We start from the raw sequence: 144,179 nt of genomic DNA, 5'->3' as shown, positions 1-144,179 counted from the left end.
CAACCCGTCTTGAACCAGCTCCCCATTGCTTCACCCCCAAGGTTGAGAGGAAACCATACAACCTCAAACACAGCTAACTGGGACACCACCACCTGCTCAAAGCTTGGATTGCCTCTTCCGCAAAACCTGTGAGGACATTTCCCACAACACTGGGATAAATACTTTGCAGCATTACTTTTATCAAGCCAGGTTAATAAACACACAATGCTGTTGATTTAAACTGTTGAGACTATCACACAGCCAGAGCATCATAGAAACAAGCTGCAATCCCCCTAAGTATACATTCATATACGTATATATACCTTCCAATGTCCTTTCATCAGTTTTTTTTATGTTTAGTTTTATTTATTTTGAACTGTTATTATTATGTACACAGTACGAGTGCACTTAATGTTATTCTTTGCTTTATGGAGATATATTTTTAATTTAATCCGTTAAAATACAGAAGGTTACCTATTAATAATAAAAATTTGTTGTAATACCCCATTGATCACACTCACATTAAGCGCTCCATTTTCTTTCTTCCACATGCTGAATTCAGCAGACTAACAATCTCTTATACACCATGGCAGCACAAAATATAATAGATGTACAAGAGGGTAACTACCATAAGAAATTAAATTTGAAATAAAATACCAACTATCAGGTAATGCTTCACCCTCAATGTGTTCTTGAAGCCTCAATTATAATCATCTGCTACAACAAAATGGATGATATCTTAAACGGCATAATTTTGAACACGATATGGAACTACGTCAGGAAAATTATAGTTAAAGAAAATGAAATTTAATTGGGAAGTTCAAAAGAGAACAAGTATCTCAGAAAACAGAACAAGAGAAAAGTATCATAGGAATACAGGAATCTGTATGGGTACATGCATTTATGCGTTTGGTAATTCAGGATTCAGGATATTGTGCATTGAGGATATTGGAGAAATAACTGTAGCGACCATTTTAGAGTAGTAAGTAACCCGGCCACAGTCAACATCCAAATGGAGCTGACAAAGCTCAGGGGAAGTTAGTTACAATCCAGGGATATGTTTGAGGTAGGGAGGCATCAAAATGATATCTGTTTCCCAATACAAACCAATGCAATAAGTGGGAGATCACACCAAGAACATAGAAAGTTTCAAACAAAAAATGGTAAGTTCCTTGAGCACATTTGTGCCCCCTCCCCCCTCATTTGTTTGGTTCTCTTTGGGCCAGATGTGTCAAGCCTCAAAAAGTAATAGTGGAGAGTGATAAACAACCAGCCAGTCAGATCCTACCTGTCATATTTTTTTCAAACCCAGACTGTAACATGGGAGTTAGGAGTTGATTTGTCACTCTCCATTTTAACACTTTGTGAAGCTTGATACATTTGGCCATTTACTTATAGGACTAGAAAATCTGAGGTAGTTTTAGGCCAAATTTCAGACTTTCTGAAGAAATATAGAAAATTGTGAAGGGTTCACAAACTTTCAAGCACCACTGTAGGTAGGTAGGTAGATGGATATAGATAGATAGAGGTCTTAGAATGAATAATTGAATTATAACTGGCGTTAAATACCTTGATGGATATTGTGTGGGCTGCAAGTTTCAGCAGGTCTTTAGAGCCTAGATCAGGGTAGACTCAGACTTTGCTTTTCACAGAAAACTGTCAAAGGTGCAGAATTATAAATATTTGGGATGCAGGGAAAGTCTGGGATATATATGGCGTCTCCAAACTGAGGGTTTTCGTGCGGCCTGGAGAGGTGTATTAGTACACAAATGTCCCATGAGGTTAGGGTATGAGACACCCAAATGTAGGCAGGTTTGGCCATAAGTGCTGGGCAAGCAGTGATGCTCCAGATGCTGTAGAACAACACATTAAAGTGTCTTGTTTTGCTGTTATGGCATACTGGGATGTGTAGTTCCCCAGCAGCTGCCTAAAACTGGTATAGAGGATGGTTGAGGGCTGCATTTAATGTGGAGGAAGTTCCCAGGGTTAAAATGAATGGATGTTATAAACAAGGTGCGCAGTGATACTCTCCTGACTGACATGCTGCAGTACCAGGCATACATTTCCACTCCAGCTACATCCACATCTAGCCCATAGGGGAGGTAGTTTCAGGGGATTTTAATGAAACATTACTCTACAGAAAGGGTAGTGGATAAGTGGAACAGCCTCCCATCAGAGGTGAGAAGCTAAGACAGCAGTACAATTTAAACATGCTTGGGATAGGCATAGTAATAGCAGTACAAAGAACGAAGAAGCAGATGTATTTTGAGTCACATAACATGCGCTGATAACACTTCCCTATACATTAATGTGGAGGGGAGTGTTACATGACAGGAACTGACCGTTCTGACACTTGCAGCTACCATTTTTGACAGCTGCAGGTGTCATTGCACCAATGCTGCAGCTGCTGTCTCCGTGTTGCGTTGGAGATCTTTCGAGGCTTGCATGTCAAGTAGAGCTGGCCGGGGGAGAGACAGCAGATTGGCACTGGGCTATATTGGCCAACCAGTTTTTATCATCACTAAAATGTTATATGTTTCTAGGTTTACAAATGGTTTGCAGACCATATCTAAGCAAAGCTAAAATCTAAAAAACATACATACAGTACACCAGAGATAATTTGAAAAGTGACAAACTCCACATACTGTATATGAAGCAAGTAAGAAAAGATGGCTTACCAGACTGAATGTAGTGCAAGCTAAGCACTTCCAGCGGGTAACAGATGGAAGGGTACAATGCAGTCATGTGGTTACATGTCTCCTTTAACTTTGCTTCTTCATGCGGCATCTGACAGAGATAAATACAAAGTTAGGAAACAGCAGCTCCCGCAATGTGGCACTAAGCACTGCGTTATGCACATAGATGGTTTTTATCCAGAGGTGTTACTGCACATAATTGGTTTACTTCTCAGAATCTTATTTTTCTTTATTAAAAAAAAACTGGTAACATAAATGGAAAAAAAATTAACCCTTTGAGTGCCAAGAGAATTTGTCGAAATAGGTGTGGAAATCGGCAAGCAAATTTTTTTTATTCACCATAATGATTTGTAATGTTGACCTTACTGTATATTGGAAATATAATCTTTTTTTTTTTTTTTTTTTTTTAACACAGTTTTTTTAATTTGCATATATGTAACAAATGTGAGCAATGCTGGCATTTCCTAGCAGATATTCTGCACATCTCTCACAGACCTGTTGGCCCTCAAAGGGTTAAGGCTAGATTTATGAAGACGCAGCTTCTACACCCTTTCACATGGAAGTATACTTGAAAAAAAACAAAACACATAGTAAACAGCACAGTTATAACATTTCCAAGGCATCCCTCTAGTTCCTTTCAACAGCTTTTTCACCAATTGGGTCTGTATTACACTTGGACCTATCACAGGCAGGGTGCAATACAGGTTGGACACACACCGAGGAAGCTGCTAATATACTTTCTTTACATAGGGACCTGTTTTCTGCCAACGTTTCACATTTTCCGTTTGGTACTCTTTACTTAGAAGGGCGCCCACGATTTTGATCGTGGGCATCGTTAGTAAAAAATCTCGGGCATCTCGGGCATTGAATGCACTAAAAAAATCGGGTGCGATCAACCGACGAGATGCCCGAGATTTCCCATAGGGAACAATGTTAAATGTCTCAATTGACCCAATTTTCCTGTTCAATGCCTCAATTGACCCGATTTTTCCATAGGAAACAATGTTAAATGGGCCACAGAGGCCAAATAGGCACCCTGAAGTGTATAATGGCCACCCGAATTGTTAACGCCACCCCACGATCAACGTCAACCCGATGCGTGGCGAGCGCAGCGAGCCCGCGAGGGGCGGCGGTACGCGTCCTACGACCTTTTCATACCCCCACTATCCACGTCGGCGTGGAGTTGAGAATAGAAAGTGTGGCGAGCGCAGCGAGCCACCGAGCCCGAAGCGTGGCGAGCGCAGCGAGCCCCGCGAGGGTACGCGGACAGCTGTGAAGCCCGCGAGGGGACGCGGATACCTGTGAAGGTATCCGCGTCCCCTCGCCACGCTTCGGGCTCGGTGGTTCGCTGCGCTCGCCACACTTTCTATTCTCAACTCCACGCCGACGTGGATAGTGGGGGTATGAAAAGGTCGTAGGACGCGTACCGCTGCGCTCGCCACGCTTCGGGTTGACGTTGATCGTGGGGTGGCGTTAACAATTCGGGTGGCCATTATTCACTTCAGGGTGCCTATTTGGCCTCTGTGGCCCATTTAACATTGTTTCCTATGGAAAAATTGGGTCAATTGAGGCATTGAACAGGAAAATCGGGTCAATTGAGACATTTAACATTGTTCCCTATGGGAAATCTCGGGCATCTCGTCTGTCGCATCGCACCTGATTTTTTAGTGCATTCAATGCCCGAGATGGCCGAGATGGGCGCCCTTCTAAGTAAAGAGTACCTTCCATTTTTAATTGGAGGGTCAAGGAGGACACTCTGTTATTCAATATACGAGACACTTACTGTATACAACAGGTGCATAGAGAATGTGACTCCTCTTTATAATCTATGTAGATGGTTTATATCTATGCAGCTTTGCTAAGCTCTGCAAGCATTTATTATTAACAAAGTAATGCTGTATTGTATTATACCATGTATGCATAAATACACTTATTACCTGCTCTGTCAATGTTTTAGTTATTTATATTTAGTAAGGGGATTTGGCTGTTCTCAGGGGCTAGTCATGGGCTATTTTGCGCCCTTTGCAAGATTTTAGCTGGATCACACTGCTGCAGTTCCCAATGATTCAAGGCTCATGCAACACCTAACCCCCCCATCCATCACCCAGGCTTGCCCAACCCCTGTGCCTGGATCTAAGTCACTCTAGGCAAAGGCTGGCTTTGGCTGTACTGCCCTTGGAAATTCATATGGCAATAATCATAAAAGCAACATATCTATTAGTAAAGCCATGTTAACTCATCAGGGTAGAACAGTCAACAATCTATTTGGGTTTGGGTTTGGGTTTGAAAAAGCAAAAACTTAGTAGTTCTACCCTTAGACGGGTAACTCTTCACTACATTCCCATCAAGTTAGTGGCTAGAACTAGTAAGTCCAGAAGAAAGGACATACCAAAACAGGACCGTACACAGTTTTCCAGCTGCTGTTCTACAACCTTCACAGCACTCCATCTCTCTGTAACTCTGTGCAGGCTGTTGGATTTATATTACAGTAGTCCTGTCAGCTTTTGTATAAAATCCATCATTGCATTCATTAATTCATCATAATGAGAGTTTTATACTGAACTCAGGGTTCGTTCTGTTAAAAGGCCTGCAGTGTTGTGATCAAGCAGGATGTAGTTCGCATCCAGGTGCTCAGGATGCTGGAAGATGGAAGACCGGGGCTGGTATCTTGACAAATGTCACAATACGGACACTGGCATGTTAGGCCGGTTTCACACACTCCGGCTCCTGCCGGATGGTGAAATCCCGTACGACCAGGGAGCCGTGCCGCACATATTAGTTGTGAATGGACACTATTGTGTCCATTCACACGGGACGGCCACGGCCCGGCCGCACGGTTGCAGCCGGATCCCGCCACTGGAAGGGACGGCTGCCGGGCTGTGGCCATCCCCTCCATGATAAAGTACTGTGTGCGGCACGGCTCCCTGGCCGTGCGGGATTTCACCGTCCGGCAGGAGCCGGAGTGTGTGAAACCAGCCTTAAGGTTAGGCTGAGGGATTTAAGGTTAGAGTTTGACTTCAGGAAGGGATGAAGGTTAGGATTTGGCTGCAGGGAGTTGTGAAGGTTAGGCCTCGGGAATGGAGGGATTATGGTCAGGGGGAGGGAGGGGAGAAGGTTAGAATCATTAGAACCGAATGCCGGGGTCAGTTTTCTGAATGCTGGCATTCTCAGTGCCAGGATCCCGTACCCAACCTTATCAAGCTACATCTTGCATCATGAACAATGGGACCAAAAATAGATACTGTGTTATAACTGCAGACATCACTTTGGAACTCTTTGTTTAGTGATGCAGTGCTGCTCAGCCATCATTATTGTTTACTGTAATGTTACAGATCTTGTCTTACATTTCTTCATCCAACAGCATACCAGGTGTTCTTAGGTACTTATATGTTAGTTGGGCGCCCACTATAGTTAGTACGCTCATACCTCCACTATCCATGTTGGCATGGAGTGGATTTTATATAGGAGTGGCGAGCGCAGAGAGCCACCAAGCCCGAAGCGTGGTGACCCTAGCGAGCACCGCGAGGGGAGGTGGAAAACTAAGCAAATAGCTCAGTGGACGCCCAACTAACATATAAGTACCGAAATCTTCAATTACCCCTTTGTTTCTTAGAATATCGCTGCCAAATGTTTGACTGTGCCAGGTTGAAAACAGATTGAACCACCTTCCATCCCTGCAGTCAAGAGCCGTATCGGGCATGTTGAGTGCATATAAAAGATTATATACTACATACACGACAGACCTGACCTCTACACAAAAGCGTTCCATCATTATCACACCTCCGTCTAATTTCAGCCTTTCCTCCATAACGACCCTTATCCTTCCTTCATAGACTCTAAAATTCTTCCCCCTAATGTAAGCGCCTGAAAATACATTTATACCCTACATTGTAATTGCTACTCGTAACTGTCCATTTCACCCGACTACTTGAGGCTACGGTTTCTTTGTTTGTATGTTTATATTTTTCCTGCAAATGTCAATTGTGTACCTGATGTACTTTTTACTGCAATTTTAACCTACAAAATAAACTTTTAATCACAAATAAAAATCTAGGATAAAGGTTACAGCAATCATACATATTTTCATATAGACTAGGCTCCGAATTCATTGTGCACTATGTACTGCGACTGTCTGTTTGATGGCCATGTACTTACAGTAAGGATAGGATGTGCTTTCAGCTCTAGAATAGAATATTCTCTGCAGGCCTACAGTATAGGTAATTTACCTTAGAAAGCACGAGAATGTATTGCTGGTAAAGTGTCCTGTGCTCTTCTCCTTGTATCTCATCCAGGTAGGAGAAGGCATTTTCAAAGGCATTTAAGAGCTGCAATAAACACAGATTGGTTATATGTATATTGGAAGCAATTACATATAAATTACATATACCAAATATCAGCACTACACTTCAAGTGCACTTAATACGGATAAACTTCAATACAATAACTACGGCCTAAAATAACACAATGCTTGACAGAGTTCTGCCATCCATAAAGTAAAAGTAACCATGACTGTTGCAATCCCGAGCAATCTGGATTGCCAATGAGAAGACAGGTAACAGTATTTCTGGGTAGTTTTCTGTATATCTTCTTTAACGTTTGATGATAAAGGGCCTGATTCACGTCCGCTCGCTAAGCAGCAGTCGTTCGCTTAGCGGTCCCCCGGCGAATCCCCTCAGAAGCAGGATCCGGACTATTTGTCTACAGCAAAAAGATAGACATCCATTAGGTCGACACCACGTCTAAGTCGACAGTCAAAAGGTCGACATGGGTTTTTTCACTGTTTTTTTGAGCCGACGTGCTGACAGGCGGTATTTCACTTCAAACTGTGTCGACATTTGGGTAAAAAAAACTGTGAAAAACCCCATGTCGACTTTTTGACTGTCGACCTAGACACTGATTACATAATGCTAATGTCGACCTTTTTGCATGTCGACCTTTTTGCTTGTCGGCCTAATGGTTGTCTATCTTTTTGCTGTAGATCCCTTGTCCCGCTTCCTTTAGAAGCATGCGGATATGGCTGTGTATGCTTTCACATCCATTCACATGCAAGCGTACGGGGGGGGGAAATCATTTGATGGTCACCGACCATCGAATTATTTTTTTTCCCCGTTCACAAATAAAAGTCAGTCTACACTGACTTTTATTTGGCATGGAAATGTCCAGGGCAGGCGCTGACGTCACGTGATGTCACGCCTGTGTATGCATGGGGACACCCAGTGTTTTTCTGGGCGCACCCACTGTTTTTGCAGGCACGCCCAGGAAACGCTGAGCATCCCCATGCACCAGCCCACTGTCTGCAAATACCTCGGCGACTGGGATAGTAGCCAAAGGCGTTCGCACGTGGGGGGGGGGGGGGGGCTGCACATGCTCAATCGCATATGCGCAGTTCCTAAACCATCGTAACGAGGCTGAATTCGCTGAAATGCGAATGTAGTTAATCATCCCCAAAAGCTGTCTGGTAGCACACAATAGCTGGATGAAGCCAGGGTCTTTGTCTGCATAACATACTAACATGTAGGCTGGAAAAAAAAGGATGTTCCCGTGCACAATGCTACTGTGTTTGATACACTTAACATGGTCTCACTAAGGCTGGGTCAGACAGTTACTGGGACCACCACAGTGCCATGAAATGATCTCAGATGAAGGATTAGGAATTATCCACAATACATGCTTTTCTCCACACTTCCATTTGGGTGTGGATCAGTTGGTCACCAGCAAGTTATTAGACAGTCATTAGGTCGACATGCATTTAGGGCTACATGTGTCTAGGTCGACATGCAAGAAGATTGACATGATTATAGGTTGACAGGGTAATTAGGTCGACATGAGGTTTTTCACTGTTTTTTTACCTGAATGTCGACACAGTTGACATGGACACAGGTTAAAGTGCACTGCTGCGCTCGGCACACTATTTTATTCTCCCACCACGCCCTAGTGGATGGTAGGGCATGAAATACTGCCAGCCAGGACACGTCGGCTCAAAAAAACAGTGAAAAACCCCATGTCGACCTTTTGACTGTCAACCTAACCCATTTCGACCTAATGACCCTGTCGACCTTCTTGCATGTCGACCTAACGACTGTCTAACAACTTGCTGGTGACCCAATGACCGTATCCTCTTCCATTCCCCATTCCTTCTGGTCATGGCTTATTGCACGCATTGATCTTGAATGTGCTCATCTCCTTTCTTTATTTAAACCCTGACCTTTCTATTTTCAGTGCTGATGGTGGTGAGAATCTCACTGTGGAGCCTTTATGTTCTCTGAACATTACATAGTGAGATTTTCGCCCCTTCTTCATTCAGAATTTAGATGTTTTCTCTGCTGTCCTTATTTCAAAATGTTGAAAAGACTACTGCCATTATCTTTTCCAATGATTCTGTATTGCTGGTTTAGCTATCCTTATTTTACAGTACATGATATTGATCAAAGTACATTATTCTCTTTCACATGCAAATTGCTTACTAGCAATGTCTGATATTAATGACAAACTAAACACTACAGATTCAGCTGCTGCTGCTTTATCCTCTTACACTTTATCACTTCACCAGGCTTAATACATCTGCCCCATTGTGTGTTAAACAGCCCTTCTAGTCGCGCAATGCCAGTAAAACACTATAGAATAGCATTTTGTATGCTAATACAGCCGCAGATAGCACAAAGAATATAGGCATGCTGCATATACCTTTAATTAGCAGAAGCTGCTTGTGCATCCTAATTACCCTGTGGAAAAAAAAGCACTGTAATAGAAAAGGTTGCATGCAAAGACGCTCGGCGCTACTGAGTCACATTAAGCTAGGGTGGCCAATCCCAGGATCGGTGGAATCCCTTGATTTGGCCCCCAAAACGCCGGTATTTCAGAATTAGACTGCACTCCCGGCTGCACCCACACATGTATATATACGGGCATTTTTTTTTATTAGGGGAGCCAATCCCCGGATTGAGCATTTTTCAATCCCAAATCTGGGATTGAAAAAAATGCCCCGGGATTGGCTTCCCTACATGGAGCTCATGTGTTATTCTTAAAAATCCAAATATATGCTCCTTGGCTCACTAGCTATGGAGAACCCTCCATATTGTTTTTTTCTTCTTCAAAATATTTATACCATTGTGCATTTACTGCATATGCACCACTAATAATCATCATGTACATGGGTGTGGGTATCCGGTATGATATATATTAGTGTTTTCTTCTAGTGGCTGGAACTACTGTAATGTACCTGCTGCTGGGTCTCATTGTCCTGAAGCTCTATGTCCACTTCTAGCAACTCAGTCATTTTTTTCCAGAGCTGATAGAGTTCATCCTTGTTGATACCTTCATCTTGCTTTAATTTGATTAACTGTTGCCAGGATTGTGCAGCCTGTCATTGAAAAATTGAATTAATCTATGAATTACAGGTAAAGCCACATGAATGCTGCACATTAAATGTACATGGGTAATCACGCTTGAAAGTAAAGATTGTTATTTTTGAACATTTTCAAGCAACTTCTATATTCAGTTAAGAATTCTAAAGTATTTGGATATACACGTTTAGTTTCATATAGTATTTAGTGTTTTATTATAATTGAATTCAAAGCTCTCACCTATCCCTCACACTACAGAGGAGATCTGATAAAGACCACCTTTCTCTGTATTTGCATAACTTGTTAACCAATGCTAAGAATGAACAACACAAACATGTTTCTATATAAAAGCACTCTACTTTTGTGTATCATATAAGAAAACACAAAGGAAGAAATTTAATAGGATGAGAGATTCAGAAAGTGAGAGGTTTGGGAAGACATTGGCAGTTTTTTTTTAAGCGGCAATCATTTACACTGCAAAACCCGTTTGACTTTGAAGTGTAGATGATTGCCCCTTTAAAAAAAACCCTGAAGATTTCTTACCAAATCTCTCACTTTCTGAATCTCTCATCCTATAAAATATCAATCAAAACCTATTTTTTGGTTACCAAACACAAAAGAGGCAATAATTTATGTTGCTACCAAGGGTGTATTTACCGTGTGTGCTTGGAGTGTGGTTGCTACGGGGCCCACGTTGCCTCCAGCGGACACCTTACCCCTTGCAACCAATCAAATCATAGGTGCCCACCCTCCTCTCAACTTCCCCCATCCAATCACCCTGCAGAGTCCATCCCATCCCTTGCTATTGGGCCTGGCAGCTTATAGTTACGCCCCTCATAACTACTACAGGTAGAGTATCCCTTATCCAAATTATTCTGAAAACCGTACATTCCAGAAAGTGAAAAAAACTAAAAGTACTACTGGGGACATCTGTAACAGCACTACTGATGATATGATATGTACAGTAACTGACACTAAATATGTGCAAGGAAATGATTGCTTGTCATTCAAATTCAGTACTGAACAAACAAATTCAGTATGGAACTTTGTTTCATGTGTTGAAACCTTTTTTTATGCACAAATAAAATATATTTATATGTATTTCATGTGTTTGTACAACATAAATGCAAGATACCTCAGTATATTAGGAATAGATGTGCAATCTAATATGGGGGCAAACAAAATTATACTTTTATTCTGTTAATCAAAATGACATATGCATGCACTCTCACCTGCAAATACTTTCTATCTTGTTGATACAGATCTACCAGCTTCTTACAGACTTCACACCACTTCTGCTTGTCAGAGCTGGAATAAAGGAAAATCACAAATGGGATATAATGTAGGTGTAGATGGACGATGAACACATTGGACTACATAAGCACCTTTATACATTATTGCCGCAGTAGCGCCAAACAGCGTCCCAGTCCATGTGACCTGTCTTGCAAAGAGTGTTTTTTATCCCAAAAATGCATCTTAGTTGCAAACGCATGAGACTTCATGAGGAAGTCTCATTAAGCGACTACTAAAATTACATAGATAGATTTGGGTGAGTTTCTATACAGTGTAAATACTGGCTGCTTTATTTTTACACAGCAATTTAGATTTCAGTTTAAACACACCCAACCCAAATCTAACACTCTCTCTGCACCTGTTACATCATCCCCACCTGCAGTGCAACATGGTTTATCCATTAGAGAATAAAATCCAATCTGAACTAGGCCCTAAATCCGTAACTCTTCTCACTGACAATTGCTACAATTGTTCACTTTCATCTAAAGAATGCTACCAATCTATGGGCCTGATTCACAGCTGCAGGGAAGCGGCTATGCACAACCGTACAACTAATATACTAATGCAGCCTGAAGGGCCTAATATAAACAGACACTGATTCTTTGATCTGCCGGATCCCTCTGCAGGATGATTATCTCAGATTCACAGCCGATTCTAGTTAATCTGATTCAACAGTTCCTTAATTTTGTGGTACAGACCAAGGTCCTTATTCAGATCTGATCGCAGTGCAAATTTGTTCTCAAAATGGGCAAAACCATGCTGCACTGCAGGTGGGGCAGATTTAACATGTGCAGAGAGAGTTACATTTGTGTAAGTTATTTTGTTTCTGTGCAGGGCAAATACCGCCTGCATTATTTTTACACTGCAATTTAGATTTCAGTATCAACACACCCCACCCAAATGTAACTCTCTCTGCACATGTTACATCTGCCCCACCTGCAGTGCACATGGTTTTGCCCATTTTGAGAACACATTGTACAGCGATCAGATCTGAATAAGGCCCCAAGTTACTGTTCCCTCTGCGTATCTAGAATAAACACACGTCCCAAAGGTTTTTCAGACAAAAATCACCTACAGTAATTATATTTAGAGCTGTACAAATTCAAGTGACAGAGACAAAATCATCTACAGTATTCTGAAGGTAGAACTGTTGTACATGGTTAGAACACATAGAGGAATATGCGCTTTCATAGGTTACCTCTTGTAAAGTTCCAGTAGTTTTTGGTAAACATTTGGCAATTCTTCTTTAAAATCTTTTTGGTTCACCTTCTCGTATAAATTTCCCAAACCCTGTTGTCCAAAACAAAGTATGCTTGTTTAAAATAAGATATTAGATTCAAGCCGTGGTTACTAAACATTCTTAAATGACGGAGCCCTAGAATATCCACGTTTTTTAATGGCCTCCCTAGGATAAAGTTTTTTATTGATAAGTTTGAAAACAAGATTAAGTAAATTGCGCCTAGCGGTCATCCTTGGGGTCAGTTATGTGTTGGTGTACAGTTGTGATTCAGTTTGTCCACATATTTTATGATTGCCAGCAACTAGCACTAGTTTTGCCCCATCGCTTTAACCATAAATAATAAATTTGATGTGTTCCTGGACCACCAACTCAATGCACAGAGTTTGGGAACCACTGGTTTTACTATTCCTGAACTGGCAACTCTGGATGGTTTTTGGAGGCTACACAGCATGAAGGCCCTCATTCTGATTAACAAACTCACCTGTGCACGGGGAGTTCGATGGTGAAAATCTGCGCAGGTCTTCACCGCGGGTGCCCTCTGCCCACAGAGACTTGCAGTGGGGGGGTTGTGCAGGAGACAAGCAGGGGGCGTGCAGGTGGCGGGCCATACAAGCAGGGGCACCCACACAAGGCTGCAAATGGATGTTTATGCAAAACATCCATTCACAGCACTGTGGGGAAATTGACACGTAGCGGACATTTGTACGGGCAGCTTTACATGTCCTTTGTGAGCCAACTAGAATGTGGGTCGTAATGGAGTAAAATGCCAGGGTGGTGCTTATGGGTAATATGCCCCATTGCCATTTACATGCTTTTATCATGCTTGAATATAATTAATTTAGACATGGCTCCATTAGGTAACAGGCCCTAAAGACTGTGGGGCAAATGTATTATGCCTGGTGAAATGATAAAGTGGTGTTAAAGTTGAATGTGATAACACACCAGCCAATCAGCAATGTTTGAAAAACTAGAGTTAGGAGTTGATTGGCCGCTGAGTTATCACCTTCCACTTTATCACTTCACTAGGCTTAATACATCTGCCCTTGTGTTACAGTAACAAGAATGACAAAAAGGCATATTGAAACATTGCAAAAATATACATGCACACATAAGACTTCCATGCTACACCATGAGCAAACGTTTTTCATTGGCCACGTCAGTGCCAATGTTCATGGATCAATTAACCGGAAATCATTTCTTTATTTGGCTAAACACTTTATTTATTTATTTTTTAAACAAATTTTTATTGAAGCATATACATCAAGTTGTACAATTAGTTAGCAGGTTACATAAATGACTGAGAAACCGCAATATATACCATAGTGTAAATGGAAATGGAGACAATTAGATAAATTGTAAAATGTAACCTATACTCATATGAAAAATCGCTAAACACGTTATTAACAAAGATGAGATCCTGTTAATTAATGTTAAAGTTGAGAACTGAACTAAAGCATTGATAGTAATAATACTAATTACAATTAGAATATTATGAATTATATAGGTCGGATTTCCTTCAAAATCTCAGAAATTGTCCAAAACTAATGCAAGCGTTGCTAGTTTATGTAATTGTGTTACTGAATGTGCCATGTGAAAGTTGCTGTATACTAAAAGGTCCCTTTTATTCTGCTTCAACAAAGCTATGGATAGCAAGTCTGGTGTTACAGGGTAAAGAAAATAAGTAAACCATTATATCCACTGTACCTGCCAGGCCAATAATTGCTCTGGTTCAAGCTCTGCAGCCTTCTTGTAGGCAGCCTGTGCCTGCTCTGGTTGTTCCAACTCGGCAGCTGCCAAACCAATGAAAACCCAGGCATTGTAGTTATTCTTTTCCAACTTCAGCACAGCCTTTATGGAAGCAAAGAAAAACAAAACTATAAAATGTTTACCGATACTCTATATACTGTCAGAGCTTATTGCAGTGAACAGCTCACAAAGTGGACCATTTGTTAAGGATCGTATATTCAATGCAATCTGGGTGGAATATTACCGCCCAGGATCGCTTAGTAATATGCAATCCTATCACAGGAATGTATATGGACTGGGTGTGGTCCAGGGATCCAACAGTCGAGATCCCGACAGTTATTAGCCCGATGTCGGGATCCCGGCTGGGCGGACCCAGACAGCATAGTGAGTGCAACAAAGCCCCTTGCGGGCTTGCCACGCTGCGAGCCACATATTCTATTCTTCCTCTATGGGGGTCGTAGACCCCCACGAGGGAAAATAGCCGATGGCCGTCGGAAACCCGGCTGTCAGTGTTTTGACAGTCGGGATCCCAACGTCGGGTAAATGCCTGTCGGGATCCCGACTGGCCCCCTATGGACTAGTGGTGGTTACAGCGCTCAAGTCGTCTAACGGTGGGAGCTGCTCAACTGAGTGGTCAAGTCTCAGGATAAAGGTTAATAACAAGGTACTGTCAAGCGTTCACCTAATGAAGGTAATTAATGCTGTTAATGGATGTATGAAAAAGATTAGAGAACAGATTTGTGTAAATAAAACGTGTTTATTTATATATTTGATAATGTACAAAAAGTTTATTCCCTGGAGTAGTACTCGACAGGTGTGTCCAAGCAGTGTCACTCGAGATGAGCCCGTGTGAGAATGAGGGTGTCAACAGACCCCTTTTAACCATAAACCCTTGAGGGCTTATGTCTCAAAACAGGTGAATGCAGATGGTGTGTGGGGCTGATGGGAAGTGTGGAGGTACAGACACCATGTGGTGCTATACAGTCAATGCCAATGTTGAAGTTAAGTGGTACTCAACTCCTTATTGGATAATGGGTGTAAAAAGTCAAGGCTGGAGGAGGGTTTTTTTTTTGCCAAGGAGCGGCGTCACACTACCTTGCCTCTCTGCGGTGGTGTGTTGCGGTTGTACCTGTTGTGCTACCGCACCGCCGCTGTCAGGTTCCTCTGATGACAGAAGCCGCAACACCCCATTGCAAATGCCGCCAGACACAACACCAGCATAAGGAGTGGGACAGACGCAGACAAAAACCGAGTCTACAGCAGACCAGTGTCTGCTTACAGGTCCACAAATACCATCAGAGGAACCGGACAGCAGCGGTAGCACAACAGGTACAACCGCAGCCCACTCGAGTATAAGCCAAGGGGGGCTTAAATGGGCGCCCCAGGTTTGTGATGTGAAAACGGTATTGAACAGTTACAAGCAGCACATGTAGCCGCACGTTCCAACCAATAACTAAACTGATACTATAGGATGTGATGTACATTACCTTACACTGCTTGAGGGCTTCTTTGTAGTCTTTAGTTCTAATTGCATCCCTAGCACTCTTCAATGCAGCCTTCACCTCTTTACTTGACATGATACTAAATACTACACATAAAAGAAAACGTGTTATTATGTATATACTGTATGCAAATCAAACGTATGGGATAATTACCCACAATCCCAAATACACTTTGTAAATTAAGACCATTTTACCTCTGGCATTGAGGATGCAAGTCATTATAGAATTCACTACCTGTGCGGTAAATGTGAGTTCTGTTCTGACTGAAGAGAAGTCTCTTGTAAAATATATCTTGAGCTATTTTAGGTGCATCCTGGCTTTTAGTGAGGACAGAAACATGATTATCATAGTGATCAATTATCTTCATAACGTTGTGCTAGCTGCATCCACCATTAAGTGACCACAGATACCCTCGCCAGAGATAATGCACATTGTTTATCCTAACACATAACCTGCTAAATTTATATATTTAGTGCCTGACGAATCCTGTAAATATACGCTAAAGTGCGTGCAAGGGCGCATAAAATGTACTCCTGGTTAGTGCGAATGCAAAGGTTTATTTAATAGAGTGGGATTCCTCAAAACTCCATTTCTTTCTGAGATTTTTGCCATGGGATTTAAGAAAGCAACTTTTTTTAAAGACAATAACTAAAGTTTTAAGCTGCATAATATACAGGGTTTTTGGAACTGTGCACTTTTTATAAAGCAGTGGAGAAGTCAAGAAGATGCCCATGGCAACCAATCAGCATTGTGGTAACATTTCTAATTTGCATATTATACAATGAAACGGAGCAGCTGATTGGTTGCCATGGCAACTTCTCCACAGCTTTATGAAAAGTGCAGTGACATTCCGAACACCCTGTATACCTAGTACAGCACACCCAGAATGTGTTGGGTCAACTCAGCCCACCACCCATGCAATACCTTACTGTGCAGGTGCTGGGTACTACTCTGCTGGTTTGTCCCCATTGGCAGAGTGGGTGCCCACATTTTAAACGCACATGTCCATACACCATCCCAGAAGATACCATTTGGTGTTTTTATATAAAAGACCTGCTTTTTCAATAAAAAAAATACACAAGATTTACTGCGCTCACAATAGGATGTGGGATGGTCTGTGATGGTGCTGCTATATCTGGAGGGTGCTTTGCCTTCCTGTATTTGTGTGTTAGGGGGAATATCTAGGTGTGAGTGGATGCTAGCTGTCATTTGGTGTGAATGTTATGTGTACTGAATGTACATAATGTTATGTGTGTTAAATCTACATTATGTTATTTCTATTAAATATACATTCAAATATTCAAAATGCCAAACCAGAGAAGTCATAGTGCTCTCTGGTCAGGTCAGCCCCTTCCTTTGGGACCATTATTCTCGGCATTACTCCTAGTCATTGGTCTTCCATTGTGAGGGGGAGATGCCAGACCACACTGCATGCACGGGGCTCTAGCACTCGACTGTGTACTAGTGTATGTGCCGAGCAATTGCATCTTTAAAAATGTAACCCAACCTTTTATTAACAGGCGGCCGCCTGATCACTGTGACAGTCAGTGGGCATAATGCCAGTGTGCCCCATACTGTCACTACACTTAGTGCCCCTCATCACCTGTGACCCGCTCATGTTCCATAGTCTGGCAGCAAATGGGAAACTTTGTGCGTGTGTGTGTAAACTGTATATATACACAGTGTACCCCGGTGTCAGGGGAGCAGCCCCGTACACAGCTGCTTGCACTTACACCACAACGGCCGCTGCACAGCACAATCCTTATACACCGCTGCTGCAGTGGCAGCTGAGCTCTAGCGGCCTAGGATGGATGGATGGAACCTACAGATCATGTGACACCGGCACATCGTCACAGCTACGGACCGCCGGCCGGGACACACTTACAATACACCGCGCTCGCATCATGCGCATCGCTGCAGGCAGCTGTATGATTCAAATTCTGATTGTTCCTTTAATGTGTTTTATTGGTGACAGCTGAGCATTGTGCTTCCTCTTTAGGAACCGATACTGTAGTCTGCACCCCCAGTAATCACTGTTCTCCATAGTGTAGCGGACTGTCCGTGCAAACCGCAGAGAAGTGATCCTAGTTTGTAATTGTATATGTAACATCACCATACCATACCTACCAACATGACTCCTTCCAGGAAGGACACGTTTCTATGCTCCTGCACTTCCCTGGTAATGTATGATTGTCATCACCTGTGGTGAAACACATTTCTTATCAATTAACCTGTTTAACACAGGTGATGGCAATCATATGTTTCCAGGTAAGTCCTGGAGCAGAGCAATGTGTCCCTCCTGGAGAGGGTCATGTTGGGAGTTATGGGGACTATGTAAAAACCGGACCCGGACTAGACGCTGGACAGGACATCTAAATCTGCAGTCCGGAGCTTATAGGGTCCGGTCCGGGGGGGTGTCCTGTTCGGGGGGTGTCTTGTCCGTTGGGGTCCCTTTGATAGCTATCATCAGGGACATGGGGAAGGGGAGATTACAGCCTCCCCCTGTGGTCCGGACCGTCCGGTTTTTGCTACATACCCGGACCATACAGGGAGACTTTATTCTACCCCATCTCCTCTACCTGGTGACAGGTGTCACAGGCAGAACCCCCAGACAGGATACCCCAGGACCGGACGCTACAAGCTCCAAAATGCAGAGTTTGATGTCTGGTCCGGTGGTCCGGGGGTTTTGTCCTGGTCCGGATTTTACCCATACCCGGAGTTATGCCATACCCTCTAACCTTTTTGACAGGTACATTTTTTGAGGGGTCTCCAACTGCCCAGAGAAAGACATCGCATAGTAATGTTTCACTACCATCAATGTTTTTGTTTAGGTGCTAGTGGTTTTACCATTCAATAGCGCTATGCCCAGGGTTGCCTACCTGACCCTCTCCTCTGTTCCTGGTACTTCCCTGGTAATGTATGATTGCCATCACCTGTGGGGAGCTAGGGAATTGATAAGAAAGGTGTTTCACTACAGGTGATGACAATCATACTGTACGTTACCAGGGAAGTCCAGGAACAGCATTTTCTCCCTGAAGGAGAGGGCCAGGTAGGTAACCCTGGGCATGCCAATGTTTGCTTCCATCAAATTGTAAACATTCAATGGTGTTCACGCCCATTTCCTAATTTGCTAGCGGTTTTTGCTCTTCAAATGTTGGAGGGTATGCATACAAAGGGCTTGCTAGAAATCACAATATAGTGAAATTTAGTTTCTAATATTCACAGACACAATTATTTCCACGAAGTATTCTTTTTATTTCACTTTAGTGACGCTTCCTCCTCTACAAATAAGTATCAATTGGTGCGGGCATATTATGTATAAGTAGCGCTACTACTGTCAGCAACTGGTGTGGGCGTTCGGTATAGGGAGTGCTACTACTGTCGGCAACTGGTGCGGGCATATGTTTAGGCAGTGCTTCTGTCAGCAACTTGGCATACAGTATATAGCATTACTACTGTCAGCAACTGGTGCGGGCAATGTATAGGCAGTGCTACTACTGTCGGTAACTGGTGGGGGCATATGTATAGGCGTCATATCACTCACCTGCTCCCTGACCCTGCTGGAATGTGTTCCGGGCGGCACCTTCAGCTTCTGCACTGTTTAAATTTTCGATGGTACCTGCCTGGCGGCTCAGTACCACCCTCCAGTGGCCAGAGCCCTAGGCAAATGCCTAGAGCTGAATAGTGGTGGCGCCGGCCCTGTGTCTAGGCAGTGCTACTACTGTCGGCAACTGGGGTGGGCATATGTCTAGGCAGCGCCACTACTGTCGGCAACTGGTGTGGGCATATGTATAGGCAGTGCCACTACTGTCAGTAACTGGTGTGGGTGTTGCATATAGGCAGCGCCACTACTGTCAGCAACTGTTTTGGGCATTATGTATAGGCAGCGCCACTACTGTCAGTAACTGGTGTGTAGATAGCGGCACTCATAGGACTAAATAAATCACACCAGGCCGTGGATCTTTGTGATATACAGTAGATATATCTAGATATATAGATAGATATATATTTCATAAGAGACATTTTATATATATATTTTAAATAATGTGTGTGTGTATGGGGGGGGGGGGACCAATAAACATATTGCCTCCGGGCAACTGGGACGAACTTACGCCACTGGTGTAGCATAATGTGTAAGGGGCATCATGATGTGTGACATAATGTATAATGGGTATTACTGTGTGTGGTATAATAAGCATTACTGTGTTATTGGTACTTTTATATGGCCACACCCCTTCCCCATGAAGCCGCACTCCTACATTTTTTACACTTGCCTTCGGTGCGCACTCCCCCTGTTTTCGCTGTGGTGGCGCCAGGCCACTGGAGGGCGGTAGTGAGCTGCAGGCCAGCAGCAGCAGGAAAGCTACCGCAGCAGCAGCCAGCAGCAGCAGAGGATAGCCAGAGGAAGGAAGTTGCATCTCCCCCCCCCCCCCCCCCGCGCAAATTTATAGTTTGCAATAGGGCGCTGAACACCCTAGCACTGGCCCTGTGGATAGCCAAGGCTCTGGTCTGATCCCATAGAATACCAATTGTAGCTATAACTGCGGACAACGTTATTGCTGTCTATGACAGAAAGATGTCACAACACAAAGTGCATTACAGCTTGCTGCATACAGTATGGAGCTGCTGAGATGGGTGTGGATTGCTTGGTCTACAGCAACTAGGTCGACAAGCATTGGGTCGACACCACTAGGTTGACAGGTAGCAAGGTCAATGGCTGTTACTTTTACACAGTGTTGCAGACCAAGGACCAGATTCTGTAAGCTTCAAAAGTGATAAAATTGAGAGTGATAAACAGCCAGCCAATCAGCTGCCACCTGACATTTTTCAAACACAATCTGTGACATGGCAGGTAGGAGCTGATTGGCTGGCTGTTTATCACTCTCAATTTAATCACTTTAGAAGCTTAGAGAATCTGGCCCCAAGTACACTCCTACATGGCAACAGTATTCCGTGATGCTGTATCTTCTTTCAGCAGGATAATGAGCCCCTGCCACACTGTTCAGGAATGGTTTGAGGAACATTAAAAAGAGCAAAAGATGTTAGCCTCCGAATTACCCAGATATTGGGGGTCAGAGCTGTTTTGGTGGCACAAGGTGGGCCTGTACATTAGGCAGGTGGTTTAATGTTATGGGTAAGAAGGTAAACTGTAGAACTGTGCATTGGAAACTATGGTATAGAAAAATTAAATTAGGTGTTTCTATCTTTCTATAATATATCACTGTAAATCACAACATTTGTTTATTTTCCATATATTTTTGTGGGTGCTAATTAAAATTTTGTGGCAGTATCTGTCATCAGCATCCATTTGTACCAACCCTATTCTTGGTATAAAAGTGTTGTAAGTATAGAGCAGTGGTTCCCAAACTGTGTTCCGTGGCACCCTGGGGTGACCTGGGCTGGTGTTCCATGACCATAAAAAAATATGTATGACCAATGTAATAGGTCAAAGGTGGACAAACAGAAGTGAATCCTGTCCATTATCACATAACTGACACTAGGGATGAGATATAAACACAATTTACTCAACGAAATATTTTTAAAGTTTTTTTTTTTCAATTTTTTATTCATCTTTTGCCCTAGGGGTGCCATGAAATAAATTCTGATACTCAGGGGCGCCGTGATTTGATAAAGTTTGGGAACCACTGCTATAGAGGGTGCAGGGGATGCAACTGCTATGGGATCCGGCCACAATCCCTTTGCACCATTTAAAAAAAAATGTAAGTAGTGCCCCCTGTGAGCTGCGGTGGATTGTGCAATGAAGGGAGAAGAGGTCCAACTGATCTAAACTCTCCCCTCTCCTTTCAGATGTACTGTTGCCAGGGCTTGATGTCACAGTGACCAGCCCTGTCGTGAAAAACAGAAAAAGACCTGACCCACACTGCAGATGGAGCTGGTGAGCAGGAGACCCAGCGTTAATGAGGAGAGCAGGTGCTTGAGAGAAGGAGATCTGGCCGGGATGAGGAGACCCAGTGCTGATGAAGAGAGGCATTACTGCTGGAGGTACTTGCACTGAGGGGGGCTATTGTGCGGGGTGAGTTAGGGGGCCACACACCACTGCTGGAGGTACTTGTCCTGAGGGGGCTACAGTGTGGGGTGAGGCAGGGGGCCACACACCACTGCTGGAGGTACTTGTACTGAGGGGGGCTATTGTGCGGGGTGAGGCAGGGGGCCACAAATCACTGCTGGAGGTACTTGTACTGAGGGGGGCTACACACCACTGCTGGAGGTACTTGCACTGAGGAGGGGGGGGCTACTGTATGTGGTGAGGCAGGGGCCACGCACCACTGCTGGAAGTACTTGTACTGATTGGGGCTACAGTGTGGGGGAGGCAGGGGGCCACTCATCACTGCTGGAGGTACTTGTACTTAGGGGGGCTACAGTGTGGGGGGAGGCAGGGGGCCACGCATCACTGCTGGAGGTACTTGTACTGAGGGGGCTACAGTGTGGGGTGAGGCAGGGGGCCACACACCACTGCTGGAGGTACTTGTACTGAGGAGGGGGGCTACTGTATGGGGTGAGGCAGGGGGCCACTCATCACTGCTGGAGGTACTTGTACTTAGGGGGGCTACAGTGTGGGGGGAGGCAGGGGGCCACGCATCACTGTTGGAAGTACTTGTACTGAGGGGGGCTACAGTGTGGGGTGAGGCACGGGGCCACACACCACTGCTGGAGGTACTTGTACTGAGGAGGGGGGGGGGGGGGCTACTGTATGGGGTGAGGCAGGGGCCATGCACCATTGCTGGAGGTACTTTTACTGATTGGGGCTACAGTGTGGGGTGAAGCAGGGGCCCAAGCATCACTGCTGGAGGTACTTGTACTAAGGGGGATAGGCTACAGGGGGCCAAGGAGGCACTCACAATTGCTGGGGGTACTTGTACTGAAGGGGTAGGGAGGCACAGCAAAGTACACAATACTGTGGGCAGGGGTGGGGGAGGTGGAATTATGAAGTACAAAGTGATGCCTGTCACAACCCTTTCAAGCCCCTGCTCTCCCTCTCTCTCTCTTTTTCTTTCCCCTGCTATCTCTCTGCCCCCCCCCCCCCCCCTCTTCCCAGCCTCTTTCTCTCTCTTTCCCCCATAGCCCCCCTCTCTCTTCTCTTTTTTGTGACAATGGTGGTAGGGGGCCCTTTCAAGATTTTGCAATAAGGCCCATAGAGTTCTACTTTAGTTACTCCTTCAAAGCCACACCCCCATTTTTGCAGCTTTGGGGGCATGGCCAGCCCTCTATGAGCTGCTGGCCCTGCCCCTGTCTCTCTCTCTTCAATGATAAGACATGCAGAGCAGCCAGTGACAAGGGGATAGTTGGGAGGCATGGGGTCTAATTCAGACCTGATTGCAGGACAAAATTGTTCTCTAAATGGACAAAGCCATGATTCACTGCTTGTGGGGCAAGCATAATGTACAAACTGAGCACTTAACCCCTGGCAATGTGCACAGCAGAAAAATAACCAATGTATGGGGGGGGGGGGGGGGGGGGGCACTTCTGTAATAGCCTAGTGCTGCTGGGACGCTCAATAAGGCCCTGTGTATGAAGTTCTTCTCAAGGGCCAGATGTACTAAGCCTTGAAAAGTGATAAAATGAGAGTGATAAACCACCAACCAATCAGCTCCTACTTTTCATTTTTCAAACACAGCCTGTGACATGACAGTTTCGAGCTGATTGGCTGGGGATTTATCACTATCAATTTTATCACTTTTTAAGCTTAGTAAATCTGGCCCAGAGTGTGCAACCCTGAAGCTGAAGTAGCTGCACTTATTCCAATATTCCAATATGTAAATGAGGCCCGCACCGTGGGCATGCTGTATATTATTGCTTTCAGTTGACAGAATAAACACTGGGGAATTATGAACAGAGGAGCTTTGTGTCAAACTCTTGGGCTGTAGATCTGATTCCAAGAGAATGCTGTGTATTATGCAGCATGTTATAGGGTCTGAGTTTGCTGGAAAGCAGGTTCCCGGCTAGATTCCACACTCTAATATTGTACATAATGAGAGGTGCTACCATGCTAACACTTGTAGTTCCACACATAAAAAATGGATGCGTTCACAAGGCCCATTTTACTTCTACACAGAAAAATAAAGAAATAGCAGGTGCACACTGTAAACACAAAACATTCTGGCCACAATTATGCATTTTTGCTCTCATATAATTATTCGGATTAGAAGTGTTTATCATTTAGGATGTGATTCTGGATCACATGATGTGATCTGAATATGGCCCCTGTCCCGATGGTCAGGGTTTGCACATGCGCGTTCCTGCACATGTGCAAACCCCGACTACAAACAGCCCGGCTCACTCGCTGGAGCGTTCGCAGCAGGAAGGGAGGGACGACGACGGAACACCCAGCGTGTTATGGGTGTTCCCATGGAAATGTGGGCGGGCTCATGCATGCTGGGGCCGGGCGGCTGACGTCACATGACATGTCAGCCGCCCAACCAGTCTTCATCTTGGGCACCCACAAATAAAAGTTAGTTTAGACTGACTTTAAGTTGCAAAAGCAGGAGAAATCATTCTGCTGCAGCAGAGGCATGTGAGGGGATGTGTCAAGCAGAATCAGTTCCTTAGAGTGTACTCCTTTTTCTTCTGTGTAGATGTAAAATGGGCCTTGTAAATGCCCCCCCCCCCCCCCCTCCCCTTCCCTAAAACTGATACCATGTCTGCTGGTATAGTCATAGCTACTGGCACAAATTATTATGTGTATGGCAAAAAATAAGGCCATGGGCATTTATTCATAGACTTACATCAACCAATCTTGCCTACCACCTGAGAACTGCCTGGTGGCTCCAGAAAATCGTGTGGGTGTCCTGGCCCCCTGGAAAGAAGGACAAGTGTTCTGCATCCTACTCGACCCCTCAAAACCCTCTCAGCCGCAGAGACAATTGAAAGACTGTGATTGCAGCACTTTGGGGGAGGGAGTAGGGCTAAAAGTATGCAAATTGAAGAATTTTGGGGGATGGGGGGGGGGGGGAGTTGCTTAATGACGTTAGCGTCTTTCTCAGCCCCTGGATTGCACATCAGTATCTCCTTTCTGGAAGAAGTACAAAAAAGTAGGTAAGTACTCTATAATACAAACTTACAAAGTGATAACCATCCTCATAATATCTGTCTATGGTTCTGGGCATTGACATTTCGATAGTCTATCACACATACCAAACTCATTATAGCACTTCCACTTTCTGGATGGAAGAGTGTAAGAAACTATTCCCCTTCGTTATGTTGCAGTAACTTTAAAACTCTTAAATAATAAATAATGCAAACATTCCCGATTTAATAATACATTTACCACTCCTATAATAAATATAAAACTAAATGTAACTTTATACAGACACAGTTGGACTATTCAGCTGATTGGGCAGGAAGTGGAAACGTGTAAAATCACTTCCCTTTTAGTTACGCATAGTCTAAAGCATAAACAACCTTTAGAGCCGTGTTCTCACTCAGCCTCTTGAGGAAAGTTTGTGTGGTTTCCATTTACAGGATAATCATCGCTTTTTTCTTTGCTGGAAGGTGAATGGAGATGGCTTTGGTGCTGTTAGGATTTACTGCTATGCTAGTATTTCTGTCTATGCTGCCAGCAGTGTACATGAAACCGATTCCTCCCCTCGGGAGCAGCAGCAGCACCATCAGATATAATGTGGTAATGGTGATGAGCGATTCTTTTGTAAGTATGTATCACTGTGTAATCTACACTTACAAGTTATTAATCCTTATACAGTTGACATCAAATGTAACTTGGTTTAAAGATCCATGGTCCTGTTATATATATTAATCAATTCTCACTCTTCTTTATAACGCTACTACTTTGGCACATGGTACTAATATAGTGTTAAGCTTTAGTGTAAGTTGCAATAGAATGAATACAATTTAAAATCATATATAGTTAAAAACACTGGTTTCTGTTGCGAGGTGCTGATGTGGCTTCTGGAACATGTCTGATGTATTTGAATTTATTATGACTGGGAAAAGCATAAAGAGGAAACTCGGAATGGAAAACTCGTTTTTCTTCTCTCTTTTGCTGAGGCAGCCCTTTGTACAGATCTATGATCTCACCGTCTGTAGGAGAGAGAAAATCCGTTCCTAAAATTCATACCTTCAAACTTTCTGCTTTTGCAGGACAGTCATGTAAATACGATGTGTATTCCACTTTTAGAATGTTGGGAGGTGTTTTACTGCCGCTCGCTTCCTAAAAAAAATATGGTTCTCTTGCACAAAATAAACAGATATGCTTCACTCTTAAAACGAGGCCTTGGGTGAAATTTAATAGGAAGAGAGATTCAGAAAGTGAGAGATTTGGTAAGAAATCTCCAGTTGTTTTAACCCCTTCCCGACATTTGACGTACATTTACGTCATGGTCGGGAAGTACTTCCCGACACATGGCGTAAATGTACGTCATGGCATTTAACTGTCACCGCGTCTATAGACGCGGTGACAGTTTCAACATGTCTGCTGTCCCTGACAGCAGACATGTCCGTGCATGCCCAGGGGGGGCTGCGATGCCGCCCCCCCGTCGGCGATCGCTGTGATTGGCTGTTCAGTGTGAACAGCCAATTACAGCGTTTTCCTGCGTCACCGGCGAATAACGTTCGCCGGTGACACGGGATCAGAGGTGATTGGTGCTGTAAAGTACAGCACCAATCACCGCGGGGTGTGAGGGTGACACTGGTGTCACCCCACCGCACCCCGCCCGCCCCCAAAGGCCGTGATTGGTTCGTCGGACCGACGGACCAATCACAGCCAAGGAGGGGGATTTAAACTAACGGTGACTGCACTGCAGACGCCATTCCGGTCTGGAATAGCGTGCAGTGCGGTCACCGTACCTCCCTGCCGCCATACTGACCAGAACCTTGCTCCATAGCTTGCTCCATACTTACCTGATCGCTGCTTCATCACTGCTTCCTGGATCCTGTTACTACTTGTGCCTTCCTGTGAAATTGTGCTGCTGCAGTGTACTAGCTAGATAGATAGAGAGATAGAGAGATAGATAGAGAGATAGAGAGATAGAGAGATAGAGAGAGATAGAGAGAGATAGAGAGAGATAGAGAGAGAGATAGTGTCAGAGAGTGCTGATCGCTGCTTCATCACTGCTTCCTGGATCCTGTTGCTACTTGTGCCTTCCTGTGAAATTGTGCTGCTGCAGTGTACTAGCTAGATAGAGAGATAGATAGAGAGATAGAGAGAGATAGAGAGAGAGAGATAGATAGAGAGGCCTAGTGACAGAGTGCTATATTTTGTGCTGCTGCAGTGTGATAGTTATAGAGAGATAGAGAGAGATAGAGAGAGATAGTGTCAGAGTGCTATATTTTGTGCTGCTGCAGTGTGATATAGTTATAGATAGAGAGAGAGAGATAGATAGAGAGGCCTAGTGACAGAGTGCTATATTTTGTGCTGCTGCAGTGTGATAGTTATAGAGAGATAGAGAGAGAGAGATAGAGAGAGATAGTGACAGATTGTGCTATATATTTTTGATATAACTGACTGCTGCCCCCTCCTTTTGTGCTGATCAGTATAAATTAACTGATCAGCAACTTTTTGGGGGCGCAGGTTTTTTTTTATATATAGATATACCTGTCAGTGCTGCTGCTGCAGTGTCATAGAGTGATAGATAGTGAGAGATAGAGAGATAGAGAGAGATAGTGACAGAGAGTGATAGAGAGTGCTAAATTTTTTGTCTGCTGCCCCCGCCTTTTGTGCTGATCACTATATCTGAGGTGATCAGCAACTTTTTTGGGGGTACAGAGGTTTTTTTTTTTTTATATATACCTGTCAGTTGCACCAAAGGTTGTGCACCTGCTGCACCTCACTGGTAATCAGTGTCGCATCACTGATCACCTTTTTTTTTTTTGTGTGTGTGCTGTGGGGTCTTTTTTTAATTTTTTTTTTACACACACTGTGATTTTGTGGGTGTCCTGTGGCCGCTGTGCGCTGATCAGTGACGTACATCACTGATCATCTTTTTCGGTACAGGGTTGATCTATATATTTTTTTTTTTGATCAAATTCCTGTTGCCTTTGAGCGCTGTTCAGTGACAGACGTTACTGACCAACATCTGTGCTCAATTTTTGGCGCAGGACCTTTTTTTTTTTTTAACCCCTTAAATTTTTTATTTTTAACCCCTTCATTTTTTTTTTTTTTATTGGTATAAAGTATTTTTTTTTTTTCTGCACCACATACACACTACACACTACATACCCCCCGGATTGAAATAAAGTTTGTACCCCCCCCTACACTATACACGTGTTGAAACATTTCACTACCAGTAACACAAAAATAAAAATGGCATCCCAAATGTCCTCCCAAATGTCCTCCCAAATGTCCTCCCAGTCATCCAGGAGAATGTATTCAGCGGAGGAGGCATATGCCCTGCTTGCTTCTGACTCTGACACAGCCAGTGATGCAAGCGGGGAATTTGAAGGATTCGCCTTAAGCTCCTCTTCCTCCTCTGGTGATGAGGGACCCCCTCAAAGACGCCCCCGTAGAGCAGCTGAGACCCCCCCCCCCAATAATTGATCTCGTATGGACCCCACCACCAGACAATTTTGAGCCCCAGGTTCCTGAGTTTTTGGCCATGCCAGGAATCCAATTTGATTCCACAGGTCTCAGAGAAATTGACTTTTTCAAATTATTTTTCTCTGATGATTTTATAAATTTAATGGTGGACCAAACTAATTTATATGCCCAGCAGTTTATTGCTCAAAACCCCACGTCATCATTTGCTAGGTGGACCCCTGTAGATGCAGTAGAGATGATGACGTTTTGGGGTCTGGTGTTTCATATGGGCATAGTAAAAAAGCCAGAAATTAGGCAATATTGGAGTACAGATGTTCTGTACAGTACTCCATTTTACCGTATGGCCATGCCCCGGACTCGATTTGAGACAATTCTTAAATTTATACATTACACCGATAATGCACAGTGCCCACCCAGAGATGATCCCACCTTTGACCGGCTATTCAAAGTCAGGCCGGTCATTGATCATTTCAGTGCCAAATTTGAAGAGGTGTACATCCCTGAAAAATTTATTTGTATCGACGAGTCCCTTATACATTTTAAAGGAAGGGTTAAATTCCGCCAGTACCTTCCCAGTAAGAGGGCAAGGTATGGCATAAAAATGTACAAACTGTGTGAAAGCACCTCAGGGTACACCCACAGGTTTAGGGTTTATGAAGGGAAGGATTCAAGAATTGAACCGCCAGAATGCCCCCCCTCCCTCATAGGTGTTAGTGGGAAAATTGTCTGGGATTTAGTGCACCCCTTCCTGGATAAAGGTTATCACCTCTATGTGGATAACTTTTACACCAGCATCCCCCTGTTTAAGGCCCTTGGTTCAAGAGGTACAGCAGCTTGCGGTACTGTGCGCAAGAACCAAAGAGGCCTCCCAAAAACGCACATTGCCCAAGTAATGAGAAGGGGTGAAAGCAGGGGAATATGCACCGAAAATATGTTGTTGGTCAAATATAAGGACAAGAGGGATGTCCTTATACTGACAACAATTCACGGAGACAGTACCACCTCCGTCCCTGTACGAGGTACCAGTACCCACACCTCCAAACCTAATTGTATCCTGGATTACAATAGGTACATGGGCGGAGTGGATCTTTCAGATCAGGTACTGAAGCCGTACAGTGCCCTGCGGAAAACAAAAATCTGGTACAAGAAGGTGGCCGTGTATATCATCCAGATGGCACTGTATAACGCTTACGTGCTATTCCGTTCTACCGGCCAGAGGGGGACATTTATGCACTTTCAAGAGGAAGTCATAAAGGGCCTAATATTTGGGAACCAGCAGGCAGAGGGCCCCAGTACTTCTAGTACTGGCCCCCGTATTGTACCAGGGCAGCATTTTCCTGATGAAATCCCCTCCACTGGAAAAAAGGGCAGGACACAAAAAAGGTGCAAAGTTTGCTATAAAAAGGGAATAAGAAAGCAAACTATTTTCCAGTGTGACACTTGCCCCGACAAACCCGGCCTATGTATAAAGGAGTGTTTTAAAATATACCACACATCTATGGAATATTAGGTTCATAATTTCACCGTGCTTCGGGGGTCTTGCTAATGCCACATAGCACCCACCATTCATTCCACCAGAATCTGAGCCGCAAAATCCAAAAATCACTCCTTCCCTTCTGAGTCCTGCCATGCACCCAACTGGTATTTTTTGGTCACATGTGAGGCATTGCCGTACTCGGGAGAAATTGGGGCACATATTTTGGGGTGCTTTGTCTCCTTCATTCCTTGTGAAAATGAAAAATTTTGAGCCAGAACTGCATTTTTGTGTAAAAAAAATGTAATTTTTCATGTTCACTGCCCACTTGTATCAAAATTGGTGAAACCCCTGGGGGTTTGAAATGTACACTATACCCCTAGATGAATTCCCTGAGGGGTGTAGTTTGCAAAATGGGGTCACTTGTGGGGGGGTTCCACTGTATTGGTGCTTTGGGGGTCTTGCTAATGCGACATAGCACCCACCATCATTCCACCAGAATTTGTGCTGCAAAATCCAAATATCACTCCTTCCCTTCTGAGTCCTGCCACTTTTTGGTCACACATGAGGCATTGCCGTACTCGGGAGAAATTGGGGCACAGATTTTGGGGTGCTTTGTCTCCTTCATTCCTTCTGAAAATGAAAAATTTTGAGCCAGAACTGCATTTTTGTGTAAAAAAATGTAATTTTTCATTTTCACTGCCCACTTGTATCAAAATTGGTGAAACCCCTGGGGGTTTTAAATGTACACTATACCCCTAGATGAATTCCCTGAGGGGTGTAGTTTGCAAAATGGGGTGACTTGTGGGGGGGTTCCACTGTATTGGTGCAACATAGCACCCACCATTCATTCCACCAGAATATGTGCTGCAAAATCCAAAAATCACTCCTTCCCTTCTGAGTCCTGCCATGCACCCAACTGGTATTTTTTGGTCACATGTGAGGCATTGCCGTACTCGGGAGAAATTGGGGCACAGATTTTGGGGTGCTTTTTCTCCTTCATACCTTCTGAAAATGAAAAATTTTGAGCCAGAACTGCATTTTTGTGTAAAAAAATGTAATTTTTCATTTTCACTGCCCACTTGTATCAAAATTGGTGAAACCCCTGGGGGTTTGAAATGTACACTATACCCCTAGATGAATTCCCTGAGGGGTGTAGTTTGCAAAATGGGGTCACTTGTGGGGGGGTTCCACTGTATTGGTGCTTGGGGGGTCTTGCTAATGCGACATAGCACCCACCAAAATTCCACCAGAATCTGAGCTGCAAAATCCAAAAATCACTCCTTCCCTTTTGAGTCCTGCCATGCACCCAACTGGTATTTTTTGGTCACATGTGAGGCATTGCCGTACTCGGGAGAAATTGGGGCACATATTTTGGGGTGCTTTTTCTCCTTCATACCTTCTGAAAATGAAAAATTTTGAGCCAGAACTGCATTTTTGTGTAAAAAAATGTAATTTTTCATGTTCACTGCCCACTTGTATCAAAATTGGTGAAACCCCTGGGGGTTTGAAATGTACACTATACCCCTAGATGAATTCCCTGAGGGGTGTAGTTTTCAAAATGGGGTGACTTGTGGGGGGGTTCCACTGTATTGGTGCTTGGGGGGTCTTGCTAATGCGACATAGCACCCACCAAAATTCCACCAGAATCTGAGCTGCAAAATCCAAAAATCACTCCTTCCCTTTTGAGTCCTGCCATGCACCCAACTGGTATTTTTTGGTCACATGTGAGGCATTGCCGTACTCGGGAGAAATTGGGGCACAGATTTTGGGGTGCTTTTTCTCCTTCATACCTTCTGAAAATGAAAAATTTTGAGCCAGAACTGCATTTTTGTGTAAAAAAATGTAATTTTTCATTTTCACTGCCCACTTGTATCAAAATTGGTGAAACCCCTGGGGGTTTGAAATGTACACTATACCCCTAGATGAATTCCCTGAGGGGTGTAGTTTTCAAAATGGGGTGACTTGTGGGGGGGTTCCACTGTATTGGTGCTTGGGGGGTCTTGCTAATGCGACATAGCACCCACCAAAATTCCACCAGAATCTGAGCTGCAAAATCCAAAAATCACTCCTTCCCTTCTGAGTCCTGCCATGCACCCAACTGGTATTTTTTGGTCACATGTGAGGCATTGCCGTACTCGGGAGAAATTGGGGCACAGATTTTGGGGTGCTTTGTCTCCTTCATACCTTCTGAAAATGACAAATTTGGAGCCAGAACTGCATTTTTGTGTAAAAAAAAATAATTTTTCATTTTCACTGCCCAGTTGTACCACAATTGGTGAAACCCCTGGGGGTTTGAAATGTACACTATACCCCTAGATGAATTCCCTGAGGGGTGTAGTTTGCAAAATGGGGTCACTTGTGGGGGGGTTCCTAACTTTTAGCATCTTATGGTGCCTTGAAACCTACATGGTGCCTAAAAAATAATCTCATAAAAAGGAGGCTCCAAAATCAAGTAGGTGCTCCTTCTATTATGAAGCCTGTGGTTTGGTCACCGTGCACACTAGGGCCACATATAGGATATTTATGAAAACAAAAGAATTGGGGGAATCAATTTTTAGTCACATTTCTCTAGTAAAATGTACTGTGTTCCTTATAAAAATGTATTAAAATTGCAAATCTGCAAAAAAAAAGAAATTTTGAAATTTCACCTGCACTTTGTTTTAATTCCTGTGAAACACCTAAAGGGTTAACAAACTTCCAAAATGCTGTTTTGAATACTGTGAGGGGTGCAGTTTTTGAAATGGCATCATTTATGGGGGTGTCTCACATACAAGTCCCTCAAAGTCACATCAGAACTGAACTGGTCCCTAAAAAAATCAGTGTTTGAAATTTTCTTGAAAATTTGAGAATTTGCTATTCATATTGTAAGCCTCCTAGTGTCCCAAAAAATTAAAAGGAAGTTGAAATAATGATGTCAACATAAAGTAGACATATGGCCTATGTTAGTTATTCACTATTTTGAGTGGTAAGATTATTTGTCTCACAAGCAGAAAATTTAACATTTTGCAAATCGCTAAATTTTCCATTTTTTCACGATATTTTGGTATTTTTCACAAAAAAACACAGACTGTATCGACCCAAATTTACCACTAATTTGAAGTACAATGTGTCACGAGAAAACAATCTCAAAATCACTGGGATAAGTAAAAGCAAAAAAAAGTTATACCCACTTAAGTGAGACATGTCAGATTTGAAAAAAAGGGCTCTGTCAGGAACGCAAAAACTGGCTCTGTCAGGAAGGGGTTAAAGCGGCAATCATTTACACTGTAAAATCAAACTGGTTCTGCAGTGTAAATGATTGCCGCTTTAAAACCACTGGAGATTTCTTACCAAATCAGCCGTCCGCCCCTGACAGGCATCAGCACGCCTGCGTTCCCAGGGGAACACCCAGCGTTTTCATGGGGACGCCCATAAAACGCTGGGCATTCTCCTGCCCCACCCCCGCCAACCCCTCTCCCTCCCCAGCCTGTACAATCTCTTCAGCGACTGTGATAGTCGGCAAAGGCGCTCCTAAATCGGCCCTGCACATGCGCAAATATGCTCATACACAGAGCTGCAACATCGGTTCCCAGCACAAATACCCCCATCCTGAATTGGGCCCATTATTATTTTAAAAAGTAAAGGTGCCCATACACTAGTAAGATTTATCTTCAGATCTGGCTGGTTGGAATAAAAACATGGTTATGGATAAGTGACAGTTTGTCAGTTTTCCAGCATTTCCAAGCAAATGGTCAACTGTCATTTGCTCTCATCCATAACCATGTTTTTGTTCCAACCAGACAGATCTGCAGATAAATCTGCATGTGTATGGCCACCTTAAGAGAATCACTAGTCTCCAATGGAATGCACAACAACATCTCAGCTGATAGTAAAGCATTTTCTCTCCATTCAAGTGATAAGAAAGTATGAGCTGATCCAATGATTGAGTGTAATGAGGATTGTACAGGAAAGAGCTCTGCCTGATCTTACCTAGTGTAGGTCTGACACCCTTGCAGTTTCTTTTTTTTCCATCTATGAAATAGGTTACCTTAATAAAGTGATTCCTCATTGGCAATATATTATGATCCTCCAGATATAACTATTCTTGGATTAAGGTGATTAATGTTTAATGACATCCACTTATGTTTGTGTTGTCGCAGGATGGACGACTGACCCTTGGTCCAGAAGATCATCTTGTGTCTCTTCCTAATTTAAACCTCATGAAACATCAGGGGGCCATGTTTCTGAATGCATATACAAACTCGCCTATATGTTGTCCTTCTCGTGCAGGTATGACAGTGAAACACAACATAAATCATTATTTAGACTTGTGGCATGACCATTACACCAGCAGAGATTGTAAAAACATTGTATTAAAATACATATACTTACATATGTAGTTTGTCCCCCTATTGCGGCTATTACAGCTTCCACTCTTCTTGGAAGGTTTTCCACAAGATATTGGAGGGCTTCTGTGGGAATGTATGCCCATTCATTCTGTAGAGCAATGATGAGGAAAGGCACTGATGTAGGATGAGATGGCCTGTCATGCAATCTCCATTTTAGTTCAGCCCAAATGGGTTTGAGGTCAAGGGTCTGTGCGGGCCAGTCGTTTTACATACCATTGTGCTGAAATGATAATATAGGCTAAAACATACCATTTTGAAAACTAGAAATCTTGCCACAACAGTGATGAAACAGTAGATTAGTCTAAAAATAAGTAAGATGGCAGGACAGCTGAGTGCTAATCAAGAGTGTCTTTACTAGCAAACTGTATAATCAACACGGCTGCCAGGGAGTTTAGAGGGAAAATAATTGGTTGGTGTGCGGTAACTTTCCCAACCACAAGTCTCACATCTACTATACATAAAAAACAACAACATAACTATACACAACAGGGGGCAGTGTGCACAGAGATAAATACAAACACATGGGTGAATGTAACTACGTGACAATGTACGGAACGATGGGATGGGGCTTAAATACACCATGCCAGGTGATAAAATGGGGTCAAATTTCAAAAACATTCTGTATGTTGGGCTGCAACCCGTGAACCTATTTACTAAGTCTTAGGGATCAATTTACTAAAGCTTCTAAAAATGAAAAGAGGCAATGTTGCCCATATCAACCAAACAGCCACTTATTCACATTACAGATGTAGTGCCGCTCATCGAGCGCTGGGGCTCGCCAGACCACCCCCACTGGCGAGTGGCGCTACATCTGACTGGGACGCGCATCCCAGTTTCCCGTTGGGAAGGGGGGGGGGACGGGAACCTTGCCCATCTCCGCTTCAGGGAGATGGGCAGGGTTAGAGGGGGAACGGGGAGGTGGCTGAACGCAGCGGTGCAAAGCCCCTGCAAAGATGAAAGATGCTCCATCTGTAAAACACTCCCCTTATTCATGTTACGCTACACAATAGTATCTCTGATACATGCTATGCCACACAGTAGTGTCCCTTATACACAATGCCCACAGTAGTGTCCCTTATACACAATGCCCACAGTAGTAGTGTCTCTTATACACAATGCCAACAGCAGTAGTGCCCCTTACACAAAATATACACAATTGTAATGCCCCTTACCCATAGTGCCCACTGTAGTGTCCCTTATACAACCAGGCCCTTATTCAAGGCTGTGAACACGAAGAGGAGCATGTCAACCAGAATAAGGGCTCTAATGCCAACAACAGTAGTACTCCTTATACACATCATGCCCACAGTAGTGCCCCTTATACACATCTCGGCCTCTATCGCTCTAGCAGATCCATACCATGTGACCCTCCTGCAGCTTCCCTGCCTCTCTGCGTCCATCCAGTCCCTTCTCACCTAAGGCCGGATGTACTAAGCTTGAAAAGTGATAAAATGGAGAGTGATAAACAGCCAGCCATTCAGCTCCTGCTGATTGGCTGGTGGTTTATCACCCTCCATTCTATCACTTTTCAAGCTTAGTACATCTGGCCCCTAGTCATTACTATGCACAGAGCCTGCTCCTCTTAGTCGCTCTTCTTCACTTCAGCGGCAGTTATGACAAGACCTCACATATGCCATGTCAGAAAAGGAAGACACTAGGGCACGAGGAGGGTATGAACGTCGTTTGACAGACACAGCCTTTGTTAGTACCAGGAGGGGCGGTGCACAGGTGGAGGAGAACCATGGAGCCTCCAGGATCTGATGAAGGGAAAAAAGGGACTGCAACTCGTCAGTCATCCTATCTATTGATGGTGGTGGGGCTGGCATTTCTATTGGAAGTGCTGTGCAGGGACATTGCGTAGGTGCAACTAGTTTCACATACCATTACAGAACAATTCCACCAATACGTGGTTCTCTCTCCTAATCAAAGATATGCAAGTTGCAGTAATGAACCAGTAAAGGTCAGGAACATTGTATAGGATGAGTGGTTTCATGGCATGAAGGTCCACTGCAGGAAGAACAAGCAGCCATGACACAGCCAGTATTCACTGACATGAAAGGCCGTTATTTCTAACTTATCCCTGAGAAGTCTTTTATCCGAGACCATGTCCTGAAGACTCAGAAATTGTACATCCTGGCGAATAGCGATTAATTATTGATTCAAATTGCAGTACAAATAATAATAAATATGCCCTCACATCTGCATGTGTGCAAGTTAATTAATGCAAATAGTACAGGCAATAGACTGCTAAGCCTTTAAGGAAATGAATAAAGGGGGTTATGAATCAAACATTGCAGAGAAATAAAGTACTAACCAATCCCCCTCTGACTGACATTTTACAGACAGTGGGGAAGATGTATTAAGCCTCAACAAAAGATAAATGCAAGGGTGATAAAGAGAGATAAACGTCCAGCCAATCACCTCCTACCTGCCATGTTACAGGCTGTGTTTGAAAAAAGTCAGTAAGGAGCTGATTGGCTGGACATTTATCTCCCTTTATCAACCTTGCATTTACAGTATCTCTTGTTAAGGCTTAATACATCTGCCCCATTGTCTGAAAACAAGCAGTTGATTAGTATGTACTTTATCTCTCTCCAAGATTTGATAAATCTCCCCCATAGTAAGATATATTATTTCACTAAATTTCTCAACAAGCAGCTCAGTGACGTGTGGCACAAACCTAAAATCCTCTAGAGCACTAAGTGCTTGTTTCCAAGTGTAAAAGAAAAACCAGGCATTCTCCAGAGGTTATGCTGACCTAAGGTAATAATTATGATTGAACAACTTGAATAAGATGTACATTTCTTGCCAGAAGTGTGCTCACTTTATGATCTGTTTGCAAATCTTCCTCTACTTTTACCGATTTAGACCACTGGACTCTCTGTATTTTTTGTGTACCTATTGTATCTTGGGCAAATGTAGGATTTCTGGAGGGGGATTTCCAAATGTTTGATGTTGCCAGCACCTAAAGGTTGCATAACCATTCTGAATTAGGTACAAAGTGTAGTAATACAGTACTTCATACAGTGGCGTAGATAGCGTGAGGCAGCCCCCGCTGCTGCTTGGGGGAGCGGGGGCTGCGTGGGCGCCGGATGCTGGCACCGGTCACTGCCCTCCACCCCTTGCTGTGCCCCGGCCGCTGTCTCAGCGACGGCCTCCTCTAGCATTTTGTAATGGACATTTGACTCCAGGAGCCAGGCGCCGGGACGCAGATTAGTAGATATGCGGTCCTGACTCCCGGCGGAATACAGACGCAGCGGGGGAGGCATGGTAAGAAGGGGGGGCAGCGCTAAATTTAGGGAGGGGGGGCTCCGAAATTATCCGGCGGGGGGGGGGGTTGCGCAAATATTGGCGCTACGCCCCTGACTTCATACATATACCAAACTATTCTTCATGGTAAGCCACTTAGCAGACTCTCTCTCTGCTCCGCTGATAGAACGCTCTGGTGTAGATGTATAAAGCAGTGAAAAGGGAGGAGAAGTGAAAAAGTGCCTGCTACTTTATCACATGTTACATCTGCCCCCCCTGCAGTGCACATGGTTTTGCCCATTTGAGAAGGAATTTGCCTCTGAGAGTGAACCAGAATGCTCTCCATGTGTTTTGAACTAGATCGCATTGCATCTAATTCAAAATGCATGTGATATGCTATAACAGCATGTGCCTTGTACTAGGTGTGATGCGATCTGTTTAATATAATTAAGTTTACATTGATGCCCAGTAGGTGGAGATAGACACGCCCAGTAGGTGGCAATAGACACGCCCAGTAGGCAGTGATAGACCCACCCATCCAAATGTGCATTCACTAATAAACTGGGCTGCGCACGCCTGTGATTCTAATCCCAACCCTAGTACTTCCTTACCATCTGTATTTTGATTACCTAGTATTTTAACTATAGGGATCCTGACTACATCCCTATTCTCCTACAGGACTTGCAGAGAAATATGTAAATAGCCTATCTCAGGCTATCTTGCAGCCTTGAAATCTATTATATATCCCAGGTGTAAAAGAATATATAATGCTTTGCTCTGCCTATTTCAAAGTTATTTTAAGATGGCAAATAAACTGAACAAAATCGTTTGCCCAACAAATCATGGATTTTGATCATTGATAATTATACTTTCACAGAAATATTCTGAAGGGAACACAAAATTATTTAACCTTTTCTGAAACATACTTTTTCAGTTTCACTAAAAATACCCTGTAATTATTTTTTCATGTTTATTATGTTTCTTTTTAGTTCAGTGTTTGTAATTGTAGTGAAGGTAATTAGGGTAGCAGCAGGCTTTGCTCATTTTTTCTAGAAATCAATATTAGCCAATAAAAATAAAGCTTTACACAACAGTTTCACATAGAGTATTGAATAGGTAAAAATTTGCAATTGATCTTTCAAAATGAATTAATTTTAGATCTGCTGTTAAGCAGTAATATAAATTTTTGCCAGCTTGGCTGCATAATGGAAAATAATACTTGAAAGAAAACTACAGTTGAGTAGAATATTGTTTGCTACGTGTCTTGGAACATACAATACTGTACAAGAAAAAAAGTAAAAATGCTTTTAAAGAAAGAAGTGTTAGTGGTTTATATTTATCAATGAACAAAATACAAATGAAATGAACAGACGAGTAATCTAAATCAGATCTATATTTGGTGTGAGCCCTATTTGCATTCAAAACAGAATCAATTCTTCTAGGTACACTTGAACAAAGTAAGGGATTTTGTAGGACTATAGTGAGGTGTATGAGTAACCAATCATACGATACAAGTGATAATGATCAGCAATTTCGTATGTACTGTAGGTGGTGTTACAGGAGGTGTTAAACTGGCTGAGGAACAGTCAAACTATGCTACGCAGGTAAGGTTCTGAAAGACCATGTCACAGGTCATACACCATGGCAAGACAGCAACAAGACACATACTGCATCAGCAATATCTCTCCTAGGTAAAGATTTCAAAGCAGCCTGGGGTTTCAAGATGTGCTGTTCAAGTTCTTTTGAAGAATCACAAAGAAATGGGCAATATTGCGAACCGTAGATGCAGTGGGCGGCCAAGGAAACTTAATGGATCAGCTGAAATGCACATGCTTCAAAATCTGAAGATGTCCAGTAGTGCAATCGGCTCAAAACTGGCAGAGGCTAGGGGGACCCAGGTAGATCCATCTACTATTCAGAGAATTCCAGACAGAAGTGATCTTCATGGAAGAATTTTTTCCCAAAAAGCCATAACTTCAATGTGGAAACAAGGACAAGCGACTCAACTATGCATGAAAACGTAGGAACTAGGTGGTTGGGATCGTTTGGTCTACAACAACTAGGTCGACAAGCATTGGGTCGACACCACTACGTCAACATGGGTCTAGGTCGACACGAGCATTAGGTCGACAGTCAAAAGCTCGACCTGGGGTTTTTCACTGTTTTTTATTTAACCAAATGTCGACAAAGTCGACATGGACACAGTTTGAAGTGCACCACATCCCCCTTGGTCAAGATGAATGGCCCTCAATGCTAAGAAATAGCAATGTTAAGAAATACAGGCAGGTACTTATCCATTATGCAATACCATCAGGGAGGCATCTGATTGGCTCCAAATTAATTCTGCTGCAGGATAATGACTCCAAATACAGTATACAGCCAATGTCATTAAGAACTATCATCAGTGTAAAGAACAAGGAGTCCTGGAAATGATAATATGATCCCCACAGAACTTTGATCTCAACATCATCGAGTCTGAGATTACATGAAGAGACAGGAGAATTGAGCAAGCCTACATTTACGTATCTGTGGTTCTCCAAGATGTTTGGAACTAGATCTCAGCCAAGTTTCTTCAAAAACTATTTACAGTACATAGAAAAATGTATGCGGTTTGAAGGCAAAGTTGGTCACACCACGTATTGATTTGATTTAGATTTCTCTTCTGTTCCTTCACTTTGCATTTTGTTAAATTGATAAAAATAAAATATTAACACTTCTATTTTGAAAAGCATACTTATGGTGCACACCCACTAGTGCCGAGGTACCCCTAAAGCTCTCCCAGCTGCTCCGGGTCCTTTAGCATGCGATGTATCATATTGTATCCCAGTCATGGCTGTGTGATCCAATAGATCCTTGTGGCAGCCATAACGATTTCCGGCTCCGATGTGCACATGAGTGCGATCAGATTCGGAAGTAAAACATGTGTGATTTGGCACTTTCTTCCGATTTTTTTTTTTTTCACGATGTATCGGAACCAGATGAAAAGGGCCCAATTTGCACGAGTGGATGGGCACCTTTACTGTGCAGCATATTTTTCCACACCTGCCCAACACCCAGCGCAATACTGTATGTCTGCCTTTTCTGTGGGTCCTATAGTCTTTAATGTGTAAAGATAATTTTAAGGTCATCCGATTCCTAACACGTCAGCGGCAATTCATTTGATTTCTACGTTCACTTATTTTTTAATTGCAAATTAAGTACTAATTCTAGTGTACATATAGCGGATTCTCAGGCAACATACAGTACTTTAGTCATAGGGAAACTGAGTATTGGTAAGCCATTCTGACTAGATTCACAATAACAAAACTTAGACACAAGTGTTAGGTCAACGGAAACGTGATCCGCAGACACAAGGTCGACCTGAGTTTTATTTTTCTTTAGACCGACTTGGTTCATACTTTACCATCCAAGTGGGCATAGAGTAAAGTGGCCATACATCTACAGATCGATTGTCAGATTGGGCTTGTTGGAACAAAAACCCAGTAATATCTGAATGACAGTTTTGGGCAGTTTTCCAGCAATTCAAAGCAAATGGTCAACTGTCATTTGCTCTCATCCATTACCAGGATTTTGTTCCTATCAGCCCAATCTGACAATCGATCTGTAGATGTATGGCCAGCTTTAGATTATAATGGTGCCGGAAGCATGGCGAGAGGACACGTTACACTTATTTGGTGTCCTAAGTTGACATAGTCCTAACAAAAACTTGAAAAACTCACGTCAACCTTGTGACTGTTGATCACGCTCCTATTGACCTAACACTTGCATCTAACGTTCGCTAGTGTCCACCTAGACGTTGTCGGCTATCTTTGGGCATCTAACTAGACGGGTCCTACTAAGTGTGGTTGACCATAACATGGTCAATATGGACACCGTCGATCCGCTATACCAAAACAGGGCATGATTCAGACTTAATCGCAAATGCTATGTTTCTCAAATGGACAAAACCATGTGCACTGCAGGTGGGACTGATAAGCGATGTGCAGAGAGAGTTATTGGGTGGGGTGTGTTCAAACTGAAATATAAATTGCAATGTAAAATCAAATCAGCCAGTATTTACCCTGCACAGAAACAATATAACACACCCACATCTAAATCTCTCCGTTTCATTTGCCCCACCTGCAATGCAACATGGTTTTGTCTATTTGCAATCAAGTCTGAATCAGACTCTTAAATAGAATGGCCTTGTGACAAATAAATGCATAATCAGGTTAATTGTTGTTAGTTTATTTCTTTATTTATTTGCAGTTTCTTATATAGTGCAGCGTATTCCTTTGCGCTTTATAATTGGAAACAACAGTGATAAAACAAACTGGGTAGAAACAAACCTACATGGAGGTAGGGGGGCCCTGCTCGCAAGCTTACAATCTCCATTTAGAATTCTGTAGTTATGTTGGTTTCCCCATGAGGGGTAATTTAAGATCCCCGATTTATGGCCAATCTGGTGTGATCGGGCTGAAAATAAGACCTGAGAATACGGCTAATTTACTAAGCTGTAGAATTCTCAGTATTCATATTTTCCGATGGTAAAGTGATTCGTGTTTGGCTGCTGAGTTTTTTCGGCATCCAAACAAAGACGCGCATGAAGCCTGCATGGATCAGATGTGCAAAAATGTGAAAAATAATAAAAAAAAAAAATTATACTCATCATCCCTCCGGTGTAGATTGGTCCTCTTTGGTAGCCTGGCATCCAGTGGGTTAAAAAATAAACTGCAAAAAGCCAACACCAAATGGACTGAGGAGCCGCAAGTGTGTTGACACTTGCAACTCCTCCCCGAGAATGAGGGAATCCACATTGAGGTAATTCAGCCTATCAGAAGTGACCTAGGCAACTGATAGACTGTGCCAGCTCCATGGTATGAATTTAACATATGTGTTTGGGCGGTTCCCACCTTAGAAGCCTATGTTAACGTTTTAATATGGGCATCTTTGGTGGTAACTAGAAATACAGGCTGACTGCAAAGTCAATTGAGGTCAACCATAAACTTTAGCCCGGGCCAGGGGGTGCCCTGGAGGAAGGGGGAACCCATTTATTGGGGAGGGTCCCACTCCCCCAGGGATCCGGCTGGGGCTGGCCAGCCAGGGTGTCATGTTTCATAGCCGAATTCAGCATTACGAATGTTGGTAAATGAGCAGACCACCAAAGAACTCATGGCCATGTACGGCTGAGTACTATCGACGATCGTACACTCAAATTCAGCTAAACTTGGCGCTATTAAAATTGGCAAATCAGGCGAATTCTGCTGGTATACACACGTTACACCAGGCAGAGCTCCCAATATACACTTTATACCAGGCTAAGCCCGTTTTACAAGTTATATACACATTATGCCAGGCAAGGCCCCATTACAAATGACACCAGGCAGAGCCCCCATTATACACGTTAAGCGCAGGCGGTGCACAACAGATGGCAGAGTGGCTGGAGACGCACAATACTTGGTCGGGAATTTAAGTGCATCACTGCCGCTGCAGCCATGCTCTGACCGCTTTGACAACCACCCACCTCCCTGTTGCCGGGCCTGGGCACTTGATATGGGCTGTTGGTCCAGGACAAATAAAATTGACCATGGTCATTTATCTGAGTCATCTTATATATGGAGGTAGAGGTTCTATCTCAGATCCATATTGAAATATTTTTCTTTATAGGCAAATTACCCAACTGTCGCGCTAGAACTTCTACTTAAAAATTTAAAGGACAAGCTTCTGCATGTGGCCACCTCAAAATCAGGTTCCCATGTGACAAGATCCATCTTTACAAACAGGTACACCGGGCAGTTGCCCGGGGCTCCTCATTTATAGGGGCCTTCAATCAGGGGCATGTAGAAGTTTCAGCAGAAAAGCAGCATGCTCTACCTGCCTTCCAGCTTGGAGCCAGATAGTGAATGGTTGTCAGCATGCTATTGGTGGAAGAATGGAGCTATCCACCAATCAGAGTGCTGACAGCCTTGAATGAAAACATGCAGGGAGAGACAGGGTGGAACCGCAGCAGGGCCATGTTAGGATTTTTTAAAATTGGTTCTGCCAATGGGTTTGTAGGAGCCCAAGTGGATTGTTTTTCCCATGGCCTACTATGCTGTTAAGACCGGTATGGGTCATTGAGTCGACCAGTCTAAGATTGACAAGCACTAGGTCAACCAATGAAGGTCAACAGGCCTTAGGTCAACACAAGAAAAGGGTCAATATGGCTTTAGGTCAACAGGGTCATTAGGTCGACATTGTGAAGTTTGACAGTCATAAGGTCGACATGTGTTTTTCACATTTTCTGTCCTGAATGTCAACACACGCTCGGCACATTATTATATTCTCCCTTCACAACCAAGTCAATAATAGGGCATGAAATACCGCCTGTTGGCACATGTCAGTAAAAAAAAAAAAGTGAAAAACCCATGTTGACCTTTTGACTATCTAGATTTACAATGTTGACCTAATGCTTATGTCGACCTAAACCCATGTCGACCTTTTCATGTGTTGACCTAAGTCCTGTCGACATACAGTAGTGGTAGTGCTTTTTGATCTTATGACTGTCACCCTGGGAACCGTATCCTGTGAGACTGCACTGCATGTGATCAGCACCAACACAGATTTTGGCCAACTTTGAATATTTAATTCAATAGAGATTGCGACAATACATAAAAAAAATACACAAGCTGTCAATGTGCCCATCTAATGAAGCACAATTTGGAGTATTTTTATACTATTTTGCCATTTTATTTGTAGTTTTTTTTTATGTAATTGAAGCAACCAATAATTTTTTTAAAGATTTGTAGTGTAACCAAACATATCTCCTTCCTCTTAGCAATGTGGAGTGGTCTGTACCCTCATCTGACCGAATCCTGGAATAATTACAAGTGCTTAGATCCAGATTACCCCACATGGATGGATCGTGTGAAAGCAAAGGGATATGTCACCCAGAAGTTCGGCAAACAAGACTATAAAAGTGGATCTCACTCAGTGAGGTGAGTTCCTACAGGTACAAGTCAAATGTCTAGTTTAAGGGTAGAACATGCTTGGTATCAGAGGTGTAGGTTCATGCCAAAAGCTCGGAGGCAAGATGGAGTTTGGAAAGGAAAACCAAATAATGAGTATACTGTATGTACTGCAGCCCACAGTGAATGGGCAGAGCTGCAGCTATGCACAGTGAGAATAGCCAGTGGGTCAGGGTCAGACTCATGAGCATTTAGAATCAACGTTCACCAGGGAGTCACATCTCCCAGCAGCAGCAGCAGTGGATGCACCGTCGCTTTCTGCAGCACAGGCTGAGTGCTGCCAGGCAGAAGCCGTCCTGTCCCCTATTGCAGGGCTCCTGGGGTAGAGACAATTAACTATTTGGGTGCACCGCAGAGCTCTGTTGGAAGAGCAGCGGTCACAGATGGATCCCACCTCAGTGCTTGGAGCCCAGAGACAGGTGACTCCATTGCCTCTGGGCGTTACGCCCCTGCTTTGTATAATTTATTAATTTATGGCCCGCCTGACCAAACTCCCCCCCCCCCCCCCCATGCGCACACAATGTGTACACTTACACGTCCCCTCATGATGGGCCAAACAGAGGAGAATGATTTCTGCAGCGTTTGGTCTATAAAGTCAATACTGTACTTACTTTTCAGATGGCCACTGATCTCTGAATTCGGGGCGGGCACTGATGTCACATGACGTCAGCCATCGTCTTGAGCCAGCATAGACACTCCAGGGGAACTTCCAGTATTTTTATGCGGATGTCTGCTTCAGCTCCCTGCTCGCCCCTTACCCTCCCCTGACAGTGTGAACTCTTTGTCGAGTGTGATACTTGACGAAGGCTTTCACACAGAGGGTTTGCACATGCGCATATTCATGCATGCGCAGACCCCCCACCATCGAAAATGTGGCCGACTTCGGACCCATACAAACGGCTGCTCCATGGCGCTCCTGTATGCGCTGTAGCCACTCTATCACCAAAAGCAGTATAAGCCTGGCCTTGTTAACATCCCAGACTACGAAATGCAGGTACAAGATCCCATTGCAGCAGGTGAGACAGAGGAACCATCAGAAAGGAGGTTGGAGCGGTGCAGCCAACAGTCCCAAGGAGGGAAGTGGAGCCATGGACCACCCACCTACTTTCCTTTAGTTTGCCACTATTTCACTACTTTTCCTTTCCCCATTCTGAGTGCTGCTAAATTAGGGCAACTATTTATAATAAATATGGCGGCATATTATTTATGACACATGTATGGGCAAACTTTATAATAAATACACTGCATCATCGCTGCTCAATGCTTTTCTATGAGCCGCAGGTGCGAACTAGACGCACAAGTGCGGTAATGGGAGTGCGCCAAATGTTGCAGGTGGCACTTGGCGCAGTAATGATGAGTGCGTCTACATCTGTTTATAAACCGACAGTAAAACTTCCTCCGTACAGGTGGTTAAATTAATTATTAATAATTTTGAAGGAGACCGTGCCCTTGCAGTTCAAACAGAATGGATTATGTTTTCATCATGTCATTTTGTGGCACAAAAAAATATCTAAAATTATATACTTTCACAGATAGAATACTGCGCCAATAATGCCGATCTTTTGGATTAAATAGTATAATGATCGTCATTTTAGGGGGTATTCAATGTCGAATGTTATTTCTATTTGCTGTTTCCGATAACATTGAAGGCGGATTCCGACAAAACAGATCTGACTTCAAAACAAGTTGGTTATGTTTTGTCGGAAACAGCCGCGGATTGTCAAATTCACAGCCGTATATGCCGACACACCCACTTTCCGACACTCAGAAGCTGGAACATTGAATTCTGCCTGTCAAGTTCAGTCAGACTGGGTGAAAACGGTCCGAGATTGCGACTGTTGGGAATCCCATATTGAATACCCCCATAATCTGTGATAGGGTTTTTAAAGTTTAGACACAAGAGCTTTTTATATGTTTATTAAGGGGGGGATGCAATTACGGAGCACGACTGTCGTTCCCTCCCCACAGCCGTGATCCTAACCCATGTCCATTAAAAGGGCCATGGATTGTCGATCTGTGGCCGGAATCACGACAACCCATGTCGGTTATTGGCAGAATGGGCCCAACTGCTTTTAGAGTCTGGCTCGTTCTGCCGTGATCCCTCTTCAATGCTGTCAGTAAAGTCAGCATTGAATAGGGCCCTGCCGCTATTTCCCCCGTCGGCAGTGGCGTAGCTAGAAATTTTTCTCCCCCCCCCCCCCCCCCCCCCCCCACCAAAAAAAAATTCCGACTCCCCCCAAGAAGGGGCAAGGCGATGGACTAGGGGCGCTGCTGGCTGAGTGGGTTCCGCTCATTACATATGCATGAGGCGGGGACCCGCTCATTCAATATGCACTGCACTGGGACCCTGCTCATTACATATGCATGGAGCAGGACCAGCTCAGCGCTCACTGCTGCCTGGGTCGCCTGTCAGTTCAGCCAGCGGCGCCCACCACAGACCCCATTGATGCCGCTCCCCCAAGCGACCGCAGGGTCTGCCACATATGTAGCTACGCCACTGCCCGTCGGGAATAGCGGCGGAGGATCACATCCCCCCTAAAGAAGAAATAGAAGTGAAAAATAAAATTGAAACGCTGATGCCTTTTATTACAGGGCAATATGGAACAGAAATACATGTGCAGGCGTGCCCTTACTTGCACTGAATACAAATGCTATTTTTAGATGTTTTCTGGTTTCTTTTGAAATTTGACTGAGTTCTGTTTAACCTCACTCCTTTAGATTTCTCTTAGGTTATTCATTGATGGATGTGCATTGTCACAAGGTAGAAAACACCATGTATTGTAGCTGGATGAATATATTGAAGGCCATATAAAATCCTCAACACGACAAAAAATAACACAGGGGGCCGATTTAGACATGTTTGCACAGGTCAGAATTCGGCCCCGTTCCTGATGGTGAGGGTTCGCACATAATATAAATGCAATAATCTGCACGTGTAAACGCTGCGGCAAACGCCTTTGGCGAGTTTTTGCACTTGCCGAGGCGTTCACTGCCTGATTGGCAACCAGAGGGTGATGGCAGAGTTCCCCCAGCTGTACATGTGCGGGCCCATGAAAACAGTGAGGGTACATGCGATGTGTAAGCGTACACATTCGCTCGCAGCGGGGTGAGAGGACGTTTGGTGGGGAGGCGTTTACCTAGTGAGCAGGTCTGAATTACTCCCATATTGCATTGCCTAAAGTAGCCAATCTATAGATTGTAAGCTCGTTGAAACAGGGTTCTCTTCCCCCTTTCCTTATTATTATTATTATTATTGTAATTTTATTTATAAGGCGCCACAAGTGTTTCGCAGCACCGTACAAAGGAACAGTACAGGGAGACAAAACTTAGTATTACATTGAATAAGAAACAAAATAGAGTACAGGTAAAGAGCACCACAGATCAATACACATTACAGCTTAAATACTGTATACTGTAAGTAGTGAGGACTCAATTACCATACTACTAGGGGCTTGAGGACAATGATGGAGATGAGTATGTGGACAAAGATGGTCACTGAGTGTTGGAGTATAGGAGAGCTGTGAGTGAAATGTGAAGAGACGAGGGCTTTGACAACAGGAGGGAAGAGGGCCCTGCTCGGAGGAGTTTACAATCTAGTAGGAAGGGGAGACAGACAGATTACATGAGGTGCAAGCAAGTGGGCGGTACGCTTTGATGAATAGGTGAGTTTTCAGTGCCCGGTTACAGTCCTATTCTCTCATATTTCACTTCTAGCGCTTTCCAGTGACTGTCTATAACCGCTTCTACTCTGACTCAGAACCGTTCATCTCTTGTAACACCTGCCAGCCCCTTGTAGCATGCCAATTACTCGTTTCCCTTCCCTACATCTCAGCTGTATTGTGTCCGGAGATTTGAGCTGCTAATTGTTACCTGTGCTCTGTTTTCATTTTTCAGTTACTGAAATGTTACCCTGTATTGTTGCAATGTGTGCCCTATGTACGGCGCTGCAAACCACTTGTGGTGCCTTTATAAATACAGTCAAAATTACTGTACATACTGTAGTAACATAATTTGATGGCAGATAAGAACCATATGACCCATCCTTACCCTTTAGGTTTAATGTTTAGAGAATCAGGTTTAGGGTATTCGTGTACTGTATTCATGACCGCCGAGAGGGGTGGTGGAGCGGGTACTCTGGTCGGACCTCCTCTCCCTCCCTCACAGGCAGTAGCAGCCACAGCATCAGCATGAGCTCAGCATGCTATCAGCATGTGACAGCGTATGCAAAGCTCATGTTGTCAGCACTGCACACGCTGTAGTGTGCTGTGCTGCAGCGAGGCTGCTGAGGGGGGAGGGTGATCCCATTGTCCCACTGATCGGCTTCTGTTGAAATAAAAAAATAAAAAAAAATTCACTAAGGGGACAGGACCACGCCTCCTGCAATCAGGCCACACCCCAATTTTTTTACCGGGGCCCGGAAGACTTCTTGGTCAAATAAGCAACATCAAGGCTTCCATCAGAATCAGAAATTGTGGGGCCCGGGGCTGACATGGTGTGGGATGGCACAGACAAAGGAAGGCTGGACCTGGCTGGGCACATGGCAGGATGGGATGAACCTTAGCAACGTGGTGAAGGGTAACTATTGAAGCACGCACCTGGGACAGGAGAACCGGCTTCTGTTGCTTATCTTGGTTGAGCCAACCAGTGTCACATACTGGGGCTGTTCTGATACAATACCAATGATCACGTAAATATATATATATGTGTATGTCAATGTGGCTTGGATACTAGCCACTGCCTCCCCAACCACTGACCCCCGACAGGACTGAGTCCTAATTCTTCCCTATACATAAATGATATGAATAGCCATCTTCCTGACTGTAAGGTCTGCTTTCAGTAACCGCGTGGAAGCCTGGACAAGGGATGTGCCATTTCTACTCAGTCAAGAAGGTCGCCCCATGGCAAATCTCACTGCGAACAAGACTCAAGTTCGCATAATGCAGGATGATTGGAAGAATACAGATCTCGCAACCAGCTGGTTAAGACAGCAAGCCAGGAATTCCTCACAACCCTTTGTTCTATATTTGGGATTAAATTTACCCCACCCCTATCCTACAGAATGCATGGGAGAGAATTTTGGTTCATCAACATTTTTAACATCTCCTTACTGGCTCCAAAAGGTAGGTTGCGTTATATTGATAATGTAATCTCTACAGTTCATGTATAAAAGCATCATAAAACATATAGGGCCAGATTTAATAGCCTCTGAGACCTGCGGGCCGTGCGGGAGGGTTTTTTAAAGGGGCAATCCTTTACAAGGTGTGGTATTGCCTTGTAAAGGATTGCCCCTTTAAAATAACCTCAGAACTCGGAGGCTATTACATCTGGCCCCTAGGGTTCACTTCCTGGGCATTTCTTGTTCTGGTACCATGTTCCACTCTGCTGACAATTGCTTATTAACTCAGCTGGCTGCTGGTGGCATTCAACTGTACTGTTTGGGTGTTCAAAAAAAGATAACCAGGATTTGGTGAAAGGATTCCAGGGACTGTGCCATCTTTACTACAGGTGTGGGCTGTGGCTGAGTGGGCTGCTTTTCTTGGCACCAGTGGAGGCTGCTAGTGTGTCCTCTACACGATATATGCAGTAGGATCCACAGGCTTGATGATGATCTCCTCCTGGTATATGTACTCCTCAATGATGACGGGTCTAGGTGTGAATGGTAAGTAAACATACTTATATTGAACAAAAAACACTGGTGTAGTCCACCATCTGGGGCGAGATGGCTGGCAGGTGAAAAGCAGTAAGCCTAACTGTAGTGGAGAGAGCCCGGAAAGCACAGGAGAGGCTAGTCCTCAACGGGAGCCTCAGGAGCAGTAGAGCACTAACGGCTCATCCCTGGTGGGGATATGCAAGGCCACCGAGAGGGGGGTGAGGAGCGGGTACTAATTATCCAGGCCCGGGCTTACTGGAGGGGCCCTGGTCTGCCCCCTCCCGGGCAGCAGCAGCACACACCTACAGCAGCAGGCTCAGCATGAGTGTCTTACTGACAGTGTGAGAGCTCATGTTGAGCCTGCTGCCAGCACAGCACATGCTGTAGGTGTGTGCTGCTGCTGAGGTGGGGGGAGGCAATGCCAACAATCCCCCATCGACTTTAGACTGTTTTTTGCACACACATACCCCCCCCCCCTTCCCCAAACATTTTGGGGGTGTATGTGTGTTCCATAGCAAAAGTGTGTAGAGATTAGTGTTTGTGTCTCTGCAGGGTGTGATTAACTGTAGACATATTCATATATTGAACTGCTATCTACTGTACATTATAAGTTGTTCTAGCAATAAGACTTATACAGTAGGTGTAAAATGTTCAGTTTTCACACATACAGAATGGACGATGATTGCTGGTCTTAGTTTGTACATAAACACATGAGCTGAGATAGCATTTAACGCAATAAACAGTAATGAAGGCCAAACAGGCGACCATGGGAACAAAGATAATGCAGAAACATGTACATATTATGTCTCTAAGGCATAAATAGCCAAATAAGATTTAGGGGGACATTTACAGAATCTACTTCTTATTTAATTAGCACCTTCTTGAAGCTAATAGATCATTTCTGATTTGTTGCCCATAGCAACATGTCATGTGAAATAGAACTCCCATTTTATTACATTTCTTCCTTAGTATATACAATTGGATGTATAAACAAAAAAAGGGTATAAATATGTGCAGAGAAAGAGGGAAAATAGCCTGTGTAAGTCGGGATTCCGATATCGGAGAAACGGCCACCAGAATCCCGATTGTCGGTGAGCCATACAGCACCTCAGCACATCACCCATATACAGCACATCACTATACACAGCACTTCAGCATGCACAGCACATCACCCATATACAGCACTCACTGCACACTAGTCAGCACTATTATCTGTGATGATGATGCTGCAATCATTTAAAAGGAAAGAAGACCAACCTGATTTTGCCTTTTAAATGATTGCTGCTATAAATCTAGCCACCAAAACTCACGCAGACCTGCAACTCACGCTGACCTGCAACTCGCGCGGACCTGCAACTCGCATGCTCTATCATTTACCCCATAGTGTGCTTGTAATGGGTATTTATAGTTCAGGCTGAATAATCATAAAATAATACTACCATGCAAAAATAAAGCTTTTTACTGCAGGTCTCGTATGACAAGGTTACCATTCCTATATGGTTACCAGTACAAAGCATGCATCCAGTGGACTACTATTCAGCCTATACCAAGAACTGCACTGGCCATTTCACAGAGCAGGAGATCCGCAATATAAGAGCTTCTTATTATGCCATGTGTGCAGAAACAGATGGTATAATGGGTAAGTCCTATCAATGCCCACATCTTGTACCCAGTGCAAGTAACATCTTGACAGTATTATTTAAAGACTTTGGCCCTTATTCAGATCTGATCGCAGCACAAATTTGTTCTCAAAATGGGCAAAACCATGTGTACTGCAGGTGGGGCAGATGTAACATGTGCAGAGAGAGTTAAATTTGAGATCAAATTTGTACTGCGATCAGATCTGAATAAGGGCCTTTATTAGATATATGGAATACATTATTCTGTTATATAGCAGGATATAATAAACCTGGTACAAACCATAAATTCTGCTATATAAACTTTATAAATCAGTGCTGTGCTTTAGCTAGATACTGTATTCCACATTTTATATCATTTTATATCAAATACAGTATATTACTGTTATATATAAATTTGATATACTGTATAAATGTTTCTTTCATTCAATGTTCTCCCTAAATTATATTTCAGGAGAGGTGCATAACAAGTATCATTGGGCCTAATTCAGACCTGATCGCACGACAAAATTGTTCTGAAAATGGGCAAAACCATGTGCATTGCAGATAGGGCAAATGTTAAATGCGCATAGGTTATGGGGCATACGCACAAGGCAGTGTTTACCATCGATATATCTGTGAACAGTGCAGTTCACAGATATATCGCATCGGCTGTGCAACACGGCCGATGCCCAATATACTGCATCTAAAGCTGTTTCGGCGCTCACTTGGCGGATCGGGCAGTGTGTATGATGAACAAGCTGCCAGATCCGTCTATAAATATATCTGCAGTTATAACTACTAGTGTGTACCAAGCTTAACTCTCACTGCACATGTTACATTTGCCACACCTGCAGTGCACTTGGTTTTGCCCATTTTGAGAACAAATACAAGTCTGAATTATGCCCATTAGTTGGTACATGGGGGGTTATTCTGGTTGGTGCGGCCAAACGTGCGTACGTTCCATATTAACGTACGCTCTCTGTACGCGGCCATTGCGGTTAAGTCCACCCACAAATCTGCCGCATACGTACGGCCAGAAACAACGTCGAAGGGGAGTGGCGTACAATTGAGCGTACGCCAACGCACACGGACGGATCAGCCCTTAGACTCCGACAACTGGCGTACAACAGAGCGTACGCCCCCGTTTACGGACGTCTCTCGTCCGTCTTCCCACCGACTTCTTGCGGCTATCTGAGCGTACGCCACCGTGCACGGATGGGTCTCTATTGTTTTCAATGGAAAACTCAGCGTGTGTCACCGCTCATGAGAGTGAGCGTACGTCCGTGCACGCTGGCATACCCTTCACATATATGAACCTGCTAATCTAGCCTTTCACCTATGATTAAGGCAATTAAATGAATTATTCTAATTGTTATTCAATTATTGTTTTATATTACCTCAATTGTCTACCTTAATGAACACCCTAATAAAAATAAATTTTAACCCTCCTTACATGTATATTTATTATGTTCTAATGTTGCATTTTAATCACTATCTATGTGTCCCCACATTGCTGTTACTTTTAGATCAACTTATGTTGATGTTCAGTGAAAACGTTGAAAACATGTCGACTTGTGTAGATTGAGTGTGCTACTGTGTAAAGTCTATGAAAGCACGTAGTGAATGTGTATAACTGTTTAACAAATACCTACCTTAGCATATATAAGCAGGTCTTAAAAAGATTCTTACCTTAAATTAAACAAACCTTTAAATGTAGAGAAGTATAGAAAGATAAGCTTCCAAGGTGTTTCAGTGCTGTGTGTGGCTTGCAGGTAGTGAAATAATGGTTTGGACTTAATAGACTGCAGCATTGCTTATTACATTCAGGTGTATGTGTTTGAGTAGTAATCAGCGTAAATTAGCAAACCCAGGCGCACGCAGGCATGCTGTATCTGTAGGGGTGGTCTGAGGTGGCGGTTGGCGGCCGCCTGTTTTGTGTCCGAAATGAACAGTGCTTTAGCCGATCGAGCGGTAGTAGCACCGCTCATTTTTTGTGCACACCCATGTGTACGCCCATGTTTACGCCCATTTTCCCTCATTATTTCGGCCGCTCCCCTCAACACGCCCCTATGCCGCCCCCAATGACCGTACTCTCGCGTACAGGTTTTTTCGCACGGAGAGACCCGTCCGTAAGCGTTGTGGAGTGTTCGCGCCTGCGCATTGGAGATGGTACGCATGCGCAGATCATTAAAAACCCCGGAACGTACGCGTACGGCCCGGCCGCACCAACCAGAATAAGGCCCATGGTTACACAGATGCTGAACTAGAATATCATAACAGGCTTTCCCACAGTACCACTATTTCAAGCCTATGATGGGGTTCTCTCTCCTAATGTGTCTGAACATTTAAATGTATGTCATTATGTTTGTTTGTAGCACAGCTAAGGAATAATACTATAACAGTGACATTCTATGGTTTTCCTTCTAAGGATAGTGCAATAACTGTGGTCTACCAACCCTTTGTCTGGTAAGGCCAAGCACAGGGCAGAATGGCAGTATCTGTGTAAGGATACCATTTGGAAATGTAAAGCATGCAGCTCATGTGATACTATCATATTCAGCAAATGGTACATGCATATACAGGTTGAGTATCCCGTATCCAAAATGCTCGGGACCAGGAGAATTTTGGATAACGGATTATTCCGTATTTCGGAATATTTTAATATTTCAATGATGTATTTTGAAGTATCTTGCATTTATGCTGTATAAACTCATCAAACACATGAAATGCACACAAATATATTTTATTTGTTCAAAAAACAAGGTTTCAAAACATGAAACAAAATTTGTGTATAGATATTGAATTTGAATGTCAAGCAATCATTTTCTTGTACATATATAGTGCTAGTTTTATATACATGTCCTCAGCAGTGCTGCTACAAATGTCCCCAGTGAGTTTTTAGCAAAAACAATTTTTTTTTGCACTTTCTGGAATGTATGGTTTTCGGAATAATTTGGATAACGGATATTCGGATACGGGATACTCAACCTGTACTGTATTGTTCTATATCAGTGTATTTCAACCACTGTGCCGTCGCACACTAGTGTGCCTTGAGCTGTTCTCAAGCCTCCAGAATTAGAGATGCCCAAACCAGTTTACAGCCACCACCAGTTCAACTGTTATTTACTGGTCTCTTCTTTTCATTTAAAAGGGCCAATATATTTTATTTTTGTTACCTATGGGGACCAGTGTGATTGTTTTTCATATGGGGGGCAATAGGTTTCATTTTTTTCCTGTGGGGGCCAATGTGTTTTGCCCTGTGACGACCTCATGGTGTGCCTTGGCAATTTAAAAATCTTATTTAATATGCTGTAAGGTAAAAAGGTTGAAAATTACTGTTCTGCAGATGTAGCCGGCCTTGTTGTTGCTGGCGATCCGCCAGCAGCATGCTGCTGGCGGATCGCCAGCAACACGGCTCCTCTATCTGACTGAGACGCGCGTGCATCCCCCACGCACGCGCGTCTCAGTATCCGGGCGGCGAGGCGGACGCAATACTGTCCACCTCCCGCTCGAGGGGGCTGGGGGGGACCTCTGGCCACTGTGGGGGGGTGCGGTCGCCCGGTGTGGGCACCGGGCGACCGAGGGCAGCATCGTCGGAAGGGGACGTGCGCGCACCTCGTGCGCGCGCGTCCCCTTCCGGCATACAGATGGCGGTGGGGCAGGGGATGGCGATGGCGACGCCATCGCCATCACCTGCAAAGATGAATCCCACTACATCTGTATATTATAAATTTGGAGTAAATCACTTAATACAACATACAGTTCTAAGTCTCAATGAACTAATGAACAAAAACAAGTTTCTAATTGTCTTCTTTTTCAGGTGAAATCATTTCAGCACTCACTGACACTGGACTTTTAAATTCTACGTATGTTTTGTTCACATCAGACCACGGAGAACTTGCTATGGAACACCGACAGTTTTACAAAATGAGCATGTATGAAGGAAGTTCCCACATTCCACTTCTAATAATGGGTCCCAATATAAAACCTGGGCAAAGAATATCAAATATTGTCTCTCTGGTGGACCTCTACCCCACCATGCTTGGTAGGTTGTGTTAGAACTAATAAGCCGCCAAATAGTTGCTACTCATTGGTCACTGACACAGTCAGTTACAGAAGGGGCAAATTGGGGAAGTGATCCTTTACAATAGTTCAAAAGGTTGACATGCAGTAGGTCCACATTGACATAAGGTCTACACAGGCAAAAAGGTTCACATGCCAGTAAAGTTTTTCATGATTTTTTTCTTTGAAACTGCTTTTTCATACTTCACAATCCATGTTGATTATTATTAAGAATGGTATGCAAAGCGAGCCATGCCAGGGTATGCGTTACTTTAATTGGCAGTCCCGTGTCAACACATGTTGACCGAGGCACAAAAAAGCATGAAGAAACACTTTGAAATTTTCCTGTGTAGAACATTTCATGTCAACCTTTTCCTTATGTTCACTTTTTTTGTCAATGTCGACTAGTGCATGTTGACCTTTTTCATGTGTTGACTAATGGTAGTCGACCTATTCACTGTCGATCTAGACACTGTCGACCTAATAATCCACACCCAAAGGGTCATGTCTGATTATAACAGCTCTAATGTTCCCTCTATCTAATGTTTAATTTAAACTATAAATGTGGTTATTCCATGTGGAATGTTTGCAGAAATCCTTATAAAGTTTTATATAATGCTTGGTTGGACGATTTAAGTAATGTTAACTATTAACTAATTATATCACCTCTCCGCTTACCCACACACAATGCACTAAGGAGGTCATTCTGGTGGATGTTGCGAATTCACAACGGTGAGCAATGGTGGTGGACTGCGCATGTGCAGGCCATCTGTGCAAACGGACACGGAGACTTGTATAGTCGCCAGCCTGATCGTACGGGCAGGGGGGTGTGGGTCGGCGGACACGGGTCACGCCCATGGGCATCCCCATGAAACCGCTGAGCGTTGCCATGGTAATTTGCCTGTGACATGGGTGCCGGGGGCGGGTAGCTTATGTCACCGGATGTCAGCTGCCAACCCTCTTCCCGTACCGGCGACCATCATATAGTTTCTGCCCCGCACGCAAGTTGTAAATGAATGTTTATGCGCGTGGGGAAAATCTGCTTGTGTGCGATGGGTGGATGTTCATGCAGGCGCCGTTTAGTTGACTTGCAAAGTCAACCAGAATGACCTCCTAAGAGTAGAATGCAAGCCGCATGCGTATCAAACCGAGGTTGTCTTGCACTCCGTACATGTTAAAGGACCTTTAACATGTCCATAAAAATTACTTCACCCATCTCATCTGTGTTATTTATTTATTTATTTACAGTTTCTTATATAGCGCAGCAGATTCCGTTGCGCTTTACAATAGTAGACAGTGATAAGACAAACTGGGTAACAACAGACAGACTTGGAGGTAGGAGGGCCCTGCTGCAAGCTTACAATCTATAGGGATATAGAGGGGAAACATAAGGACAGGCACCAGTAATAGCATAGCAGTTACAAATCCAGAAGGGAAGCTATATAATACATAAGTGCCTCGGAGGGTTATGCATGTAGAACTTAAATATGATAGGCTTGCCTGAAGAGGTGAGTTTTCAGGGAACGCTTGAAAGTTTGGAGACTGGTGGAGAGTCTTAATGTGCGTGGAAGGGCATTCCATAGGATGGGAGCAGCCCGATGAAAGTCCTGTAATAATGAATGGGAGCTAGTGATCCGTGCAGAAGAGAGACGCAGATCTTGTGTAGAGCGTAGTGGTCGAGATGGGAGATATTTTGTGATAAGTGCAGAGATATATGCTGGTGCAGTATGGTTAATAGCTTTATAAGCAAGTAGAAGTGTTTTATATTGAATACGGTAATATACAGGCAACCAATGGAGGGACTGGCAGAGCGGATCAGCAGACGATGAGCGTCTTGCAAGGAAGATCAGCCTAGCAGCAGCATTTAAAATTGATTGCAGTGGTGAGAGTCTGTTCTTGGGAAGACCAGTTAGGAGACTATTGCAATAATCAATGCGGGATATAATGAGTGCATGGATAAGAGATTTGGTAGTGTCTTGTGTGAGATAGGGTCGTATTTTGGATATGTTTTTTAGATGCATGTAACATGATTTGGAGACAGATTGAATGTGGGGAAGAAAGGACAGTTCAGAGTCGAGGATGACCCCTAAGCAACGAGCTTGTGGGGTAGGGTAGATTATCGAGTTGTCAACAGCGATGGAGATGTCAGGATGGTAACTGTTCTTAGTTGGCGGGAATATAAGTAATTCCGTTTTGGAAATATTGAGTTTGAGTTGGCAACAAGACATCCAAGATGAGATGGCAGAGAGACAATCAGAAACTCGACCCAAAACCACTGGTGACAACTCTGGGGTTGATAGATACATTTGAGTATCATCAGCATACAAGTGATACTGAAATCCGAAAGAGCTGATTAGTTTGCCAAGAGAGGAGGTATAGATTGAGAAGAGCAGAGGACCTAAGACTGAACCTTGCGGAACTCTGACTGACAGAGGTAATGAAGAGGAAGTAGAGTTAGAGAAGTGAACACTGAAAGAGCGATCAGATAGGTAAGATGTGAACCAGGAAAGGGCTGTATCATTAAGACCTAGGGAGTGTAGTGTTTGTAAGAGAAGAGAGTGATCGACGGTGTCAAATGCAGCAGAAAGATCAAGAAGAATAAGTAATGAGTAATGGCCTTTAGACTTAGCCGTTACCAGATCATTCACCACTTTAGTCAGTGCTGTCTCAGTGGAGTGTTGAATTAGTGTTTGAGTAGTGTTTCAATTATATTTCAGTACAATTCATCATAGCAAAATCGCTTACCGTTTAATGTGCGTCTTCTCTCTCTGTTATAGAAATTGCTGGAGTTTCCAGTCCCCAAAACATAAGTGGCTTCTCCCTAATGCCATTATTAAGCGCAAGGTCAGACAATGATTTATTCCCAGATGCTGACATGCGTCCAAACTGGGCTCTCAGTCAGTTTCATGGGTCCGATGCAAATGCCTCAACCTACATGCTAAGAGAAGATACCTGGAAGTACATTGCATATGCAGATGGTGGTTCCGTCCCTCCACAGCTGTTCGGTAGGTTGATTGCTCTGGGTATTATTTCTATGATATGATTTTGTTTGTTTTCCTACTGTATATGCACTGCTGGTTATGTGAGATTAATATTTCTGTAAGTAAGAAGGAACCCATAAACATAAATATGGATTTTTGTGATGGTAGATTTAGATGTGCCACAATACGTCCATGGGAAGTCCAATAAATACAGTAGTAACAATAGCAGATCAACGTTTGGACTCAGTATCCTAAAGCGACACAGGTGATGTATATCCCATCTCAGCATGACTATGTCTCTACAGAAGGGTCCAAGAGAAGATTACACTATTGTCCTACTGTATCTGTTTTGTGGCTTTTAATTAGTAGTTGCTGACCCTTAATTAACCCAGTGAATTTGTCAAAATATGTGTGACAATTGCCAAGCAAACATTTTTATTCATCATAACGACCTGTAATGTTTACCTTATATAGGAAATATTATCTTTTTTTACACAAGATTTTTTATTTGAATTTATATAACAAATGTGAACGACACTGGCATTGTTATCGGATATTTTGCACATCTCTCACAGAGATGGTGGCACTCAAAGGGTTAAGACAAGTTTTCAGTTTGATGGATTAAGCCCATATCACTTCTTGTTCTATGTACTCTTGGCTCCTCTTGAGTTACTGTGGGAAACTTCTTCCTGTTGCAGTTAAAGATATCAGTGTAGTAGAATGTGACCAATTAAGATACCTTTTTTTAAGTAACTTTGTGGTTCTGATTAACTACTTATATTGATTAGATACCATACTTAAATACAGATTTCGGACTGTATTGAGAGTTGCAGAGTCATCATCATCAACACTTACACAAGCCAGATCCTTGATGTAAGACATTCAGATTTCTGCATAAGCTTACCTCTGCTGTTTGGTCAACACACCTTCAGAAAATGTATCTGCATGTAAATGCACCTTGGCCACGCAGTAACTCCAACTCAGTTACAAGCAGAGATCTGACAGAGAATCGTAGGAATTGACCATAATTGTCCTAAATTGTTAAAGCAAGGGATGACGTGTACAAACTTTGCTAAAAAACTGTGAGATCCGTTCACAGGCAAATTGTGTGCAATTCTGGATCCGGTCCTATACAGTATATACGGTACTTGTTTCCTAGCACGGCGCCACAGATTTTGATTGTAAGCATCGGGTCGGAAAAATCGTGTCAACCAAATCGCATGCGATTCGATCGACCCGATTTTTACATTGGAATCAATGTGAAATGGTCCCTGAGACCAGATGTTGCATTGATTTTAATGTAAAATGCCCCAAAACACCCCATTTTCATAGAAAACCCCCCTGATGTTTCAAATGCCCCCCATTGTTAACGCCACCCCGGTATTGACGCCAACCCGAAGCGTGGCGAGCGGCGGCGGTACGTGTCTTCCCACCTTTTCATACCCCTACTATCCACGTTGGCGTGGAGTTGAGAATAGAAAGTGTGGCGAGCGGACGCGGATACCTTCACAGGTATCCGCGTCCCCTCGCAGCCGGGTAGGTAATAATACAAGCAGAGACAGTACACTTAACACACAGAGAGAACACACACCGCCACTGGTCATTGCAGCAGCCAGGCAGGTGACAGCATGAGCAAAGACACCACTATTGTAGCAGGGACAGTGCAGTTATAACACGGGAGACACGGGATACATATTGCTGAGTGCACAGTTCCTAGACAGCCATTTGCGGCGCCATCTTGAAGGCCTCACCAGGCCATCCTCCTGTAGGGAGAGCCAGCGCGGGCAGCACAGGCAGCGGCCGGGGGAAGGGAGAGAGAGAGTCCATGAGGCTGGGAGGTTGGGGGGCTGGGGGGGGGGGGAGAGTCAGTGAAGCCAGGGGCCTGGGATAGACAGTGAGGCCTGTGGACAAAGCTAGGCCCTCTCTGGCCCAATCTCTGGAGCCATACCTTCTCCTGGGCACCGGAAGTGTTAAATCCATTATCCAAAATTCTTCTGATCCCGAGCATTATGGATAAGGGATGCTCAACCTGTATTATCACCTTGCCATACAGTTTGTGAACAGTTAAGGTACTGTACATACTAGATGATTTTTTTACCAATATCTTTAATTTTGGTCCTTCTGAACGATATCGGTCAAAATATCAGCCAGCGTTTTTTGCTACGAACGACCATGTGTGGTCCTGTAGTTTGTTCATCGAGGTTGTTCGCCAATTCCGTTTATATCTTTCACAAAAAGCTATAGCATCTAGCTAGGTCGTTCATTGTTTGTCACATCATTCAGTGTGTATGCACATTATCTTTCATCCAGGACACTAGGGAAGTTCAAAGGAAATTGGTCACCAACATCAATGCACACATCTTCCATTGTGTATCAAGGTATTTAGTGGATAGAATCTTTCAAACACTCATACCTTTAGCTTAACCACCTAGTAAGCAGTATGTTTCTTGGAGTGCATTAAAGCATAATTAATGCCATTAACTTTGTGATTATCTTAAAAAAATTACATTTTAAACCATGCCATAGACTGTGTAGATGGATATTTTTGTTGCTATGGCAACTTGTATCCTAGGAAATGCAGATTATGTGTATGGGTTAATTTAACTTGGAGCAGGTAATTTTAACTTTGAAATCTAAATGCACTTATCAGAGATAAGAACACCTGGAGATAAAGCCAGGATAAGTCGCCTCTCATTATAGTTATTAAGCATGGCTTTGAATGCCAATTTCTTCTAGCCACTGTGTGATCATTCTAAAACAGTTACTAGTGACACTTTCCTACTGAGCCAGTGCATCTAAGTACTCCATTCACAAGAATGTTATTTCCATCATATTTTTTAATTTATAAATGCAATTTAACTATTGCTGCTCTGTAAATATGAATATAAGATGCATGTGAACAAGGATAAATATTTAAGAGATCCATTTAAGTGACACTACCATGGACAGATCTGAAAAATCTTGGAGACCTATCTTGGGGGGGGGGGGGGATTGGGAGGAGTTTTGGGGCCAAATAAAAATCACACATTTTGTCGTGTCCAAAATATCGCACTTCGAAAATCTCAACCAGATGTTTTCTCATTGAAAACATCAAAATCACAAATGTGATAGGGTGAGAATTTTCATATCGCGCCCTAAGCATGACTAAAAATCTCCAAAAAAATAGACCTGCTTCTGGCAGGTGAGTTTGATAGAACTATGTACAAATCAGTGAGAGCTCTGCATGGTTCTGTCCAAAAAAGTGTTTCAAAGTTACAGATGGAGTGCCTTTTGTCAGACCGCCCCCTCTCGTAAACCAGCGCTCCATCTGACTGGGACACGCAAGCGTCCCAGTTTCCTGTTGGCGGGGGATGCGAACCCTGCCCGTCTCCGCTTCAGGGAGATGGGCAGGGTTAGGGGGGGAGCGGGGAGGTGGAATCGGGTGGCGGGGACGGCGGGGAGCTCCGTAGTAAGGGGACGCACGCGTGTCTCGTGCGCACACGTCCCCGTCCGGCGGCTGGTGGGTGCTGGCGGCTGTCGAATCTACAACCAGCCGCTGCAAGAATTAAAGACGCTACATCTGTAAAATGAAAAACAAAAACGGCATAATTTGGCATATTTCGTGATCCTTCACGTTATTTCGGGCCCCAAACTGCATATTTTGGGCTCTAACAGCCAGCAATACCACAGCCGGAGGACACGTTTTATACAAGCTCCCCTGGCTGCCACCTTACTCCCTGGCTGGTCATGAACAAATTTGGCTCCCACAAATTGGCACCTTGTCCTGCTCAAATGTGTATGTTGCATCCCTTCTTTTATGGTCTACAGTGGTATTAGTTTGTTTAGAACAGGAGTGGGGAACCTTTTTTGTGGCAAGGGCCATTTGTAATGGGGAGAAATCCTTCGGGGGCCATATATTAAAATGTCACTTACAAATTTCACAGCAGCAGCCATCCCACACTCCGGCGGCTGCCGCTGATCAGGACTCACAGGGCGAAATTTAATAGGGGGCGATTTTTAGGCATGTTTATGAATCGCTCAAAATCGCAATTTTTTAAATCGCATTATTGGGCCGATTTTCGCATATTTAATGAGATGCGAATTTGTGGCAAAATAGCGCAATAAAATGCGATCTAGAGCGATTTTTAAGTCATGAAAATGTGCGATTTTGGTTTAACATAAAAGTGAAAAAAAAAAACGGCGTGAGGTCCCCCCTCCAGAGCATAACCAGCCCCGTGCTCAAAGAGCCGGTCCTGGTTTCATAAAATCACGGGGCAGAACAGATAGAGGTCCCCTGGATTTTACAAAACCAGCACCAGGCTCAAGGGCCGGTCCTGGTTCCCAAAATACGGGGGACAAAATGAGTATGGGTCCCCCGTATTTCAAGAACCAGCACCGGGCCCAACCAGCCAGCAGGGTAATGCCACAGCCGGGGGGAGACTTTTTATACAAGTCCCCCCGGCCAAAGCATTCATCCCCCTGACCAGTCAGCATGGGCAGGGGTCCTCAGGGAGTGGGGACCCCCCCAAAGAAGGCCCCCCCCCCCCAGAACTTACCTCCCCATGCTAAAGCCCGGGGCTGTCCTCGATGCCCCTGGGCTGTGGGCATCGAGCTGATATTTGGTGTAAAAAAAAGATGAAAAACTATTGTCTTATACCGTGGAACTATGAGTCCCAGCAAGCCTCCCCCGCATGCTGGGACTTGGAGAACCACAAGTCGCAGCATGTGGGGCATTAAAGGGCCCGCTGGCACTTGTAGTTCCACAGTACGGGGGCCGGATTAATGTGTGTGGGGGCCCTGCACAAAAAGGTCTGTGCCTCCATGGGTAGATGACACCTCCATCAGCTCCCCCCCCCCCTGCCGGATGGAGGTGTCATCTCCCCACCCCCCTTCCCCGTACCTGGGCAGTGGGAGGGTGGGTGACAGGCAGTCAGGCAGCGAGATCTGGCAGCTGGGGTGAAGAGGGGTTCTGCACTGTGTCCCGGTCGCGCGCGCGCCTGCCACCGCTCACAGTGTAACGCAGCAACGCTTCCCCGCTCATATAGCCCGCCTCTCAGCTGCCAATCAGAGCCCCGCTGACTTCGCATATGCCGTAGGGTCCCCCTGCCCGCCAACGCTACCCACCCTGCTCTGCCAAACCCCCGTTGCCTGCCACCCGTGACCTGCCGCCGCAGCAGTGGGGTGGTGGGTTTGGGGGCCCCCAGATGTGTGGGGGCCCCGGGGCGACCGCCCCTATCGCCCTGTAGCTAATCCGCCACTGAAATTCTGTACTATCCAGTAATACATTTAAGAAACATAATTCTGGGTAAAACACCTAATTAATTAAGATTGTTTTTTCCACCCTGCATGTTGTAAAAGTTGACAATGATTGTATCATTTTTATATCATAGAGGGACAGAATTTTAACTTTTTTATAATAACGTTAACTTAAATCTATACTTTTCTGAAGCGTAATACAACTGTTATAAATTAAGATATCATCTCAAAGGACTGTCATTAGTCACATATTCTCCTAATACATATAGGCCCTTATTCAGATCTGATTGCTCTAAAAAATGTGTTCTCAAAATGGGCATGTGCCATGTGCACTGCAGGTGGGGCAGATGTAACATGTGCAGAGAGAGTTAAATTTGGGTGGGGTGTGTTGAAACTGAAATCTAAATTGCAGTGTAAAAATAATGCAGCCAGCATTTACCCTGCACATAAACAAAATAACTGACCCAAATCTAACTCTCTGCACAGGTTACATCTGTCCCACCTGCAGTGGACATGGTTTTGCCCATTTTGAGAACAAATATGTACTGCGATCAGATCTGAATAAGGGCCATAGCCCCATACACACGGAGCGATTGTAGCCTATATCGACGATGATATGGTTGCTAAGCGACCGTGTGTACGAAGTGCCTGTTCCCGGGGGCGCGCTCCCGCCACCAGCCCTGGGGTGATCGCTGGTTGGAGGAGCATGCTCGTGCAATCAGCTGTTTTCCCCGGCAGACAGTCTCCTTCTCTGGTCGCTGATGAAAACTGAACACTGTGCAATACATCGCTCAGCAATATATTGAGAAATATATTGCTCATTCTGTACAGAGCTTTTACTCTAACTAATTACATCTGGATGATATTACTTAAATAAAAATCAAAGCATTACTGTATAAGCATATGCCAAGAATAATCTATGCTTCAATTGATTAAGCTAGGTATAGAAATAACTGTGATATAAAAAAAAATGTATTGTGGCAAGGACAGTATATTTCAATATTAGGGCAATGTGGAAGAACCAGTCCAGAGTTTAGAGCAGCAGCAGGAAAATTAGATTCAGTCCAGGTTTCCTAAACTGATGTGATCAAGGTTTGGCTGATTAGCAGCACCTGTGGCTTCCTGTTATATGTTTGTTCAAGTCATTACTCCCAATGCTGAAAATCAGCTGGGTGATAGGCAGGTAATGTAATATTACATTATGGACTTTGATTGTGAAATCTGTGGAAAACCTTGCGATGCTGTAACCTTGTTTGCCAAGCTGTTAACCTGGTATGCTGTTTACCTGCTATGCTAAAGATCACAGTATATAAAATGTAATAACCAGTGGCTGTTGCTAACTCAGGGCTACAGAGCAGACCAAAGCTAGCAGAGGGGAGCCAAAACCACTAAATAATTCAGGAATTACTTTAACACTGTGGGTGTAATATGCACTAATCTTTCACTCAGTCCCATTCATTTCTTAAATCACCCCTACACTTTCTTCTTTCATAGTATACAATTAGATTGCTTGAGCTCTCTTAATTTTAGTTGAAAAGTGTTTTATTTTAATAATTACAGTGCATTGGCATATGTGTTGTAATCATCAGAAACCCACATTGCCATTGGTGATCAAAAAATGCACCATATTAGGAACATACAATATCCTATGCATCCTACATTATCCTACCCCATTATGCTAAGTGCAGCATATATAAAAACGAGATGTACAGTAACTTGTTTGATTCTTATTTTTGTAACAATTCACCAGTGATATATAATTACCGTTTAAACGTAGCAAATGTAATTATTACAGCAGCATAATTGTGTGTTTATGTAATTGCAGAATATGGCATACATTTATTTGCAGAAATAATTGCATATTAGTGTTCTCATTATGTTAGTTCTCTAGAGTTTTTATTACTATATTTATTTGTGCATTGTTTTGTGCCAGTAGATCTACTGGCAACAAACTGTACATGGAAATTTCTGGCACAAAACATACATGGAAATTTCCATTTGATAAACTTCCCCCATAGTAATAATGAATATATTTTAGGAGGCCCGTGGGCAGCCTCCTCTGTTCGGGACCGCTCCTTTCTGGCGCCGGCTGCAGTGCACCGCACAATATATTCTGAGTTCTACAGCGCTACTGCCTGCACAGACCTCTGAAAGATTGTCACAACTCTGATGCCATTATCTGGGGACTCGCGAGGGGGAAGTATTAAAAAATGGGTGCAGTGTGTGCGGAGGGGGCTTCCCCTTGTACCAGTTATAAATAAACCTCTGATTTCAGTGCTTTACAAATGCAGTACATAAAACCTGAAGTAATCACTGATTTGATTGTACCCTATAAACAATTACATATTAGACCTTACAAGTTCCTCAAGTTCTATTCTAAGTATAATGTCACAAGTTGGCAGATTAATCACCAAAGATCTTATACGTTTTCAGAAACTGGACCAAAGGCTTTGTAGTAAATTTCTTAAAGTCAATTACAAATCGGTCTAAATCAATATTGTTTTATTCAGGGGCTAAATTGCACGGATTCAGTATTGGATCCCGGCGTTCAGAATCCCGACGCCGGAATCCCGACAGCCGAAATGCCGACAAGGGGGGGACGTGGATCGCCCCCCCTTGCAGGCTCGCTGCGCTCGCCACGCAGCGGGCCCGGTGCCTCGCTACGCTTGGCACACTAATTTATTCTCCCTCCAGGGGTGTCGTAGACACCCACGGAGGGAGAATGTGTCGGCATTTCGGCGGTCGGGATTCCGGCGTCGGGATTCTGAACGCCGGGATCCCGACCGCCGGGATTGTAACTGCATCCCAAATTGCACAACTACTAACACTTAAAAATCAATATTAAAACCTGTCTGTTATTAAATGTGCAAATTAGCTCCTGAAACACAACATCGATTTAGATAAATTTGTAAATTAATTAAAATAGACTTTTGGTAAATTTACTTAATAGGGGGTATTCAATTATGTCCAAAGGCCAAAAAATCCAGACCATTTTTTTCACCAATGCAATTTTGGCTGTGTTATAAAATCTGTGGAAAATAGTGGAAAATGAATGCGTTTTCAACTAAAGCACGTGGATCAGTGAGTATTTTGCAGGTCCACGTGTTTTCCAACCATGATGATTTTTCTGACAATCGGAAAAACAGTCCGTTCAAACTGAATATCGCCCATAGTGTGTTAACTACATTTGAGTCTCATTATTAAATAGGGCTGTAGCAATTAGGAGACTGATTCAGAGCTGGGCGCAGTATTGATGTAAGATGCACATGGTCAATATAGTAAGTTTGCTCAGAATGGTTACTGCATGGAAATGAAGAAAGTGGATTTGAGTGGTCACTCTTGGTAGGTAACAGGGAGTTGCTAGCCAGGCATAGGCATGTTGCTGACACCGATCACATAGGATGCCATGTACAGATGGAGAAACTGTGGTTACATAAGGCTGGAACAAGTTGTGAAGGTGAGTATGAGAGTGCATTTAAAGATATACCTAGATGGGATTTGTGCCACTGCAAGCAGGATTCCCAGTATGCAGAACATCAGCCACCGCATAAGCATAAAGCTGTAGCAAATGTCACGCCTGCATCAAGCCAAAACCTCCTCCATTAAAAGCTGGCATTTTATGGCTTATTACCATTAAGGGGGGTATTCAATCACCGGCGACCATCTCCTCACGGGGAGATGGCCTCCAGGCCCTATTCTTCCCCGACAGCATTCAACAGGGGAGCTCGGCAGAACGCGCCCGACTTCACAAGCAGTCGGACTCGTTCTGCCGGGAACGGCCGGGAAGTGACGAGCTCTCGGGCGCAGCTCACCTCTTCCCGGCCGCAACTCGCGGCCACGTCCCCTTCAAATCCCACTCCCACTGCAGGAGGGACATTGGATCCCGCCTGCGTGTTCTCAGTCGAGCAGACCGAGAATGGGAAAGGGTCACGGCTGTCGAGCAAGCTCGACAGCCGTGGCCCCAGATTGAATACCCCCTTAGTATGACAATTCACATTTTGTGCATTGAGAAACCAAAGTATACAGTACAAGAAGTCCTCCTATACTTCATTACATTATTATATAACCATTTATATTTATTTTTTATTAAACTTTTGAAAAAAAAAATTTGGTTTTTACTTCTAATGTGTTGATTTTAATTATTAACTTACCACCTGGCAAGCCGGCTTATGAAAGTAGTAAGGCTCAGAAAAACTGTTAACTCCTTCTCTTGGGGCAGAATCACCAGAGTATCGCTAACTTTCCTCGCCAAAATTTTTCTCATAAATTGTAGTGATAAAATTAAAAAAATCATACTTATTCCAAAAATGGGGCTGCTTATGATAAATAAGTCCTACAGTATATAACTTTATTAATTCCTCCTCCCTTATAGTTATCTATTCTGTGTTCCTCTCTCATAAGCATTATTAACTTTACTACCTGTGTCAATTCTGTTTATGTTTGAAGCTTTGGTTTGGACAAAAATACTGTCAGAACTATGCTTTTCCGCCTATATATAACTAGGTGCCCCATTTAAAGCATAGGACAAGTTTCCATCTGTGCCAGTTCAAAGGTGCTGCAACAAGTTATTTTTGTGGAGTGGAAATGATTGTGTGCCACCTTCTGTACTTCAAGCCCCTATAAATGTGCCCTGGCAATGCAAATGTGACTTTTAAATTTTGCCCTGTAAGAGGAGATACCATTTTTGCACTGCTCCACAAAACTAAGATACACTCATACTCCATACTTGTACGGAACACCCAAATGTTCCCATTGCCCAGTGCAAACCTTTTCTCCTCCACAAACATCCAGAAACTCATGAGAATTGTGTACTCATTGCGGCGTATGACCCCTCCTGCCCATTATGTAGATAATACGGGTACAATTCCCCTTTTTAATGATTAACCCTCATTATTTTATGTTTTCAGATTTATCAGTTGACCCAGATGAGCTAAGAAATGTTGCAGTACTGTTTCCTGAGACCGCTCTCTCTATGGATAAGAAGCTTCGCTCAGTTATAGATTATAAGGAGGTATCTGCCTCTGTCCACAGGTACAACAAGGAACAATTTATCACCTGGAGAGCAAGTCTAGGAAGTAATTATACAAATGTCATCTCCAACTTGAGGTGGCATCTAGACTGGAACAAGAGACCAAAAGCCTATGCACGAGCAATTGATCGGTGGCTAGAGAGGGCAAATAATGACCTTCCTATAACTAGACTCCTTTCTATCACATAGCATGTTCCGTGTAATAATTATTAGTGGACAGTACTTTGGTCACTGGAAGGAATCTAGCTTAAAACTTGTCCATAATGCTATTTTTAAAACAAGGAACTGGTTGCTGTTTACTGTAGATAATTCAAGAGGTAATAGTGTTTCACGTGGATTGATAGGGAAATGGGTGGCTGTATATCAGATAATGAATGTTGTCATCATTCTACAGTGACTGGAAATGTAAAAAATAAAGAAACTTTTTGATGTCTTGTTTTGAAGGGAAAACAAATCTGTGGAGCAGGGTTATTTTAATACAAGGGCATTCCTTGTCTGCCTGGCCATACCCCACTGTGCATTCTGCACCTACTTAGAGCTGACAGAAATCAGGGGTGAGATTTAATAGGATGAGAGATGCAGAAAGTGAGAGATTTGGTAAGAAATCTCCAGTTTTTTTAAAGCGGCAATCATTTACACTGCAAACCCAGTTTGATTTTGCAATATAAATGATTGCCGCTTTAAAAAAACTGGAGATTTCTCACCAAATCTCTCACTTTCTGAAACTCTCATCCTATTAAATCTCACCCATTATCTCATACTATACTTTTAATAAAAGTAAATCCTTCCCATACACAGTGTTCTAAATAAATAACGCAAAAAAATATCCAGTGTGCCCCAGGCTGGTTCTAGACAGAATGTGCTTATTATATCAGTATAATGGGTAGACCATGATTGTGGGACCATACAGTTAAAGTCAAATGCAACCCTGGTCTGGTCAGTGCACGGTCCCCTAAAAAATGCCCCATAGAGGCTACTAGTCCTGACCTGCAGTGAAAAGTTGACTGTTCAACTACCCGGAACACCCAGTACACTCTAATATATGACATGCTGTAAATGCAGTCTGATCAATGTAAAAAAAAGCTGCTTCAAACCATCACATGTAATAATAAACAGTCCTCATTCATGATTTGTCTAAGCTGCAAAAAGGGAGTTTTAAGGCACAAATAAAAATGAAATTATTTAATTGAAACAAAGGAAGTTGGAGTTTGTCATGACATGGTCTATCTTCTTCAGACACACTTTCAGTTTGCAAAAGTTGCTTCTAAGCCTTTTAAGGGACTTTGTAGAACCATCAGTGGTGCAGCAGGTGCACTGAGGTCCCTAGGAACTAAGGCCGGTGATCAGACCAGAAAGTTGTTTCCTCGGCCAGAGTTGCCTGATCATTTCCACATGGTTCAGCTTACCAGTGGGGAGGTTCTGGTGTGACCTTGTTATGTTGGTCCCATGGGTAGTGTTGGGTATGCGATCACAGGAGCAGGAAGAGAGGAAAATTGTACTAACGTACTCAGAGTACTAACATGCTGTTGGCATCCATGATGTGCAGTGGGAGAAGGCTGCAAAACCCAGGAAGAGATGTGGGCAGCACCTGGTGGCTCCATGCCAGGTGGGTTGCCTCAGTGGGTGCAGGGTACGCATGTAGCATTACCATAATAAGAGCATGACTGTGCACCTCTCTCTGTCACCCTATGCCCCATTCTTCATTCACTGCCATTTTATGTCACTCTCTACCTTCCACATTACCACTTCCTGTCTCCCACTGCCTCCTCCTGTGTTGTAACATGATGCATTGTCAGCATATTATGACTATGGGGTGAAGCACAGGAGGATGCTCATGGCACATTTTGCACCCAATGTGGATTTGCTTCATAAATAAGCAGCAGTGAATTTTCTGATGTGTCAGGTAAATTATATAATTTGGCCATCTTAACTGAAATGATAGGGCATGTAAGAGTTGGGGGTATTCAATATGGGATTCCAAGTGTCGGAACGTTCTGTTTTCGTCTGATCACCTTTACTGTAGCTCAATCTGTTACAGTAACCATCAATAAAATGGTGGATGATTATTTTAAGGTCAATGTCCAAATTAGCATGGCAGGCAGTCAATTTAGTTTTCCTTTACTTGAGTTGCTCACCCTTCAATTTGTACTCTGAAAGAGTATTTTAGCACAGCAAGGAACCTTGTAAGTGATCGGTGTAAGACCTTTTCCAGACAATTACACCAAAGTACAGATATAAGTATGCTGTGTGTAGGTATACTATGTTGTTGTTTTTTTGGGGTATGTGTATATATATATATATATATATATATATATATATATATATATATATATATATATATATATATAGTGTTGCTTGGGGTGGCATTCCTGGATGTCGAAACCACGATGTGTGTAATAGATCCGGTGCCTTCCTGGGAGAAGGTCGGTGCTGACCTCTATATACAATGCTGGCTGGGGGGGCAGAAGAAAAAAACTGGACAACAAGCGGTGTGTGGGACCGACGTTTCAAAGCCCGTAGGCCTTTTTATCAAGGTGCTTTACTGTATGAATACTTTGTGTGTGCATGTTTGCTATGTGTGTGATTATGTATGTACTGTATGTATACTTTGTGTGTGTATTTGCTGTGTGAGTGTACAGTATGTATTCTATGTGTGCGTCTATAGCTTGTCTATGTTTCTAAATATACTGTGTGTGCATGTATTTCATGTGTGCGTATGTGTGGTATGTTTGCGTGTATGCCCTGTGTATATGTAGGGTATGTGGGCCTGCATGCCCTTTGTGTATGTATGGTACAGTGTGTGTGTGTGTGTGTGTGTGTGTGTCTATGACCTGTGTGTATGTATGGTATGTGTGCCTGTATGCCCTGTGTGCCTGTATGCCCTGTGTGTATGTATGGTATGTGTGCATGTATGCCCTGTGTGTATGTGTGCATGTATGCCCTGTGTGTATGTATGGTATGCATGTGTGCATGTATGCCCTGTAAGTATGTATGGTATTTGTGCATGTATGCCCTGTGTGTATGTATGGTATGTGTGCATGTATGCCCTGTGTGTATGTAAGGTATGCGTGTGTGCATGTATGCCCTGTAAGTATGTATGGTATGTGTGCATGTATGCCCTGTGTGTATGTATGGTATGTGTGCATGTATGTATGCCCTGTGTGTATGTATGGTATGCGTGTGTGCATGCCCTGTGAGTATGTATGGTATGTGTGCATGTATGCCCTGTGTGTGTGTATGTATGGTATGTGTGCATGTATGCCCTGTGTGTATGTATGGTATGTGTGCATGTATGCCCTGTGTGTATGTATGGTATGCATGTGTGCATGCCCTGTGAGTATGTATGATACAGAATTTCCTTTTCTTAGATGTAATTGCACTTATGCTGGCCACAGGATCTTGGAGAAGGAGCTGAAGTGTCTCCAAAACTGAGCATACAGAATTCAGAGGCCACAGAAGCATCATGAGTCTGTCTATGTAAAGTATTGACCTCTGTTACACACTCCTATTTGGTTTAATGCATATACAATTTGGAGCATATGGAGCTTACTGTTTATGATCATTTTACAATACAAGACTTTTTGAAAAACCTACATTGCCATGTTTTCTGTGCTGAGCATATGTTTATGCAATGCGCACACATCTATTTAAAGTGCAAGGGGAGAGCCTAGGGGTTGCCCAGCATCTCAGAGAGTGATTGGCACACCTCCACAGTGATGTCAATGGGGGTTTAACATGAGGCGCTACCACTTTCAGATAAGGTTCTGTCCTTTTTCGGTCTGGCTCACAGGATTCCTGTTTTCACTAAACACTCTGTTGGGAGGTATGTTACCCTATTGTATATAATATAATGAAGTGTCATACACATGAGAGAATAGTGCTCATGTAGTTTTATTAATGAATGCATAAGTCGTACAAAAACATCTGTTGTTTATCATTTTCTAAACCCAATGGAAACCCTTTTTCCTGAAGTAATACAAGTGGAAGGAGTATTAACCATGGGCACATTTTAGTCACCTACGGCTGTGGGAATATTAATCTATATATTTACCATGTCTATTTGTCTCTATGTGAAATGACTTCAGATTTGTTAAAGGTCACCAGCAAGTTTTCTTTGAAGAGCTCTCAGCTGGCTTTGTAAACTTTTTTCTTTCCTTAAGATGTTTTTCTCTTTGGAAAGGTTGTTCTGGAAAACATTTTAATCTCCCATAGGGTTTGCTAACATAATTAACTTCAGTAGCACAACATTTGATTTAATACCATAAGAGTCTCATTTGCACATATGCCATATTTATTTCCATGGTTATCCTGTGTAGATCCCATGAGTGTTATCTTCTTGCTCTGTTCCAAAGCTCACTAGCTAGCATTGCATATGTGATCAATTGATGTACTTGTACTTCTGACCTAACTTCTCATCCGAAATGTTCTATATGTCTCTGTCTTATTAAGATGAAAAGCTGTCCATAAATAAAGAGGCTTTATTGTCATCAACATAATCATCTCTTCTAATTAATTTTCTGTGAAGTACAGCATGAGTCACCTGGAGCTCCTAGCGTACAACGGAGCTGGCGGTGACCGTCCGGATGGAGGCGCCGCGGGTTGGATGACGGAAGCCCACCTGACCACAGCAGCTGGTGAGGTCATCAGCAGTGGCGGCTGGAGCCCGACGCTGAACGCTGAGGGGGAGAACGCTGAGGTGTCTACTAAGGGGGATCGGAGATTCAAGCACACCTGGCAATTCAAGCGTGATCCTCGCAGGAATCGGAGGCAGAAGCGGGGTAAGAGGGCAGGGGTGCTTGGTAGCTTAAAATCTGCTCCCTTTAGGCCCCCGTTGCCCAGTATTTACCTTGCAAATGTCCGTTCTCTGCCAAATAAAATGGATGAGCTGCTGCTCAGCATGGCCAGTGAAAGTCTGTTGAAAACATGCTCACTGACCATCTTCACTGAAACCTGGTTAAATCCAGGTATTCCGGATAATGGGGTTGCATTGCCTGATAGAACATTGTTTAGAGCAGATAGATCTTCTGCCTCAGGCAAATCGAGGGGCGGTGGCTTGTGTATCTACATCCATAACAAGTACTGCTCCAATGCCCATATTCTGGATAAATTCTGTTCACCGGAAGTGGAGTTTTTATTGCTGAAATGCAGGCCTTTCTATCTGCCGCGGGAATTGTCTGCCGTGTTTGTGATGGCAGTCTATGTTCCGCCCCAGGTTGACACCAAAGCGGCACTGGAGATTGTGCATAATGTTGTTGCGAAACATCAAACAAATTGCCCGGGGGGCCTATTTCTTATTGCGGGTGACTTTAACAAAGCGAATCTAAAGAGTGTACTGCCGAAACTTTATAAATCTGTATTCGTACCTACTCGTGGGGAAAATATCTTGGACCAGTTATATAGCAATGCTAAGAACGCTTATAAAGTAGTAGTGCGTTCTTATATAGGACTATCAGACCATGTTTCATTATTTTTTGCCCCGACATACAAGACTGTTGCTAAACATACTAAACCAGTAAAGAAAACGGTCTGTACTTGGCCTGACGGAGCGATGGAGGAATTACAGGACTGCCTGGACATTACTGACTGGAATTTGTTCATTCAGACTTCTATATGTGATTTTGGGTTGGATGTGGATGTGTTGACCTCTAGTGTTTTGTCATATATTAGGTGGTGCATTGATAATGTCACAGTACAGAAATCTTTTGTACAGCGCTCAAATGATAAGCCGTGGATAAATGGGGAGGTGAGATCTTTGCTGCATAAAAGGGATCGGGCATTTAAAGGAGGGGATTTATCGGAGTATAGACAGGCAAGAATTCTATTAAACAAGGGGATAAGGAAGGCAAAAAAGAAATATTCTGATAAAATAGAATGTCAGTTTAGCAAAGATTATGATTCTAGAAGTATGTGGAGAGGTATTCAGTATCTCACAAACTATAAAGGTAGCAATGTAGGGCAGGATGGGCAGGAGGAATCTTTAGCAGATGACCTAAGTCAATTCTATGCCAGGTTTGACAGGGAAAATAAGACCATTGCTCATAAACTTCCCCCGTCAGAGGATGATCAATGTATTGTTCTTTCCGAACATGAGGTTAGGTTGGGTTTGCTAGGGGTAAATTCAAGTAAAGCAACCGGCCCGGATGGTATCCCGGGAAGGGTTCTGAAAGGTTGTGCTGGGGAACTAGCCATGATTTTTACAGTCATTTTTAATTTGTCCTTAATGTCTAGTATTGTCCCAGAAGCATTCAAATCTACTCTAGTGATCCCCATACCCAAGAAAACAAAAATAGAAAGTCTGAATGATTATCGCCCAATAGCGTTGACTCCCCTTATCATGAAGTGTTTTGAGAGGTTGATATTGTCACGCATGAAGAGTTGTTTGCCGGCAGGGTTTGATAATAATCAATTCGCCTATAAATCAAAGAGATCCAGAGAGGATGCTCTGTTGTCGGTAATACATTCTTCGCTCTCTCATCTGGACAAATCCAATGCCTATGTTAGGTTGTTGTTCATAGATTATAGCTCGGCATTCAATACAATTCTCCCAAACATTTTGATTAATAAACTTCATAGACTGGGGTTTTCAGCGGCACTATGCAATTGGATTTTAGATTTCCTGATTGATAGATCCCAACAAATAAAAATTGGCGAATATATATCTTCCCCTATTCAAATTAGTACAGGTACGCCACAAGGGTGCGTCTTGAGTCCACTTTTATTCTCCCTTTTCACTTACGACTGTTATCCGCAGGCGGATACTAATTTTATTATAAAATTTGCGGACGATACTACTGTGGTAGGCCTTATTAATGACGGAGATGAGAGCGCCTATAGGGAGGAAGTTGACGTTTTGGTTAGGTGGAGCACTGACAATAATTTATTATTAAACCTGACTAAGACAAAAGAAATTATTATTGATTTTAGGAGAGGTAGGAAGACGGAATTGATGCCTCTCCAGATCAATAATTTGGTAGTAGAGAGGGTTACAGATTTTAAACTATTAGGAGTAACTATCTCTCAAAGCCTTACTTGGTCTACCAATACTGACTTGATGGTTAAGAAGGTTCACCAACGTCTTTTTTTTTTGAGGAAGCTCAAAGTGGCTGGGTTTTCTCAATTAAACTTGATTAGGTTTTATAGAGGAGTTATCGAAAGTATTATCTCATACTGCATTGTGGTATGGTTTGGCAACAGCACAAAAAAAGACCTGATTAAATTAGATAGAGTAATCCATTCTGCCGCAGCTATTATAGGCTGTGAGCTGCCCTCTACTGAAGAGATTTTTGTTAAGAACTGCCGGCGCAAAAGAGATAGTATTATGCTTGATCCCCACCATCCCTATTACCATATGTTCTCATGTTTACCTTCAAAGAAAAGGTTAAGGCTTCCTAAGCTACGAACTACTCGTATGAGAAATAGTTTCTTTCCTTTAGCAATTATTGATTTTAACCAAGATCGTTAATTGTTGTCTTTTTATGCTTCGTACTGTAATTTCGTTGTTGTTCAATTTTTTATTGCGATGACAATGACAATAAAACTGTTATTATGTTATTATTATTATTATTATTATTATTATTATTATGATTGTTAAAGCAGCCTTCAACTGCAAAAACAGTGCGCACTCTTTCAAAACCAATGTACTTCATGTGATATCATTTTAGTTTTTCAAATGTAAATGTTACATTTTGAAAACAGAAAATTGTTCAGCTACATCGCGTTGCAAGATTATATGTAATTAGTAGGTTGCTTTGCTAATCTGTGCTGCATGTTTCACACTCTTCTCAACAGGAAATAATGACAGTTAATCATTTGGGTGGAGCTGTGCTGATCCGGGGAGAGCAGCCCCCCCCCTCCCCCTGCCCAGCGTGCTGCTATACAACAGCCAGCATTAAGCCCCGGACACAAGGGGAAGATATATTGCTCAGCAATATATTGCTAGCAATAAATTGCTGAGCAATATATTCCCCAGTGTCTCCTTTTCATCAGCGATCAGAGATGGTCGCTGATGAAAGGGAACCTCTGCCGGGGTAGCCGCAGAGGTAATCAGCTGGTCGCAGGAGCAAGCTCCTGTGACCAGCAATTAGAATGGGGCTGAAAACGGGAGCGCGCACCCAGCGATTTATTGCCAGGGCACACTCCCATCAATGGCAATATGGTTGCCAGCGACCATATTTCCAGTGATTTCAGCCCCTATCACCCCCGTGTGTACACATCTTAGGGCTTCTCAAGGAACATTGGGCCAGATGTATTAAGCCTGCGAAGAGATAAACTAGAGATAAACTGGAGATAAAGTGGAAGGAGATAACGCAGCAGCCAATCGGCTGTGTTTGAAATATGACACTTGGGAGCTGATTGGCTGCTGCGTTATCTCCTTCCACTTTATCTCCAGTTTATCTCTTTGCCAGGCTTAATACATCTGCCCCAATATCAGAAGTGGGCTGAACAAGTTGGCAATGAGATTGACCTCTGTAAGGGTAACAGCAAGTTTCCAAACATCAGCCTCACAATGGCCACAATACATATGTGATGTAAAATGTGTAAAAGTGTTTTTAGAATAAAAGAATAATTGAAGTGATATTTGGATCTTAAGGTGCCCATACACAGTGCAATGAACTCAGTGCTTTTAGTACTAGATTGAATAGCATCTAGTACAAAAACCATACAATGTGCTACAGCACCATGCTTTTTATACTAGATGCGATGCAATCTAGTATTAAAAGCACGGGCTGCCCAGACTTTTTGTGCTGTGCGATGGGATGTGCACTGCCCTTTTGCACCGTGTATGGGCACCTTCATAGGCGTGCGCAGCACATTTTATAAGGGGGTGCACCACCTATTGTGCATGTCCAACAACACCCATTGGGTGCGTCTAACACCACCAATCAGACGTGTCTACCATCATCTATTGGCACTCACTACAATATAATAGTCTCTCAGACACAACATAATCTCCTGCATATTTCAGTCAGTTTTTAATCTTCTTATTACTCCGTGTAACAGTTTATGCAAATAAAACCAAAAACATATATGGATGACGCAGGTATGTAGTGATATGACAATGGTCTAGTACAATTAACAATGCAAAACACACATAATTGAATGATGGGCTGTTATTTTAATAGAATACAGTTCTAAAAAGCAAAAGTCTTTGGTAAAAGGTATTGCTGGTTGCTAGCGGCAGGGAGGTGTTTATAAGGGCGGGCACAGCATTAGGGGGTGCCTGTGCACCCCTAACACTCTATGTGCGCACGCCTATGGGCACCTTAACTGTGTGTATCTTGGTATAAGAACAATAATATAAGGTTTTGTCTTTATCCGCATCAGCATACTGTATAAGCAAAAGCTGATTATATAAATACAGGGGACACCCGCTCCCCCCCATAAGACCACCTACTTGTAGAATTCCTCTGGTCTTTGCTGGCGAGAGGATCTTTCGTGAGGAAAGCAGACAAATTAAGAAAGTATGTATCCATCAAAGTATATTGTAGACCTTTATTGTGTATTTGTATCTGTAGCAACTCCATATTGGACCATTTGACAATTTACAATATCATATCAATATCAGCATCGAACATAGAAGCTAACCGGTGAAGTTAAATCAAAAGGTAAATCCCTCTCTGGCAATGTCTCTTGAGGTGAACCCACGGATCCTAATTATAATTATAAAGGCAACAAGATAGTGTGACGTCTTCGATCGTTGCGCTGTGTTGTCATAGTCCATGGGTAGACAAGAGCATAAGAGATGGGCGGTAGGATACATATCCCAATATAATGCATCAGAGTGCTACTGAATTTTTGATTAGAATAGAAATCTATCATATCGTGATTCCAAATATAACATAACAATAACAAAAACACTTAAGTAAGGAATGAAGGTGAAAAGGGGGGGGGGGGGGGGTTTAAACAAACATCGGAGATAAGACAACATTAATCAAAAGACATCTTTATTTAGATCCGGGACTTAAGTGATCTGGCGTAACAAAAACCAAGTGGTGTTTTCAAAGATTTTTTGTATAGATAACTGCACCGCATTGTCTAGCTTTTGAATATAGAAGTCCCATTTAGCATAAAAGCATATTACTCCCTTTTCTATATCACAAAGTGTTGCATCACTGCAGACTTTAAATGATGATGCTGCCGTTGCTGTAGCAACTACTTTTTTCTTGCTTTGATATATATATACTGTATATACAGTATGTATTGCATATACATTCTTTCATGTATGAATAAGCAAAGTAACAACTTTTTCTCTTAAGGTGTGTATACACTGTGCGATTTTGCTATCGATTTTGTCATGGCTCCGGTGCCCTGTGAACTCTCGGCGCCCGGAGCTCGTGCTCCGCCGGCTCTGCCGTCGATATGCCCCTGCCTAAGAAGTATATTTAAGAAGTGATATGACACAGCTATGTAGAAAAGTCCATGCCACGCCAAACGGGGCTATTTTTGGAGATAGTCATATGGGGAGAGATCTGTCTATAGAATATTATTGTTATTTTTATTATTAGCACAGGAAGTGTTAAGAACAGTGAGGAGAGCCAATCATCGCGGCTGTGGGTGGGTTATTTTTGTGTGTCATATGACCCGTTGCTGAATGTGACCCTTCCTTTCTGTTTGATGCTGGCATTCTGCCCTCACTCGAGTCAAGTATTGAAGTTGACTTGAGTGAGGGCAATTGAAGTTGTAATGTGTCATAGCTACCTGCAAGGTGCTGCTAGGCTGTAAGTGATTGTGTTCATCATACACTCAAGGGACCCATATTCTATGTGCCCGTTTTGACTGTAGACCGCACTGGCTTTGACTCTGTAAAAGTTTACAAAAACGGGTCTGCCAGGTAATGTAAAAAAACGGCATTTAAACGGTAATATACCGTTTAAGAGATGTGGTGTGAAAGGGGTTTTACCTGGCAGACCCGTTTTTGGAACCGTTTTAAAATACAGGGTCAAAGCCATTTATGCGGTCTGAAAACAGCATTAAAGTAATAGTAGAGCATAATCAGGGCCAGATTAAAGCAGGGTAAAAGTGGGTCAGTACCCCTAGGCCCCCTCTAGCTAGGGGCCCCCTGTGGTTGGCATGTATTTAAAAAAAGCTTAAGGTTTTGTGCATGGGAGTGGGGTAGTGCTGCAGCTTCACATACTTATTTATTAACAGTTTCTTATATAGCACATACATATTCCGCAGCGCTTTACTGCCAATGTGACAATGATTAATAGTGCTGAGCATCGGGAGCCAAGACACACTGACTACACAAGTGTGCAGTGCATTACTGGGAGTTGACTAAGTCCCATGACACTTTGCATAAGAGGGCAGAGGCTGAGAGGTTTGTGCTGAGCTCTGATTGGTGGAGCTCATTACATGCTTCTCAGGCCTATGGAGGACAGCAGCAGCAGCCCAGTCATTGGAGGGTTTCTAATTAGAGAAAGCACTGGGAATGTACAGAGTAAGGTGCAGAGGGACAAACACAGGCTTTTCATGTGGTATCTATCTATCTATCTATCTATCTATCTATCTATCTATCTATCTATCTATCCCCCCTGCAGTTTCTCATTGACCAAGTCTATACTGCCTTAACTCTATGTTTTGACAGTGTAATATTCTCCCATGCAGTTTGTGGCCAGTAATGACAAGTGCAAGGGGGCCCCCTGTCTAAAGTGCCCCAAGCCGAAGGCTTAATTTGCCACTGAGCATAATCAGTGGCTAAGAGAAAGTAATAGTAGAGCATAATTAGTGGCTAAGAGCAAGTAATAGTAGAGCATAATTAGTGGCTAAGAGCAAGTAATAGCAGAGCATATTCAGTGGCTAAGAGCAAGTAATATCAGAGCATACTCAGTGGCTAACAGTAAAGGTAATAGCAGAGCATACTCAGTGGCTAACAGTTAATGTAGTATAGAGGCTATACACACTATACAATACAATTCGATCTGTAACTGGCGCTGATAATGTAGTATAGAGGCTGCTTCTATACTTGCATGTGACATGATAAATTAAACAATTTCCGTGATGCTGCTTTTTTCTTCCTTCATCACCAAAATCAATAAATGAGGTACCATTTGAATGATTATGTTCTCCCCTTCTGACGAATTGTTAATGTACAATTACATATTCTATTGATTGTTTCCAAATCGACTTTAAATCCTATGTTGGCCCATTACATACCTCCCTACTGGAATTATGGGTCTCCCCATGCATTGCATAACATTGGAAACAATAAAACCGTAATCATCTTCTGTATTATTTCTAGAAGGGGATTTTTGGTGACGATCCCTTTTTCCCCCCCTTCATACTTAACCAAAATCGACAATTGAGGTACCATTTTAAAGATTAAATTTGACAAATTGTTAATTTACAATTGCACAGTTCATTGTTTGTTTACAAATCAAAGTTAACAATTTACTTTGGTGCAGTAAGCTCCACCCCTCCATCTTACTGCTGCCCCGGATCCGCTGGGTGTATGAAAAACACGGAGGATCTCTGGATCTGCTCAATGTATGAAAAACATGGGGGATTCCACACGCTAATAAGACTAGCAACACTGCTATATTACCGCGAGTTCTGCTACCAGACCACTGTGCAGTCTTCTGCCTCCCACACCTGACAGCTAAAATAGAGCCCGCTCAGCTACTTAGAGCTCCTGCAGCTCAGCTAGCCTGCAGGACGAGCACATGCCCCAGTCGGATGCCGGCCGCTGACACCGCGCCCCATCCGGCAGCAGAGCCCCGAAGCTTTGTGCAGCTGCAACAGGGCGAGCTCATGCGGACCTCAGTACAAGCTAGAGAACCAGCTGCCCACACCACATCTCTGCTTGCAAAACTGCAGCTGGGCACTAAGAGTTTGGGCATACAAAGGCAACGTAATGAAAGGCTGCTTACCTTCTGAACCTCAGGTGCAGCCGGCGGTGGGGATTGCAACAGAGGCCACTATACACAGGCCCTGATACATCCTTCCCTGTCTCTGCAGACAGGTCGCCCAGATACCCAGACCCCTTTTCTATAATAAGAGGGGAAGGACTACTCCTGAATTATGCCTAAAATTTAAGGAAAAAGAAATGAAATCTAATAGGTGGCCCGTGTGCATATTACGATCCTGTTTTCTCCCTTCATCCTTAATCAAAATCCATTAATGAGCCACCATTTTAAAGTCTAAGTCCTCTGTTTCTGATGAATTGTTAATTAACAATTGCACATTGTGTTGTTTGTTTAAAAATCCATGTTAAAAACTGACTTTTGGCTCTTTCCCTGGATATGTCAATACAGATGTTGCTTGGCTACTCAAAATGGCAAATGAACCAGTTCTTTATTCCTATTTCAAACCACCAACCTCGCTATAAAATGAATCGTATTTTATTTGCATGTGAAATTTTCGCACAGTCCACCTAGTAGACTTTATTTTTCTATATCAAGAAAGGATTTTAAGGTGTAGTTAAAATTAGAGCGCTTTAATCAAGAGTTGCTTACTTATAGCAGCTGCTTATTAGGGGATGGTCAGTTAGTGTTAAAGGGAACTAAAAGAAAAAAGAAAGCAGCTCACATCTAATACATTTTACCATGTAAATGAGCCAAAGACATCCAATGGGTGGGACAAGATGGTCAGAACAATACGCAGGATAAAAGTCCAACTGGGGTGGCAATGTTCCGGACAACACCGACGTGTTTCGCTGGTGTCAAGGTGTCACCTTGACAAAGCTGGCAAACAGACCAGCAAAACATGTTGGTGTTGTCCGGCCATCTTGTCCCACCCATTGGATGTCTTTGGCTCATTTCCCTGGATGAAATGGTCGTTTCACTAGTGAGGTTACAGATCGGTCCATTATCCATCACAGGACTAATCCCTCCAGCGACTCCCAGGATCTTTATTGCCGTGTGGACTCCACCTATTCAGGACTGCTGTTATTGGTACAGTGCAGGTTTATAGGCATTACAACTGGGCTATTTACAGATTTGCATTTGATCTGGATACACTATTTTTTGTTTTTATTGTCATTTTAAATGGTTATTAAAATTGTTTATAATTGATTCACATGGTAAAATTTATTAGATGTGTGCTGCTTTCTTTTTTTTTCTTTTAGCTCACCACTCTCCTCTGCCTCGCCGCCCGTTGTGCCAGGTGTCACCCGGAAACATCATCCCGGCAACCCCCCCCCCGCTAATATGCAAAAGAAGAGCAGGCATCTCCTTCTTCGGCGCCCAGAGTGCAGATCATAGGGGTTGATTTGCTTAATATGCAAAGTCACAAAGGGGATGCGGTGGCAGCACATCATCAGGGGGCGAGGGAGGAGGCTGTGTTTGAAGCTCATGCTGCCTCCTCCCTATAGTGTGAACGGGACCCGGGTTATGGGTCATATGTTTATATTGCCTATCTACCCGGGTCTGACTCTCTTTTTTTGTAAAATGTTTTATTGAGACATCAGGTGGCAGGTTCACAAATAATAAAATGATAATATAACATTACATTTGTTCAAAGATTACGACCCTTCTTTTAACCTGCATTGTAATTTCGTTGTTTTACAAAAAAAAATTTTTTTACAATGACAATAAACTATTATCTTATCTGAATGCCAGGTTGCTGGACCTTGGTTTGTTCAAATGGTCCTTTCACACAGCACAGAAACCTGGGTCAATTTGGCAACAACCCGGATTATTTGTGCCATGTTCAACATGGGTCAATTTTCTGTGTGAAAGGTCAACCTGGGTCGTAAATTCCGGGTCTTTGACCCTGAAACTTTCCAGTGCGAAGGACCCAGGGATTTATGACCTGGGTTGACCCTTTCACACAGAATAAATACCAATGTTATTCAGCAAATGAATGGGTTAAAATTTTGAACACAGTAATTTGCTCTTCAGTGTAAAGGGAGCAGGCTGATCCTGGCAAAAAGACCCGGCACTCTAAATGTCGAGTAATTGCCGGGTGGTGTGTCTGAAAACGGCATAAGTAATAAGAAAGCTGAGTCAGGGGCTAACAGTACAATGAGTAAGAGAGAATAATTTTAGGCTTATACCACTTTTAGACAGAAATGTCTAAAAATCCCAGCTTTTACCCAGCATTTTCATTGCCGGGTAATTTTGCCGGTCCCCATCTTAGGTTGATGCATCTATATCTAGGATGTATATCAAGTATAACAAAACAATTAACGAACATACTAATACTGTACAGAATGTAAGAAAATAGTGTGTACACAAATCATAACAACAATAAGAAAGCACACAAGCTAACAATTTTTATATTTATGATTTACTCAAGGCATTTCCATGTTTAAAATGCAAGCCCTTTGTAACAGGATGGATAAGTCTAAAGCTGACTACACATTAGCCTATGTGTACCCAGCGTGACATCGCTTCTGACAGAAACTGGTGAAGGAGCCAGCATCAGCATGTGCATGCACATTTGCCAATGGCAGTAGCGATGGAGGGATGGAGCAGGCAATGCTGCATTCCTCAGCATGGCCCTCGCTAGCAATATTCTTCATCATCCTACATGTGCATAATCAAAGACATACTGTATAAAGGGGTTATTTAGACCTGATCGCAAAGCTCCTTTTTTAGCAAATGGACAAAACCATGTGCACTGCAGGTGGGGCAGATGTAACATGTGCAGAGAGAGTTAGATGTAGATGGGTTATATTGTTTCTGTGCAGGGTAAATACTGGCTGCTGGATTTTTACACGGCAATATACTGTAGATATCAGCTTGAACACACCTCACCCAAATCTAACTTTCTCTGCATATATCACATCTGCTCCATCTGCAGTGCAACATGGTAGCTTATGATCAGGTATGAATAACCCCCATAGTCCTGTGCGTACACACTGGATGATTTAAATTCTTTGTCTTTCTAAACAGTTGGAATTGGCCGATCATTCAAAATATTGTCTATCTTGTGTACGCTGCTTGAAGCTTGGATTATGAATAAGGTGCTGATTCCTCTTTATGTACAGAGCATAAAAGTCTGGACAGTTAACTGCACTTTCAGAACTACAAGCACTGCTGCCCCACCACCCTGGGGCCACCATTGAATGATTTCTCCAGTGCTTGCAGATCTGAGACACCTTTGTGGTGTCTCAGATCTCCGAGAGCCCTGTGCAGTAATCGGTCACACAGCTGACATCCGCTGATGTCACTAGCCTGCCCCCCGCACCCGCCTCACTGGGCCATTACCATGGGAACGCCCAGCGGTTAAGCTGGGCGTTCCCATGGGCTGTGACCCCTGCTCCTGCTACACGCCCCCCACTTGCACTGCTAAGTGCAAGTGGGACAGCGAACATGCAGTTAACCGTGCCTACTCGCACCAAGCATCTGCGCATAACTACGCATGCGCATATGCTAAAAATTGGTCTTCCATGCGAATGCACGGGGGACCGATTTAATCAAAAATAACCCCCTAAATTTAATACTTTGCAATTGTAATCACTATTGTGCAAAACAATACAGCAGTGATAACATCCATATGTTTTTTTTTTTAAATAGCAAATTTAAGTACATTTAAGCATTCCTCAAAGATGTTATAATGGAAGAGATTATCTTCTTTTCAAATTGTGTATAGGAGCTAACAAGTACAGCTGCCAAACACAATCAGTCAATCTATTCACACTCACAGCTCTCAGCATGACATAATCCCTCTTCTCGCTAAACAGTTTTACAGCAGTTTAGTATGATTACTCGACATTCAAAATACAGACGGTCAAAATACCGACAAGCATCGACAGACAGTCAAAATACTGACATGATCAAAATGCCAATATTCACTATGCGACATGGTAAAAAAATCTGACACAGTCAAAACGTGACATTTAACCAGTGAAGGTTTTTACCTATGGGCTGCAGGGCTGCAGCCATCCCAGGTAAAATCCGCCACTGTAGTGAAGCCAGATGCAGTTTGTGAGACTGCACTGGCTTCACTGTGATTGGCAGTGACTTCCAATTGGAAGTCTGACCTGCCAGTCACAAAGGCATTCCCATTGGGAGGTGTTCCCTCCCTCCGGGACACCATTGTGCGGGCTGCCGTGCAAAAACGGCAGATGTGCATGCGCAGTACCTACATAGGTATGCGCTGGTCCCGGTGCCTGTAACTTACATTGTACAGGCGCCGGGACCAAGATTGCTTCTATGGGCTGTTGCCCAAGCAGCCCATAGAAGTTGGCTGCATGCGCAGTACACGTGTGTACTGCACATGCACCAGTCCCGGTGCCTGTCAATCATCACAGCACAGGCGCCAGGACCGGGTCAGGAGGCAGCAGCGGCGGCGACAGGGGGGAGGGGGTGCGTGAATCGCGGCACCCCCGCTGCGGCCAAAGGCAGCCCCCCTCCCCCAATAAGGTATGAGCCGCCGCTGCATTTAACATATCAACATGCGAATAAGAAACATGGACATGGACATCATATAAAAGTACATTTCGACTCGAAAGGCTCACTGCGCTCGCTGTGCTTCAGCAAGGTGCCTCACTGCACTCAGCACACTTTTATAATCTAACTACATTCCCACTTGGCTCATAAAGTAAGAACAAGTCGGTTTAAAAGAAAAAAATTACAAAAAATCCATGTTGATGCCACAACTCGAGTCTTAAGGGGCGACATGGTTCCTGCCATATTGAAACCTGTTTCCACCCAAGCACATAGAGAAGCTTCAAGCATACCCTTTGAACACCTTTGGAATTAGTTTCCAGGTGCGATTTGACTGTGGTTGTCATGGTATTACAGATTCACAAATCATTATTTGTAGCCTAAAGAAAGACTGAAAATAATTACATTGCTATAGTCTGCTATGCCTGTTTTTGTTGTGATTTATGTCAGCCAGTGGCATCACTAGAGGGGTGCAGACTGTACCAGGTAACACCATCCAAAGTGGTGAAACCAAAATAGTGATAGATGAACTGCGCATGCATGCAGTTTGGGGCATAACCACATGTCACATTACTACAGGTCATACACCAGGGGTGTGGCATCACAGACAGGAGGGCAGACTCCCTTCCACCCACAGACCAATTAGTTTGCATTGAGTGACACCAACCCTAGTAACCCCACTGATGTCAGATACAAAAAAGAAGAAAAAGTTAAGACAATGCTGTTATATTTTTCAATATCCCACAGTTCTGGTATGTGTTCACATTCTTATTATAACCAATAACATTGGGCATTAGATTAGGCACATTTATGTACATGTACAATATGTGTACACTCTGTAAGACTGGCATTACTATAAAGTTGTCTCAGACTAGATGCTGTGCTTCCTGGCTGCATTGATTATTTTAGCAGTTAGAATAATGTCAACCTACTTCAATCAGTCAGATAAACTCTACTACTGTAGGTAACGTTCTACAGGTGAGAGTGTGGTTTCCCGTGTAACAAGCAAGTTATTATGCTTAGCATTTTATGAGATCGTGGCTCACTGATCACTGCTGGTGCTCGAACTGGGCATGGTGGTGAGTGGCAGAGCCATGCATAGCTGCCAGTGTGTCCCCATTCTTTACATACAGCTCTCACATTGGACGCCCAGCCTCCTGTCTCCAGGTACCACTTGCTGTATGAAACGTGATCGCTGTAAGACTGAGCATTCCTCCACTTCAGACGTTGTGGTGCTGGACAGCTCCTGCTTGTGGGTTGGTGTGGAGGTTGGAAATAGCTGCCTGCGGTAGGTGGTCTTCCTGCGCTCATGTAGGCAGCAGCAGAAACACATCTTCTTCTCCAGTCTTCTGAGATATACATTGTTTGTTTTGAAGAAGATATAGACGTAGGGGTTCACTGCACTATTGGTCACCACAAATATCCCCAGCACAGCCATGACCTCCTCATCCAGCCCAGTGATGGTGCCAAATGCTATTTTCATCTCCACAACGAAGTAAGGTAGTCCACACACAATGAACAGGATGATGACAACTAGAGTCATTTTCAGGGTCTTCACCTTGGCCCGGGGGATGCAGCTGTTGGTGGCCACCAGCTTCATGGTCTTCTTGGTTGTTTGGAGCTCGCATGCTCCGTTGAGATGTTTCGGTACTTTCGAGCTCTTAGCCTTTCTCCAGACAATCCAGAGGATGCGGCTGTAGGCTACAGTTAAGATGCAGAAAGGTAAGAAGAACACTGTGACCGAGCTATAGATGATATAGACCTGGACATGCCACCTGGGCAGCTGCCCAAATACATTGCAGCACCTGCTCCCATCTTTCGTGTAGACTGCTTTGAAGACAAACCCTTGTGGGACCGAGAGAAGGACAGCCAGCAGCCAGCCTAGAGCTGCAAAGCATCTGGTGGGCAAAGGGGAGCTCAGTGGGTTCATGATGACATGGTGCCTCTCTAGGGCAATTATGGCGATTATATTGGACGATGCAATGAGTCCAGAAACTTGAAAGACCTTGAAGATCCTGCAGGACACATCTCCAGCCAGCCACTCATCCTCCAGGAGCTCCCACACGATCTGTGACAGCAGGGTGAGAACGGAGACGCACAGGTCGGCCAGAGCTAGTTGGGCGATCAGAAAGTTAATCTTCCGCTTCTTATCCTTCCCGCAGCAGATCTTATACAGGACCGCACAGTTCCCCACAAGCGCCACCGCAAAGATGATGGCCATCGCTATTATCCGCATTCGCCTGTTGTAGCGAGGGGGCTCCGCAATAATGCTGCTGTCAGAGGAGGACACATTGCCGGCTGTGTGGTCCGGGGACACCTGGCTGTCATCCTCAGAGCCGTTACTGTCCAGGGAGAAGCTCCCGTACAGGAAGAGCTCATCCATTGCCTCCGACTGCTGCGCTGTCCAGCTGCTGTGGTGCTGAAACCTCCCGCAGAGGAGAAGCAGAGACCCAAGCCACAGGTGCCCAGTAGCACTGGTACAGGACTCCTTCAGGGCGCCTATAAATATGCCCCTGTCATCTGACGCTCACCTATGAGGGGTATGGCCATACCTCTGTAGCATACAATCCATTCATTATAAATGTGGACGGGTCACACATCCATCAATTACAAGTCCTGCATTTCTCTGATCGCTCCTTTATGAATTACACCCCTCTCTCTTGTTTCACTGAATACTGCCTACAATACATATGCATTTACTTTATGGCAGGTTTACGCAGCCTGTTCTCGTTCAGATGGTCACAGGAGAGGAAATGCTGGGACTTGTTGTTTTACTACAGCAGCTGTAGAGCAACAGGTTACTCGCAGCAGTAATATGCTTCAGCATTACAGTATGAAATCAAGCACTGCATAGATGTGATAGACATGATCTCACAATCACTCAAGCTCTGGAACCTTTATGCTTTAACAATTCCTTTATTTATTTGATGTACTGCATATCTATCTATCTATCTATCTATCTATCTATCTATCTATCTATCTATCTATCTATCTATCTATCTATCTATCTATCTATCTATCTACTGTATCTATCTATCTATCTATCTATCTATCTATCTATCTATCTATCTATCTATCCTTCAACCGATCTATAACACCCTGGATGAGTGACATAAATTCGTTTAAGCACCTTGCTCTTTTCCTACTCCCAAAGCATACATTTTTAGTTGCTCATATTCTAATGGTATGAGAGCCATCATTGAAACATCTCATTTTTGATAGTGTGCTTTATGCAAGCTGCGGATATCTGTCCAGCACTACATAGTAGTGTACGATCACAGATAACTTCCATATGCTCTGTTCAGAGATAATTCACTCTAGAACATAAATGTGTCACATCAATCATAAGTAAAAGGAATTCCGGGGGAAAATGTGCAATTCAGGTTTCCCAAGTGTGTATAGAAAAATAAATACATACATACATACATACTATACATACACACATACTATACATACATACATACTATACTATACATACATACTATACTATACATACATACATACTATACATGCATACATACATACTATACATACATACATACTATACATACATACATACATACTATACATACATACATACATACATACTATACATACATACATACTATACATACATACTATACATACATACATACTATACATACATACATACTATACATACATATTATACTATACTATACATACATACATACTATACATACATACATACTATACATACATACATACATACATACATACTATACATACATAAGTACATAAATATAGAAACTAGACCTTGCAAAGCAACTTTTTAGTCAAAATGTAGCATTGGTTGTAATTACCTTAATATCAGATATTACAACTGCAACAATAACATGTGAACATGCTTACAACGACAGAACTGCTTGTAACATTTTCTAATAACTTTTGCATGTACCTACAGGTTGTAGCACAGAGAACAGATTCCACAAAGATGTGGTACCATGAGGATTAGATCTGAGATGGATCTCTCATGTGTCTCTGGTAACTGCCATGACCTGGCCCGAAGGGGACTTATGTCTCTACAAATGCATACTTTGCCATGTTTCCAACTATGGAGGTGCTAAGTGAGTCCCTACACTTACTTCTGTGCAATATTGAACTTGTCAACTAAGGGAATGCATGGTGGGAAGAATGACAAGCATGTGGAGGGGGTGTGGCCATCTGTGCACGCTGAGCATTATCCATTGTCAGTAGCACATATGAAGTGATGTTATACAAACATTACAGGCAGCTTAACATGCATGAGCTCATTACAGCACGTCTGTTTTTTTCTGCTTTCTTCCCTAATGCAAGCCTTTCTTTACTTCATATGTGCACAGTACATGCATACAGTATGTTTAAGATTTTATATAGACTTTGTATATTGTTGACCTCTTTCTTCTTAAACCTAGGGAGGCAGGCACAGAACAGAAGGGGTGGAAAGCACTGGCCAAGTACAATAAGGGTATGCTCACAAAGATGCAATATGGATGCACTATATGCATAAATGAATTTGTTAGGTTTTTAAATGTCATTAATTGTTGCAATATTGGAAATCACTTTAGGGACGGGCATAGTTATGCGGGTGAGTATGACTTTGAATTAGTTTTTGTATGTATCGCATATCACATTTTACACTCTAGATCACAAAATAGAAAAATAGTGACATATGTCCTGATTCATATGTCCTGACTAGGACGTGGTGGGAGAATAAAATAGTGTGCCGATCGCAGCAAGGCACCATGCCCGAAGCATTGCGAGCGCAGCGTGTGATGCAAGGGGCTGTGGTTGACATCCAACTGTGTCCATGTCAACCTAATGCTGTGTCGACCTAAACCCATGTTGACCAGTTCCATGTCGACCTTGACACCTGTTGACTTTCACCCATGTTGACCTACACACCTGTCGTCCCAACGGTGTCGACCTAATGACTGTCGACCTAAGTGCTGTCGACAATATGATCCACACTCGTTCATGCTGCAGAGTCCAGAAAATGAAGACACAGTCCCTAGTCTCACCACTCTCAGAAAATGGGAAGGACATGCCCCTGTTTTCAGGAATGCTGGTCAACTTTGCTCATCCCAAAATTCTGGCAGCTTGTCAATCAGGCTGCAGCTTGAGAATCCTTTGAGGATGCGAGACCCGTTCTGCACAATGGGTCATGCGCAGCTGCCCTACAATCGGAGAGGTATGTAAACCATCAGTTTGTGTACATCTCTGAATTAGATCCATAGTCCTTGACAAGATAACCTTGATTAATATTTGTATTGTTACTTGTTTAGTTACACAGCGGCAGATATCCCATGCGGCATTGAGTTGATTTTATATAGTGTAGCGAATTTTATATAGTGTAGCGGATTACTTTACATGTATTCCGTGGTGAGCGCACGCGGAATACATGTAAAGTCATCCACGTACGTTCACCACGCTTTTGGCTTGATGGCTCGCTGTGCTCCCCACAATATAGAAAATCAACTCCATGCTGTAGTGGATAGTGGGGTTAAGAACAGGTACTAAATCACATCGCACATCGAATCGTATGACAATCGCATGTAAATCGCATGGGATATATCTGCCGCCGTGAGACTAAACAAGTACCTTGGTATTTCATATAAGTATTTCAGACGGTAAATGTAGAAGGATACTATCTTTATGTGGCTAAAAACAGTTGCCGGAAACTACCCAAGTTTTATAATGGTGATATTTTGTTCTGCTCCTGGCCAACAGCCAGAAAATTCAATGCTGGGAAGTCTAAAAGAGTTCTTGAAGTTTCTGCAGGCTGCATATAGGGCATACATATGAGTGCACTCTAGACCAGGATGGCTCAGACCGCAGAGGATACACTGCAGGAAGGCACGAGGCTGGAGAGGTGCTCCCCTTTCTGTGCATCCCCGCTGTGTGCTGCCGGCTGCTGTCACTATTTGCATACCTCCCAACATGACCCATTCCAGGAGGGACAAAATGCTCTGTTCCTGGACTTCCTTGCCAGCGGCAGTTGCAGAGGTGGGACTGCACACCTGACCAAAATGTAAATAGGGAGCCACACCTGCCAGTGAATCCTGGACTGTGGTGTTTGGGGTGGCAGTTGGTGGGGCTCCCCTATCTGAATTTTGGACTGTGTTGCAGCCCTGAAACTGCCACTAGCATGGAAGTCCATGAACAGAGCATCTAGTCCCTCCTGGAATGGGTCATGCAATGGCGTAATTATAGCTCTGCAGCCCTCGTGGTGGCGGGGAGGCGCTGATAAGGTGTGGGCGCCGGGGGGGGGGGGGGTGTCTGCGGGGCTATTGTTACCCACTGCTGTCTGCCCCTGCAGCCGGTGCTTCTGTCTGCTCCTGGCTCCTGCTGCTAATTTTCCGACTGTCACTTTTTATTATTGCAATGAGCATGCAACCCCTGGCATCAAGCAAGGAACCCCTATCAATGAGCATTTATCTCCTGTCAACGAGCATACAGGGAAGCAGCACTTATGTGACATAATATGTAATAGGGTGTGTGTGTGTGTGGAGGGCAGCACCAATTCCTTTTCTGGCACAGGGCACCAAAATGTTTTGTTATGGCACTGCTGCTACTGGGAACATAATGGGCCTGATTGTGGTTGACTCAGTACGGTGTGAAGATCGCAGCTTACCAAGTCCCAGAGTGCCCTCCCTGCCGCCCCATCAAAAAAAGTACCCCCATATGAAAACATATCCTGTGCATGCAGCAGGAGAAATCATTCGATGGTTGGAGACCAGTCAGTGGAGACTGACTTATATTTGTGGGCTCTGGGACAAAGACAGGGCAAACGGCTGATGTCATGTGACTTCAGCCACCCGCCCCTAACACACTGCATCATGGCCGCATCTGCATGGGAACGCGTTCTTATGTCCCAGAGCCGACAACCAGGTCACAGGTTCTAATCCTAGGTATGACTGCTAAGCAATGTGTGTTTATTGTAAATAAATGATAACGTGAATACATGCGGTGCAATGTAACAAGGATTTATAGAAATCATTTCTGGTTTGTTCTTTTTTATATACATATATACTTAGATACATATATACTTAGATACATCCTTAGATACATCCTTGCCAACCGCCGCTGTCCACCACCTGACAGAAGGGGGTGCGCGCGCACGAGAAGCTCAAGTGCCCTGTTCTGACAGAGACAACCGCCGCCCTCCGTGGGCTCCCCGCAGTCCCCAGTAACCCTGCCCATCTCCCTGAAGCAGAGACGGGCAGGAAATCTGTTCTCTGCCGCACCCACACTTCCCAGTTTGGGGTGCAGTGGCCTGTGACCACACACTCTAGTAAATACAAATACAGGGGGCCAAGCACTCACCACAACAAACGAACTCACCTTAACAAACAAATAATCAAATAAATAATGGAGTTTTAGTTCATAATTGATCAATGCATTTAAGCTTGCAGCCCATCGCCAAGGGACCTCATTTCACTGCAAGTCCTACACTAATAACTGGTCTCTCAAGAACCTGGCACCTACTGACACATCATAGCTAAAGTGGACATGTGTTTTTTCCTGGTTTAAAGCTCACCTGCCGACTACCTTATGGCTTTTAAAGATGAGGCAGTCACCTAACACACCTGAATTAGTATCAAAGGGGCAGTGTCAGGAACCCTGGTTCTCGTGCTGCTCGCGTGCGCCCCTTACCGGCATACTGGTGTAATCTGCGCTGCAGATCAGCTGTTGGCACACTCTGCAGCACCTGGCGCGATGTCTCTGTCTCACAAGCCATTCCCTGTTTCACATAGGATAGAGGACTCCAGGTGCATTCCCTGTTCTGATTGCGGGTCACATGATCCAGGTAGCTCAAGTTACTTCCTGGTTCTGTGTACTGCTGCTGCGGCTGATGCCACAGCCTGCGGCTGATTAGCAATTACCTGGAGGAATAAAAGCCAGCTTCCCAGACTCCTCCTTGTCTTGAACAACTTGTCAGTTCCCCTGCAAGTTCTCCAGCATCAAGCTCTCCAAGACTCCCCACTTGCTCCGGAGATCCGGCTACCTATATCCCGCTGTTACCTGCTATCATCTGCTGCTTACCTGGTCATTCCACTACTGCCAGAAGTTTCCACTAGTTCCATCTTCAGTGTGATTCAGCTCTCTATGTGCAGCCCAGGTTACCAGCACAGTCTTCGGATACCAGTGGGTCACCTTACCTGTTACCTTTCAGCTTCCAGGCCGCCCCAGCGATCCCCAGTGATCACCATCGAGTACCATCATTCGGCTTCCAGGCCACCCCAGTGATCCCCAGTGATTCCCATCGAATACCGGCTCCCAGGCCGCACCATCGAATACCATCGACCGGCTCCCAGGCCGCATTACTGGTACCCAGTCTCCTCTACCAAGTACTCCCTGCTACAACCATTTATCTGTGCCCTCTGTGTTGCTACCCAGCATTCAGTGCCATCGATCCAGCATTGATGGTTTAAGTATCCCGTTACCATCTCTGCTCTATCCGTCTCCAGAGTATCACCCCTGCTAAGTCACAGAGGAACCTGGGCCGAGACCTGGTCGGCAGTTGCAGCAAAGTCCATATACCCTTGCGGGGGACACTGGTGAGTACCACTGTCGGCTAAGACTCTGCGCCTCTGTCTTAAGTCTAGCCAATCCTCTGTGTCCCCAGCAGGTCATCACCCCCATGCATGAGCTCCAGATACCTAAAACCTCCAAGCTTCCAGTTCCCTGCACCCTCCACTGGCTCACCCAGGTCACTGCCGGGAACACAGCAATTCCAGGCCGTGACAGATTATTCAATACCGATGGACTCGGCACACGACCATAGTGTGGGGCCAGCGGCTCTCCAAGATCTCACCTCGTGCATAGAAACACAGGAAGCGACAGAGCAGCAAGTGATCATGTACTTACAGGAAGGGTCCACTCGTCTGGATTCCCTCCAGCAGTCTCTTCGGTCACCTCCTCAACCAGTACACACACAGCATACCCCAGCATACTGTATGTCTCTCGTCTTCAGCTGCCTACTCCCAGTAAATATGATGGGAGCATGTAGAGGCTTTCTCAACCAATGCGACATCCAATTTGAACTCCAGCCACAGAACTTTCCTACAGCCAGGACCAAGATAGCGTATATCGTATCTCTGCTAACTGGTTCTGCCTTAGATTGGATATCATCACTCTGGGAAAGATCTGATCCAATCCTCACGGACTATGATACATTTGTCTCTACCTTTCGACGAATATTCGATGAGCCAGGAAGGTCTGCATCAGCCTCTACAGAAATCCTCAGTCTCAAACAGGGTTCCCATCCTATGGGACAGTTCGTGGTCCAGTTCCAGACCTTAGCTTCTGAGCTAAAATGGAATAACGAGGAGTTAACAGATGCCTTCTGGTTGGGGCGTCTCAGAACGCATTAAAGATGAACTGACCACCCGTGATCTCCCTGTACAGCTTGAAGAACTGATCTCTCTATGTGTCAAGATAGACCTTCGCCTGAGAGAGCGAGGTCTAGAAAAACAAAAGAAAGTTTTCCCCAGAGTCTCTCCTCCGCCTCTGCACCATCCTGCGATGCCCAGCACAGAAGAACCTATGCAGATAAGTAGATCTAGGCTAACCACGGAAGAACGGTCCAGGAGGCAAAGAGAAAAACTGTGTATATATTGTGCTGCTCCCGGTCACTTTATTGGGTCCTGTCCTGAGCATCCGGGAAACGCCAAGCCCTAACCTGCAGTGGGGGAGTCAGGTTAGGTTTTTCCATAAAAGCTCCTCCTTCCACTGATCCTGTGTTACCCGTGGCCCTTGTGTCCCCAGTGGGTACCCTGCATGTCTCAGCCCTGGCAGATTCTGGGGCTGCAGGAAACTTTATCTCAGCTGACCTTGTAAAAAAGTGTAATATTCCTATTAATCCATTACCTCAACCTCTCTACTTGACTGCGGTAGATGGAAGTAGAATTTCTGGAAGTGACATTGTGCATCGGACAGTACCTGTTACCTTTCATGTAGGTATCCTTCCTCAAGAATGCATGAAGTTTCTGGTCATTCCAAAATCCTCCTGTGACGTTGTGTTAGGGTTGCCATGGTTACAATTTCACAACCCCCGTATCAACTGGAAGTCCATTCAGATTGAAGAATGGAGTAATTACTGCCAGAAACACTGCTTGAGTGAAGTAACTCCTGTCCGGTCCTCTGCAATAAAAGTCTTGCCTGGTCTTCTCCTTGCGTATCAAGAGTACAGTGATGTGTTCAGTGAACGGGCTGCAGATGTACTACCTCCACACCGCTGATGGCATTGTCCCATTGATCTTCTCCCTGGGAAGTCCCCTCCAAAGTGGCGCACCTATCCCCTGTCAGTGCCTGAGACCAAAGCGATTTCTGATTACATTCAGGAAAATCTCCAGAAAGGGTTCATTCGTCCCTCATCTTCCCCTGCTGGTGCAGTATTCTTTTTTGTGAAAAGGAAAGATGGAGGGTTACGCCCCTACATAGACTACAGAGGTCTCAATGAGATAACCATCAAGCACAGTTATCCTCTTCCTCTCATTACTGAATTATTTGACCGAGTCAAGGGAGCAAAAGTATTTACCAAGCTCGACCTCAGAGGGGCGTACAATTTAATCTTTATCCGTAAAGACGATGAATGGAAGACTGCCTTCAACACCAGAGGTGGGCATTACGAGTATCTTGTGATGCCCTTTGGTCTTAGTAATGCTCCCGCTGTTTTCCAGGAGTTCGTCAATGAAATTTTCAGAGATGTCATGTACAAATATCTTGTTGTATATCTCAACGACATTCTGATATTCTCCCAAGATCTTCAATCACATCGTCTTCAAGTAAAAGAAGTGTTATCCCGTTTACGTGCAAACAAATGATCCAGGCACATACCGACGCCTTTCATCAAACCCTACTGAAAAGTTTAAAAAAATTCGGAAGGAAGGAGGAACTTCTAACAGTTATCAACTTCATCAACCAACAAGGTACACCAATCAAATTCACATACCAAATGGATTCGAACATAGTCAATTACTGATGTGCTGATAAAAATGGAAAACAATCAAATTCATACTTCAGTATACAGTAAAAAAACTGACAGGAATACTTTCCTGTTAAAGTCTAGCACGGGGGCTGCCCAGGTCCCAGATGCTGTGCGCAGCTCGCATCTCCACTGACAAAGGGACATTATCAACCATGTTGGACGAGATGATAAAAAAGTTGTAACCAGGGGATATGAGTATAAAAACCTCCTTAAGAACAAAGAGGAAAAATTGATGATTTGGAGAAATGAACTACTAAAAAAGGTCACTCAAAAATCTATCGGGAATAAAATCCCATTTGTCACTACCTATACTTCTAAATGTGAGATATTTTCCCAGACAACAAATAAATCATGGCCAACTGTCATGAGTAATAAGGACCTTTCAAAGTAATAAGGACCTTTACAAAAGAGGACGGAGCATTAGGGACATACTAGTCAAAACGAACCTAACACCAATCATTAAAACCACATTCTTACCATCTCAAAAACGCGAATGCGTGCGATGCTCTTCATGTACTACATGCAGTTACATGGAACCTGGTACTTATGTAAAGAACCCACACACAGGTTACCAACATAAAATTAGACATACGGTAACTTGCACAACCACGTTTGTACATCATCATATGTCCTTGTGGACTGATGTACGTCGGACAGACGATATGGGATCTTAGGACCCGAATGGACCTCCACAGATCAGCAATTCGCGCTGCCACAGAAGGTAAAGAATCCAAAGGAGTGGAACAGCCGGTTGCTAAACATTTTAAGCAATTTGGACATTCGCTGGCTAGTTTGCAATGTAAAATTATTGACCACGTCCCTCAATTGCCAAGAGGGGGAGATTGGTTGAAAAGACTGTCACAGTGTGAATCCAAGTGGATTCACACGTTGAACACCCTCGCACCCAAAGGTCTTAATGAAAAATTTACATGGAACATCTTTCTATAAATGATTACCAGATAGTTAGTAGAGATCCAGAATGTAGGATATTTAGTAGAGTGGAGAACAAGGAAGAAAAAGAAGATGGTAGCAGCGCTCAAAATTAAAATTGACAAATTGGATGATCTTTACACAAAATACTTTACTGAAATAAAAACAATAATAAAGACAAATGTATACATAGTAAAATCAATAGCATAAAATTTGAATAAAATTGATGCCCTGATTCCACAATGTGGTGGTTTAGGAGAGTCCGTTCCTATTATGCCCAGATGGAAGCAATGAAGATTGTATATTTACCGCTCCACACGCTGTAAAGTGAATGTCCTGGTGTCCACGTGGTCGGCCCAGATTGGCACAAATAACCGGAATCCACTGGACGAATAAAGGACAGATGGTAAAGTCCTCAGGTACCTGGGTGTTGAGATGTGGGGTGGTGTGGTGAGAAAGCGGTTTCCAAATACCCCAATATGATGGTATCAGCGGATGGTTTTTTCTGGGCTGGTCCGGACAACAATCCCAAATAGTAGTGGTGGAGGAAAGGGCAACAGCACTCCTGACGCGTTTCGCCGCTACAGCAGCTTTATCAAAGGTGTAGTGCTGTTGAGACTTGTCAGGCTATATATACCATATACAATAAGGTCACATGACCCATCAATCAATAACTTTATTAATTGCAATACCTCCTACGTAATCTATATTTTAACATGTGGGTGCGGCATCCACTATGTGGGACGTACCACAAGAAAACTAAGAACACGCTTCCTTGAACATCGGCGCAACATAATAAACCGTATAACAACACATAGTGTATCCCGCCACTTCTTAGAACACCACCAAGGGAATCCTGCGAGCCTCAAAATATGTGGGGCCGAACACATCACGGTCACGTCCAGGGGAGGGGACCGTTTTAGGAGACTCTGCAAACAGGAAGTTTTTTGGATGCATCTGATAGGATCTATACATCCAGATGGTCTTAACGAGATGGTAGAACTCAACCTGGTAATTTAATAACTTTGTTAATAACATCTTCCCAAATACTTACCTGCTTTCCACCTGTTCTGTCACGACCTTTTATTTCTCAGACCTATCTTTGTTTTGAGTTAAAACTCATATAACATTTAATATTACCTCAGATATTATCTATCCACAAACCAAGATTAGACAGGAATTATCCTTCTCCATCTATTCTTACCAAAAAAAAAAAAAAATTCGACCAACTTCCAACATTGGAGGACCTTCTAGGGGACTGATCGATTATTCCCACTCGGGGACCCCCTCAAAATATTCATTGTCTCAAATCATGTATTCTAGTACCTGTATATATGCTACCTAGGAATGCACGTAGTATTACCATCAGAAAACCTTCCCATGGACTAATCAAGTATTCCCATTTTTCTAAAATATGTAGCCTATTATTGATCTATATACCATCTAAGGGTTAACAAACCATTGCAATCATGTATACTATCTGGAGGGGCAACCCTTAAACCAGATTACCCACTTGGGGAATTAAAATGTCAAACTGAGTGCCCGACAGGGTCATTGTGGGAATATGGTCACATTACGATACCTGGAACTAATAGCAGTATCTATTTTAAATAAAAAAAAGGAAATAAAGAAAATAGAGACATTTTTAGTTTTCTCTATTTATTTATTTATTTATTCAGTCATTTGATTTATTTTTCTTTCCATTGGGTACAGTATATCTATTTTTATTTATTATTATTATTTTTTTACTAACTAACTAATCAATTGTTAAATACTATTATTTTGTACTATATTTTTCATTTTTCATTCATTCATTCATCATTTTTTGGATATATATAAAAAATTCTATAGTCTACAGCCTATTTAACCCCATTTATATCAATCTAAGCTATAGATTTATAGAAATATCCACCAACTAGTATATAAAACCAAAATACGTTCCGACTGATGCATTATGGGTATTGTAGTCCTCAAGTATCCTAAGAGAAACACACTCTGACATTGACATTCCTTAGGAATATTTGTATTTTTTATTGATATTGACATTGGTTTAAATACAGGAATTATAAGCTATAAGAATAACAATGTATCAATATAAATTTGTGGAAACGCTATCTTTTTACTTATTTACTTGTAAAGACATACTTAATCGGAAACAATCAGTCATGTGACCGGGTCCAGTCCAATCATAAGGGCTGTAATTACGCCCACGTTATGCAGCACTACTAACGAAAGAAAGGTGCCTCCCCGCAAATCATCAGAAAAGCGGAAGTCACGTGATGCGCGTCTCTGGCCACATGGGAAATGTAGTTTTCAGGTCAAGGACGCGATCATGTGCAGACGCCAGCCAATTAGGATGCAAAACCGGCCACTGAGCCGCGGTCACCAATGATAACTTACTGCTTCTGGTTTTGGATCCCATGGGAAATGTAGTTTTTAGAACATGGACGCGATCATGTGACTATGCCTATGCCAATAGGGAAACAGAACCAGGTCACTAAACTACTACCACCAATGAAAATCGGCTATAGCCAAAAAACCCGGAAGTAAATACACTTCCACTTTTTGAGTCATATTAAATACTTTGATTTATCCTAAGTGTATTTTGATTATTCAAGAATGTCTAGTCAATATGTATGTAACCTCCGGTCTGCCTCCTACCATACCTGATTGTTATATGTTTTTTACTCTATTAATTGGATGATCTAGATTTGATTGATGGGTCATGTGACCTTATTGTATATGGTATATATAGCCTGACAAGTCTCAAAAGCACTACACCTTTGATAAAGCTGCTGTAGCGGCGAAACGCGTCAGCAGTGCTGTTGCCCTTTCCTCCACCACTACTATTTGGGATTGTTGTCCGGACCAGCCCAGAAAAAACCATCCGCTGATACCATCATATTGGGGTATTTGGAAACCGCTTTCTCACCACCCCACCCCACATCTCAACACCCAGGTACCTGAGGACTTTACCATCTGTCCTTTATTCGTCCAGTGGATTCCGGTTATTTGTGCCAATCTGGGCCGACCACGTGGACACCAGGACATTCACTTTACAGCGTGTGGAGCGGTAAATATACAATCTTCATTGCTTCCATCTGGGCATAATAGGAACGGACTCTCCTAAACCACCACATTGTGGAATCAGGGCATCAATTTTATGCAAATTTTATGCTATTGATTTTACTATGTATACATTTGTCTTAATTATTGTTTTTATTTCAGTAAAGTATTTTGTGTAAAGTTCATCCAATTTGTCAATTTTAATTTTGAGCGCTGCTACCATCTTCTTTTTCTTCCTTTTTTGTACACATATACAGGCCTAACTAACCTGTTTTTTGAGCAGCTGCTGAGAAGCCACTCCTACCAAGCGCCCCCCAGATCCCTTCCCCATCACTGGGGCGGGTTCACCCCATTTTTTCGGTTGTGCCACACACAGTTTTGTGAGGGGCTGCCGGTATGAGTTGCTTCTCAAATTTTGATAACCGTATGAATAGGAGGCAGACCTATCTATCCCAATGGGATACGGTTAATACCACCCCTTTGGATAGACCATGTTTAGAACTTAGGGAAAATTTTAATAAATTGGAGGATCTCCTCAAAGCAGAACTAAGGCACTGGCTGGATGGGTCAAACCTCCAGAAATATTTGGACCAAAAAATGGTTCCCAGAGGCCTTAGAATGTCAAAACCCTCAGTATTTCAACACAATGAAATTTTCCAAACCGAGTGGGATGGAATTCTTGATCGCTGCTCGATCTCCCTGATGGAAGTAGTAATACGCTACAGAAAATCTAAAGCAGACGATCTAGTCAGGGAGATCGAACAGCTCAAGAAAACCCTAGAACCCCAAAGTCACCTTAAGGAATTTAAAGAGAGGGACAAAGTCTTATCAGAAAAACTGATCTCTTACGAGGACTCACTCTTAGAGGGCAAATGCAAAAAGTTTAGACGAGATCTAGACGATTACAAAAGTGGCAATATTAGGTCATATAAGAAAACTTTTAATAGAACTAAAACATGGGATCAAAGACACCCTAATAATATAAACTCCCCAAGAATCCCCAATAAAAGCCAATATGAAAAAGTTAGAGACAGACCTGTGTACCATGCCCCATCCCCTTCTAGAAGAGACAGAGAGCGCTACAACAGGGAAGGGCCCCGTTCAACTACCTATCAAAGTAGAAAAAACAGTGATCAACGTGGTGACCAAAGTAGGTACAGAGAACAGAACTTAGGTGCCAGACCCAAAGACAGACCCTCTTCCCTTTCAGAGAGACATCACCCCAACTCCCATCAGGAGGTTTTTTTAGGGAGAGAAACAACACAAATTCAGTCTCAACCACCCCGGGAGGAATGGCAGGGAACTCCAAAAAGACGGCGCCAAAGTTCAGAGGGACCAGAGGGGGCAAGAGACAGAAGACCAAGAAACTAAACCAAATGAAATCTCACATAACCACTAAAAATATTTTTAATTTGTCCGATAGAAAATTAAGTCCAGACGAACTATCACTCCTTAGTCGTGGCTTAAAATTTGCCCCAACATCAACTCCTAACATCTTCGAGCTTTTTGTTGAATTAAATAGATTCATACGGACTCTATGTTGTCAGAGTTTTTTTGCCAAAAATGGCATGAATAAACAAGATAACCCTACTCCATTGATCGAGCTTAATTCTGAAGACTTACCCCTAATAGATATACTAGAAGAACTCCAAAGTGAGAATATTGAGCAAATGGAAACGTATTCCCCAATAAAATTGTTCGATATATCCAGAAAAGACTTCAAATTAAAATCAGAATTCTTCCCTATTAAAGCAAAGGGCCCTAATATAGAAAGTTTCTATAAAACTACATTAGCCGACTTTAAAATCTTGTGCTCAAAAATTAAATCTGCTGCCCTCAAAAAGAAATATAGGTCAAACTTAACCCAGAGAGAAAAGAAAGCTCTTAAAGACCTTGTTGCTGACAATAACATCCTTATAAAAGAGGCCGACAAAGGAGGCGGCCTCGTAATACAAAATAGGGAGGATTATATCACAGAGGCCATGAGACAACTCAATAATCCCCAATTTTACACCAAACTATCTAAAGATCCTACATTGATATTCCAGACAGAATTATTTCATCTTCTAGATCAAGCTGTTACAAACGGGGCCATATCCAAGGAGGAATTCAAATTTCTTTATCCAGAACACCCAGTTATACCTATTTATTATCACCTTCCTAAAATCCACAAATCCCTCACTTCACCCCCTGGTAGACCCATTATTTCGGGTATCAACTCCCTCACTTCTAATTTATCTTTCTTTGTTGATTCTTTTTTACAACCTCGAGTGTCCACTCTCAGGTCACATATTAAAGATACCACCTCCTTTTTGAAACTGGTACAGGATTTTGATTGGAAGGAAACATATCACTTCATGACGCTAGACGTCACAAGCCTATACTCAAACATACCCCATATTTTGGGATGCCAAGTGATAGAAAATAGGCTAAACCAAGATGATGACCTGGGGGTGGACCTCAAGAAGTTTTTGTTAGATTCCATCACGTTCATCCTTCAGCACAACTATTTTCTTTTTCAAAACACTTTCTTCCTACAGGTCATGGGTACCGCCATGGGAACCAGGTTCGCGTCAAGCTATGCCAACCTCTATGTAGGGGAGGTAGAGGAGTACCTCATATGGAGGGGTGACTATGGCGCGAACCTGGTGCTCTATGGGCGGTACATCGATGACCTGTTCATTATTTGGGATGGGGACCCCCTTTTGGCACAAGAATTTGTTACTATCCTCAATCATAACACATACAATTTACATTTTACTCACTGTATTCACCCCACAAGGATTTCCTTCTTGGATGTGGCCCTTGAGATAACCGACAATAAAATTGTCACCAAAAATTTTGTTAAGGAAGTAGGCATGCAGGCATACCTGCATTTCCAAAGTGAACATTATCTAGCCTGGAAAAAAAGCATCCCTAAAGGACAGTTCATCCGTTTACGGAGGAACTGTTCCTCAGAACTGGACTTCAACCAACAAGCTACTTCCATGGCACTCTCATTCAAACAAAGGGGCTATCCTCCACCATTAGTGGACAAAGCCTTCCTTGAAGTTTCCAATATGGATAGGACAGCCATTCTACAAACTAAAAAAACACTAAATAAAAAGAAACCACAGGAAACAATAGGAGCAGCATATATTGCTACCTATTCTAAATTCTGTCCAGAAATTAAAGCAATAATCCAGAAAAACTACAATATTCTGAGGCAAGATCCCTTACTACTAGATAATATTCCAGAAAAACCTAGGTTTATTTTTAAGAAAAACAAGTCCCTGAAAAATCTGCTGGCCCCTAGCCAACTGAAAAAGAAAAAAAGTCTTGAGCCCCTCGCAAACCCCTCCTGGCTCCCTCCCAAACCTAAAGGCTTTTTTAAATGTTGCGGCATGAGATGCATTACTTGCTCCCACATTGAAAAACAAAAAACATCCTCCATTTCAATAGGTGACAAAAACTGGACAATCAATAACTTTATTAATTGCAATACCTCCTACGTAATCTATATTTTAACATGTGGGTGCGGCATCCACTATGTGGGACGTACCACAAGAAAACTAAGAACACGCTTCCTTGAACATCGGTGCAACATAATAAACCGTATAACCACACATAGTGTATCCCGCCACTTCTTAGAACACCACCAAGGGAATCCTGCGAGCCTCAAAATATGTGGGGCCGAACACATCACGGTCACGTCCAGGGGAGGGGACCATTTTAGGAGACTCTGCAAACAGGAAGTTTTTTGGATGCATCTGATAGGATCTATACATCCAGATGGTCTTAACGAGATGGTAGAACTCAACCTGGTAATTTAATAACTTTGTTAATAACATCTTCCCAAATACTTACCTGCTTTCCACCTGTTCTGTCACGACCTTTTATTTCTCAGACCTATCTTTGTTTTGAGTTAAAACTCATATAACATTTAATATTACCTCAGATATTATCTATCCACAAACCAAGATTAGACAGGAATTATCCTTCTCCATCTATTCTTACCAAAAAAAAAAAAAATTCGACCAACTTCCAACATTGGAGGACCTTCTAGGGGACTGATCGATTATTCCCACTCGGGGACCCCCTCAAAATATTCATTGTCTCAAATCATGTATTCTAGTACCTGTATATATGCTACCTAGGAATGCACGTAGTATTACCATCAGAAAACCTTCCCATGGACTAATCAAGTATTCCAATTTTTCTAAAATATGTAGCCTATTATTGATCTATATACCATCTAAGGGTTAACAAACCATTGCAATCATGTATACTATCTGGAGGGGCAACCCTTAAACCAGATAACCCACTTGGGGAATTAAAATGTCAAACTGAGTGCCCGACAGGGTCATTGTGGGAATACGGTCACATTACGATACCTGGAACTAATAGCAGTATCTATTTTAAATTAAAAAAAAGGAAATAAAGAAAATAGAGACATTTTTAGTTTTCTCTATTTATTTATTTATTTATTCAGTCATTTGATTTATTTTTCTTTCCATTGGGTACAGTATATCTATTTTTATTTATTATTATTATTTTTTTACTAACTAACTAATCAATTGTTAAATACTATTATTTTGTACTATATTTTTCATTTTTCATTCATTCATTCATCATTTTTTGGATATATATAAAAAATTCTATAGTCTACAGCCTATTTAACCCCATTTATATCAATCTAAGCTATAGATTTATAGAAATATCCACCAACTAGTATATAAAACCAAAATACGTTCCGACTGATGCATTATGGGTATTGTAGTCCTCAAGTATCCTAAGAGAAACACACTCTGACATTGACATTCCTTAGGAATATTTGTATTTTTTATTGATATTAACATTGGTTTAAATACAGGAATTATAAGCTATAAGAATAACAATGTATCAATATAAATTTGTGGAAACGCTATCTTTTTACTTATTTACTTGTAAAGACATACTTAATCGGAAACAATCAGTCATGTGACCGGGTCCAGTCCAATCATAAGGGCTGTAATTACGCCCACGTTATGCAGCACTACTAACGAAAGAAAGGTGCCTCCCCGCAAATCATCAGAAAAGCGGAAGTCACGTGATGCGCGTCTCTGGCCACATGGGAAATGTAGTTTTCAGGTCAAGGACGCGATCATGTGCAGACGCCAGCCAATTAGGATGCAAAACCGGCCACTGAGCCGCGGTCACCAATGATAACTTACTGCTTCTGGTTTTGGATCCCATGGGAAATGTAGTTTTTAGAACATGGACGCGATCATGTGACTATGCCTATGCCAATAGGGAAACAGAACCAGGTCACTAAACTACTACCACCAATGAAAATCGGCTATAGCCAAAAAACCCGGAAGTAAATACACTTCCACTTTTTGAGTCATATTAAATACTTTGATTTATCCTAAGTGTATTTTGATTATTCAAGAATGTCTAGTCAATATGTATGTAACCTCCGGTCTGCCTCCTACCATACCTGATTGTTATGTGTTTTTTACTCTATTAATTGGATGATCTAGATTTGATTGATGGGTCATGTGACCTTATTGTATATGGTATATATAGCCTGACAAGTCTCAAAAGCACTACACCTTTGATAAAGCTGCTGTAGCGGCGAAACGCGTCAGCAGTGCTGTTGCCCTTTCCTCCACCACTACTATTTGGGATTGTTGTCCGGACCAGCCCAGAAAAAACCATCCGCTGATACCATCATATTGGGGTATTTGGAAACCGCTTTCTCACCACACCACCCCACATCTCAACACCCAGGTACCTGAGGACTTTACCATCTGTCCTTTATTCGTCCAGTGGATTCCGGTTATTTGTGCCAATCTGGGCCGACCACGTGGACACCAGGACATTCACTTTACAGCGTGTGGAGCGGTAAATATACAATCTTCATTGCTTCCATCTGGGCATAATAGGAACGGACTCTCCTAAACCACCACATTGTGGAATCAGGGCATCAATTTTATGCAAATTTTATGCTATTGATTTTACTATGTATACATTTGTCTTAATTATTGTTTTTATTTCAGTAAAGTATTTTGTGTAAAGTTCATCCAATTTGTCAATTTTAATTTTGAGCGCTGCTACCATCTTCTTTTTCTTCCTTTTTTGTACACATATACAGGCCTAACTAACCTGTTTTTTGAGCAGCTGCTGAGAAGCCACTCCTACCAAGCGCCCCCCAGATCCCTTCCCCATCACTGGGGCGGGTTCACCCCATTTTTTCGGTTGTGCCACACACAGTTTTGTGAGGGGCTGCCGGTATGAGTTGCTTCTCAAATTTTGATAACCGTATGAATAGGAGGCAGACCTATCTATCCCAATGGGATACGGTTAATACCACCCCTTTGGATAGACCATGTTTAGAACTTAGGGAAAATTTTAATAAATTGGAGGATCTCCTCAAAGCAGAACTAAGGCACTGGCTGGATGGGTCAAACCTCCAGAAATATTTGGACCAAAAAATGGTTCCCAGAGGCCTTAGAATGTCAAAACCCTCAGTATTTCAACACAATGAAATTTTCCAAACCGAGTGGGATGGAATTCTTGATCGCTGCTCGATCTCCCTGATGGAAGTAGTAATACGCTACAGAAAATCTAAAGCAGACGATCTAGTCAGGGAGATCGAACAGCTCAAGAAAACCCTAGAACCCCAAAGTCACCTTAAGGAATTTAAAGAGAGGGACAAAGTCTTATCAGAAAAACTGATCTCTTACGAGGACTCACTCTTAGAGGGCAAATGCAAAAAGTTTAGACGAGATCTAGACGATTACAAAAGTGGCAATATTAGGTCATATAAGAAAACTTTTAATAGAACTAAAACATGGGATCAAAGACACCCTAATAATATAAACTCCCCAAGAATCCCCAATAAAAGCCAATATGAAAAAGTTAGAGACAGACCTGTGTACCATGCCCCATCCCCTTCTAGAAGAGACAGAGAGCGCTACAACAGGGAAGGGCCCCGTTCAACTACCTATCAAAGTAGAAAAAACAGTGATCAACGTGGTGACCAAAGTAGGTACAGAGAACAGAACTTAGGTGCCAGACCCAAAGACAGACCCTCTTCCCTTTCAGAGAGACATCACCCCAACTCCCATCAGGAGGTTTTTTTAGGGAGAGAAACAACACAAATTCAGTCTCAACCACCCCGGGAGGAATGGCAGGGAACTCCAAAAAGACGGCGCCAAAGTTCAGAGGGACCAGAGGGGGCAAGAGACAGAAGACCAAGAAACTAAACCAAATGAAATCTCACATAACCACTAAAAATATTTTTAATTTGTCCGATAGAAAATTAAGTCCAGACGAACTATCACTCCTTAGTCGTGGCTTAAAATTTGCCCCAACATCAACTCCTAACATCTTCGAGCTTTTTGTTGAATTAAATAGATTCATACGGACTCTATGTTGTCAGAGGTTTTTTGCCAAAAATGGCATGAATAAACAAGATAACCCTACTCCATTGATCGAGCTTAATTCTGAAGACTTACCCCTAATAGATATACTAGAAGAACTCCAAAGTGAGAATATTGAGCAAATGGAAACGTATTCCCCAATAAAATTGTTCGATATATCCAGAAAAGACTTCAAACTAAAATCAGAATTCTTCCCTATTAAAGCAAAGGGCCCTAATATAGAAAGTTTCTATAAAACTACATTAGCCGACTTTAAAATCTTGTGCTCAAAAATTAAATCTGCTGCCCTCAAAAAGAAATATAGGTCAAACTTAACCCAGAGAGAAAAGAAAGCTCTTAAAGACCTTGTTGCTGACAATAACATCCTTATAAAAGAGGCCGACAAAGGAGGCGGCCTCGTAATACAAAATAGGGAGGATTATATCACAGAGGCCATGAGACAACTCAATAATCCCCAATTTTACACCAAACTATCTAAAGATCCTACATTGATATTCCAGACAGAATTATTTCATCTTCTAGATCAAGCTGTTACAAACGGGGCCATATCCAAGGAGGAATTCAAATTTCTTTATCCAGAACACCCAGTTATACCTATTTATTATCACCTTCCTAAAATCCACAAATCCCTCACTTCACCCCCTGGTAGACCCATTATTTCGGGTATCAACTCCCTCACTTCTAATTTATCTTTCTTTGTTGATTCTTTTTTACAACCTCGAGTGTCCACTCTCAGGTCACATATTAAAGATACCACCTCCTTTTTGAAACTTGTACAGGATTTTGATTGGAAGAAAACATATCACTTCATGACGCTAGACGTCACAAGCCTATACTCAAACATACCCCATATTTTGGGATGCCAAGTGATAGAAAATAGGCTAAACCAAGATGATGACCTGGGGGTGGACCTCAAGAAGTTTTTGTTAGATTCCATCACGTTCATCCTTCAGCACAACTATTTTCTTTTTCAAAACACTTTCTTCCTACAGGTCATGGGTACCGCCATGGGAACCAGGTTCGCGCCAAGCTATGCCAACCTCTATGTAGGGGAGGTAGAGGAGTACCTCATATGGAGGGGTGACTATGGCGCGAACCTGGTGCTCTATGGGCGGTACATCGATGACCTGTTCATTATTTGGGATGGGGACCCCCTTTTGGCACAAGAATTTGTTACTATCCTCAATCATAACACATATAATTTACATTTTACTCACTGTATTCACCCCACAAGGATTTCCTTCTTGGATGTGGCCCTTGAGATAACCGACAATAAAATTGTCACCAAAAATTTTGTTAAGGAAGTAGGCATGCAGGCATACCTGCATTTCCAAAGTGAACATTATCTAGCCTGGAAAAAAAGCATCCCTAAAGGACAGTTCATCCGTTTACGGAGGAACTGTTCCTCAGAACTGGACTTCAACCAACAAGCTACTTCCATGGCACTCTCATTCAAACAAAGGGGCTATCCTCCACCATTAGTGGACAAAGCCTTCCTTGAAGTTTCCAATATGGATAGGACAGCCATTCTACAAACTAAAAAAACACCAAATAAAAAGAAACCACAGGAAACAATAGGAGCAGCATATATTGCTACCTATTCTAAATTCTGTCCAGAAATTAAAGCAATAATCCAGAAAAACTACAATATTCTGAGGCAAGATCCCTTACTACTAGATAATATTCCAGAAAAACCTAGGTTTATTTTTAAGAAAAACAAGTCCCTGAAAAATCTGCTGGCCCCTAGCCAACTGAAAAAGAAAAAAAGTCTTGAGCCCCTCGCAAACCCCTCCTGGCTCCCTCCCAAACCTAAAGGCTTTTTTAAATGTTGCGGCACGAGATGCATTACTTGCTCCCACATTGAAAAACAAAAAACATCCTCCATTTCAATAGGTGACAAAAACTGGACAATCAATAACTTTATTAATTGCAATACCTCCTACGTAATCTATATTTTAACATGTGGGTGCGGCATCCACTATGTTGGACGTACCACAAGAAAACTAAGAACACGCTTCCTTGAACATCGGTGCAACATAATAAACCGTATAACCACACATAGTGTATCCCGCCACTTCTTAGAACACCACCAAGGGAATCCTGCGAGCCTCAAAATATGTGGGGCCGAACACATCACGGTCACGTCCAGGGGAGGGGACCATTTTAGGAGACTCTGCAAACAGGAAGTTTTTTGGATGCATCTGATAGGATCTATACATCCAGATGGTCTTAACGAGATGGTAAAACTCAACCTGGTAATTTAATAACTTTGTTAATAACATCTTCCCAAATACTTACCTGCTTTCCACCTGTTCTGTCACGACCTTTTATTTCTCAGACCTATCTTTGTTTTCAGTTAAAACTCATATAACATTTAATATTACCTCAGATATTATCTATCCACAAACCAAGATTAGACAGGAATTATCCTTCTCCATCTATTCTTACCAAAAAAAAATAAAAAAAAAAAAAATTTTTTTTGCCTCGATATGATTCGACCAACTTCCAACATTGGAGGACCTTCTAGGGGACTGATCGATTATTCCCACTCGGGGACCCCCTCAAAATATTAATTGTCTCAAATCATGTATTCTAGTACCTGTATATATGCTACCTAGGAATGCACGTAGTATTACCATCAGAAAACCTTCCCATGGACTAATCAAGTATTCCCATTTTTCTAAAATATGTAGCCTATTATTGATCTATATACCATCTAAGGGTTAACAAACCATTGCAATCATGTATACTATCTGGAGGGGCAACCCTTAAACCAGATAACCCACTTGGGGAATTAAAATGTCAAACTGAGTGCCCGACAGGGTCATTGTGGGAATATGGTCACATTACGATACCTGGAACTAATAGCAGTATCTATTTTAAATAAAAAAAAAAAAAAGGAAATAAAGAAAATAGAGACATTTTTAGTTTTCTCTATTTATTTATTTATTTATTTATTCAGTCATTTGATTTATTTTTCTTTCCATTGGGTATATCTATTTTTATTTATTATTATTAATTTTTTACTAACTAACTAATCAATTGTTAAATACTATTATTTTGTACTATATTTTTCATTTTTCATTCATTCATTCATCATTTTTTGGATATATATAAAAAATTCTATAGAGTCTACAGCCTATTTAACCCCATTTATATCAATCTAAGCTATAGATTTATAGAAATATCCACCAACTAGTATATAAAACCAAAATACGTTCCGACTGAGGCATTATGGGTATTGTAGTCCTCAAGTATCCTAAGAGAAACACACTCTGACATTGACATTCCTTAGGAATATTTGTATTTTTTATTGATATTGACATTGGTTTAAATACAGGAATTATAAGCTATAAGAATAACAATGTATCAATATAAATTTGTGGAAACGCTATCTTTTTACTTATTTACTTACTTAATCGGAAACAATCAGTCATGTGACCGGGTCCAGTCCAATCATAAGGGCTGTAATTACGCCCACGCTATGCAGCACTACTAACGAAAGAAAGGTGCCTCCCCGCAAATCATCAGAAAAGCGGAAGTCACGTGATGCGCGTCTCTGGCCACATGGGAAATGTAGTTTTCCGGTCAAGGACGCGATCATGTGCAGACGCCAGCCAATTAGGATGCAAAACCGGCCACTGAGCCGCGGTCACCAATGATAACTTACTGCTTCTGGTTTTGGATCCCATGGGAAATGTAGTTTTTAGAACATGGACGCGATCATGTGACTATGCCTATGCCAATAGGGAAACAGAACCAGGTCACTAAACTACTACCACCAATGAAAATCGGCTATAGCCAAAAAACCCGGAAGTAAAAACACTTCCACTTTTTGAGTCATATTAAATACTTTGATTTATCCTAAGTGTATTTTGATTATTCAAGAATGTCTAGTCAATATGTATGTAACCTCCGGTCTGCCTCCTACCATACCTGATTGTTATGTGTTTTTTACTCTATTAATTGGATGATCTAGATTTGATTGATGGGTCATGTGACCTTATTGTATATGGTATATATAGCCTGACAAGTCTCAACAGCACTACACCTTTGATAAAGCTGCTGTAGCGGCGAAACGCGTCAGAAGTGCTGTTGCCCTTTCCTCCACCACTACTATTTGGGATTGTTGTCCGGACCAGCCCAGAAAAAACCATCCGCTGATACCATCATATTGGGGTATTTGGAAACCGCTTTCTCACCACACCACCCCACATCTCAACACCCAGGTACCTGAGGACTTTACCATCTGTCCTTTATTCGTCCAGTGGATTCCGGTTATTTGTGCCAATCTGGGCCGACCACGTGGACACCAGGACATTCACTTTACAGCGTGTGGAGCGGTAAATATACAATCTTCATTGCTTCCATCTGGGCATAATAGGAACGGACTCTCCTAAACCACCACATTGTGGAATCAGGGCATCAATTTTATGCAAATTTTATGCTATTGATTTTACTATGTATACATTTGTCTTTATTATTGTTTTTATTTCAGTAAAGTATTTTGTGTAAAGATCATCCAATTTGTCAATTTTAATTTTGAGCGCTGCTACCATCTTCTTTTTCTTCCTTTTTTGTACACATATACAGGCCTAACTAACCTGTTTTTTGAGCAGCTGCTGAGAAGCCACTCCTACCAAGCGCCCCCCAGATCCCTTCCCCATCACTGGGGCGGGTTCACCCCATTTTTTCAGTGGAGAACAAGGTTTACATAAATTAATTTACCAAAAAAAGAATTCTTAGCAACAACCTGTTTAAAAACTATATAGGTCTGTATATTTAATTATATTATTTACCCAGCTGCTGAGATTTGAGCTTGGGTTTACTATTCTTAACACCCTTACTCATATAATACACTGGAAATCCCACTTACTAGGACATTATGGTTAATCTAATTCTACATGGAATGATAGGACCCTATGATTATGTTGTCTTGAATAATAATATAATTGTCCCGATATGCAGTGTTATATTATCTACCACTTTTAGTCATTTCCCTATATTAGCATTCACTATAGGGTTTGAACACTTTGCTTTTTGTCACTGAATATGTTTTATGACACTTAATAGTTTATTTACTTATGCACTGTTTTTCATACAACAGCACGATTTATGATACACAGTGACGGAGGATAAGGTAACACCCACAGGGCGGATCAGAAGGCCCATCCTCACGGAAGTCCTGTGAGTATGGTATCGGCGCTGCACGCTATACATATACTGCTATATATTGTCTCAGAGAGAGGTAAGAAACTGCACTGATGTCACTTTAACTTTGACCTGATTAAAAGACCCCACTGGTCTTGAAACGTCGTCACAAGGAAGTTAACCATGCTGTAAAGATTTATATCATCATATGAATTCATCTTTAAAAAATCTGATGGAGTGCCGTCCATCAATCTCATACCCAGCCAGTTGGTGAGTGTGTGGGAGTCTGAATATATATATATATATACTATTATTATTATATGTTTACATATGGTGGTGTGTGTGTGTTGGGGGGGGCGCTGGGTGCACCAATATTTATCTGGCCTCCAGGCAACTGGAACAAACTTACGCCACTGCATGTGCACAGTGTCAGAGTGTACTCATCGACACTGCCCGAGAGAGAAGACAAGGCCCTCAAGGATATTGCACACAGGTCCCCTCCTCTCTTAAGCCACCCCTGTATTTGTTCACAGTAATGCTGCCAGTCACTATGTTGGGACGACAATGCCTTCTCAGTTGAAATGTGATTGAAAGCATTTTTAATTATGTTTGCATTGTAACTTTTAACTTATGAATCTGAAAAACACAATGGTTTACGTTCAACTTTGATGCATCCCATTTAGTGCACAGCGCAGTGGCGTAACAATGGCACCGGAGACCAGGGCCGGTGCAATGGTTCTTGGCACCCTAGGCAAAACTTCTTAGGGTGGGGGGGGGGGATGTATAGTTAGAGTTAGGATGTGGGGGATGTATAGTTAGAGTTAGGATGGGGGGAATGTATAGGAGTTAGGATGGTGGGTGTATAGTTAAGAGTTAGGCTGGGGGGTGGATAATGTCAGGCTTCAGGGGGTTTGTAGTAGCTAATAACCAGGCCTCCTGTGCTTTCAAGGTGTCTGCTTTTCAGGGACGTGCGGTGAGGTTTGTGGTTGGTGAGGCACTGACTTGGCGGAGCCAGCACCGACAAGCTCTGTGGGGAGCGTTGGGACCAGGTTGGTTCTGCGCTGACAGGCAGGTGCGGTAGCTGCCCCCTGCATAAGCAGCAGTGACCAGAAAGAACAGCTCCTGCCTGTCAGCGCTGAAAGAAGCAACCTGGACCCAGCGTTCGCCATTGCTGGCTCCGCCAAGCCGCCATGGCGTCTGCCTACATACATTTTTCAATAAAAAAAAAAATGCAGCCAAATGTAATAGCCTCTTAAGACTTGTTTGTGTATGTGTTGTGTATCTGTGTATTTGTGTAAAGTGACAGAGGTGTGTGCTGTTTCTGTGTGATTGTGTAAAATAAGTGTGATTTTAAATGAAGTATATTGGCCCAAAACTGTTTAAAATAACCTCTGAGGCTAGTACATTAGGCAAATATACTTATTTTACACAAACACACAGAAATAGTACACACCTCCACCTCTATCACTTTACACAAACACACAACTCTGTCACTTTACACAAATACACAGATACACACCTCTGTCACAACACAAGCACACAGATACACACCTCTGTCACTTTACACAAATACACAGATACACACAAACAATTCTGTCCCATAACACAAACACCTGTGCCATATAAAAAAAAAACAGCCCCCAGACACACATTACCGTTGGTCCAGCCACTGCTTGCAAGCAGCCCAGACAGACCTCCAGCAGAGATCCAGAGCGTCCTGGGACAGGCACCTGGACACAAAACGAGAGCGCCGGCGGGAGGCAGAAGAGTGACACCAGACAGGAAAGGGAGCGCAGATAACAGATAACAGCAGAAGCTGGGAGCTCAGCCCAGATCCGCCCGCTCCCTCCGGCAATACAGGTCAGCGTCCCCCGGCAATAGATGTCCCACTCCCCCCCGCAATAGAAGTCCTGCTCCCCCCCCGGCAATGGAAGCCCAGCTCCCCCCCGCAATGGAAGTCCTGCTCCCCCCCGCAATAGAAGTCCAGCTCCCCCCCGCAATGGAAGTCCTGCTCCCCCCGGCAATAGAAGTCCCGCTCCCCCCCCCCCCCGCGCAATAGAAGACTTATAAAAATGGCTATAAATAGCGGGCACCTCACCTATAGAAGAGGTACGGTGACGGTCAGAGACGTGCTTTCTGCCTGGATAAATGCACGCCCCTGTCACTGAGACAGCACCACTGTGCCCAATCACATCTGTCTCAGTGACAGTGGCATGCTTTCATGTAGGCAGAAAGCACGTCCCTGTCACCGAGGCACCGCTATAGGTGCCGCCTTTATGTCCTTTCTAAATGAGCTTTTACAGCCCCGGAGCTCAGCCCTGCCCACTGCCCGCCCCTGTGTCTGCTGCTGTAATACAGACAGCAAGAGGCATCGCTCTTGATGCCGCATAAACTAATAAAAAAAAAAAAAGGTAAAAATGATTATAATAATACAAAGCATATACTTATGACACATAATATGTGTCATAAGTATTTTCTTTTAATTGTATTATTATATTAATCATTAATGACAGGGGAGGCTCTGCCTCCCCTGCCTCCCCTGACTGCACGTCCCTGCTGCTTTTGGTGGACACTCCGGATGGATTCACCTCACTGCAGCTCTACCTGTGTGGACCTCTGGTTCAAGGTTCCCGGCAGCCTTCTTCCAAGTCATCTGCCCCGCTCTGCATCGCACCATCTTGATCTTCCTAACCTTCTTCTGCTGGGACCTGCTCTTCTTCCAGTGCATTGGCTGGCACTGCTCTGCACACCTCTTCTGCTCCCCTCCAGCAGCCCTGGGCAGAAGACACAGGGGAGGAGCACAGACTCAGAGCAGTAGACATGTGCGCTGTGGGAGGCAAATCCTGGCGATCCCGCAGCCTGTCTGCAGTGTCGGGGCCTGACACCTGTCAGTTCCGCATACCTCTGGCCGCACACCCACACTACCGTTGTGCCCCGGCCTTAATGATTTAACAAAAACCACAGAAACGGCGGCACCGACATTCAGTGCAGACGGCAGTGAATGATCCCATGATGAGCCACTGATAGTTCCGCCACTGTCACTTGCAGGGAGGTGCTGACTCTACTGAGGGGCGGGCGGTCGGTGTGCACTGGTGAGGGAAGGCTAGCCGGGCGGACGGCTGCTGTCTGATTGACGCGCCAGCTCGCCTTTGTCTCAGTTATGGTGTGTACACACGGGCAGATGTGCCTTAAGATACTATCCACGATCCGATCAGATTGGATCGTGGATAGTATCTTAAGGCACATCCGATTTGCATACGTCTGACTATATAATGCAGACCTGCACTATATAGTCAAGGCAGACAAGACTTTCTGCCTTGCGATACGTGAACGCGCATCGGGATCGCAAGGGTCAAAACCCTTGCGAACTGCATCCGATTCCAATCCGATGTTGACCATATCGTCAACATCGGAAGGCAAAAAGTACCGTGTGTACACACTATTACTCACCGCCGGGTCCCCAGCAACCGCAGATTTTAGAAAAAAAGGTGCCGGAAGAAAACTGACGGCTGCTCGTGAGACCTGCGGCACTGCTTCATTTAAATGATAAATAAGGGGCGCCCTCCAGCGGCCAGCACTCTAGGCAGCTGCCTAAAGCTGCCTAGTTATAGCACCAGCCCTGCCAGAGACACCACAGTGGCGTGGAGGCGCTAGGTAAGTTTGGGCACCGCTGGGTCTGTGGAAGCTATTGCTGCTACGTTAACAGGGCCGCTGCCAACGAATCTGTTGCTGCCGGGACCAGTAGAGCTTCCCTCCTGCAGTCCTGGTGCTCCTTCTTTTAGAATATCACTAACAAGGAGGTGCACAAATTGTAGTCACGCCATTGACACAGCGCATGTACTGATCTTGTACTGCGAGATTACTTGCAGTACAAGTTCGGCGACGGCGTTTCAGCTGTCACGTTAAATTAAATTTGCCCACAGTTTTGAACATTGTTGCTGATTGTTAGGGTGCTCCAATGCTGCATCTACAGATGCAGCACCATGGTCAGTGATGCCGACAGGAGAGATCTTTTCCATCCGATGCTTCCTGTAGCATTAGTATATTCTCTCACCACGGCTGTGTCCAAAGATACAGCAGCAAATCAAACAAAGCCGGCCTCTTACAGTCCTTCTAAGTCTCAGCCTTGAGGCAGAAAAGGAATGTAAGAAAAATATCAGTGCACTTATTGATCTGTGTTTCTTCTACTATTACATCTGAAATCCCATACATGGGATGGGATTCCTAAATAATATATAATTGGTCTCCAACAAAGTAAATTGAATCTGTATAGCAAGCCAAGTCCCATTTACTCCTTTGATCACTTACTGTTATATGGAATCTGATGTTATTACTGCACTTATCAGTCTAATAATAAACATGCTGTAGTACTCAGTATATTCCATTTTCATGCTGCACATGACTAATAATACAGTAGTATGTAGGTTTCAGTGTATTGTTAAGAATATAGAGAAAACAAAGTAATATACAATAATGATATCATCATACACTAGATTGCTTAAAATACATCAGAAACGTTTTGGCGCAGAATCACTCAAATTATATATATATATATATATATATATATATATATATACCATAGGAAGAAGGCGGCACTCTCACAGGCTTGATTCAAATTTTAAAAGTCCTTTATTGCAGCGGTCCTACGCCGTTACGGAGTTACCTCCGTCATCAGGGACACAATAGCATGCACAAAATACCAACATTAAATACAAGAGAGCAAACATTTAACACACCCCCCATGTCACTCCCGATTGGCCACACACTCACCCTCCCCCGTCAGCATCCCGCCGCACACCTGTCAGCCCATAACACGATCAGCCTGCAGTAACACACCGGGCGGGGAGCACGTCACTCTCACTGACCTGCTCTTCCGCACCACGTGACCGGACAGGCCGCATCGCGCCATTGGACGATCCACATGCGCGTCATCAATGCTAGACGGAGAATGGACGGGCGCAGAGTATGACCTAATCGGTATCTATGGAAACAACAAACAAACATAAGTAAACTGAATAAAATAACGATCGGCAACGATCTATAGTATAAAAAACATAAAATATAGCATTAACGTTTGCACAGCAATCCATTCAATCTGAAAATATCCCTACACAGGTAGGATAAAGCATGTTATGCAGGCATTTACGTATAATATATAACATGTGACGCAAGACAGCATAATAGAAGGGCATACATTGGACAACATGATTACATTCTTTCTATATATTCCTGAAATGTTACAAAAGCAGGCCTACAGTATAGCAAGGTGGAACTAAATGAAACACTGGAGCCCCAGCGTCTCATTCAGACCACCAGGAGACATAGTCCCCAAGGAGAAAATCCAACGGCTCTCTCTCTGGAGAAGAACTTTATTCCTATTCCCCCCTCTAATGGACAAAGGCACGTGATCAATGATCATAGTACGTATAGAGGCCACACTGTGTTTGAATAGTAAACAGTGGCGAGCCACTGGTTGGTCACTGTGTCCACTGGATTGGGCTTGGTGGATAGAAGACCTATGTAGGGCCATGCGCTCCTTGAATGTGCGCTGGGTTTTCCCCACATAGGTCAAACCGCACGGGCAGGTCAAGGTGTAAATAATGTAAGATGAAGAACAAGTTAGGGGAAACTTAATGTAGATTTTATAACCTTTATGAGGGTGTGTAAAAAAGTTCCCCACTGCCATTGACCTACACGTGGTGCACCCAAGGCACCGAAAGCATCCATTTTTTCTGGACAAGAAGTGCTGACCTGGATTTTTCTTATCCCAACCAGTGATGTCATATTTGACAATTCTATCCTTGATGCTACTCCCCCTGGTGTAACTGGGGAGCACCCTGGAATTGTGTAAAAGCGGCAAATCTTTATCAGTGGAGAGCATAGGCCATAGCTGCTTAACCTTTTTGGTTTTGTGCTCAGACCCAACTGAATATCGATTGACCCAGGGAACACGTTTGGTCATGTTATCTGCGGGCGGACTTGATTTGGATTGCAAAAGTTGTTCACGGGGCATGGCAAGTACTTTTTCTTTCAAAATATTCAATTCACATCTAGAATACCCCCTTGATATAAATTTTTCCACCATGGCTTGTAATGCGGTGGGGACCTCTTCAGGGTTCGATGTTATCCTTTTAACACGTAATAACTGTGAATAAGGGAGCCCTTTACGGAGGGGGGTAGGATGGAAACTTTCATTTCTCAATAATGTATTTCTATCAGTCGGGAGTGACATGGGGGGTGTGTTAAATGTTTGCTCTCTTGTATTTAATGTTGGTATTTTGTGCATGCTATTGTGTCCCTGATGACGGAGGTAACTCCGTAACGGCGTAGGACCGCTGCAATAAAGGACTTTTAAAATTTGAATCAAGCCTGTGAGAGTGCCGCCTTCTTCCTATGGTATATTGGATCTCCTATGCTCCTTGGATGGCACCGCAGCAAGTTACCTGATTACACAAGCCGAGTGCCGGGTAGATATGTTCCTGTATGACTACTGTGGCTCCTTTATGCTGGATTAGTCTTTCCATGGCACCTATATCCAAAGACTTGTGCTGATAAAATTTCCCCTTGTATGTCCGGGACTGTTTTTATGGAAGCTGGAAGTGAGTGTTTCTCCATATAGAACACCTTCTTGTTTCTTATTGTAATAACGTTTGCACGCAACAATGGCTGCAAGCCAGCTTCTGGATGAGGCTTTGGACTTTATGAGATTAGACCTGAGTGAAGCGGTGAGTTTAAGTGATGCTGACGCTGAAGCTATATTATCAAAGCAGCAGTTTGAGGATGTCTCCTTACCTTTAACCCCTGATGTTCTGTACAATCAGTTACTGCGGTTGAAACAAAGGGAATGTGACTTTATGTGCCACAGTGTCAGTTTATCTGACTATTATCGCAGAAAACAGATTCCCAGGGGATTTAGAGTTAAAAACACACCAACGATTGGCAGGTATAACATCGCCTTCTGCCGACGTTGGATTGGTGTCTTGAATAAATGCTCCCAAGATTTGCTCCTGCTGGTTATCGAAGAAGCCACTAGGGAGCAAAAAGACCTGCAGCAACAAATCACTACTTTTGAGACAGCTCACTCCATTACGTTCACTCAGGACAGCCATAATAACTGGCTTGATAAACTTCAAACCCAGATGGACAAATACAGGCATGACCTTATAGCCTTTAAAAAAGAAAAGGTAAAAAAAGTTCAGCTTGACTATGATCAACGGAGGGTGGCCGACGAATTATGGCCGACGCAAGCCACAGAGATTCCAGCACTCTAATCAAGGATCGAGTACCTCCCAGAGTGAAAGTGAGTCCTCTTGTTCCATCTCCAATACTGCAGGTGTCCCTTTAGGGGTGCCAACTGGGACTGCAGCAACTGGTCACAAAGGAAGAGGACGAGGAGGGCAGGGCAAAACCGCCGTCAGAGTAAGCACTCGTCCACCGAGGAAAGTAAGAATTTAGTTTTTTTTTTTATATATTCTTTATTTATGGTTTTCAGGTATAGGGAAACAACAATACAGTATTTGAAACATTTGTCTTAAACAGTTGCTACAATCCAGTACAGTGAACAAAGTCAATCTATTCAAAACTTTTTCTTCTGATATCGTCTTTACATGTTCAATGAAAAAGAGTCCATTGCAACTTAACCTTCTAATCAATCAATTTACCTATTGTAACTCTGTGCATTGCTAAGCGCAATGCACTTTTAGGAAGTGAAGGTTTGGGATTGACGGGAAGGGGGATGAGGTCGCGGTGAAGGATGGGGAGAGGGGGGGGGGTACTTGCCTTATGGAGGAGGTGGTTTTAGAACACAATAAACACTTTATTTAAATTGACGGGATCCATTGGTCTAAGATTTTTATTTTTATTTTTTTTCCTTTTTATCCCATTAAGTCAGGCGTTTCCAAACTAGGTTACTAGGGAGCATTAGGCATGTGACTTTTATATGAGGTCGAGGCCTTGTACTCCAACCATGGCAGCCATGTGGCCACGTACTCTGATTGTTTATCTGTTGTAGAGTAGTAAACATCTTCCATGGTTCTATAAAATTCTACTCTCTGAAACCACTCCCATATAGTCGGGGGTGATGTTGATCTCCAATGCACTGGCACTATCGCTCTTGCTGCATTGTTAAGATGCTTCAGAAGTGAGCATCTGTATTTCACGAAGGGTATGGTGGAATGGGACAGCAGCCAGAAGTCGGGCCTCTCCGGTGCCCGGAATCCCAGGATCTCCGATGAGATCCGTATTACATCCTCCCAGAATTTTACTATCTTCGGGCAATCCCACCATATGTGGATCAGGGTCCCTTTCTGCAAGTTACATCGCCAACACATAGGGGAAACTGAGGGGAAGAATCTGTGTATCTGTGGAGGGCACCTATACCATCTGGTCAATAGTTTATATTGCGTCTCCACGACCTCCGGGCTTGTAGAGCAGCGGGACATGTTTTCACAGTGTTTTTCCCATTTTATGTGTATGCCCCTAGGGGAAAGGTCAGCGTCCCAGGCCGAGCAGAATGTAGGGGTGTCAGCGGAGTGTGCTTGTAGTATAAGCTTATAGATGGCCGATACTATATGGGCTGGTTCTGAGGTCTGTGTGCACAGTAATTCAAATGTTGTGGGGCTCTTTGCTAGTGCGACGGAAGATCTTTGTGACTGGGTGAAATGTCTTACTTGGAAGTAAAACCATATATCTGACTGTTGTAATGCGTTGGCTTCTTTTAAGTCGTTAAAGGAATTAATGTTTCCTCCTGTCACCAAGTCTAGTATTCTAAACAGACCCCCCCTGTGCCATCTGCGTGCTACAGTTCCTGATGTGCCCGGGCCAAAGTCTGAGTTGTTAATTATCGGGAGGAGAAGAGTGTCCGGGGATGTGAGCCCCAGTTTGTAACGCACAGACTTCCATATTGTCAGAGTTGGGTCAACCGTCGGGTGTGTTGTGCGAGTTATTTTGGGGAGCCAGGGAGTCGCCTGCAAGTCTAATCCTGAGGCATGTTTTTCAACTGCCACCCACTGTTTCGCGTTAGTGCCGGGTCTCGACCAGTCTAGAATTCTGTGTATTACCGTTGCCTGGTGATACGCTTGCAACCAGGGCAGCTGTTGGCCTCCTTGGGCTTTCCTGCGAAATAGGTATTTGTGCTTGAATCTGGGCTTTTTCCCTCCCCAGACAAATCTGCTGATCACCCTTTGTATCTCTATTATATATTTTAATGGTAGTTTTAGTGGAATAGTCTGGAAAAGGTAGAGGAATCTAGGCAGGACGTTCATTTTTATAATGCTCATCCTGCCAATCCAAGAGAACCTCTGGGTGGCCCAGTTTGCAAGTTCCCTGCGCACTTTTTGTATTAAAGGGGTATAATTGATCGAGACCGCTGTCTGGAGGGAGACTGGGATTGAGACCCCTAAGTACTTAATATGTAAGGGATGCCAGGTAAACGGGAATTGGGGAGTCAGCAAAGCCTGCATGTCGGGGGTGAGGGAGATATTCAGGGCTGTTGATTTTGAAAAATTAATTTTAAAATTAGATAGTTTCCCGAAACGCAGGAATTCTTTCATAATGCTCGGGAGCGATATCATAGGTTTCGTGACAATCGCCAATAAGTCATCAGCAAAAAGCGCAAGTCTGTGGTTCTCTCCTCCAACTTTTAAGCCACTGATATCTGGATTAATTCTAATGGCTCTAGCCAGAGCCTCCATACATATCACGTATAAGAGGGGCGACAGTGGGCACCCCTGTCTTGTCCCATTGGCGATTGACACAGGATCGGATAGCATACCATTAATTCTTATTCGTGCAGTTGGTGACTTGTATAAAGCCAGGATTTTACCTAGGAACTGCTCTCCCAATCCCGCACACCGCAGGGTTTCCTCCATGAATGCCCAGTCCACCCGATCGAACGCCTTTTCGGCATCCGTGGAGAGGAGCATGGTCGGAGTCTTGGTAGATTGTGCATATGCTATCAGGTCGAAAACCCTGATTGTGTTGTCCCTAGCCTCTCTCCCGCGCACAAACCCCACCTGGTCAAGGTGTACTAGTTGTGGAACCATCCCGGCTAGGCGGTTTGCTAAAATTTTTGCATATAGCTTGACGTCCACATTGAGGAGCGAGATGGGGCGGTAGCTGGAAGGGAGGGCTGGGTCCTTGCCTTCTTTTGGCAGTACCGTAATATGGGCTTCAAGGGACTGGCCCGAGAAGGGGGAGGTCGGGGAAATCCCATTGCAGGCTTTTGTAAGTAGTGGGAGAAGGCGGTCTTGGAACGCTTTATAATAGGTTATGGTATAACCATCTGGGCCCGGACTTTTTCCGGAGGGTGATGATTTAAGTGCCAATCTCAGTTCGGTTTCTGTGAAGGGGTCGTTTAAGGCTGCGGTTATGTCAGGTGGGAGCCTAGGGAAATTTATTTCATTTAAATATGATCTAATCGCTGATTCATGAGCTAGGTGATCTCGTGGCGGCCCCTGTGATGAGAGGTTGTATAAGCCTGTGTAATATTTATGAAAGATCTCTGCAATTTCGTTGTTTTTGACGTGGGAAATACCCAAGGGGTCTTTCATCTCCGTTATATATGTTAGAGATCTCTGGGCTCTTAGTGCCCTTGCCAGTTGTTTACCTGGCTTGTTTCCCCATCTGAAGTATTTATGGCGGCAGCATCTGAAGGCTCTGCGGGTGCCCTCGTTCAATAGGCTGTTTAGAGAGGACCTAGCATTCTGCAATTCTAAAAGGACATCCGTGGTTAGAGAGGATTTATGTATTAATTCTAGATGTTTAATTTTATCTAGTAGGGCTTCCCTACATTCTGTTTTCTTCTTTTTTAGATATGAGCCGATTTGGATACATTTTCCCCGAATTACACATTTGTGGGCCTCCCATATCGTGACCGGTGACACTTCTTCATTTGAGTTCAGGAGTATGTATTCATCTATAGCTTCTGCTAACTGCTTCTTACAATCATCTTCACGAAGGAATTGTTCGTTAAAGCGCCATTGCCAGTGACGCGTGGGAGGATGTAGCAATGACAGTTCTAGTGTTATGGGGGCATGGTCTGAGCCCACTATCTGTCCAATTGATGCGTTAACCAGGAGGTCTAGGGATCTGTGGTTCAAGTAGAAATAGTCTATGCGTGTGTATGAGTTATGGGGGTGTGAGTAAAATGTGTAGTCAAGATCTCGGGGGTGCATTAGTCTCCATGTATCTATAAGCTGAAAATCCTGCATAAGCTTTTTGAACCGTCTGAGATCATTGGCTGAGGAGGAGGTCGAGTTCCTAGTTGAGTCTATCATGGGTTAAGAATTTAGTTTTTAACCTGTCCAAAGTACCACTAACTACAACAGAGATTGAAGTCTTGGCTAAAGGTTTATCCTTCGTCCCCACCGTCAAAGCAGATGCATTCCAGTGGAAGGTGGATACGTATAAACTCCATCGGACGTTACGTTTAAAAGAACATTTTGGTAAAACCACCCCTGCTGCTCCCACTGTGGATAAAGTGATCTTACCTGAACAGTTAAAAAAGATCGCCCCCCGGTCGAGGTTTGACCCCCCTTCCATTAGTCCCTCGGTGAGGACTTTTACCAGGATGATGGATCAGCTGGGTGCGGTGGAGTCGGTCCGCACACATACCAGGTATAATCTGTCCATGCCACAACAACTGGCTTTGAATAATCTGGCTAAAAGGAGGGACATAATTGTGCGTAATGCAGATAAGGGGGGTGCTGTAATTGTTCAGGACTTCCAAGACTATAGGTCTGAGTGCCTCAGACAGTTGGGGGATTCCAAGACTTATAAGCTCCTTGCCAAAAATCCTACTGTTGTATTTAAACAGGAGTTAGATATGATTCTGAATACTGCTGTTAGAGATGGGTACCTTGATGTGGAATTTAAACAAGCTTTGACGGTTGAGTACCCTGTGGTACCTTTGTTTTACACCCTACCGAAGGTGCACAAGGACCCTCTGCATCCTCCAGGACGACCTATTATTTCGTCCAGGGGGTCCTTGATGCACCCGGTGGCCGTGTATCTGGACACAATTTTGAATCCTTGTGTCCAGAGGTTGAAATCCTATTTAAGAGATACCACTACCCTTTTATCGATTCTTGATAATCTTTCAGGATTAAATGTACTGGATAATGATTGTGTCATGTGTACGGCGGACGTCACCAGCCTCTACACCTGTATCCCCCATGATGCAGGTGTGGAGGCGGTACGGTTGCTGATTTCAGGTGACACAGAATACATGGGTCCCCCCATTGAGTTTTTCATGATTTTGTTGACTTTTGTGTTAACTAGGAACTATTTCCTCTTTGAAGGTAAATTCTATCTACAGGTGGCAGGCTGTGCCATGGGGTCAGCAGTGGCCCCGGCATATGCCAATGCCTTTATGCATCACGTTGAACAGAACATGTTTTTCAGGGATGGTATTTTGAGATCTGAAGTGTTGGTATACAAACGCTACATTGACGATCTCCTGATTTTTTGGAACCAGGACAAAGAAAGTTTGGAGCAGGTGTTTGTGGACCACGCCCACAGTGGCAGTGTGGTCGGGTTCACGTACACCATGAGTACTGATAATGTACAATTCTTGGACGTCGCCATATCGAAGAGGGATGCTGCAATTAGCACTTCCTTATTCGTGAAAGCGACTGATAGAAATACATTATTGAGAAATGAAAGTTTCCATCCTACCCCCCTCCGTAAAGGGCTCCCTTATTCACAGTTATTACGTGTTAAAAGGATAACATCGAACCCTGAAGAGGTCCCCACCGCATTACAAGCCATGGTGGAAAAATTTATATCAAGGGGGTATTCTAGATGTGAATTGAATATTTTGAAAGAAAAAGTACTTGCCATGCCCCGTGAACAACTTTTGCAATCCAAATCAAGTCCGCCCGCAGATAACATGACCAAACGTGTTCCCTGGGTCAATCGATATTCAGTTGGGTCTGAGCACAAAACCAAAAAGGTTAAGCAGCTATGGCCTATGCTCTCCACTGATAAAGATTTGCCGCTTTTACACAATTCCAGGGTGCTCCCCAGTTACACCAGGGGGAGTAGCATCAAGGATAGAATTGTCAAATATGACATCACTGGTTGGGATAAGAAAAATCCAGGTCAGCACTTCTTGTCCAGAAAAAATGGATGCTTTCGGTGCCTTGGGTGCACCACGTGTAGGTCAATGGCAGTGGGGAACTTTTTTACACACCCTCATAAAGGTTATAAAATCTACATTAAGTTTCCCCTAACTTGTTCTTCATCTTACATTATTTACACCTTGACCTGCCCGTGCGGTTTGACCTATGTGGGGAAAACCCAGCGCACATTCAAGGAGCGCATGGCCCTACATATGTCTTCTATCCACCAAGCCCAATCCAGTGGACACAGTGACCAACCAGTGGCTCGCCACTGTTTACTATTCAAACACAGTGTGGCCTCTATACGTACTATGATCATTGATCACGTGCCTTTGTCCATTAGAGGGGGGAATAGGAATAAAGTTCTTCTCCAGAGAGAGAGCCGTTGGATTTTCTCCTTGGGGACTATGTCTCCTGGTGGTCTGAATGAGACGCTGGGGCTCCAGTGTTTCATTTAGTTCCACCTTGCTATACTGTAGGCCTGCTTTTGTAACATTTCAGGAATATATAGAAAGAATGTAATCATGTTGTCCAATGTATGCCCTTCTATTATGCTGTCTTGCGTCACATGTTATATATTATACGTAAATGCCTGCATAACATGCTTTATCCTACCTGTGTAGGGATATTTTCAGATTGAATGGATTGCTGTGCAAACGTTAATGCTATATTTTATGTTTTTTATACTATAGATCGTTGCCGATCGTTATTTTATTCAGTTTACTTATGTTTGTTTGTTGTTTCCATAGATACCGATTAGGTCATACTCTGCGCCCGTCCATTCTCCGTCTAGCATTGATGACGCGCATGTGGATCGTCCAATGGCGCGATGCGGCCTGTCCGGTCACGTGGTGCGGAAGAGCAGGTCAGTGAGAGTGACGTGCTCCCCGCCCGGTGTGTTACTGCAGGCTGATCGTGTTATGGGCTGACAGGTGTGCGGCGGGATGCTGACGGGGGAGGGTGAGTGTGTGGCCAATCGGGAGTGACATGGGGGGTGTGTTAAATGTTTGCTCTCTTGTATTTAATGTTGGTATTTTGTGCATGCTATTGTGTCCCTGATGACGGAGGTAACTCCGTAACGGCGTAGGACCGCTGCAATAAAGGACTTTTAAAATTTGAATCAAGCCTGTGAGAGTGCCGCCTTCTTCCTATGGTATATTGGATCTCCTATGCTCCTTGGATGGCACTGCAGCAAGTTACCTGATTACACAAGCAGAGTGCCGGGTAGATATGTTCCTATATATATATATATATATATATATCTAGTTGGTGGTGATGGAAATAATCACAGACACTTGAGATACTGCTTAAGTAGTATCTCAAGTGTCTGTGATTATTTTCTGTGAGTGCCACCACCATCACCGCCGGCACCCAGAGCTATTGTGGATATATTGTGAGTGCCAAGACCAAAGACATGTGTATATATATATATATATATATATATATATATATATTACTGTGCGGACTGGCACTCACCTAATGTAGTACTGGTAGGAAGGCGACACTCGTAGAACCTAATTTCAACAAAGAACCTCACAGACCCATACAGATGGCGCCGGCCTCTTCCTTGCAGCCTTCGGAAGAGGGCGTGCACGCACGAGACACTCGCACGCCCCATTCCAACGGAGCTCCCTGTCGCCGTCTTGTGCCTCCCCCGCTGACATCGCCGGTCCACCCGCCGAGATGAACCCCCCTAACCCTGCCTGTCTCCCTGAATCGGAGAGGGGCAGGGTCATGCTGCCGAGCCGCTGAGTGACTGGAATGCGCGTGCATGTGAGACTGATGGAGTCCCTCTCCGCCAGCGCTCGCCAGACCCTCCCCGCTGGCAAACACTGGGGGAGAGGGATAATGAAAGAGAGGGGCTCTATCTGTATGTCTTAAAGCTATGACTTTAAATGACAGTTTGTATTGCAGTTGGATTCCTCTGGGACAGGGTTAGGGGTAGTCCTTTCCCAAGAGAAGAGGTAGATGGGGAGGCGAAGCCTATCCTCTATCATAGCTGTAAATTACTACCCAGAGAGCGCAAGTACTCAACTGTAGAGCAGGAGTGCGTGGCAATTAAGTGGGCAGTGGAGTCCTTAAAATATTATTTGTTAGGATGAGAGTTTGTGCTGGTCACAGACCTTTGAAATGGATGCACACGAACAAGGAGGGGAATGCTTGTGTGACTCGTTGGGTTTTGGCCTTACAGCCACTTAAGTTTGAGGTGCGACCTCATTCTAGGAAATAGCCTCTCAATGCAGATGCCTTTTGCAGAAAGTTTGTAGGAGGAGGAAGCTGGCAAGGTGGGTGACCTCTGGAAATTGGTAGAGCAGCAGCAGGGCTAATGAGATCCAGTCCAAGTTTTCCAATGGTGTATTGTGAATCACAATCTGCTTATTATTAACAGCTGTTACTTCCTGTTATATGTTTGTCCAGAGCAGAGGGTCATTGCTCCCAATGCCTAAAAACGGCTGGGTGATAGGCCTGAAATGTGAGGATTATGTTAGGAGAGTATCCGTACTGTGAAACCTGTGGAAAATCTGCTATGCTCTAATTGAAGCATTGTCAAGCTGTTACCTTGAATGTTGTATACCTGCTGCAAATAAAGAACCAGACTATCTCTATCCAGTCTATATGATTCCTTGTCACTTTAAATTTTAGAAGGAGTGGATATTGGGGGTTATTCTGGTTCACTCGCAAAGGCACAATCACTCTCTAATGAACAAAACCATGTGCACTGCAGGTGGGACTGATGTAACATGTGCAGAGAGAGTTAGATTTGGGTGTTTTATGCAGGGTAAATACTGTCTGCTTTATTTTTACACTGCAATATAGATTTCAGTTTGAAGTACAAACCCCACCCAAATCTAACTCTCTCTGCACATGTTACATCAGCCCCACCTGCAGTGCATATGGTTCTGTCCATTAGAGAGTGATTGTGCCTTTGCGAATGAACCAAAATAACCCCCATTATCCTTTCAGATATACAGTATATGTGACATATTTTTGCTCACAAGGATACATCTAAGAAACATATCCAACATACAGACATATCTTACAGAAGACCCTTATATTATTATTACTTTGCCGTATTTTTTCCACACCTGCCTAAAACTTTTGCACAGTACTGTGTGTATATATATATATATATATATATATATATATATATATATATATGAAAGAGAGAGTGAGAAGGGCGCCTCCTAGTGCAATATATAGGTATGTTTTTTGTGCACTAGGAGGCGCCCTTCTCACTCTCTCTTTCAGATAATTTAAAGGGTTCAATCGGAACTAGAACCATTTGAAGGAGGAGCAGCCGCCCTAGAATAAGGGAGAAGTGCAGATGTTTTTGTAGAAAAGAACTCTATAAAACTATTCCTAAACTACTTCACAAACGACTGGGAACATATCAGGGAGTTTTTGACAGCGCTAGTACCACCACCTATCGTATATATATATATATATATATATATATATATATATATATATATATATATATTACTGGTTTCTTGTATACTGTTATTGAATATACTAAGTGAGAGTACAACCACATTTTATCTTTCTCTTAAGGCTGATGCAACTTTTTTGCCCAGATCTAAAATTTTAGAAAACCGTCAAGCAAGCAAAGAAAAAAAAAGAAAAAAAATACCAAGAGCAGATTTAAGTGTCCTGCCCACATTATCAGATGGGTGGAGCAATTACAGACAAGACTTGCTGCACTTTCTGGCATGTGCCTTTCTTTCATGCTCCTGGTCCAGTGATCCGAGGTCTGGTGAGTTACTGCACGTTTGTTCATATAGCCGTACAAAGTGAACGCGATACACACAATAAGATAACGAGTTCTGTTATGTTGCTTACACAATGAGGAAATAACTTCCTTATCAACTACAGTACAGAAAACTGATGGCCACCAGGACTACCTATTGGCTGTCTAATGTTATAGTTTGTTTTATTGAGGAACCTCATGTTCAAGAAAAGTGCTGATTTGATATTGCACAAATATTCTACACATATTAAAGGCTTAATGAAGCCACAAAACAAATTATCTTAATATGTATGCACAGATAGTAATGATTAATTCTTAGGCATGATTTTTTTTTATTATTTATGTTGGCGGTCATAAAATGATTGAAAATTTTAGCATATTACGCCCATGCTTCTGTATAATACAAGAGGAATGTTTATTTTTTATCAAGAAAATTTTAAACAAATGTACAAGCCACTAGAATATTGTCACTGAAATATACAAATCCCTACCTACAAATTCTAAATAAATGTTTTCTGCCTTGTTTAATATAGAAAATAATAACAATTATATTTGTAAACCAGGGGTGGCCAAACTGGTTCTTGAGATACATCCGTTCCCGTTTTCCAGAACATCGAGTTGGTGCACAGGTGTAGTCATTACTGCCTGTCACATTTTCAAACATGTGCTGCGTTCATTCCTAACTGACACATTCTACAGATCTACAGATAGTCTGCAAAACATGCTTTTAGTAAATCTCACAGGACCGGTTTAGCAGTAGCGCACGCAGGGGGGGTTTCTGAGTACCCAGAAACCCCCCTGGAATCTAAGGACACTAGGGTACAAGAATTTTAAAAATCTACCCTGGGGAACTGGAGATATCTGACTTCAACGGAGTGGTCCCCATCCAAGCCTGTTAATTGCTCTTCCCAGTCAGATATTTCAGGTTCTGTCTGACTTAGAGTTTTTCTGAGGGTATATTCCAAAAGCTGGGACTCTCCCCCTTTGATGGACACTAGTAGCTTGTCTCTACTGTTCCCAGAACCAGAGATATCAGCCTTCAAGCAGCTGGTTACTGCTCCAGCTCGACACACCTGGTATGTAGTTTTTATATACTCGTTGGCAGATTGCTCTGTCTCCTGAACTCTGATCCCCTAGTGCCCAATACCATTTAATAGACGGGATTCTCTAGTTTTTAATTCCATTAAAATCTAAGAAATCTATTTCCAGGAACTGGAGATATCTGCAGTCAAGCAAGTTGTCCTCCCACCAGAAAATTATGAATAATAAGTCCACTCCACTATACACCCCTCCTCTGCATATTAAACATCCTCTACCCTCCTGGAAGTTATGTATCAGGGCCCCTTCTTTCAGCCAAATGCCCCCTTCTCCCACCTCATCTCCCACCATCTGTGCAGTAAAGGGGTAATTAGTGGAAATTACTGATCCAGGCCCTACATGCTGAGCGGTTGATATAATACCCCCTACCACCCACGGCACATCAAAGCTTCCGCTCATAGCACCCCCCACCCCTACCGCTGGAGGATCGGTAGGGGCCCCAATACATTGCTATGCCCAGGGGTCTACACTGCTGTTAAATATATATATTATTATTATTTATATACATTTGGTCTATCTATAAGACTTTAACTGACTCGGCATATACTGGGTCACCTAAGTGTCCATCTCCGTGCTTTGCTCCACCCCTCTCTGGAAACCCCCTTCTGAAAATCCTGCGTTTGTCCCTGGTTTAGCCACACCTGCTTTATTCAATTGGTTCCCTTATGGAGTCCTCAAGGCAATACAACAGTCCAGGATTTCAGAGTATCCCTGCTTATGTACAGATGGTATAATCAAACTGACTGAGTTACTAATTATGTCACTTGTACCTACGCATAGCGACTAAAACTAAACCTGGACTGCTGGGATGCATTGAAGACTGCTTTAATCTATAGAACTCATATCCTTGTTCAGTATGTTTCCCTTCTGATATTTAAAAAGGCCTTTTTAATAGGGAATGAACCACTAGCCTGGCATGGTTTCAACTGATGTGACCAGCATGAAAAACTGGGGAATTATTAAAAAGCAGCCCTCACCTTTCTTCTGAACCCCTGGAGGCTGCAGACAGGAGCAGACACTGTAGAGCTGGTCATACATCAGAACGACCAGCTTGCGATTCTGATATTGAACTCCCTTGATTTCCCTTGAACTCCCCGACACTGCTGGACTCACGATTTGGTGCATTTTTGACACATGATGAGCCAACGATGCATCATACGATCCAGCTGCTGTGTACGATGGATTGTCTCATCACAGTGTCCGGGAAAATGCCAGTCAAATGACATGGGTCATACCATCCATCGAATGACTGATCGCATGTGCAAAAACACACTCAGGACCTGCACCCAATCACTACTGATCATATGTGCAGCACATATGATCTGAGGATCGACCACTCAACATGCGGGACCTTGCATCATACCTAAAAATCTCATGATGTGCACCAAAAAGCACACAATGCATCGCATGACCCATCAAAATCTTGCGTTCGGGCGTGAAATCATTCTGATGTATGGCCAGCTTAAAAATGTCCACAATGTTCCGACCATTGATGGTCCTATGTTCTGACCATTGATGGTCCTATGTTCTGTACTTTGATGTTTGTTCTAATGTTTATTTTAAAAACAAATATTTAGATTTTTTTTTTTTCAAGATCAGATTGGATATATTTGAAATATATGTTCTTACACCTAATTCAATCATAAAAAACCCCAGCAATTTCTAAATGTTTTTTGGAAAAAATATATTAGCCAGTTAAGGTGGTTAATAAATGAATATACAAAGTTCTATTACAAGCTAGAAAAACTTAAAGAAACCATGCTTACGCCCAGGGCCGCTGAGAGAGGGGGGGGGGGGGGGAGCGGGTACTAATTACCCGGGCTTGCTGGAGGGGCCCGGCAGGGGCACTGTTCTGACCCCCCCTCTTCCCCCTCCGTCTCTCCTGGGCAGCACTCACCTACAGCATGCAGGCTCATACATGCTGTAGGTATGTGCTGCTGCTGCTTGACTTTAAAGTATTTTTTTAAAACATTTTGGGGGCGTAGCCTAACCGTGGGAGGTGGCCACGCCTCCAGCAATTAGGCCACATCCCCAAAATTTTACCGGGGCCCGACATACCTCTTGGCGGCCCTGCTTACGCCAATCATGATGTTAACCGGATCAGCATCCTTAATCGATAGTTCTGCTTTGTTTGTTCAAATATACAGCATGCAATTGTGCCAGATCTCTTATAAAACCTCTGCATTCTGTATTAATTTCATATTTCTTCATCACTTCTTAGCAGCATTGATGGCTGCACCGACAACATTCACTCCTGTTGTATCTTTGACCCCCTGCTTGTATTTTGCAGAGGCCATGGGTCAGCAACAAGCAATCAGCTCATCTCCAGAAGAAATAGATGAGTCAGCTGTTCTAGTGGGACGATTGGAAGACTTTAAACTATCAAAGAGGATCAGAGTCACAGTGAATGATAGAGAAGTAGTAATATTTAACCACCTGGGGAAATATCATGCCCTGGATCTCCGCTGTTACCGTAAGCACATTTTATAAACAGTGACAATATTTACCGCAAGTTATAGAAAGTAGTAATGAAACAATCTTCTGGACTTATTATTATTACAGATGCTGGAGGCCCATTACATCTCGGAGAAATTGAGGTAACTTTGTTTAGTGACGCAAGATTGTTTACACTTGCAAGTAAAAAAACCATCTGTGATTATGGGAGTCCTACCATTTGCATAATCATACAGTATATTCAGTCGAGAGCACCAGGGCCAACAATAGGGGGGTGCTGTGGGAACAGCGCTGTCCCGGGCTCCAGCCACTGGAAGGGCCCAGGCAGCTCATTTTGCCCACGCACCCCCCCCCCCTCCCCGATTGCCTCCGCTGCGCTCAGTTGGCTGAACAAAGCAGGTCCTGGAGCGCAGGCTTATTCAACCAAGGACGCTGGCAGCCAATTAAAATGCTGCACCGGCTTTTGAGCCAATCAGAGCTCATGTACTGGCAACCGGTATGCAATCTCTGATTGTCTCACCAGCCGGTGCTGCATTTTAATTGGCCTTCGGCATCCTGAGTTGAAGTCAAGTCAGGAGGGTTGGGGCCCGGACTGGAAATGAGTCCTGGGCCCCAAAATTCCTGATGGCAGCCCTGGAGAGCACTACAAATGGGGGCAGATGTATGGGGGCAGATGTATTAAGTTTAGTGAAGTGATAAAGTGAAAGGTGGTACTGCAGCAGCCAATCCAATTTGAACTGTCCTTTTTCAAACCCAGGGCCAGATACACTATGCGATTTTGGGCCGATTTCATCCGATTTGGCACTTTGGGCCGAAAACTGTGTGAAATCGGGCCAAAATCGCAGGACCGGATCAGGGAGGTTGAACGGTCATCACATAAGATCACATCTGACCTCCCTGCATATATGCCTGACCTGGGGAGCAGTGGGACCGGTGGGGGAGCATTGGGGCGGGTGGGGGATCAGTGGGGCGGGCGGTCATCATTATCTGCAGGACCCCGGGGCGTGCATCGGGCGGCGAGTCCTGACCTGGCCGGGCAGTGAATGCAGATATCATCAGAGGGACGGCCAGTGCAGTGGCGGGCATTCGATTTTTAAAATAGCCTGTCAAATGACTGGCCGTTCTCTGATTGGCTGAAAGCTCTCTCAGCCAATCAGAGAATGGTCAGTCATTTGACAGGTTATTTTAAAAATCGAATGCCCGCCACTGCACTGCCCACTGACTGACCCGGCCAGGTCAGGACTCGCCGCCCGCTAGTGAAAGCACTCGCCGCCAGCTGCACGCCCCGGTGTCCCGCAGATGATGATGACCGCCCACCCGACCCCTGCAAGCGATTTATCACATGTAAAAAATGGCCCATCGAGTGTCAAATTGTATGTGAGCCTCCCGTGGGGAGCTGCTGGGTGGCTCACAGGAGAATTGGGTCTGACTTGTCCTAAGGACTGGGCTGGGCTGACTTACACTTGCAACGTCCAAGAACCCGAAAGGAGGTGCCCACCTGCGTTCACATGGAACGTCCAGCGGTTTCCTGGACCCACGCATGCTAACACCCTGTTAGTCTGTTTCAATGGATTTATATTTTATAAACCTCATCATGTTTGGGAACTGTCAGTAAATGTCTTTACAGTGAACAGCAAATCATCTCAAATAAACGTTTTGGTTGTTCTGTAACCAGAAAATATCGAATGGTAAAACAGATACACTACTATCTGATAAAACAAATTCACCACACAGCAGTTTTGTGTAGAATTTTGTTTTGTTTTGTAGGATTAGGGCCCAAGTATTTATAGTCATTGACCTTACAGTATTTTACCTAGATATTGCTACAAAATGCAATTATACCACGAATGTGTTTATAAAAATGTTGACAGTCAAGTCAGTACATTTGATAGGATTGCCAGTAATTCATTGTACAATACATGATGTACCTGAGGTTAGTGTAGGACATTGTGTACACACAATATCAGTAAATTGCTAGGTGGATATTGATGGGGGGGGGGGTCTGTTACGAAATGTTATTTTCCAGTTATATTACAGAATCTGGATAGATAAGTGGTGGTGGTGAGGGAGATACGGACTTAACAGGAAAGAAAGTTATGAGGGTTTCTTATCTCACTGCCCAGACTCAAGCAATGATGCTCATGTGTGTAATCTCTAGTAACATGCTTCAGCTGAGTATGTTCTACACATGTCCAGTAGCAGCCTATGACATAGACGTCAGATGCTGTGACAAGTACTGTACATGTGGGTGGGATATTCCAAGTTAAACAACTTTACAAATGTTATCTTAAATTTGTTCTTTATTTAAATCTCACAACATTTATATAATGATTTTTCAAGTCTTGAATACCAATATCAACGCCTGATATAAGATATACTTCAACACATTTGGCAATGCTATCCACTTACCCTTTTCTACAAATTAGACATTACCAATTTTGGTGCTCAAGGCTAAGGGGTAAAGGTCTTAAATATGAAAAGAGATGGCTGATAGCATCCAATCAAATTCTGCCTATCATTTCTTTATTGCATCCTGGAAAATGTTAGCCAGAATATGATTGGTTACTATGAGTAACATCTTTTTATTTTTAGAACCTTTGGTAAATTTACCCCTAACAGTGTACAGTAGGTATTATTGGGGATGCGGTCATTTGGTCTACTGCATTATGGTAGAAAGTCATTAGGTCGAATCCATTAGGTCGACATGCTAAAAGGTCGACATGACTCTAGGTCGACATGGGAAAAGGTCGACATGATTCTAGTTCGAAAGGTCATTAGTTCGACAGGTCATTAGTTCGACAAGGTCATTAGTTCGACATTGTCTATGTCGACATTCACAAGGTCGACATGGAGTTTTTCACTGTTTTTTGAGCCAACATGTGCCGACAGGCGGTATTTCATGCCCTACCATCCACTAGGGCGTGGTGGGAGAATAAAATAGTGTGCCGAGCGTAGCGAGGCACCGTGCCCGACGCATAGCGAGCGCAGCGAGCGATGCGAGGGGATGCAGTGCACTTTAAACTGTGTCCATGTCGACTGTGTTGACATTCAGGTAAAAAAACAGTGAAAAACCCCATGTCGACCTTGTGAATGTCGACATAGACAATGTCGAACTAATGACCTTGTCGAACTAATGACCTGTCGAACTAATGACCTTTCGACCTAGAATCATGTCGACCTTTTCCCATGTCGACCTAGAATCATGTCGACCTTTTAGCATGTCGACCTAATGGATTCGACCTAATGACTTTCTACCATAATGCAATAGACCAAATGATCCCAACCCGTATTATTGATATCCAGGCTTCAGCACAGATGATTACCTCAAAATAATTGAGGTACTAATTTAGTCACCTGTTCTCAGGAAGTAATTTCACTAAAACTTGGACTTTTATGCTGGGTACAAACTGGCCGACATATCGGCCATTCAACTGAACAGATACATCGATGGATCATCGGCAAGTTATATATTGGCAGATATATGTCTGTAAACTGCATTGGTCACAGACATAGGAGGTCATTGTGGTTCACACGCAAAGCTGCAAAATTTGCAGCTTTGGGTGTGCTTTAAATGCCGCCCGCATGAACGCCCGCCCACCACATGCACCGTGAATGATCATGTGCGTATGCGAATGGATGTTTTCCATTCGCAGCTTTTGTGCGGGGAGGAAATAATTTGATAATTTCTACAGTGGACGCAGATCTGAGACACTCTCTGGTGCCTTATATCTGCATGCTTCCTGTATGGGAAGAGGGAGGCAGCTATCCACTGGCGTCAGCTGCACGCCCCCAGCACCTGTGTCGTCACCTAGTTACCATGGGAACACCCAGCATTTTCATGGGAATATCCATGAAATCCTAGGCATTCCCATGGGCCCAGCCCCTCACCGCTGGCCCCCGCCCACACTGTCCTGAGCGAACGGATCGGCGACTATGCAAGTCACCGAGTTCATTCGCCCAGGGACCCTGCACATGCGCATACATCAGTATGCATATGCGCAGATTGAAAACATCGCTCCCTCGAGCGATTCATTCAGAATGACCCCCATATTGTGTTGGTAGTGCAACACAGCGGTTGACAAAGATATCTATCTCCGCATTGTTCTTAATGTAAGGAATGATCCGACGACTGCCTGTACGCCCACACCAGGAGCCGGTGGTGATTAACAGCTCATTTACATGTGTCCGTCCGGTTGTGATGTCAATTACAATGAATTGGGAAGCGTATATAGAGGACACGCTGCCCAACCCGTCCAGGAGTATTGATCGGCAGATATATCTTGTAGTGTTTACCCAGCTTTAGTGTGCTTTGAGGGCTGATGTTGGGAATGCCTGTATACTGTACATTTATCTTATGATTACTTGAGCATCTGCCAGTATACGCTGTAAAATTATACAAAGATAGCAACTTGGTAAAATCAAGTTTAATAAAAAAAAAAAATCTGGCAAAATTATTATTTGCTTATATCCAAAATTTGCAGGATCTCAGCTCTGATTTTTCCACCCTCCTCCTTTATGTACTGTAACAGCGGGTAGTAAAACATAGTAAGTGAAATATAGTCAGGGCAGGGCCGGCTCTACCATTAGGTAGCTTTAGGCAGCTGCCTAGGGCGCCGGGATCTGGGGGGGCGCCACCAAGTCTGCCTGTCAAAATATCAAGGATGTCTATGAGGATCCTTGTTGAGCTTAATACAGGTGGCGGCTGTGGAACTTCTAAGACCTAGCTTCCATACTTTACCTTGAGGCATACTTCCCTACTTTGCTGTCCCCTGTACCCTGTTGTGGGTGGCAAAGGGAGGCCTCCAGAGAAAGCAGGGGACTCGCACACCTTCCCAGGGGGCTGGGAGGACCACACGATTTATGGGAGCCTCCCTGCCAATCCAGAATGTTAGACAAGTATGCTTTAAGGGGTTGGAAAGTGGGTATTGGTGGCAGTATGGAGGGGGGGGGGGGGGGGGCAGTAGGTTGATGTTTCGCCTAGGGTGCTGAGAAGCCTTATGGTGTGTACACACAGTACTTTTTGCCTTTCAATGTTGACGATATAGTCAACATCGGATCGGAATCGGATGCAGATAGTAAGGGTTTTAACCCTTCACATCCCGATACTATTCCAATGCGCGTTCACGTATCGCAAGGCAGAAAGTCTTGTCTGCCTTGACTATATAGTGCAGATCTGCACTGTATAGTCAGACTTGTATGCAAATCGGATGTGCCTTCAGATACTATCCACGATTCGATCTGATCGGATCGTGGATAGTATCTGAAGGCACATCTGACCGTGTGTACACACCATTACACCGGCCCTGAGTCAGGGAGCTCAACAGTTCAAATTTTGGAGTTTTAGTAATGGTGTAGTTTTTTTTTTAAGAGAGGAGGCTCCTATAGGGCCCCCTCTTCTCCGGAAAAACATGGCTCCAGGACCACATTCTGTCAAGGTCGCAGCTCGCAACCAGGTCACCTGGGGCAAGGCAGTAAAGTGCAGCTCCTAGCAGCCATGACCTTTTGGAAGGAAGGGCTGCTGGGAACCGTAGTTTATCCTTATTTTTTTCCACTGCAGAGGATTTATTAGGTCCCCCCTCTCAAAGGGCCAGATGCACTAGTTTCAAAAGTGATAAAATCGGGAGTGATAAACAACCAACCAGTCAGCTCCTGTCTGACATTTTTCAATCACACTGTGACATGGCAGGTCACAGCGGATTGGTTGGTTGTTTATCACTCTTCATTTTATCACTTTTAAAGCTTAGTGTATCTGGCCCAAAGTACTTTCTATCTCAGCTCTGCTCAAGTGTTTCCATCTGACTTGGGAGTCTATTTACAGGATGCCGATAAAGTGGATAGAGAGTACCAAACAACCAGCTTCTAACTATAATTTTTAAAACACCACCTGTGACATGCCAGTTAGGTGCTCATATCTCCTGGCACTGTATCTCCATCCAAGTTTTAGTTTCCACAAACTTGAAAATCACCATTTCTAAGGCGACTGTATGATGTTTGTGTTTCAGCAAGTGTGCTCTACTGTATTTTTCCCTTTGTGTGATACTGCCAGTAGTAGTTATTGTTGCTAGTTATTGCCTCAGCTGGTTTGGATTGTTGTTATGGAATTATTACAAAAGAATGGCAATCATTGAGAAGTAACAGTTGCATCCATACCTCCCAACATCTGTAGCTTCGCCGGCGGGATTTCAGTGTGCAAAATGTGGCAGCCTGGCCTGTCATCAGGGGACATGGCCTATAAATCGCATCACTCCCGCAAGGCTACGTCCCCTTTTTTGACACTGAGTGGGCATGGCCTGGACTCTAAAAGCTGCTGGACATTCCCCCTGACCCTCTGTAATAGATCCTGTGCGCCTTCTACTTTTTTGATTGTAGGCCAAAAGCAAGTTGACTGACATTAAGCCGGCATTTGTGGGTGGTAACTGGCCATATTCTGGGAGATATAGAAAAAAATGGGTTTTTGTGTGTTGCGCAATCAATTAGCTGCTGGCACAGGGCTTGTCAGGCCCTAATTAGTAACCAAGAAAAAAGAAGAAATATGTGCCAGCGCTTGCTGTTTCAGTAATTACACGGTTCTCCTTAAAAATATATTTAATTAACGTATAAAACAAATACATACATACATTTAATATGAAAATAAAAATAAATATGGAAATAAAAATGAATGCTGGTGAATCATTTATCGCTCGAGAATATTCTCATAAATAATAAAGTCCCGAATTGGGGGGAATTGTAAGCTGACTTTATATTACCATCCAATCCGTCTGGTATGATTTTGTGTCCAGAATCTGTGACATCAATGGTTCTGTGGTGCCTTATGTTTTCAAAGGCTCAAGGTTCCCTTGTGGTGACTTTTCCTCCTCTGTATGGATTTTTAGGGATAAAGCAAAACCCAAAAGATTTTTCATCCAATGCGACAAAGGGGCGTCTGTAGGGTGTTGAACCAGGTCACTTTTGGGGATGGAGTCAGCAAAGTTGTATACAGCTCAACGCGTTTCCCCGGAATATCCTCCTCCGGCTTCCTCAGGAGCAAGTGTGATGTTTGGGCAGCCAGTTTCAGGCTTTATACCTGTGCTGCTGATTGGATTAATGATTCACAGGTGCACCAGACTCATTGCATAATAAAAAACACATTTTTTACCTAGAGAACCGTGTATAAAATAACACTTCTAAATATTGTATTTTGTCAGGAGGCAATCCTTAAACTAAATATTTAAAATTCATATATAAAACCTTTTATTAAGGGAGACAAATAATTGCGGACATCTGTATCTATGGGTCACATGACCCGGAAGTGAAGTGTGATACATATCGAGATCTATATCGGCAAAAGATAGCCAAATGGTGGACAGTTGGTGCAGATGCACGGGCTCGGTGACTGGTCTTACCAGTCACCGGGGGGGACTCCCTGACAGGTAAGACCAGTCACCGAGCCCGTGCATCTGCACCAACTGTCCACCATTTGGCTATCTTTTGCCGATATAGATCTCGATATGTATCACACTTCACTTCCGGGTCATGTGACCCATAGATACAGATGTCCGCAATTATTTGTCTCCCTTAATAAAAGGTTTTATATATGAATTTTAAATATTTAGTTTAAGGATTGCCTCCTGACAAAATACAATATTTAGAAGTGTTATTTTATACACGGTTCTCTAGGTAAAAAATGTGTTTTTTATTATGCAATGAGTCTGGTGCACCTGTGAATCATTAATCCAATCAGCAGCACAGGTATAAAGCCTGAAACTGGCTGCCCAAACATCACACTTGCTCCTGAGGAAGCCGGAGGAGGATATTCCGGGGAAACGCGTTGAGCTGTATACAACTTTGCTGACTCCATCCCCAAAAGTGACCTGGTTCAACACCCTACAGACGCCCCTTTGTCGCATTGGATGAAAAATCTTTTGGGTTTTGCTTTATCCCTAAAAATCCATACAGAGGAGGAAAAGTCACCACAAGGGAACCTTGAGCCTTTGAAAACATAAGGCACCACAGAACCATTGATGTCACAGATTCTGGACACAAAATCATACCAGACGGATTGGATGGTAATATAAAGTCAGCTTACAATTCCCCCCAATTCGGGACTTTATTATTTATGAGAATATTCTCGAGCGATAAATGATTCACCAGCATTCATTTTTATTTCCATATTTATTTTTATTTTCATATTAAATGTATGTATGTATGTGTTTTATACGTTAATTAAATATATTTTTAAGGAGAACCGTGTAATTACTGAAACAGCAAGCGCTGGCACATATTTCTTCCATTTTCTGGGAGAGTCAGGGAAAATGCAGGCCAGCCCAGGCATTTCAGGGAAGGTGTGTGACATCAGCTCCAGCCCAGATCACCTGTTCCTATTGCACCTGCCCAGTAAGTCCTGGGCTACGTACAGACTGCACACACTGGAAACATCATTTGATGATGAGTGGCTTGCAAACAGACTTGCAGCTAATTGCAGGGCTGCAAAGTTTTCACAATCTTATCGCAGCCTTGCACAGGGCGGGCTTTAACTCTGGCTGGGCGGCGTATACCGAACGCAGGGCTCTGCAAAGTAGCAGCTGTGCGATCAGGTCTGAATAACCCCTAAGACTTTTAGACCAGAAAATAGCATTTTTCCCTGATCTGCATAGACTGCTAATGTGTCTCTGTTATTTGCAGGATATCGATGGAAAGGCCTGTGTTACTTGCCCCTGGCACAAGTACAAAATCTCTTTGGAAAATGGAGAGGGTCTGTATGAAGGAATCAACCCCCAAGATCCTAAAAGAACCAAAAAGTGGTTCTCAAAAGGGGTAAAGCAAAGGACCCACAAAGTGACTGTTAGAGATGGTGCGGTGTATGTAACACTGTCAGATGCTACTACTACTACCTACGACTCTGATTTCTATGCAAAAGAAAAGTTTAACGACGAAGACTGCCCTGATCCGAAAACATAAGCTTATAATGGCTGTTATTAATTCTATTTAATTATTTATTTGCTGCTTTCTTCTTTTATGTATTGGAATTTGTTACTCATAGAAATATATGTTTGTCATAATATCACTGGTCATCAACGCATTATTTTATCAGTTCCGTTGGCCCAGCACTAGTTACACAGTGGCAAAAATCACTGGGAAAATGCCTGCCATGGCCAATTTCTAATGATTCGCACATGCACAATAGAGGTGTCCCTATACTGCACCACCAGGGAGCAGGGGTACCAATCAGAACCTGCCCATGTGCCCCGTCTCTTGTAAAGCACCTCTGCATGTTTGTGTTATTAATGTACCCTGTATTGTAATATGCCATTCAACTTTATCTCATTATTAAACTTATGCTTGAATGTTTACTAATTATCTAGTTAGCTCAGGGTTGCCGACCCTCCCGGAATTCCCGGGAGTCTCCCGAAAATCGGGTCCCCCGGAAGGGTGGGCAACCCTCCCGGAATCTGGGGGACCCCCCTGAGCCCCCCGAATCGCGGCATGTAAATGCCGCAATCCGCGGGTCTCAGAGAAGGGGGCGGAGCTAAAATGGCACAATCATGTCATTTTAGCCCCGCCCCCTCCATGGAGATCAGTCATTTCTCCTATTTCCCGTAATGGGGGCGGGGCTTAATGACGTCACAGTCAAGCCCCGTGATCGGCGAGGTGGCGGGGAGCTCCATTGGAAGGGGACGCCTGAGCAGCTCATGTGCTTGCGTCCCAGAGGCGTAACTAGAACTGTGTGGGCCCCATAGCAAACTTTCGTAAGCCCCCCCCCCCCCCCCGGAAAGTGAGAGACTAGGGCAGAGAAATATAAAGAGAAAGGGGAGACGGAGAGGGAGTAAGAGAGAGTGGAGAGAAAGAGAAGGGCAGTGAAAGGAGAAAGAGAGGAGAGACAGCATGGGAGGGAGAGGGGGGAGGGGAAAGAGAGTAGGGGA

At 43.4% G+C, this 144,179-nt stretch overlaps 4 protein-coding genes across 8 annotated transcripts in view; 2 read left to right on the top strand and 2 right to left on the bottom strand.

The window, feature by feature from the left end:
• Positions 1-17,703, bottom strand: part of SKIC3 (SKI3 subunit of superkiller complex) — an 83,818-nt gene extending 66,115 nt beyond the window's left edge. Inside the window, exons 1-8 of one of the 2 annotated variants that reach the window (XM_083151763.1) lie at positions 17,685-17,703; positions 15,785-15,885; positions 14,256-14,399; positions 12,510-12,601; positions 11,251-11,326; positions 9,895-10,035; positions 6,902-7,000; positions 2,658-2,766 (exon numbers count right to left, since the gene is read on the bottom strand). In XM_083151763.1, the coding sequence (XP_083007889.1) occupies positions 2,658-2,766; positions 6,902-7,000; positions 9,895-10,035; positions 11,251-11,326; positions 12,510-12,601; positions 14,256-14,399; positions 15,785-15,874 (751 nt within the window). In that variant the 5' untranslated portion in view covers positions 15,875-15,885; positions 17,685-17,703. The other variant, XM_083151762.1, reaches the window with a different exon arrangement.
• On the top strand, positions 17,602-69,574 carry ARSK (arylsulfatase family member K). Of its 4 annotated transcripts, none has more exons than XM_083151764.1 (10): positions 17,602-17,725; positions 21,608-21,802; positions 25,280-25,463; positions 33,927-34,056; positions 44,221-44,380; positions 49,248-49,530; positions 51,528-51,699; positions 55,500-55,724; positions 58,519-58,746; positions 68,865-69,574. In XM_083151764.1, the coding sequence occupies exons 3-10, from the start codon at positions 25,314-25,316 to the stop codon at positions 69,173-69,175; spliced, it is 1,659 nt and encodes a 552-aa protein (XP_083007890.1). In that variant the 5' UTR covers positions 17,602-17,725; positions 21,608-21,802; positions 25,280-25,313; the 3' UTR covers positions 69,176-69,574. The 4 variants fall into 4 exon arrangements, with proteins under 4 accessions (XP_083007890.1, XP_083007894.1, XP_083007893.1 ...); XM_083151767.1 differs by having other exon boundaries at positions 17,603-17,725; positions 25,280-25,467; XM_083151765.1 differs by lacking the exon at positions 25,280-25,463 and having other exon boundaries at positions 17,603-17,725.
• A 17,452-nt stretch (positions 69,575-87,026) lies between these two features.
• GPR150 (G protein-coupled receptor 150) lies at positions 87,027-88,871 on the bottom strand. The gene has a single exon (XM_083151761.1). The coding sequence runs from the start codon at positions 88,697-88,699 to the stop codon at positions 87,440-87,442; it is 1,260 nt and encodes a 419-aa protein (XP_083007887.1). The 5' UTR covers positions 88,700-88,871; the 3' UTR covers positions 87,027-87,439.
• Positions 88,872-90,238: 1,367 nt separating this feature from the next.
• On the top strand, positions 90,239-143,323 carry RFESD (Rieske Fe-S domain containing). Its single transcript, XM_083151760.1, has 7 exons — positions 90,239-90,401; positions 90,729-90,781; positions 113,816-113,895; positions 130,533-130,734; positions 134,117-134,299; positions 134,389-134,423; positions 142,942-143,323. Exons 5-7 carry the CDS (start codon positions 134,122-134,124, stop codon positions 143,215-143,217), a joined length of 489 nt encoding a protein of 162 aa, XP_083007886.1. The 5' UTR covers positions 90,239-90,401; positions 90,729-90,781; positions 113,816-113,895; positions 130,533-130,734; positions 134,117-134,121; the 3' UTR covers positions 143,218-143,323.
• Positions 143,324-144,179: the final 856 nt, after the last annotated feature.

The sequence above is a fragment of the Crinia signifera genome, chromosome 1 (assembly GCF_055691185.1).
Source record: "Crinia signifera chromosome 1, ASM5569118v1, whole genome shotgun sequence".
In the NCBI taxonomy this organism is placed as follows: Eukaryota; Metazoa; Chordata; class Amphibia; order Anura; family Myobatrachidae; genus Crinia; species Crinia signifera.
Note: the sequence above shows the minus strand (reverse complement) of the source record. Positions and strands in the feature narration are given on the sequence as shown.

Excerpts from the sequence above, each read along its gene's own strand:
- RFESD (XM_083151760.1), top strand. The coding sequence starts at position 134,122 with ATGGGTCAGCAACAAGCAATCAGCTCATCTCCAGAAGAAATAGATGAG. Across the intron at positions 134,300-134,388 it reads CCTGGATCTCCGCTGTTACC|ATGCTGGAGGCCCATTACAT; the intron begins GTAAGCACATTT and ends TTATTATTACAG. Across the intron at positions 134,424-142,941 it reads TACATCTCGGAGAAATTGAG|GATATCGATGGAAAGGCCTG; the intron begins GTAACTTTGTTT and ends TGTTATTTGCAG.
- ARSK (XM_083151764.1), top strand. The coding sequence starts at position 25,314 with ATGGAGATGGCTTTGGTGCTGTTAGGATTTACTGCTATGCTAGTATTT. Across the intron at positions 49,531-51,527 it reads CTCCTTACTGGCTCCAAAAG|GTCTCGTATGACAAGGTTAC; the intron begins GTAGGTTGCGTT and ends TTTTTACTGCAG. Across the intron at positions 51,700-55,499 it reads AGAAACAGATGGTATAATGG|GTGAAATCATTTCAGCACTC; the intron begins GTAAGTCCTATC and ends CTTCTTTTTCAG.
- GPR150 (XM_083151761.1), bottom strand. The coding sequence starts at position 88,699 with ATGGATGAGCTCTTCCTGTACGGGAGCTTCTCCCTGGACAGTAACGGC.